The following is a 144,179-nucleotide window of genomic DNA, read 5'->3' on the forward strand; positions in this document are numbered from 1 at the left end:
CAACTTGGTAAGCGAAAACCACTCTGCGCCCCTCTCTCTTCCGCTTTAAAAATAAAAAAAGGTCTTGGGGCGGCAAAGTGCCGCCCCTTCAAAAGTGCCGCCTGGAGCAGTTGCCCCACTCGGCTCCATTGTCGGGCCGGCCCCGATTGCATTCATATAATAAATGCTAAATCAAATTGCTGGAAATCTCTGTTGGAAACGTTTACTAAACTCAGAAATGTTTAATGCTTTTCAATTATTTGATTCAGGTTTTATTTAATGATAAAAAAAATTGGATTTTTAGTGTCTCACAAAATACGGTCACAAGGTCTACGACCAGTTTATTTCATATGTAGTAACTCTTGGATCATGAAACCAAATTCTCTTTGGGTTAACATTTGGATCTGTCATGCTCGATCTAGATACATACTATTTTTCTTCACATTAGGCCTTATTCACAGCTGGAATTGAAGTTCTATAAAACAGCATTGCTCATTTACATGTAAATGAGTCCCCCCCACCAGCTTATATCTCTCCAAAAAAAGTGGGGTCGCATTGATTAACCGTTGCCGATATGTTTTGTACCTGGATTGTTCTTCTTGCATCCAATTAAGCTGAAGTGTCACAAGGCAGCGTCTCTTGATGAAAGCGCTTTTAGTTAGTCAATATCACCAGCTGCCTTCTCATTGAATTGTTTTTGTGTTTAGCAAGTGTGGCCAAAAACTGGCTCCCCATCCAGGGATAGACATCTGGTTTTCCAGCTGCTGTGGACTACATTTACCATGATGCCTAGGCAGCCTCTGACTCTTGGGGAGTCCTAGCTCACAACAGCTGTATACACAATACCTGATTTCACACTTTGCTTGTAACAAGAACAGGCTTGTCCCAACTAGAACCAATTGTCTACTTTTGGCCCCATGTCTTGCTTGAATTGTTAAGGAAAACAGAAATATCATAGACCAATATAGAGTTATTTAAACTACTTTCTAACCAGTATCAAATCATCAAAGAAAATCTACATGTTGTACACTCAACCCATTTGTATTTGTGTTATTTGTTTTAATCTCTTCAGTGATGTAGGACCTGCCACTGAGTGGTAATATTCTTGTGATGTCTGCGGGAGCTAACTGCATATTGCAAAGCAATGCACTCCAGATCTCCTGGTGTCACAAGGGTTAGAGTGGCTGAATAGCAATCATGGTGTTTGCACAGAGCTCTCACACTGTATGTAGGAGGACCATGTCTGAAGACATGCTTTTGTTCTATGTTTTGATAGAAGTTTCTGAATGTACTGTTTTTCATGGTCCATAGAGAAGGCTGTTCATTGTAGCAAGGGGATGTCATATCGGCTACTGGCAGCCTTAAAATAGTCATTGTTCCTGTGGACCTTAAAATGTTCCTATGCAGTTTTATTTTTTGTTGGCTCAAATAAATGTTTCGTGTTCAACTAGTCTTGTGTGGTGTCCTATTTTTTTATAAAGCTAAAAATTGGTTATTAACATCTCATTGAATTATGAAGTATTTGCAACACAAATTCTGACCTTTTCCAAGGTAAACTGGTCACAGGAACATCATATATTACCAAATCTATATAACACTGTTGAAACATATATAACCAAATATAGTGAATATTTATATATAGAGTCAAAGGTCTAGAGAGATCCAACGAGATGTAGTTGATCTTTGTTTTTTTGGAACACTAATCAATTTAATAAATACACAGTTGAATCACTGCCTAGCTTGGACAGATGGCGCTGCCTTATACTATCCCCTTTATTTAAGACTTTGAACTTCCCTTATGTTACAAGTCTGGTTTTACCACTTCTAGTTACTCATCACATTGAAGCGTTTGTCAGATTTTTAAGTACAAAAATATCTCAAGTGAGCCTTGTATTCCCACACTATATGACCAAAAGTATGTGGACACCTGATCAACACACCTAAATGAGCTTATTGGACATACCATTCCAAAACAATGTGCATTAATATTGCGTCGGCTCCTCCTTTGCACCGGTAACAGTATCTACTCATCTTGGATTGCTTTCCACAAGATTTTAGAGGGGGTCTGTGGGAATTTGCACCCATTTAGCGAAAACAGTATTTGGTGTTCCAATTCATCCCAAAATGGTTCAATGGAGTTAAGGCAAGGGCTCTTTTTGCAGGCCTCTTGAGTCCCTCCACACCAACCTCGTCAAACTATGATGTCTTTATGGACCTTTCTTTGTGCGCAGTCATGCTGGAGCAGGAAAGGACCTTCCCTTGCTATGAAGCTGGAAGCAAACAATTGTCTAAAATGTCTTTGTATGCTGTAGCATTAACATTACCCTTCACTGGAACTAAGGGGCCTAGCCGAAACCCTGAAAAACAACCCCAGACCAATATCCCTTCTTTATTAAACGTCATGTTGGGTGCTATGCATTCTTTTAAGTAGCGTACTACTGGCATCCGCCAACCCAGGTTTGTACCTCAGATTTCCAGATAATGAAGTGTGATTCTTCACAGGTTTCCACTGCTCCAGAGTCCAGTGAGGGTGTGCTTTATACCACTCCAGCCACTGCCTGACATTGCTCATTGTGCTTTCTGGGTTTTGTGGAGCTGCTTGCCCATGGAAAGCCTTTTCATGAAGTTCCTGATGCACAGTGGTTGCACGGATCTTGCTTCCAGAGGCAGTTTGGAACTCCTTTAAGTCATGCAACAGGTGACAGGCAATTAGTTACATGCTAGGCACTTCAGCACTAGACAGCCCCGCTCTGTGAGTGTGGGTAGCCGCTGTTACTCCTAGGTGCTTCCACTTAATAATCACAATGAACCGTGGCAGATGTAGCAGGGCAGAAATTAGTGGCAAAGGTGGCTTCCTATGACTGCATTATGTTTAAAGTCCCTGAGCCCTTCAGTACAATCCATTCTACTGCCAATGTTTGTCTAGTGAGATGGTTTCCCAATGTGCTTGATTTTATACACCTGAACTCAATAATTAGGAGGGCTATTCATATATTTTGGTCATATAGTGTGTGCGTGTCAAGGCATACAGAGGTGGGAGAACCAGCTATGGATGGGCAGCTGCCCCTTTTCTTTTGCCCTGTCAAAGGTGACTGTGTTCTATATAAATCTGCATGCAATTTCACAAGCACAATCGGGGTCAGGTTTACACTACTAGTGTCCCAGCACACAAGGCATTAACATGAAAAGAAATAAATATAGAAATGCTTTGAAAGTAGGGAGAAAACATAAATTGTGTGGGACTTGATAGGGAAATGAAGGGAAAATAGGTGAAGTGTAATAGAAACACTAACATGGCTATTATCGAGCCCCTCCCCATTTTGAGTACCCAGTGGGAAATCCAGCCCTCGTCACATTACACATACACCGATCAGCCATAACATTATGACCACCTGCCTAATATTTTGCAGGCCCCCTTTTGCCACCAAAACAGCCCTGACCCATCGAAGCATGGATCCTGAGGATGTGCGTTGGTATCCAGCACCAAAATGTTGGGAGCATATCCTTTAAGTCCTGTAAGTTGTGAGGTGGGGTCGCCACGGATTCATTGTGGTGCCATGTGTTCTCCAGGTAAGCGACCCACACGGTCAGACCAGACCACCTTCTTCCATTGCTCCGTGGTCCAGTTCTTATGCTCACCTGTCCATTGTAGGTGATTTCAGCAGTGGACAGGGGTCAGCATGGGCACCCGGACTGGTCTTTGGCTACGCCGCCCCATACGCAACAAACTGGGATGGCATGTTTGTTCCATCAGATTTGACCACACAGGCCAGCCTTGGCCCCCATAACCCTGCCACTGGTTTGCCACGTTTCCTTCCTTGGACCACCTTTGATAGGTACTGACCACTGCAGCAGTGTTATCCTGCTAGCTGCCACGCTTTGGGTATGATTAAGTGGCTGCCCAGCTCTGCCACTTCTGATAAAATACATGAGGGTTGGAATCTAAATTAAGGCAATATCACGAGTGATAATGTTCAGTTTTTGTTACTCACATCTAAATTTTCAGTTCAAACACCCATCAAAGGCAAATTAAATTATTTAAATTGTCCTTAATTTCCCATGACCCCCAGTGATAATATCACGTGTCTTTAGGTGATTTTTTTTTATTTTTTTTTAATAAACCAGGACCCTTTTTCTCTTTCAAACTGTATATACCTTCCCTTCATTACTAGAGTTGAATTTAAAAAAAATAATAAAAAAAAAAATTCCCTATATGCATTTTAATACTAAACACCTTTATACAGGCGATAAACCATAGCTAAGGCAGATGAAAGTGTTTGTTTCCAGCAGTACATTATGTTCCTGAAGCAGGCATCTTTTTTCGCCTTGAGGACTCTTTTTTTTTTTTTTTGGTGGGCCTCTGCCTTTCTTGGAAACGAGTAAAGCCCCGGAGTAGTTTTTGTTCTGTACAGCCTCACAAAGCTTTGCCTCTAGGAGGTGGGAAATGGAGGAACAATTAACATGTTTGCATGTGAATACTCTGCGTTCCTAGGAGAGGATGGCGAGAGGCGGGGAACATAACCATTCAGCTCTTCAGAGTCCAGACTACACAAACCAATAGTGCACTTGCCTCTGTTTAACCCTTCCTGTACCAGATCGGTATGCAATGTGATTAAAATACTTCTGTAAAAAAAAAAAAAAAAATTAAAGAAAAATGAAAACCTGTGGTTTTTTCACTATAGCAGAGCTAGATATTTTTGGGCCCGAGAGCCTAGTGCAGAAAAAAAGCATACATGCGCATGAGCATATACTCACACTCACATATGTGAGGTTGTGCGAGTGACATAATATCCAGGCACTCGACATTAATGGCTGGGACATTTCACAAGGAAGCAGTGAAACGGCATTTGTACGAACAAACCTCGCACTCTCTTTTTTATTTTGGGAGAACTTAAAAAATAAGCTGGTCACTCGGAAACCTGGCCGAGTGCCCGTTGTGCGTGTCATAGGTTAGACTATAGTGTCATGTGCAACTTAGGCACTGATCGAGTTAAAGATGGATCTCGCTGCATGAAACAGACAAAAACATTTTTCTTTGACAGCCCAGAACAAGAATGTGTGTTCTACATATTATTTTAGTTAGTGTCCCTGTAGAGATGGCGCTCTGGAATGAATAGCGCACATATATACCAAGCTCATTAGTATGATATATAATGCATGGGCGAGAAGGCGCAGCTCTCCTCTGCTTTACCGCTCACATGTACATATAAAGTATCTATAAATAAGGCTATTATTTATATTCTAAATTTTCCTATACTACATATTTGTTTTTATTCAGAGATAATGCAATATCCTCACATAAAATCTATTAAAGAGGATATTTGCCTAAAAACAGGAATGCTGTGCAAAGCAGGTAGCCTCATATTAACATTCATTGTGTTAATTACCGTATTGGCTCGAATATGGGGGGGGTGCCGGTGACCGTCCGCACGATGCGTTTTACCTCTGCCCCCAAAACTTACCAGAGCAGACTCCCGGGTGTCTTGTGGGGCCGGCGGGGGACATCTACGCAATACGCGTATACAACTTCCGTTGCCGGCACATCAGCTGAGTGCTGGCAACGGCAGTTGTATACATCTATTGCGTAGATGTTCCCCGCCGGCACCGCAAGACACCCGGGAGTCTGCTCTGGTAAGTCGGGGGGGGGGGGGGGGCAGAGTGTTAGCATATCTTGGGGGGGGGGCAGTGGCAGCATATCTCGGGGGGCAGTGGCAGCATATCTCGGGGGGGGGAGGACAGTGGCAGCATATCTCGGGGGGGGGAGGACAGTGGTGCTTTTTTAAAGAAAAAAACTTTTTTTTAAAAAAAGCACCAAACTTTTAGGGTGCGGCCTATATACGGGGGCGGCCTATATCCGAGCCAATACGGTAATTAAGAAGATTAAGGTTGCCATTTAAGGATGCCTGAGATACATTTACGTAGCGTGAGAATGGAGGAAATGTTACCATATAAAATAACTTATTTATACTGAATATTTACAGATACTAAACATGTACAGATTTACCTGGATACATTACTATTACTTTTAGAACCCCAAATGGGAGAGAAGACAGGTACATCTTGAAGCAGGGCCAGACTAAGAGAATGGGGATAAAGAGGAAGCCCTGGACCTTTAACCCCTTAAGGACAATGGGCAGTCCATAAACCCATTGAAAACAATGCATTTTGAGCCTGTACATATACGGGCTGTCATTAAGGGGTTAAGGCTGGTAGCCGCCCAATGACATAAGTGTGGTTGACAGCTGGGTATGACAGGCCACACATTACATTTTTATGCACGTGTAGCATGTGGCTAGGCATATCCACACCACAGCTACACACTGCATCTCCAGGTCTGCTGCTGCAATAGGATGCTGTTGACTTGAAGGAACTCATTGCATAATTTTTAGGAATCTAAAGGAAGCCTGTGCAAAACGACACTGCCAGAACAAATGTAGTGATAGTTTCCCTACCCCAAACGCTGCATATATTGTTGGCGGTATATAAATAAAAGATGCATGCATAAGCTTCCTTAGAGGAAGTCTTCCCTTAATGGCTATCCATACCTTGTGCCTATTGGCCAGCATGACTGATATCATATTACTCAAAACAGTCTCTGTTGTTCCATCATGGCCTTGCTTCCAATGAGTTTTGGATTATCCTAGGGGACCACAGGTCCAGCATAAAACCCTCCAGAAAAAAACAGGGTGTATTGTAGTTGTCAGGGATGGAGCTGTTCCACTTGTCCCATTTGAGAAGAGGATATAGTTGCAACTAATCTCCAGCACTAGAGAACCAGTGAACCCCCCAGAAGAAAGCTTGTGATGCAGATCCAGATTGGACCTTCTCTGAGGGCACTGAAGGCGGCTAGGGTAATCTTGCATCCACAGCATTAAGAACAAAATGCTCCCTCAGATACCACATTTGATCTTAAACTAGAGGATGGGGTTAGGTGAAAAGTGGGGTAAGAAAAATAATTACTACAAAAGTTCAATGACCGAGGTGGTAGTAGAGGGGAACTGTGGATTAATCCTACTCTTTAAGTTTGTCAATTAAACAGTCTGTAAACAAGCTGAAGGTCAGCAACCTGTTCTTTTCACAGGCTCTGCTGTAGCATCAGGGGGCCTAGAATCTGCTTTCTGCACTTGTGTTCCCTCACAAACATCCAAGCAAAACCAGGTTGTGCTCAAGTTGTAAATGGATGGAACTGTCAAAATAACCCTTTAGAGGAAAAGCAAGTAAAACAAGTCACACCTTTAGAAAGGTCCTTTTGCTTGACAGTGTGCTTTACTCTGTCCATTTGGTTAGAAGACTATCCTGATAATGGCCCGATTGACTGTAGCCAACGGGGGCCATATACTGCAGCATGGGAAAAAAATGTTTCACAGGATCAGATGGTAAGGTTTCATAAGCAAATCTTATGTGTGATTTTGTTTTGTCTTCCTAGATTTTCAGGGCTGCACCATCTCTCCCAGATTCCAAGGATCTTGATGAAGTCTGTAGCAGCAGTGAGAGATGCCAGGTCAGAAGACAAGTCCCAATTCCCAAAGAACTCGAACTTCCTGTAGTTGACCGTAGCATATGAAGCTTTGAAATAAAACTACCTTGTGTCTGCAACATGCAAACTGTGTCTATGAAGAAGCAGCTTCCAGAGTGAAGTGGGGAAGACCAGCTAGAGGGAGAGAGCAGACTAAACCACTCTGATATCAGAGGAAAGTGCAGAATTAAATAAAATAAAAAGGCGGGGTTTTTTTTGCTTCCAGTTAACCTGTTCTAACTAGCCTACTGTTTCTCTCTCTCCTGCTGTTGCTCCCATGAGCCTCTTTGAATTTCCATGGGGGAGGCAAGTGCCCCACCTTCCGGATGCCCATGCTTGGCATCTAGCTTTGCAGTATAAAAGATTGAACTATTTGATATGGTTGCCTGATCATCCATTATAAACTGGACTTTGGGATTCTAAAATCAGTAATAAATTTATTGTATGCATTATACTTTAGAGTCTACTTTTACATTGAAAACAATGCTTAGGAACTAAAGGCATATAAGCTTTCTGCATGCTCCTCTGTAGAAACTCGCTTGTAGAGCTGTTGTTTTTCAACAGGAATTGAGGCCAGTATTGAGAAAAGGTGCTCAGCACCTACATTTGCCTCACACTAGATTGTTGACACTGAACAGGTAGGCCAGCTGACAAAGAAACAATTTCCCTTCCCCCACAAAACTTCTCTGAAGGTCAGTAGTCCCAGCTGTAGTCTTCCAGGAAAAGTTAATTTTTTCAGTATCACCTGACATCAGCCCATGCAATTCAACCAATCACTCCAGATCAAAGCTCCATATCTGTAATAGTTCTCTATGGATAATACCCCAAAGGCTTTCCTTTCCAAAACCCAATGGGCTTCAGAGTGCAGTCTACTGTAGAGCATCACCAACACAAAATCAGCTTACTTACATGAAAGCTGAATTTACATGAATTAGTATCTATCTCTGGGGGTTTACATAGTAAAATTCAATTTCTTTCAACTGATTCTTTACCATGTTGTTGTCAAAGTTCCTACAGAGGCAAACAGAAAAGTAAACAACAACAATCTAGACCCAGATAAGTGAATGTAGAGCCCTTTTAAATTGATACATCAGTGGTGGTTCCCTAACCCCATACCTTTCTTTTAGCAGCTGTAATAGCAGGAGGGGTGTAAAGTGGGTGCCTGAAAGGGAGTCCAATGTTTGCACTAATGACAGTTCTGTAATAATTCATTATTAGGCATGCTCAAAGCATTTGCCTTATTTGTGCAAAACTGGCAGCTTGCCATTATTTGCTTCAGTGGGTATTGATTTCACACAAATAGAATGAGGTTCCAAGACAACCATTTAGGTCCAAAACAGGATGAATACATGGATACGGGGCCTCCTGGACCCTTTTCTTCCATGAAAACCAGCTTTTGACCGTAAAGCTAACCGCATATTGATGTTTGAAAGTATGTGGCAGTAAAAATAAAATATATATTATATATATATATATATATATATATATAATTAGGGTTGCAAACTGTCCTGGATTTAACTTCTAGGCCTGTGGTCATGTTACTGCGCAATGTGCAAGGGAAAATGTGCAGCAGGGCCCTGAAATGCATGTGGAGAGGGGTAGAAGGGGAGAAAAGTGAAACTGAGGTTTGGCTACAGTATAGAGGTGTGGAAGGCTGAAAATCTGCAAAGATAACATGGTGTCATCTATTGAAAGAAAAGGGTGACTGAGACAGCCAGTGAAATTGCTTTCCCCTCTCTGACCTCTCCTTTTGCTCTTTTTTCCTTTCTTACATCACTCCATTTTCTTCACTTTTCTGTCCTGCATCCTCTCTTTTCTCTAGCTCTTCATTCACTCCTTTTTATCTTTTTTTTACCCCCCCTCCTCTCCTTTTTGCATCTCCCTTTCCTTGCCAAAACAAAGATTTCAGCAGCCATGATAAAACCATGACCCCCACACCCATAGTCCCGGATTCAGAGAGGGAAACAGCTCTGCAAAAGGTAGGAACCTTATTATATACAAATCTGTTTTTTCCTGGTTTCTTCTGTTGCCTATTTGTCACATTTAAATATTCCAGATAAACTAATTTTAATATTAAAGTAAATGCAAAGTGCATTTTTTTTTTATCATTTCATTTACTAAAGGTAAAAAGTTTATCGAAACCTATCTCACACCCCTGTGAAAAAGTTGAATTGCCCCCTAAACCTAATAACTGGCTGTGCCACCCTTGGCGACAACTGCAATCAAATGTTTGTTATAACTGGCAGTGGGAATTTTGGCCTATTCTTGGTTTAGTTCAGCCACACTAGAGGGTTTTGAAGCATGAACGCCTTTTTAAGGTCGAACCACAGCATCTCAATTGAATTTAAGTCAAGACTTTGACACTCCAGAACCTTCATTTTGTTTCGCTTGAGCCATTCTAAAGTTGACTTACTTGTGTGCTTCAGATCATTGTCCTGCTGCATAACTCAGTTGAGCTTGAGGTAACAAACTGATGGCAAAATTCATGGTTAGCTCAATTATGGCAACTAGCCCAGGTCCTGAAATACCAAAATAGCCCGAGCCCACACTACCACCAAAGAGTTTGACTGTTGGCACGATGTCTATTGTGGAACGCTATGTTCACTTAACGCCAGATGTAACGGGACCTACGACTTCAAAAAAGGTCCACTTTTGACATCTGTCCACAGATTATTCTTTCAACAGTCTTGGGGGTCATCGAGATGTTTTTGTGGCAAACGTGAGATGAGCCTTTGTGTTCCTTTTTGGGCAGCAGAGGTTTTCTGAATGCAATTCTCCCATGGATGCCATTTTTGCACAGTCTTTCTTAAACACTGACCTTAACTGAGGCAAGAGGCCTGCAGTTCTTTCCATGTTAGTCTTGGTTCTTTTGGGGCCTTCTGGCTAAGTGGTCAATGCGCTCTTGGAGGAATTTTGGTAGGCCGGCCAATCCACTGTTCCACGTTTTCTCCAATTGTAGAAATGGCATTGCAACACTTTTCCGACTGATATATGTCAATTACTTTGTTTCTCATCTGTTCTTGAATTGTATTAAATCGCTACATCATGTGATGCTTTTTGAGACCTTTTAGTCTACTTCATGTTGCCAGACAGGTTCTATTTAATTGATGTTTAAGGCGGGCGATTACATAGCGCCAGATGGGTAGCTTTTTTCCCTTCTCTACATAAAATCATCATTTAAAAACTGCATTTTGTGTTTACTTAGGTTATTGTTGCCTAATATTAAAATTATGAAATATGAAACATTTAAATATGACAAATAGGCAATAGAGAAAACCAGAAAGGGGGAAATACTTTCTCACAGAACTATATGTACAGGGAAAGAACGAAAAAAAAATATGCCTGCTCAAAAATATTAAAGTTAAATCATAGACTAGATGAAGTTACAATCAATTCTGACTTATTTTACAATAAGTGACTGCACATATAAGCATGAAAATATTTATTTCCACAATAATAGTGTTCCCCTAATGTGACCTTAGTGCAGGTCATATGTTCTTTTTATATAAAACTCCAATGTATTTTTATATTTCATTACAGCATTTACAAAAAAAATGGATCAAATTCACGTTTGCTGCTGTTGAATTGAAGGTGTGCAAATGTCAGTCATTACAGGGCCATGGGGCAATATTAGCGCAAAAATTAAAGCCTATGTGCAAACAAGCCCCTGCCGCGTGTTTTCTTGTCTGTTAATTAATCAGTGTACAGAAGACACATGCCCAGCATTAGGGAAAAGTGTGGCTCGGTGATAAGGTTTTAATTCCTTCAAGGAAGACAAAGTCCCCCTTTTGAACAAATGTAAGGAAAAACAAAATAAAAACCTCTCTGTATGCGTAGAAAGTCCGGTGTGCTATTTATTGATTTGTAATTTGACGGATTTTGTGGCTCTTCATCTGACAGTCCTAGGACAAAGCATACATCATTTTCTCTGAACAGTGGTGAAAGCTGGCATCTGAATTGGCTGCATGGGCTGATGGATGGGCTGGAATAATGGTTTCTTTCGGAGATCAGACATCATTTTGATGGACGGCAGAAGCTGATTTCTTTTGATGATCTGCAGGGCCAGCTGGGTGTTTCCTACAATAAAATGAACAAGAATATCGGTTTTAAAACTACCATGAACAAACTAATTTGCTTGGGAATAGGTATTGACAGATGCATTCTTCTACTCAACTACTGCAACAGATCATCTTTAACGCTGCCCAGAAAAAGCCTTTCATGCTTAATTCAATGTTTAAAGGAACAGAAACGCTTAAGTGGACAACGTTGGAATACGTTTACAAAAACAATTGGCTTGCCTAGCAACTACGATAGATAAGTATCATGGTAAACTAACAAGAGGATTTAGACATTTCTTAAAACTACATCTGCTTCGTTGTATCAGAAGCCACTGCAATTTTTTCTACATAACAGTTTGTGTGTGTATGGTTATATGGACACAAGATTAAAGGTACAAACAATCACACCAAGAAATTCAATAAGGCAACACTTTAAAGAATAGTTATTTATAGTTAGTTAATAGTTAGTTATTTATTACCATTAGCTTTGCATAAATAAAATGTTAAAGCCATGTATTCCTGCATATCGCCCTGCGAGTGTCATCCTTCATTTACAGGCATCACATATGGTCCCAGTCATTATCTACCTATTACCCTTTTGAAAACCACTATTAAGGAGTTGAATAGGACTGGGAATAAAAACTAAATTTGTTTTGAATCAATGTGGCTGTGAAAGCCAAAAGGAAAAAGCATAGCCCCCAGATGTCAAAGTTGTTGGGTCATCGGCAAGCAACAGAGGGCTATGTCTTAAATGACATGTTTAGGGCATTCTTAGTCTTGTTTGTTAATCGGTATGTTGGCTGTGAGAAGAACATTTCATCACAATGCTTTTACTATTAAGGCCAAAAATTCTTCTGCAAGAAGAGCCTAGTCGGTCGTGTATAGTTAATGTAGTGAGATTTCTTCAATGCCATCTCACTATTTTGACTATACATTACACAGGGCAGGCCATTCTGGCAGAAAGTACTCTCCCTGGGGTTGGCTCTTTATAATTTGTAGTGTGGATGGTGGGTTGCAAACTTTTAACTCACCTGCAAGATCCTAATTTAGACAATAAACCATAGTAGAAGACAGATCAGAACTTATTCAGGTTTTCCTATGCGCAGCATTCAAAGGGGCACATTGTTCTCTGTCGTCAAAATGACCACATGATGAAAACTGATTTATTCTACAACCTAGCTAAGGCTCCCAGATCACTTCCCAGACAGGGAAGAACTGTCAAGTACCTAAGATTTTGTGGGTACTTAAATGGATCCATTACTCTACAAATGGTGCTTTCTGGTTGTCTAACCACTACAATTGGTTTGGAGACACACACACATACATACATACATACATACATACATATATATATATAAATAATATATAATATATTTATATATATATATAATATATTATATATACATACACACACACACACATTTATATATTTATAACTCTTACACCTCATGAATCTCAGAGGGCACAACCAGCCTAACATCATCATGTTTCCTCCTCCCCTGCAAAACTGTTGCCAGCTTCGAAAGGGGAAGAGCAAAATCCTGATAAACAAAACATGGTATCCTCTTCCCCGTAATGAAAGCCTAGTACGGGTAACACTGTGGCAGCACAAAATGTTTTAGTGTAAACAGGGATATAAAGTAAGAACTTACACTATAGTTGCAAATATTTAACTGCACACAAAAAAGGCTGAAATATAATATACTGCACATGAGATGTAAAACATTTATTCTATGCAGTTTGCTTTATTTTCTTTGCCAGTTTTGTATACAGTTTAATGATTGGGATTTGTTTTTATTTATATTTTTATTCATCTATTAAGTGGTTTGTTCCCCGATTTACTTTACGTAACTGTCAACTAAGAATTTTTATAGCCATAATCATGCATTTATTTAAATGTTGAATTGAAATCTGCATAAAATCCATTAAAAAGTCTATATATACACACAATTACTTTCAAAACTACTCTTGCGTAGCAGGAACGCAGAATTTCTAATACTTTTACCGTCGCAATGCCTGTTCCAGCCGGTGTAGACGTGATCGCACGGCGATAGGGCTGCAACAACTAATCGATAAAATCGATAATAATCGATAATGAAATTCGTTGCCGACGAATTTCATTATCGATTAGTTGAATCGATTATAAAATGAGGGTTTTTTCAGAGCAAACGCTCTGAAAAATACCCCTCATTATATAATCCGTTTAGTCTGACTCACAGCAGCAGCTCCTACTTACCAGCCCCTCCCTGTAATCACTGTGACAACTTGCCCCGCCCCCTTCCTTCTCCCAGAAGGCCAGAACCACATGGCTGTGACACTCATCTAACTGTAAGTATAAAATTAATATTTGGGCTGCTGAAAGTTAGGGTAAGTGGGAGTTAATTTAGGGGCAGTTATGGTTAATGGGGTGTTTAGGGTTAATTTAGGGGAAGTTATGGTTAATGGGGTGTTTAGGGGCAGCTATGGTTAATGGGGTGTTTAGGGTTAATTTAGGAGCAGCTGTGGTTAATGGGGTGTTTGGGGTTAATTTGAGGCAGTTGTGGTTAATGGTATGTTTAAGGTTAATTTAGGGGCTGTTGTGGTTGACAGGGTCTTTAGGGTTAATTTAGGGGATGCTGTGGTTAATGGGGTGTTTAGGGTTAATTTAGGGGCAGTTATGGTTAATGGGGTGTTTAGGGTTAATTTAGGGGCAGTTATGGTTAATGGGGTGTTTAGGGTTAATTTAGGGTAGTTGTTTTGATGGGGTATTTAGAGTTAATTTAGGGGTAGTTATGGTTAATGGGGTGTTTAGGGTTAATTTAATGATGAGGACTGAGGGTTAATTTGATTAATTTAATAAAGTTAACTTAAGGTGCAGTTAGAGATAAAGGGGGGCCAAACTAAGGGGAATCTAAATCCTGGGGCAGTGAAGATTAACCCAGTACTTATTTAAAAAAGTATGATGTCAGTGTGATGTGAACGGGTCTGTGACTCTATGAGGGCACCATGAGATATCTGGGGGGTATAAGGCATATCAGGGGAGGACGGAGAGACATATCCGGGGGTATAAGGCATATACGGTATATAAGGCATATGTGGGGAGGGCAGTGTGGCATGTCTGGGGAGGACGGAGTGGTGTATCAGGGTGTATAAGGCATATCTGGGGCCACAGTGGCATATCTGGGGGTAGACTGGAGTGGCATATGTGGGGAGGGCAGCGTGGCATGTCTGGGAGGTAGTGTGGCATGTCTGGGGAGGATGGAGTGGTGTATCAGGGGGTATAAGGCGTATCAGGCACAGTGGCATATGTGGGGGTGGAGTGGCATATGTGGGAGGCAGCGTGCAGTGGCATATGTGGGATGCAGCGTGGAATGGCATATGTGGGAGGCAGTGTGGAGTGGCATATGTGGGAGGCAGCGTGGAATGGTATATGTGGGAGGCAGCGTGGAATGGTATATGTGGGAGGCAGCGTAGCATATGTGGGAGGCAGAGTGGAGTGGTATATGTGGGAGGCAGCGTGGAGTGGCACATGTGGGAGGCAGCGTGGCATATGTGGGAGGCAGCATGGCATATGTGGGAGGCAGCGTGGAGTGGCATATGTGGGAGGCAGCGTGGAGTGGCATATGTGGGAGGCAGCGTGGCGTGGCATATGTGGGAGGCAGCGTGGAGTGGTATATGTGGGAGGCAGCGTGGAGTGGTATATGTGGGGGGCAGCGTGGAGTGGAATATGTGGGAGGCAGCGTGGAGTGGCATATGTGGGAGGCAGCGTGGAGTGGCATATGTGGGAGGCAGCGTGGCAAGCCTGGGCTCAAACGTGCATAAATTGGGGGGGGCTGGTTGGGAAATAAAGACAAGAAATGTATTTTATCAAAGTTTTTTTTTATTCTGATGTTTGTATTTAACAATTTGTTTATTAAATTATTTTAAATAAATGAAAAATTTACATTCATTTTTTTATCCGATTAATCGATTAATCGAAAAAATAATCGGCCAACTAATCGATTATGAAAATAATCGTTAGTTGCAGCCCTACACGGCGATGCCATTTGTCATGAAAGAATAACCACAATGGCGCATTTGTGAAATTGATTTTGGTGAATGGAAAATGTACTTTGCTGTGGAAGCAGAATGAATAAAGTGTGGCACCAAACTAACCCTCAAGGGACGATAGATATGAAGCAACCTGGATATTCACTTGAATGATGTTCAATTCATAAAAAAAAAAATGTACATTATATGGATTCCTTATGTTGTAACCTCCAGCATGCTCCTTTCACACAGACACGACTAATATATATAGAGAAGGCTGGATTAAGTAGGTTCTAGTGGATTAATGGACTAGAAATATTATTTTAGGATTTAATCTTTTCACTGACACTTTGGTGCAATGCAGGCCCATCTGGAAGGGAAACGGCCAAGGGAAGCCAAGTATTATGTAGTTTATCAATGAGGATTAAACATTAATGTATAGGATTGTCTTAGTCTGTCAATTCTAGTCTTGTTATATACGCTGAATATAATGTATGTATTGTAAGAACTGCGTAATTTGTGGGCACTATAAAAACAGATAGTATTATTATAAATGGTTAATATAGTGCCATACAGCGCCGTACAATGGGTATACAGGACATGACAAGTAGTATATAACAATTTACCTACAAAAGCAACAGGTGGGGAGAGCCCTGCTCATATAAACTTACAATCTAGAGGATGTATTACACAAGAGGTAAAAGTGTTGTTAGGGATGGACCAGTCAACCTGGTGTAAGCATTGCAGAAGAGGGACGAGGAAAGGTGAGGTGAATGAATATGGGAGGTAGAGCATTAACACGTAAATTCATAGGCGTCATTTTGAGGGTGGGTTTTGAAAGATTTTTTGAAAGACCGAAGGCAGGGGCAAACAACGTTATAATAAGATAATACATATTAGATATATAAGGTAATAACGATGTAGGGTAGTCACTGGCAGTCAAAAGTTATAAGAACACACCGATTGGTTACTCTAAGAGAAAGAACGGGTTTGAATATCTAAACACTGAGTGCATTTTTTCTCGTCAGACACGTGTACACGTCATGAACATTATCTAAATGAGAACCCCCATTTATTTTGTAACTTGTACAAATTTAAAAATACATAAAAATATCAGGGGAGGACTGGCACCCTCTGGTCTGAGGGAAAGGTAAAGGCAAGTAGCCCAATCATCGCCTTGCCAAGAACAAGCAAATATAATGAGCGGTATCGATAAAGAGTTACAAGTCTTTTGACACGGAAAGTTAGAGAACTACAAGATTAAAAAGAATTACCATTTTGAAGCTCGAGGTACACTGCCAGTAGAATTGCCTCTGGAGGAACTTCTTTAGGATGGATCATGGATGCAGCCTTGGAAAGGAAAGGAGACACCATGTAATAAAACCAGAATCCATTATATAAATTCAAGAAGTGCTTCCCTGACATCACCAAAACTGCTACGGAAAGACGATCCCCTGGTGAAAAGTATCTTTAATTTTCAGAGGGGCTCCAGTAGTATCTAATTGCTACAATCACACCCCCTAAACGCAACACGGCAGACGCCGTCTGAACATTATATTCCCCTGTCTGCCGCTAAGCCCATTACGCAATGAGAAGTCGACTTGGCTGTAAAGATGAAAATAGCGCATCTCTAGAGGATAGTGGCTTAGATATAAAAAGAATGTAAGATATGAAGCAAATCTAAACTACAAATATAACACACATTATCAACGATGACTGTTTTTGAACGTCACTTAATTCTCCTGATATGTCCAAATACACTTTGACACTTCAAAGCAAGAGTTAGACTAGGAAATGTAAGACGGACATACTTTTGGTTTAATTAACACATTCCAAAAACATTATATGTGTTACCATTTTTCACAATACTTCAGTATGAAAACGGTAACTAGTCTAATGAAAAATGCTTATATGATGTATATGATATATAATATATTACCTTGGCAATTTGAATGACAGGCAGAATGGTTTTAATATCACCTGCTTCTTGTTTCTCTGTCTTTCACATCATAAAACTTTCTACACATCTCTAAGTGATGTCATCAACACGCAGAGACACACACGGCTTTCATGATCTTGATTCATTGGATTTTAGATCAAAATATGCACTTTTACCAATTTGGCAAACAGATTTGTTATGCATAAGAGGCTAATACAAAGACAGATTCATTGGTCATGGCACCAAAAATTTCACCTGCAGAAGCTAGTCACAAAATCTAGGAGTTACCATGCTGCTACTACAAGGGTCACGTGACCCATCTGACCTTATGCCGCTCGGCAGCACATACTAAGGAAAAACTAGTTCTGTATAGAGCCAGTGGCACACACGCTTTTGCGCACTCAGTCCCCTAAAGTAAAGGATTATATACTGCTTACTTAGAGGTCATGAAATCGCCTTACCTGATGAAGGCACTTTCGCGCTTTGTCATATTCACTGCGCAAGCAGTAGGCGCTTCCGAGATTAAACAGCATCATTGTTCGTGCAATAGTGACAGAACTTGGGTAACTTTGTGGCATCTGCTTTCCCACTGAAACATAAAAGACAGGATCTTTTTCATGAAATCATCCAAAAAATGATATAGCATTCATACATCCTCCACCCAGTGTTTTAGAGAATATTCTGAACGTTGACACCAATCAGCATAAAATTGATGTGACCTTGCCAACTGCCCAAGAGCTTGACTCATGCTTATCGACCCTTACGACCCATGGCACCCCCCCCCCCAAAAAAAAAAACACTTACCAGATTCCATTGGTTCACTTTCTCCCTTATCAGACCCTGTGGAAATAAAGTTAGGGGAGTTGAGAGAAATACATTAGTTGGCAAGTAAAACGCATTGACAAACGAGCATGACATTTTGTCATCTAGATGTGTAGTATAGGCAGAGGGATGCTAATGTACTGTTTGAATAACATCCAATTTTACATTACATTTATATAGCGCCAGCAGATTCCGTAGTGGAAAAATAAACAAAATCATAAACAATAACAAACTGGTACGAAAGGAGAAGAGGGCCCTGCTCTTGAGAGCTTACTAGATCTAGTTGGTTGAGGAGGAAGTGAAACAGTTGAAGATGAGTTGGCCGAGTCGGGATAAGCTGTTGAGGTTTGTTGTTCAGACAGCTTAAACAAAATGTTGGCTGAGAGTTATGAGGAAAGGTTGTATGCTTCTAGAAAGAGGTGGGTTTTCAGAGAGCTTTTGCATACGAGGGAGAAAATCTGACAGAATGGGAAAAGGGATTCCAGAGAAGGGGTACCACAGCATGGGTGAAATCCTGGAAGTGGGAAAAGGTAATGATGGTAGAAGAGAGACAAAGGTCATGAGAACAATGAGGAGGGCGACTAGAGGTATATTTGGATAGGAGGGCAGAGATAGGGGGGTGCAATGTTGTTGAGGGCTCTGTAGGTCAGGGTATGGGGAGCCAATGAAGCGATCGGCACAGAAGAGCCGCAGATGAGGAACGGTAACAGAGAAAGATTAGCCTAGCTGCAAAGTTCAGAACGGATTGGATCGGTGAAAGGCAGGGGATGGGGAAACCAGTTAGTAGGCAGCTGCAATAATTCAGGGGGGGATATCAAAAGGGAGTCGATTAGTATTTTGGTTGTTTCTTGCTGCGAGGAATGGGCAGATTCGGTAGATAATTTTCAGGTGAAGGCAGCAGAATTTGGTGAGATACTGTATGTGAGGGATGAAGGAGAGAACAGAGCCATGTGTGAAAAGCAAGGCAGCGAACTTGGTCTGTCGGCTGGAGTTGTCAACAGTAAGAGATGTGCTGGGAATTGTTGACAGAGCAGATGGAGGGATTACCATAAACTCAGTCTTAAAAATGTTTAGGTAATGGGGCGACATCATGCAAATCCTGAAAGACAGTCCATGAGGCATGTTAGAAGGGAAGGTGAAATGTTGAAAGAGGAGATATGGATTAGGGTGTCATCTGTGTATAGGTGATATTGGAAACCAAAGGAAAATATGAGTTGTCCATGTGAAGTGTAGATTGAGTAGAGTCCCAAGAACCGATCCCTGAGGAACACCAATAGATAGCGCTAGGTAAGAGGAACCAGTGAAGGAGGAGACACTAAAAGGTACGGTCGAGTAGGATATGAACCAGGAAAAAGCTGTGTCACGGATGCCATGAGCATGAAGGGATTGTAGAAGGAGCGGGTGGTCAACTGTGTCAAAGGCTGCAGAGTGGTCCAAAAGTGCAAGCCTTTTGTTTTAGTGATTTTAGCGGTTAATTTCCCAATAATTAGGCGAATAGAAGGAAAATATCTCTCAAAAATGTTACGGTGTTGCTTTTCAAGCATTTCGGAAGTACCGTATTGGCTCGAATATAGGCCGCACTTTTTCCCCCCACTTTAAGTCTTAAAAGTGGGGGTGCGGCCTATATTCGGGGTCTAGCAACCGACGCTCGGGACATGCAGTTCCGGGCGCCGGGCAGGCAGCAGGGTTAGGATACAGATGCCCTGCAGGGGTGCAGGGGACCCGTATCCTACTCTCGGATACGCTCAGACAGCCTCCTCTGCCAGCACTTTCCACAGGGGGAGTGCCGGCACGGGAGGTTGTCTAAGCGCATTGCGCAGACGTTCACCGGCTGCAGTGATGCGCGTGTAAATAACCTCCGCTGCCGGCACGTCTGCACGATGTGCTTTAACAATCTCCCTTGCTGGGAACTCCCACGGCAAGGGAGAGTGTTAAAGCACATCGTGCAGACGTGCAGGCAGCGGAGGTCGTTTACGCTCGCATCGCCGCAGCCGGTGAACGTCCGCACGATGCGTTTTACCTCTGCCCCCAAGACTTACCAGAGCAGACTCCCGGATGTCTTGCGGGGCCGGCGGGGGACATCTACGCAATACAACTTCCGGTGCCGGCACATCCGCTGAGTGCCGGCACCGGAAGTTGTATTGCGTAGATGTCCCCCGCCGGCCCCGCAAGACACCCGGGAGTCTGCTCTGGTAAGTGTGTGGGGGGGGGGGGCAGTGGGGACAGTGGCAGCATATCTCGGGGTGGGGAGGAGGACAGTGGCAGCATATCTCGGGGGGGGGTGCAGAGTGGCAGCATATCTATTAAAAAAACTTTTCTTTAAAAAAAAGCACCAAACTTTTAGGGTGCGGCCTATATTCGGGTGCGGCCTATATCCAAGCCAATATGGTAATTTATGTAAATATACCCATTATAAACCAAGGATGTACCAGCTGCGGTTTAAGGCATTTGGTCCTTACTAATAATAAAACATTCTCTGAGTCTCACATTAACAAATACAGAACAGGGTGAACATTGCTCCATCACTGTCAATGAAGAAGCTGCAGGTCACATGTCTAAATATAGCAGGTCTGTAGCTAATGTAATTGGGCCCAATTATAGGCAATGAAATCATGAATAATCACCAAAGCGCTACTTAGAAATAAAAATACATTTTATAAAAAATAAAAATGAAAACTTTTTTTGTCAAGAAATCTGGGGATGTGAGCTAGGGTGACGTTTCACATGTTGCTGAGCAGCGCAGGAACAGTCCTCATCCCCTGCAGTATGTGGGATGTATAACTGAGAAATGGATTCCCTTATGTGACAAATCTGATTGTTCTGGTCACCACTTCAAACTGGTTGAGTATGGAGAAGTGTAGTACACACTAATGTCATCTGGAGGTCAGTCATACTGACTGAGGGGATCAGGTTCCTTCCATGTCAGTTGTATCCTGACACACACTACTAAAGGAAAATATACACAGTATAAAGAAAAAAGTGTACTTCTCACACTTTAACACTGTTCTCCCTGGTGTGGAAGGTAGACAATGCCTACTACCCCACTCACATCTCAAACCTACCTTCAACAGTGTGAGTCAGATTAAAGGTTCATTAATAAGCTGGCTGTTTATTTTACAATGGATAATACTAAAATAATGTTGATTCATGTATATGTTTAGCTCACATATGTTCATCTGGGATATGCATATGGGAATTAAAGAATTTCTCTTTTCTAACAATTGAGGACAAAATGTTGATACAGACGCCCAAGATGCCTGGGAGCAAAACATTTGTCGGATTCCTTTTTGTTTTCAACAGTTTGGGTAGGTACAAAAGTGTTTCATTTTGGAGGTGGATCTCCTATGTACCAGCTCTCCAAATAGCACAGAATCTACATAGGGCAGACAAAGTACTAATATAGGGAAGAAGACAGGTTTGGGAGCTTTGAAATCATTTTGCCTTTCGTGAGCAACCTCCACTGTAGTCATTTGATGTGTGATTGCATATTGTCACTGGAGGAGCAGCCCTTTTAGATAGTTTTCACTCCTTCTCTGTGGCCACATTGTGAAGACACAATGTAAAGAAAATGTTTATGCTTTACATTAACATATGGTCCCATACAATTGTCACAAGACCCTTTAAGGCACAGTAAATCCTACAACAAATATATAGCAAGAAACAGAATTTTTTGCTTCACAGCTCAAAATAAGGAGCCATAGATTGAGGTATGACTAATGGATGGTTTCAGTGAGAAAAAATATTTTTTTTAACCTTGCTCCTGTTCATTTACGGAAACCCCAAGGGACACATCTGTGACATTTTCGGGGTTCAAGTGGGTGATGGCATCAGAGATCCTGTCCAGGGAGATCAGAGCTTCAGCAGCATACAAGTGACCCAGGAACCTGAAACGGGCAAATAAAATCAGCTAACAGTCATGTTTGTTAATTAACATATCAAAACAACATGCGAGCAGTAGTGCTCAAAAATAGCGGTTTAACACGTCCCATTCCTTTTATATTAGAAGAGACATCTCAGACCTGCTATGCAGTGAGGCAATGTAGTGACCTTTAACTCTGTGTCACAGAGGTCAAATATCTCCCATTTCCACTGCATATTTAACATTCCAACCCTTCGTAGAAACCAGTGACATCAGAAAGAGATTTCACCGTGTTGAGTTCTTATAAATTATTTTTTTCCATACTGCCTATTTAAGAAGCACAATACTGCATGAGTGCATTTCTTATTATACATTTTGTCTAATTGATAAGTAAAAGCATAACAAGTGAATTCTACAAATTACAGGATCACACAAACAAAAATATAAATTATGGAGTGGATTTTCCCCCAAACATATCTAGCTGCTTAATAAAAATATTGGAAACCCCAAATTAGAACATGTAGCTATCCCAGGAAAAAACGTCTGACAAACAAGCTCACTTCAGAAAGACTACGCAGGAGGTCTTGGCTTACTTGAAAAGCATTTTTGGAATGTCTGATCTACTTTTCCTCCTCCCCCCCCCCTACTCATCATGACCAATTTCGAGTCTGACAACACTGGAGGGGCCCAGTCTGGCTTCCAAGACTCCCAAAAAAACAAAACCATGGACATTCTTAAAAAGTTTGGGAACATCTCCCAAATGATCACAGAGTGAAGCCCTTATTGAATTGAGACATACCAAAGAAGCCAGGGTTCACCGACCAGATGGCGTTTCGCAAAGGACTTTTTAATTTTATTTATTTTTTGGGTTACTTCTGGCAATTCTGAGTTTGCTTATATATATATATATATATATATATATATATATATATATATATATATATATATATATATATATATATATATTAGTAAATTCAGTACAAAATGAAACCAGGTTTCAGCATTTTCCTGGGACCCATTAATGCACACGAGGGTTTGTATGCTCATTCTTTAGAGAAACAAAATTATTCTGCAACAAAGCTGTCACTGTGGAACATAGTCATAAAACTGAAGTGAGGAAATTACCAGTTCTGGTTCAGTGGATCACACTCAGGGGTCACTTCATTGGCTGGACCGTGACCTCCTTAAATCTTAACTCTTTCCCAAAGATTTCCTAGAAGCACTGAACACTATGTTGCACCAAGAATTACCCTTAAATAACATCACATTTAATAGAAGAAAAAAAAAAAAAATATATATATATATATATCTATATATCAGCTGTTTGTTCCTCATTTTTATTAAGTGTTCTATGTGAACTATAAAAACAGCCTTAAGACCTCCACTCTATAGATCTCAATTCAGCAGTACTAGAAATGTTTTTGAAGTTGCATTTAGTTACAAAAGTGTTAAGTCCAGCTTAATAAGTGAAACATGAAAGATGATGACTGTTTGACCCTACGTGCCAATCAGAAAGACCAAGACAACTATGCACTGAGAGTTGGCCCAACAAACACTCCAAAGTGAACCCTTTAATATCAGACAATTCATTAAGGGGTGTGAAATACCAGCTTGCCGCTTCTCACGTGGGAAGCTTGCCGTTGTCCCTTACCATGCAAGTTTCAATTGTACTACAGTTCTGCTCTGCAGAGCAAAAAGGCTCCAACAATATTAAAATCTAAGGTATCTTAGCTTGTTAAATATTTGCAAATATGTCAACAACTTGAGTCAGCATTTATGTCTGGAACACAGTTGAAGATCAGCCGGCTATATTTGCATTAATGATATTTTCTAATATAACTTCAATAATATCCTATTTGTTGAAAATGTTATATACTGATAAATAGAACACTTACTTTAGGGATCCCGACAATCGAGGTTGCTGAAGAAGCTTATCTGCGTGGCTCAAAGCCATGAGGTTATCGCCTAAAGCCAGAGCAACGTAGGCACTGCAGGCGAGGACAGAACACCTGTAAAGAGGAAAACAAAAATAAAGTCAGCATACTATATGCTAACTTGGAAAGTATAAATCCAAAACAAACGTATGCATTACATTTCACCGGACAGCATTCAAGCATTATTAGACCGCAAACAGCTGTGACAATAGAGAGGGTACTACTTGTTTTATTAAATTTGTATGCATTTGATGGCTGAGCGGTCCCTTTGCAGATGCACGTTGATACCCCAATGTGCATTTGCCTTCTTTGTTCACCAGCCCCCAAGCTCCTTGCCTTGCAGGAGATGCCTTCGGTGTACTCGCTCAGCACCAAAAGACATCAATAAGGCAACGCAGCTGTAATATGCTATTATAATAAGTTCACACGAGGGCTGGAGCGTACCTTTAAGTTTTTAACCCTTGCATTGACTATTAAAGAAAAAAAAAGAGAGTCGTCTCACGGAAAAGATTAGTACTATTATCTAATGTTGCTGCCCCTTTACTAACCACATTATCGGTAAAAGTTGTTTTTCACATTTCAATAAATAATTTAAACTGTTTGATTTATAACATTATTCATCGCACACACACCACACACAGTAAAAGCTCAGTCATGCTTTGTTTCAGTTGACAAACACTTCCCATTGAAACAAGACTTCACGTCGATAGATCCCCTTCTTGCGTTATCACCATCACTATTAAGAATGTACAATTTCTACACTGTAATTTTCCACCGATAAAGCTCTGTATTTGGCTTGTGTTGACACCTCATAAATAAATAGTTCTGTTAGCACATGGTCTTAATTTAAAACTGAAGAGAGAGGGGAAAAAAAAAAAAAAGAAATAAGCGCATTACGCTTGGGCCCATGGTGATAAGACTTGAGATTTACCATGTCCTTTTCCCGGATCACAGAGGAAAGGGGGGAAAAAAATCCCTGGCAGGAAATCCAAGCTACGCGTTCACTTCTTCAAAGAAGTCCCCAACAGGATGTAAGCACATTAAAGTTAATCTGCTGCGCTGGACTCTACACACGCGGCCTGTGCATTTCACGGACGCGGTCCTAATTGCAAGGCTACAATTACATTTAAGGAGGTGGCTGTGTATATACATTTTATTTACAATTTAGTAATCTTTCCTGAAGTCCGTCTATGTTGAGCAGCGTTAAGGAAAATCACTAAAAGTCATCAACTTCTGCACACTCTCATACGGGTCTGCCAGTGCGACTTTTTACATGCTTTAACATACATATAAACAGAAATGTATTACTATATAAATGGTTACAGTCGCTTCCTCTCGTAGCCAAAGTAGAGGGGGCTCAATTTTGCCCCAAACCTAGGTAGGAGGTAGATGCTCTGATATTTCGGCATGCTCAATAGGAGATTATGCCATTTTATTTCAAAATATAAGGGTTACAACCTTAACTAACTTAGTACAAAGTTGGTCATCGGAAAGTCATGCTAGCTATCTTTTGGTACAGTAGTGTTGCATCGGAATGAGCGCTATGCTCCTGCACAGGTAACTTGTCCAACTCTCATAAAGTTTACACTTTTTAGCTTTATCTGCAAACCACAACAAGCAACACTTTCTAAAGTAGGGTCTTCACCATCAATAGTTACGTTAGATGTGTATTTAATTGAATATAGGGCTCAAGGTACTTTAAGCAACACCTGCCCCCCCCCCCCAAAGGGCCATATGCAGAGGCTTGGGTTACGGTAGGAAGACCAGAGGCTGCTTAAAGCACCTTTAATGACATGGCTCATACATTCAAGTACAGGATGTAAGTTTGGTTTGAAACATAAGCCTTGGAGGTGGTCTGTAGGAAGCCGAGTTGGGGGGGTCATGTTTGCAGGAGCTCATGTGGAGTTGGCCAGGGAGTCGTGAGAACACTGAATGGTAGGTGGGCTGTTACAGCTACAACCTTCTGGCAACTGTCAAGCCCACTCTTGGTCCAGCATTAAGTCATGTATTTCATGGCAGGGCCTGGGGTGTCTTTATTTCTCTATTCCGGAAGGCACGCACTTTAATTATGCACCAAACGGGCCGCGAAGCCCTTCGTGCAAGTGCTGCTGCGTCCCTTCCCAGATGTCAAATCAAATCTGAACACACACAAAAGCTTTTAATAATGGGACAAGTTCATTCCAGTTCTGCGCTGAGCTTGGGGGGGGGGGGGGGGGAAGAAGGCAGCAAAGTGAATCCACATGCAGTAGTAATATTGATAGTTTTATCTGTGTGGCTTAACTGCCCCCCATTAAATCTACGCCACTGGCACATAAAAAAATAGCAAACGCAAAAAAAAAAAATTCGCAGTCTACTGTGAGTGATTTTAGTACCGGTCGCTTTACAATTTGAATGCTATTGACGTAAACTATATTTTTCTCTAGTATAATACAGTGTTGTAGGGTTCCCTATTAAACAAGATAGACTATATAGATGTTACCGGTCGCGCCTCTAATGGTTTTGTCTCCTCATTTTATCACGCAGTCCTGCATTCTTCCGCATCAAAATGTGCAGTTCAGATTATTAAATGTTATTACAAAACAAACACTGGAAATCCTGCTTTCAAATAACTTTTTCTTATAAGTGAGAGCGAAAGGTCAGTGAATACGGCCTGAATGCCGGCAGTGTAATGCATATTTAATTGTATTTAAAGCTCCGTGTTCACAAAATCACTTCATGTTTAACAGCTGTTACATGTTTAAGCAGCAAGTTTCTAGACAGCTATGAATGAGTTTGTACAGAATGAAAAAGCCAAGTGGAATAGAAACGAATTACGGAGTTGTTAACGGATGCGTAAAATATTAAACTTTTTTTTGTATAAATCATACAAGGCAATGTTTTTCCTCTCCTCGGAAATCCTTTGTAAGACGCGTTTATTCTAAACTTATTTAAGATCTATTCGCTGTTCAGGATGCAGAAAACCATTACCAATGGATTATTTTTTTGTCCTCACGTTATAGATTTAAGACCGGGAACATTTGGCTGGCATCCGTGCTCCTTGGACCACACAGATCTAAACAAAACCCTTTCACAAAGAGAACGCGCCACGTGTCAGAGAGAGACTGCCGTTAATTTTCTGTAACAGTGTTTTGTGAGATGAAATGTCAGATCAGCTAAGTGTTTGCCTAACCACGTTAGACAGATTTCTGGAGCAGAAGAACCTCTGGCAGAGGCAAGATTCACAAACTGCCCAATTCTTAAACTTACTGCCTACTGAGCGAGGAGTCCCTGCCACACCAACACACAGATAAGGAGCCCTTCTCCTATTCCTATGAAAAGTTCAATTGAAAGAACGTTCACATCTGAGATATAACAGGACTCAATCATGTCCTGAAAACCATCTATTACTTGACTTTATCCAGTATTGCATCTTGCAAGTTGTTCGGATTTATATTTTAAAACCGACATCACATCTCCATATAAGGCATTGCTAGATCATTTCATGCAAATACACTCAATTCCTATGTAACGTTACTCTTGCGGCAATGTTAGGTCACAGTAAAATTGGATATGGCAGCTCTCAAAGAAAATAAAAACACAGGTAAACACATTTGTATTGTATATATGTAGTTGCAAGAGTTGGGATTTGGGATAATCTTAAAATTGTCAGCTACTCTATGAATTTAGAACCAAACTTGGAAACTCGTACAAAGTTGCTGGGAGAACCTGTGTGGCTTTTCTTTCAGACAATAAATCAGACATTCATTGTGAATACTTTTTAACAATCTGTATAAACAGGAAACCTAAGTGGTGCCAACAAGGTCTCGGTGTATGCGTCATCTAAGAAATTCTGTTAATGTCTAAATGCAACACCATGATTAGCTGAAAGCAAACCCCCAAAACTTTGAAGGACTTGGGTTTCTTATCAGATCATTTTGCTGTAGCACACCGTTGTCTGTGGCCGATCATCTCCTTTAAAAACTACTAAAAAAGCGATATTGAGACAGGATTAAATAATAGATTTTATTGCTTTAAGTTTGAAAAAAAGTATTTTCCAGTGTATACTACACTAACAAAATATCAAGGTCTCTTATTCTTGTTATAATGGGCAAGAGTGTCATGTGACTTCTGAACTACTAGGTGTCCCTAGGAATCCTCCATAATCTAGAGTGTGTTGCCTATGCATGAATGGCATCAGGCTTCGCATTTCAAGTGGCTTACTGAGAGCGATGATGATACGGTGATGAATTTCGTTTCTTTAAACACATTAACACAGGAGCAGAAAAAAACTGGATTTAACACACCATGCTATATTTTTTTTTAAATTGGGCTTACCAGAGGCAAAAGAAATAAAATGAAAATGTTATAATATTCAAAATGTTATCAACTAAAATATTAAGATACCCTCAAAGTCTTTAATTAGCTATTTGATGTTAATCGTATAGTTATATTGCTTATTTTGAGTTTAATTCCAAAAACAGGTCAGACACTGAGCATTCCCCTGAAATGCCCCCTACTGGGACTGGGCGTTTAGAAAGGGTTCAAGATCAAGATAAGAGGAGACACTACTTTAAACCCAGCTATAAAGGATTGTATAACTATATAAATGGAGTGTTTATTGCATGTAAAGCTAGCTCCTGAATCAAAGCCATGCATGCGGAAACATAATTGGGGAAAAGGGCTGTCATTGAAAATTTATTAAGGGTTGAAGGAGGAGGAAAGACAAAGAACCAAAGCACAACCCTTTAAAGATGCAAATAAGTATCAAATCCAGCTGGGGGGTGAAGAATATCTCCGGAAGTGTCTCAAGGAACAGGGCCGGGAGTATGGAGGAAATAAATTATTCTGAATGTTGAACGAAACGCTGCTGTTCATGCAAATGTCGACAAGCTTCCTATTTTTCTAAGTCTTTGAATGAGAGTGAGGGGAGTTAATACAAACAGGACATTTATCTTGAAATGGGGGCAGCTAAGAGGAGAATTAAAGTATTAGTGGGATCACAGAAGAGGGAGGAAGAAAAAAAAACCCAAACAATTCCACTTGAGGAATGAAAAGGAAAACTAGCAGGATCATCATGTGGCTCTGTCGTAGACGGCGTAGCAAGTGCGATGTGACGCTGCTAGGCTACACAGTTCTGTACCGAGTAAACACCACACAAAAAAAGGCCATGCCGCCCAATCAGTAATCAAGGAATTCCCGTTCGGGCATCCTAAACAGCCGCAAAACTTTGTAAAGCTAAAGGTAATCAAATACATCACATGGTTTCTCTGTAATAAAAATACAAGCTGGCGTGTGCTTGCAGAAATACAGCATTGTCTACCCATTTTTTCCAGATGTAAAGACCCTAATCAGTCCTTGGTCTCATCTTAGGATTCAGGATAGCCATATGCCTATCCCACATATGTTCAAATTCTCTTACCACTTCTGCTGGGAGGCTGTTTCACTTATCTTCCTCCCTCTTAATAAAGTGTACACTGAGGCCAGGCTACGCAGAGTATGTCTCATCCTTGCATCATGGTAAAGTACTAGAAAAGCATGGACTGCTAATCACTGCCAGGAAAGCGCTTCCATTGAAATCAACAAGAAAGCAGGCAATGGGGGGTCTGGTTAGGGACCTCATGCGAGAGACGTGAGCTATGACTAGGAGTTTTAGGTTTGTTTTAACATTTGAGAGTGAACAAGAATATTATGAGTCTTTGAGGCAGAATCACCACCTTTCATCACACCCGGTGAATGGAATTAGGCGCTCCATTTGGTACGGTGCTCTTCTCTGTGAACGTACGGCTCGTGAAATAACAACTGAACCATTTTCCTGTAATAAAAATTCTACTGAATACAACAGGTCTGGTTTTTGTAGTAATTCACAGTTGTAGGGTAATAACGTGAGTATGTCTATAGAGTACATATCCCTTACGTACGCCTGAAATATATTTACATAGCCAGAATCCGGGGGAATATATATAATAGGATCTAAATTACCATATGATGAAAACAAAGACATGGCTTCTCTGCTGCAGCTGGAAGTTCATAGATCACACACGCTTTAACGCCAAAATATATATTTCCCAGATACAATGTACAAATAATTGGTGATGCTACAATGTTTCATTCAGAATTATGGTGACTCTACCACGTAAAAGCTTGCAGACAAACCGTCTACTTAAGAGAGAAGGCTGTCTCAAGTTTTGAGTGAAATCAAAGTGAATCCTTAAAGCCCATCGTGTTTCAATATTTAAACAATTTCTAGAACAGTTGTGTAAAACATTGCAGCAGCATATAAAGTAGATTCAGTCTCTTTGTACGAGTGGAGGCCATGGTGCGCAGAATAGGGTAAGCGTTAACCCACAAGTGTTACTTTTCCCAACAGGAGCCTGTATCTTTTCTGCTTCAGAGTACATTGCCCTTCAGGCCTCTCAAGCACGAAAGGGATTATACTGAACTTCCACTCGCAAACAGAATAGATTTGTATTTCCCCCTTCATCGCCCCATGGCTGCCATGATCAGATCACTTGGTCATGACCTATTCAAACAAGACTTGCTTGTTCTCACACTTTAAAACGTATGGAATCTCAGTGTGCAGCCAGGTGATGCCGGGGCTTATTGAAGCGTTGCCCAAGAGAAATGGAAAAGCTCTGGCAGCTACTGAGGCGGGGACAGTCTATGTGGGAATATTGTCTCCCCCCCCCCACACTAGGCCCCCGCAACACCGAGCTTAGCCGTGAACGTACGGCATGCGTAGATGTAGACGCGGCGATCCAAAACGTAGAACGCTTATAAAAGATAAGGAAACCGCCCCATTGCTATGAGCCAGTATTACATGCAGGAAGGATTTCAGAGAGGTGGCACTCTTATTACAGCCTCACCATGCCTCCATAGTGTGAAGAACGATGGGGAAAAGCATGAAAGGTCCAGTGATTAGGATAATCTTCCATGTATTACAATCTTTGTGTGCTCATTTAACGAAAAATACATCTGTTTTAATTCAACTGGAATGTGCCTCATCCTCTAGATTGTAGGCTCATCTAAGTGTAAATATGTATTACATGTGTGTACATGTAGGCACCAGGGCTGCGGTCACAAATGTAACCTCCAAAAGAAGATAAACACATGGGGGGGGGGATCACCACTGCTATAAACAGTAACTAGTACTACTATATAATTCCGTTGGGGCCAAGCTTACTCTCCATTAAGGACACAAGATGACTAACCTTTATATACCATAATCATGCCTTTCAAAGCCGAGATAGACATCAACGAGGTGGTTTGAGTATCCGTGATCAGTAACCATGGATCAGCTCAACACAAACAGTCCCACCCAGCTTAACAGAAAGGGGTGACAAGTAACATGTCAAAGCCAAACATACCTGAGGTTTTCAAGCTCTTGTCTCCTCAGAGGAGATGAAGGTGGAGCCGCGATAAATTTATCCCCTTCGTGGATTTTACTGCTGGAATTAATAACAATTGAACTGATGTTGATTTTTTTTAAACGAATTATCAATAATGTACATTAAACAATGCATGAACTAGACTACCATTCAAATCTTTGGCAATTTCCGTCCATTAACCCCTTTAGGACCGGCGTTTCTGTAGTGCGTCTTCAGTTGAAGACCGCAGGTTAAAAAAAATATATATTTTAATTCCGTGCTCGTGATTCGCTGCAAAGCGATCACATGCACGGAATTGAGGGGGAGCGGCTGCTACGGATCGCTGGGGACACCCAGTGGTTAGTAGAAGCCGCCCCTTGCGATTCCAGCGTTCATAGCGACGCTGGATCGCGCATCACCGATGACATACCTGGTACATCCCAGTCTGGCGGTGACCTTATACCAGGAAGTACCAGGTACGTCCCGGTCTTGAAGGGGTTTAATTAACATGAAAAATGATATGTACAGTGTAGACATTGTTAACGTTGTAAATGACTATTGTAGATGAAAATGATTGACGATAGCTTCATAGGCGTGCAGAGGCCATTTTATCCCTCCCATCACTCGTGTGTTCCAAAAACACGTTGCGTTTGCTAATCCATGTTTACCTTTAAAAGGCTAATTGATCATTATTTACGTGTCTTTGTTTTCCACGAAAACAGCTAGGTGACCCCAAACATTTGAACAGTAGTGTATGCATGGCGTCAGAGCGTGAGCGCGTGTGTGTATGTTTGCATGGAATAAATAAAAAAAACGTTTTACCTGCATGTTTCACTCTCCCCGCTGGAATCTGCATTGCCCGTTTGATTGTTGGCTTTTGAACCATTTTCCTGCTTTGGCTCTTGCTGGTCTTCAGGCAAAAGCAGCAATGCATTCCGTAGGCAAATGGCTGCGAACTCCATGCTAGCCACAGGAATAGCCGACGACTCCCCATCACTGGCAAATACAAGGAAGCAGCAGGTTTAGTTTGTACTAATTCCGTAAATTCATTATTTTGCTTGAATTCAATGGAACAGAGCACACTGAGATTATAACAGAGAACCGAAAGGTGTTACAACAATACATTTGGCACACAAATGGCAGAAAAGCCTGTCCATTTAACATCTGATACTTGGCTGCTTTGTTTAAACATTCAAGAAGGTTAAATACAAAACTAAAGATATTTAATTGAAGTTTATATTTTAGTTCACCATATGTTGACCATTAAATATTAAGTGGCATAGCATGCCCTCGGACATCAAGAACACTACGACAGTCTGCCGGTTCCCGGAGAGGAATCTCTGAACCTCAGATAACTCCAGTGAAGGTCTGATTCGCCTCAGTACTGTAACGCATTCATTCGTAGTTTAGATCATTTATCTGTCTTACTTTCATTTGCTTTTTTGGACAGCGAAGCAATGTCTGCCCCCCCCAGGGGAAAGGAAAGAATGGAAATTTAGTAATATTTGGAGCACATAAAAAAGTAGCAGTCTAGACATAAGAGATTAGCTTCTATCCAGGAACGGTCTCTGAAAGCCATCATTTTTTACTTGGAAAATAATAGGCCCGTTTATTTTTCTTGCCACAAGGAATAATTCGTTCAAATTAAACATGTCTGTGTGCAAACCCACCATTAATATATAGTCAATCGAAGTATAAAACCGATCCTTACTTGTAAAGTAGATTTTGAATGGACTGGGATGCAAGGACAATTTTGCGATGATAACCTTGTCCTACAATGGACTGTACTATTCCTTTCTTGCTTGGTAAACCTTTTGATTCTTGCTCGGAGGTCTGCACAAAAAAATAAATAAAAAAAAAATCATTTTGATACATCCCACAAAGAAAGTTGAATACAAAACCCCCCTCAGAATCCAAACAAATCTTCTTGCACCCATATTTTTGGTTTACTGTTGGCAAAATGGGACAATTACGCCAATTAGAAAGATTTTTAAGCTCAGCCTGCAAATGGTGACCAACAGGCCACAGACCAACATTGTACTTGTAGCCATTCTCTATTTTTTAGTAAATAGGGTAGGTTAGGGAGCTATTAAGGAATATAACGAGACTAAACTATATCCAGTAGAGCAATATTTTGCAGCCACCATATGCAACAGGACTGGATACCATTATACTGAAAACAGAAGTTGGATGGAGTTTTTAGGAGAAAGGGATAGGTCTAATATAGCCCCACATGAGTGTACAAAAACTTAGGTGCCAGCAAAGCATTTATGAGCCATGGACACCTGGTGAAGGAATAGGAGCCTGATCGGATCTCGCTTCATTAACTGCTATAACGTGTACTATTATTATACAGATATATTCAACCACATATTAACGGTATTTAAAATTTCATTGCGTTTCTAGCCAGCACTACCCTTTTTAATGTATCAGATCCTAGGAACATGCTCAGATACAAAGGGTATGCCCATATGAGAGACCACCAAGGTTCTTCGCTAATCTGACAGGTGTTTAAACCTGTTTCGTGGTATAAATTGACAAAAAATTGTAACATTTTCATTTATTAACAAAACACATAATCTACAGCATTCCATACACACAAGCGCTAAACGAAACCAAGCAAAACTAAAGGAAAAAAGCATGAATGTAGGCTTCAATATTTTGCTTCCCTGAGTGCTTTCCTTCAGTTAATAAATGAATTTGTTTAATGTGCAATGGCTGGGTCTTCATGCACACCTAATGCGTTCTCCCCATCAAGGCTGGCCAGGGGTTGCACGCAGAATTGACATATCCATGGCATTAGCACACTAGAGTTCTATCAATGGTAGGCTTTTAATTAAGTTAAAAATTGTTCCTAAAAAAAACGTCAAATACACCTCAGACTAAGTAAGAACATATCTCATGCTACGTAAAAAAAAAAAAAGTTTACTTGAGTACACATGCTTTAACAAAAAAACTAAAGTTATAGAAACAGAATGAAGAACGACATTAAAACTGACAATACAGAAAACAGACAGTGGGGGAAGAGGTGCCCACCCTCCGTGAGTCACAATCAATTCGATTTAAATGCTTTTATCTGCTTGTAAGTTTAATATGGAGTATTTGGAGAAGGAGTAGCAGCATCATGAAGCATTGTGAACGCGTTTTAGTCTTCCTTTTGGGCAGCTGGTAAAAGTTGCTCAGTTGCATACTGCCAGCCATTTTCTTAACGGCCTCACTGCTCGTTTGGTTCTGTGTAATTAGGAAATATAGTTTTACTGAAGAAAAAATTAAGCTAATCGGAATACAAAAGGTCACCGTGAAGACGGAAAAGCAGATCGCGCTCATCTCCAGGAGAGCTGTCACCAGGCTTCTAATAACCAAAGCGATGAATCAACCTGTCATTCATCACAGCCTAATTCTATACACGACGTCCATGAATAGTATTATCTAGGATATGTATCCAACGAGGTGGTTACATTTTACAATCCACCAACAAGAACACCATAAGACGATCTAAGGAAACTAAACGTTCAAGTGTAGAAAGTCACGTAACGTGGAGAAAAAAAAAAAAAAAAAGGCTTTTCTTTTTTTTTTTATTCTCTGTGCCTATCATATACAAGTAACAGAGTTAAAAAGGAACTGCCATCTTGAAACCTGAAACCGATCAGATAGAAGCTGCCGTTCACCTTGTAAGTATGGAGTGGGGTTATCATGTGTTACTGCGCATCCGTGGGTGGCATAAAAAGGAGGAATCTTTACAAATGAAGCCTCTTTTACCAGTTTCAATAAAAATAGATTTCTGCGAGTATTCACACAGTGTAGACTGCCTACTCCTGTCCAAATTTAATTCTGTAAATAAGCACATTCTTCTATTTTCTTTGCTTGATTTCATCAAAAGTTACTAGCAGCGATGGGTCCTCTACCTCTACACATCTACACTCCCCCCCAACTAAAACATGTGCATGACAATTTCAAATGTCGGGAAATATGTCATACAAAGAACGTTCGGCTTTGCCCCTCCCCCCCCCGCCCCCGAGACATTAACCTGCCGCACCTTTTACGAATTGTCACAAACACGTAACTAGCCATCGTAAGGGTTTGTGTGAATATTGGTGTCGAGCATGTTTTTTGGATTGCTCTGCGATATGTAAAAGACCACAGCAATGCTACCAAGAACGTCCAGTGGCTACAATTAGCAAGGAATGCAGCCTTAGAACATGCCAAGACTTTAAGGTGTGACAAGGAGAAATCTATGAAGCACATATGTACAGCCAAGAATGGATTGTTTCTCCCCCTTGGTTGCTGGTCTTTAATAAATATGATAGTGTACCTTTAATTTGGCTAGACTTTCAAATTATTAACTCACATACAGATCAATAGCAAGCACAAGTCTGCAAAAATAATCAAACGCAAAGACATCTTTTTACTTGAAAGTATTTTTATTTATTTATTTTTTTACTTATTTTAATTTTATAGAAAGAAAAAAAAAAAGGTTATCTAGTTGCTTTATAAATTACAGCAAATCCAAGATTTGGCAATTCTTTATTTTCTATATTAAAGTGTAATTCTTACATTAGCACAGTTGGTTGAGTTAGTTATATTTTCCTGAAATGTATATTCCCACTGAGAAATTGCTAGAAATCGCTGGCGTGTGTCTAGGAACACAATAGCTTTGTCCTTTTTTTCCAATATTCAGTGTTATTTGACACAAGTAAGAATGCCTGGGAAGAGAGTACCCTCTGCAGGCCATGATTCAGAATCACATATGTAACTAGTATTAAAGAGCACATGTACGACGCATCTCAATTGAATCAGGCTAGGTTTCCACTTGGGTTTTTGTCCTGCGTTTTTTTTCTTGATGAAAAACGCCAAGAAAACTGCCACTGCATTTTTCTGCGTTTTGGCATTTTTTCTGGAGTTTTTTCTGGCGTTTTAGCCTTTCTGTGGAAATTGCTTTTTTTGACCTTAGGCAGTTTTTCCAGCCTTTACAAGTTAGAAGTTTCACCCAGCTAAAAGGGATTAGGATAAATGGCAAGTATCTGCCCCCTGATGTCATTTACTTGGTAGAGTTCTACTTAAACGCCCCGGCGGACCCTTTTGTCTCTTTTCTGTGGTTTGTAAGGCGTGCTTTATTCCGAATGTCTGCTCCTCTAGGAAGATTGGCCCCAAATGATGGTGCAAATTGTTTGCTGTTGCTTTTGGCACGCAGGATCCAGTTGATGTGTCGCGTATGTTTGTTTGTTCCAAATGGTGTAGAATTCAATATGAACTTTGTTTTGTGTGAAACTGTTTGTTTCCAGCCTATTTCTCGTAGGACACACAGATACTGGGTCCATCCTCTGCATTGTAACTGTGGAAAAAAATGCCATAAAAAACGCCAAGGCAATAAACCCACATGGCTTTTTCATGGCGTTTTTTCTCTCCCATAGACTTCTATTGGAGAAAAACGCCAAGATTTCCTTGCAAAAAACATGCTGCGATTTTGAAAAACTGCCACAGAGCCCAAAAAAGCAGAAAAACGCCAAAGAGGACTGAAAAAACGCCGAACAGAAAAACGCCAAGTGGATATGGCATTGTGCGATTTCCTATTGAAGAACAGCTAACATCTGGCTGCTGCGTTTTTCCACTAAAAAAACGCCAGGTGGCGCTATTGGCGTTTTTAGCAAAAAAAAACAAGTGGAAACCTAGCCTCAGTGCTGCTAGCCATTAATGCCCCATTTTCACACCTGGAAAACTAAAAAAAAAATTGGGCAAAATATTTAGAAAGAAATTTAGAGATAAAAAATAACCAAGTAAAGGAATGTTTCAAAAAGTCAGTATTCTCGATTGTGCCATCCCAAAATATACAGTTTGAGAAAAGGGTTCCTGATCGTTTTGGAAATGGCATAGGGGTATACCAAGAAAAAAAAGCCACGTTATAAGAACACAACAACATTAGTTAAAGACCTAAGGGTATGAACTAAATCGGGTCAATCAGGCATCCCAGATCTGATGGATTGGATGAGTAGGCCAAGTTGTAAGGAGCTGGCGTTTCAGGAACCCAGATCTCAATCTTAGACATCTGCGCAACAGTTGTTCTCTGCTATATATATCTATATATATATATATATATATCTATATCTATCTACATATCTCTATCTACATCTATCTACATCTACATATCTACATATATATATCTCTATCTACATATATATATATATATCTCTCTATATATATATATATATATATATATATATATATATATATATATATATATATATATTTAAAGCTGTTTAATAGAGACGGCCTGGGCACCGGTTTTGATATGTTGCTGAAATGCATGACATCAATATTTATAGCAGTTTTTAGGATATAAAACAAATTGCATAAATATTTATAGAGCACAATATTTTGGCTCTATTTTCTGACAACCCATGCATACAAATTCAATTTCACTTACAAATACCAGTATGAATTTAAAATTGAATGGTAGATTGGAGGAAGGACTTTGAAAACGAGAATTGTGAATACAGCTGGAAGTATTCTAGTCACCGAGGAACCCACGGCTGAGCGCAATACTCAAGTGTCATGTTCCAATGAAAGGGAAGGGTGGCTTCCACATACAAATAATATGAGCAAATGAGTCTTGAAACATTGTTAAAAATAAGAAAGGAACTTGGACTGCGACTTACCCCCTTGTTGGCAGCTATGCAGCATTCGGCTAATCGCAGCCAGAGGCGGGGGTTGGAGTGATAGACCTGGACAGCTTCTATTAAACACTCAAACGCTGCTAGAGGTCTTCCAATATGCAGAAGCTGAATCCCACAATTATACAGCAATTCATATCGTTTGTTGGTCAGTAGGGTACACATTGGTCTGCCGGAAAATTTCTTCCCTACAAGCAAAATAGTCAATCAGAAACCATTTTCTCATACAAAAGCATAACACGGTACAAGCCACACCGTAGAAAAATCGACAGAGATGGCTGGTAACGATATCGATCATGGGGGGGAGACAATTACACAGAATTACAAAGAGAAACCTACTGCACGGAGCTGGATTTCAAAAGAAAAGTTAAATTGTCTGACACTTGTGATTTGTATTTAAACAAAGTTATGCAATTTTGTCAAGAAGAATAGTAAACATCCCTTGCTAGAGGTGTTTTGTTTTATATTCATGTTTGTATGAACAGTACATAGTTATTCTACCTTCATTCTCTTACATTGACTTAACCCTTTTTAATTGCACAATAGCCTCACAGTCAGCTCTTGCGCACACACACACGCACACTCGCACTCACCTGGATCTGTAGACGTTGCTGCTAACTGTGCACAAGCGTTATCATTTTCCTGGAGGGCTTTTTTGAAGTAGAAGAGTCCTAAATTATGCTTCCCCATTGCAAAATGAATGCAACCAAGATTATTCCAGAACATACACCTGGCGCATTCACCTGATCAGAAGAGCAGAGGTTTGAGTTTAAAAAGAACAATTTAGAAAACCAAGCATACACTATGGCGTATATTATACAGCAAATCTGAAAAATGGCAGAGGCTGGATTCCTGAATACGGTGCCTCTTTGCTAGCCTGCTGTAGAGTTGTCTGACGGGCCATTCAGAACTGGACACCTATGGATCCTAAATGAGGGTAAGCCTCCGCAAAAGGACCAAGTTGGAGCTGTAGGGGCCATAATACAGGTGGAACAAAGCCCCTCTCTCTGTACATCGCCAGCAGAATGCCAGATATTATCCGTTAAAAATTCAGGTTTTGGTTCACAATCACCGGGAGTCGGGCAAGACAACAGCCCCTCGACCCTGATGAGTCATTCATATATATATATATATATATATATATATATATATATATATATATATATATATATATATATATATATATATATATATATATATATATTAAATTTACAAAAATAAAATTAGTTTATTTATGCCATGTATAGTTTAACATGCTGCATGGATTTACTTGTCAAACACTTTTGACTTTAGGGCTGCCCAGTTTCAAATGGCTGATGTGGCAGCCGTACTCCCCAGTGCTTTGCGAAGTGGCTCAGTTTAGTTCTTGAACACTGGTACACGGGCGATAACATCATGTGCTTCGTAGAAGCTCTAGAGCTGGAGTTCCAGACAGACTGGAGCCAGTCCCGATACAAGCAAGACTGCAAGTAGTAGATTGCAGTTGTAATTAGACATAATTATTTTAAACTTAATGTGGCAGCAGGACTCTGGGTCACAGCTATCAGATACATAGAGGAAACCGATCTCAGCCTTGTTATATACAAGATTACGTTAGCATTAAAATGCATGGGTTAATATATCTGCAGTCACAAAAGATTGCAGCCTTAACATTCAATAAGAAACGGAAAAGTTGTCATATACATATACCTGTTTTCATGAATCCTGGGTGTTCGGCAATATTGGAAGAGTTTAGTAGTTTTACTGCTTTTCGATAGTTTCCTCTGAGGTATTCAAAATTGCTCTTTAGAAATAGTGACGGGGTTGACTGTAAATGTAAACAAAAGGCCCCATAGATTCATAATGGAAAATAAAACAATCCGAATACGTTGCAATATTTCCATACATCCGGGAATCTTAAACACAAACTATTTATTCTAATTTCGAAATATATGTCTTGTGTTTAAAACTACCGTGAAAAGTTAGAGAAAAAAAAAAAACCCCACAGAATCAGCCTCCTCTGTCCTCTTACTTTGCAACCAGAGAGCATTTTATTTTACACGATTAAAAGATTTGTCACTTTCCCCCAAAATACTACAGTTTACAGTTCTATATAGTAAATAAAATAGTTTCCAGATTTCATAAGCAACATATATGCAAGAAAACCCCACTTTATATGTATGCCATGCGTAAAGGTATGTTTCATGATTATTTCCTCCCTATTACGCCCTTGTAAGGATGGATGGAGGAGAAGGCAGAGAACTTCTGGACTGGAAGCCGATCATATAATGTAGGCCTACCACTTTGGGACATGGATCTCAGCGTTGATGAGGGTAATGTCTAATTATCTCCAAAACCATTATACTGGCTGCTGAAGAAAAACGACCAGGTATAGATAGTTTTAGTTGTGCTGTAAGCTATAGCCGAGATGGTTTAATGTTGTTGGAAGAGAGAACAAACCTATCTTTACATGATGAACGACAGAAGTGCAGAGAAAGCGATGTCTGCAAACATACTTACATTTCCAGAAGTGTTCATCACAGACTTTATTTCTCTTTTACACGCCTTCAGAGATTTCATTTGAATGTAGGCTCTTACTTTATACTGTGATAAAGATTAGACAAACATTAAATTACAACCAACACGCTTACCTACCCGCAAAGCGCTCAAGTATACATTGCAGGCGATTTTATTGGCAATCATATACGCAGGTTGAGTATCCCTTATCTGAAATTCGGGACCAGAAGTTTTTTGCACTGGTGTGCTGGTGTCGGAGTACGGTGGGCAGGGATATGCTATCCCCGTTCCAGGGCTAGTCGGTGCGCACAGCATGGCGGCAGAGAAGCCGAAGAGGAGACGGGGAAAGGCTTCACAGGACTACAGGAGAGGTCAGACACCAGCACCAGAGGCTTTCCTGCAACCCCCGAGGCGCGAGTATCCCTTACCCGAAAAAAATTGATTCTTGGATCATTTCAGATAAAGGATAATCAACCTGTAATGCCATTTAAATAAACCTTAATAACAAGCAGGCATCAGGTGTGTAATTCATCATAGTGATATAAGAGGACACAAACCTCTCCAAAATTGTACAGAATTATCGCTGGAGCATACAGACATTCATCATTTGCGCAGGACCTGTGGCAACACAGGCTTTATATTTATATGTATAGTATAGTTAAATTCCAATTTTACCAAAAAGAAAATAAAAAAGCAGCAATGCCTTTTTTAAGAAAAGAAAAGAAAAAAAAGCAATTACCTGATGGATCCTGGACTTGGCTGCTTCTATGTGGGCTCCTCCTTCAGCTTTTTGAGTAGTTGTTTCTTTGCTGTTAGTGTTATTGTTGGTCTATAAAGTGAATGATTTTAAGGTCCATCAGATGGAGTATTAGCCAGTTAACAAGCATTTTCTTTCAGCAAGTAGCCCCCCAACAAATCAAAAGAGTTGACCTATACCATCCATGCACCATAGCTTTAAGCTGTACACCGTGATAGTAAAAATGATAATAAAATGGCAATGTTGAAGATGCCATAGGGTCCAATGTGAGAAATTATGGATTCTACAATAATCACACCATCAATGTATCATCAATTGGTAAACATGCGCCTTAGACTTATTATTTTAGCTTTGAAGACATATCACAAACATGGGTTACTGAGCAAATAAAACAGTTATAAATGACTCAGAGCAAAGTACTGCATTTGCTAGATTATAAGACAAGGGTTTTTTTCAGAGCATAATCAGACCTCAAATAGAGGTCTGACTATAAAACTAAGATCCAGATCCCTCGCAGCGCTGCAGGAAACCTGGGGGACAAGTCAAGGGTTGCATCGGTAAATCGGGAGGGGTATAAGGCATATAGGAGGGCAGCAGAGTGGCATATAGGGGTATAAGGCATATGGGGGGGGGGAGAGTGGCATATAGGGGGTATAAGGCATATCAGGAGGGCAGAGCGGCAAGAAGATATGCATATCTGGGGGACAGGTTGGCAACTAAAAGGAAACAAAAAATGCATTTCTCTCAATCAGTTTTTATTAAATATTAAAAAAATAGTTTACATGTGAACTAAAAAAAAAAACAAAAAACTTTTCTTATAGGGTAGTCTTATATTCAGTCTTTTTTTTTTTCTAAATTAATATTAAAATTTTGGGGGGTTGTCTTATAATTGGACCCAGACAAAAACAACAACTGAACCATGACAAAATGCATCATTGAGACAGACACATGGGATATACTCCCAAACTAGCTTCTAACGTGATCAATCATTAACCAGTTACAGTGATTCAACAATATCAACATTAAAAAAAAAAACAAAAAAAAAAACTTACAAAAACTGGGTGTAATAAAACAAGCATGGTGCTTGTTCATTCACGTCAGTTCTTATGTATCCCAGACGCAGAAATATAGAATTTTATGACAGATAAGAACCATCTGGTCAGCCCGTTTTTCCCAGATGTAAAGATTTAGACCGTAATCGCATGTATGTTTAAATTGCATTACTGTATTAGACTACCACTTTGTCTGAGAGGCTGTTCCACATATCCAGCCACTCAGTGAATAAACTTCCCTCCTGCATGTTAAATCCCTGAATGTATTTAAATGTTTCTATAACATGTCCTCTCTTTTCTCTCATACAGGCTATATATATTGAGTCCTTCATCTTGATAATTTTGTATCCTGCAAATCTTTCACCAGTTTAGCGCTCCTCTAAACTTTACCCAAAATGCCAATAACATTCTAGAGGTACAGTCTTCAGAACTGTATACAATACCCTAGAAGAGGTCTGGCCAGAGATCTCCAAAGTGGCAGAACCACCTCCCTACTTCTTACTATTAATGCCTCTAGCTATACAACCCAGCACCTTTCTTGCTTTTACCAAAGCTTTACTTCATTGTGGCGCTCAGAAATACTTACTCCCGAGTCCCTCTCTTCTGCCTTCATTGGCAGAATCTCCTCAAATGCTATATTCTCCTCAAATGCTATATTCTGCCTTTGGTGGCTCATTTAATAAACATATTTTAGATTTTCAGACCTTACGCCCGCTGTAAAACATACCTCATTGTGTTTCCCATTTTTGTTGTTGTTGCCCTGCAATATCATTTTTTCCAAGACCACCAGCAAATGCAAGGCCTTTTCCGTTTGGTATGTAAGGAGATATAAATCTATAAGCAAAAAGCATACTGCGTGTGCAAACTTCTCTTCTGTAACAAAGGAAAACGGGTTTAAATAAACGGCGACAATAATATAATGAAACGGAAAAAAAAAGATGAGAAAAAGAGAACTGTACTTTTTTATGTCAGGTTACTATGTATGACACAGTCAACACAGAAATGGTTAAATACAAATGTCTACTTCTGAATCACAGGATGTTAGCACATTAAGCGCTGCACAAAGATAGTAACATGTATCTAGCCTTCTCCAAACAGGACTTTATAGAACAGGTCTGGATTACCAGAATATGGTCTCTCAAATATCTGTGATGATGGCTATGTCGCAGCGACTGGAAACGCTGGTTCCGAGAAAGCCCTTATGTGATATATTTTCGAGCAACGCTAAATAAGTAAATTGGGCAAGATTCAAACATGTTTTGCAATCGCAGAAAAATTTAAAGAGGCCAAGCATGAAAATACTAATCTGCATGTAATGGAATTGGTGTTACAATACAGCAAGAATTAAAAACGAACATTAATGCAGTTCAAGAAAAAATATTTATATGATGTACATATGGGTAATTTATACAGGCGCGCAGAAAACCGCTTTCTTGAATGGATAATTGGGGTCATCAACAGGTTCATAGAAGCAGATGAGAAGACAAATGAAGACAATAAGCTTTGAGACTGCACTAAAAGTAGAGGTTAACATTAGTGTCCATTTAATGTGACCCAATCAAGAAAAAGAAAAAAAGAACACTCAAAGGAATTATTAGAAAACAAGATGGACCCAAGTAGATGGGAGACTTGTAAAATTATAAATTTGAGTTCATTAAATATATATCTATCATATACCCAATCATTAGAACAACTATGTTCGAAAACTCTAGAAAACTCTAGATCTAGGACTGATTTTATGTCAAGGGCTTTCCAGGAGAAGCATATATTGGGCGCTAAAGGAATCCACAATGACATGAATGTTAATAAGCAGAATAATCTCTACACAAATAATTTTCTCTTGTTTTCTACCATTAAACTATAATTTATATAAAAGATGGGGATATGAACTTAAAGGATATGTAAGATAAACACATACAAAAAATTATAATATATATAATGTATAATCTCTCCTATCATTTAGAGCGATCTAGGCAGAGACTACCCTGATTCTGCAAATGTTTGTAGGACAATGTGGGTCTTTTTGACATATGCCTATAGACAAGGTAACCCAATTGATTGAGCTGCCCAATGGCACTAAAATTCATTCATCTACAACCAAACTGTGGTCTGGCCACCTAATGTGCCATCACTACTGTAATGGAAGGAATGGGGGGATAATTCAATGAGGAAATATAAGCATGCATGGGAGAGGCATAAGGCTATCCTGAAGATAATGACATAATAAGCATACAAAACGAAGTTTCTCTGTTTGCAGTATAATGGCTGACTGTTCGGCTGCTCTTCATACAAACATGCCAAAGGGAAAGACGTAGAAGCTGCTACATCGCCATCTCGTGGCTGTGAGATCGGAAGGTAATGAGACCTAGTGGAGGTATCCCACGATTCTAAACTCCTGCTGGATAAAATTGGCTAAGCTTTATTACTATAACGTATGCTGTTCTTTTCCCACCATACAAGAAACTGCATCTTAGTAAATACATTTAAAAGAATATATATTTTTTCTTGTTTATGGGAAAATAAATACATTTATGTCCGTATAGTTATGTTATCGGTTACTAGAACAATCTGGGAGGGCAAAGGACTCATGGCAAGTCCTAGGTGTGTGTGTGTGTGTGAGTGTGTGAGAGAGAGAGAGAGAGAGAGAGAGAGTCTGAGTGTGAGGGAGTGAGTGAGAGAGAGAGAGAGTGTGTGAAAGAGTGAGAGAGTGTGTGAAAGAGTGAGAGAGTGTGTGAAAGAGTGAGAGAGTGTGTGAAAGAGTGAGAGAGTGTGTGAAAGAGTGAGAGAGTGTGTGAAAGAGTGAGAGAGTGTGTGAAAGAGTGAGAGAGTGTGTGAAAGAGTGAGAGAGTGTGTGTTCATGAGACCACTCACAGTCCACCTTCTAAAGAAGGTTTGCCCTTCACTACCTACATCCAAGAACTGTTCCAAAACTAAGTCCTTGAGGGTATGTATGCCCTCATGTAACACTTGTCAGCTTCATAAATAAATTGTCATTCTCACAAGGCCACTTCTTTATGTATGTTGTGTTAAAATGTTAGTCATAGCATAGTGTGTGTGTGTGTCCTATGCTAAGAAAAGAAGGTACTGTTGCCCCAATTTTCTTATGAAAAAAAGCATGTATGTGACAATACACAGAAGAAAAAGACAATTATCAGACACAAAAGTTCTTTATGAAGCAAAACATGAAGTCTCACGACATGATGTATAGTGCAAGAAATCATTAGGAAACCTTCATAAAGAGCGTATAAGGGGAAACCCAAGGCGTTCTCAGTTTCATTTAAGATAGCTAGTGGAAAAAAATTGCAACCTCTATCAAATAGAGATCTTGATTCCATGAAAATACAGTGAAAATGGGCATTTTAAGCAAACCGGCACTATTTAAATATATCTTTATAAATTCCCGCAAACGATAGCATAAATTGTTTTTGAAGGATAGATTCAGTTTAAATGACAGCATGCATTAAACACAGACAGCAACAGCATTGTTAGCGCAAAGGGGACAGGTTTTATAAAAATAAAAAGCATTAAAAAAAGAAAAGTACGATAATATTCATGCAAGTATGTCAACTATGTTTCCACCTTCTTTTTGATATATAGAACTTTCCCACTACAGAAAAAAAATTTAATTATCTATATATATATATTACACACACAAACACAGAGCATATCCTAGAGCTATATATTTCTTTATACACAATGTAAAGAGAAATTGTGTTTATGTATCATGTGTAATAAAACTTAATTAAGCAAGGGCTGTTGATTTTGTCTTATCAGAGGGTCTGAAAGAAGATGGAAACATGTATATTGAAAAAGGAGAATTTCTGACTGGTAGCTGGGGTTGGCAAGTTGATGTTTGGCTTCCATGGCCGATGATCCTCTACCCTGCTAGTTTCCACTGGATCTTGCCGGGGGTTAAAAAATAAATAAATAAAATGAAAACGGAAAACCTCAGAATTTACAAGTCAGTGAATCTTCACCTCGTCTGTTTGGTGTATACGATCCTTTAGTGCTTTGGGGCGACGGTCTAGGTGTTTTCAGACAAATACGCCTACCTAAAATGTCAGTGGCAAAGAAAGCATTGTGGGGAAGAAAAGTTTGCAGAAAAACATAGAATTGGTTAAAAAAGCGAGATTAAAAACAATATGGAATGACATTTGTAAGCTTTAAAATGGTTAAGAGCTAAAAGCAGCCATTGCATATAACAGTGCGTCCCGCGAATACATTGTATTCCTATTCAGAACGAACCAATGTACTCTGTACTCCCTACATAACGTGATCACAACTGTCTTGGGGCACTACCAGGGGCGTAACTAGAAGCCTCAGGGCCCCGGTGCGAGAATCTGTTAAGGGCCCCCCCACCCCATCTACCCCCTTCTCAGGCTATCTACCCTCTCCCTAGCCCCCCTACTCTTCTCACTATCTACCCTCTCCCTACACCCCTTTGTAGGTCACTTACCGTGCAGTCCTGCGGTGGGGACGCAAGGCCTCTGTCTCGCTGCTCTGCGGTGTGCACGGCTTCACTACTGAGCGCCAGCATTTGACATCATATGCCGGCGCTCAGCGTGAAGCGCTGGCACCCGAGACAGAGGCCTCACGCTCCCACCACTGCAGTCGGGGCAGCGCTGAGGCAGGCGGTCGTGGCAGGGAGCAGATGAGACAGAAGCAGTGGCGACTCTAGAAACAATATATAGGGGGGGCACACAAGATACCACAGTCAAACTGGGGGGGGCATTCATAATTTCCAAAAGTAATGCGCTATGGAATTATACTTTTGTTATTGGGCTAAAATACTTGATCACAATTGAGTGCGACTAATCCTTGAAATAAATATTATAACACAATAAATAACTTTTCCACTAAATGATTTCAGGGCCTTGAACGTTTTGTCCCCTGAAGTCACTACAACTTCAGGAGGGCATTTTATCTCTGGATAATTATAAATTAAATAATTCCTACTGTAAGTTAAGTGCCAGGAAACAGATGACCAAACACACACACCAACACAGGTTCTGTCACACCAACACCCAGACATGCACACCAGAACAGGCTCTGCCACACCCACAACCAAACACACACACACACACACACCAGGACAGGCTCTGCCACACCCACACCAGGACAGGCTCTGACACACCGACACCCAAACACACACCCTAGGACAGGCTCTGCCACACCAACACCTATACACACACCCGGGGACAGGCTCTGCTACACTGATAACCAAAAATACACAAACAGCAGGACACAATCTACGTCACAGACGTCTACATCAGGATGGATTTTTCGCACTGCATTGTCGTTAGTGTTTTTGCCCCTTGTGTATTGATGCCCCTGCTGCCCATATATATTAATATTAGCCCCAGTTGCCGATAGCAGGTATAGATCAACACATTAACACACAAACCAATCTTTGCATGTATAGATCAACTGAAATTCACTTGTGATCTCAGCACTGAAGGTATATTTCAAATAAACAGAATCAGACATACAAATCCTGTATTTGCAGGTATACAATAGTATATGAAACGTAGCATTGCAGGTATAGATCAAATAAATACATGGAAACAGCATTGCAGGTATTAATCAACTGAATAAGATATACAAACACTGTATTTCCAGGTATACATAAATAATGTATGGAAAACCAGCTTTGCAGGTATAGATCAATTGGAATTCACATAAAAACACGTAATTAAAAGGCATATTTAAAACCCCCTAAATTACAGGCATAGATCACAGGTTGCACACCCCAAAGCCAGCCCTGGCGTCCACACTGCCCACACAGCCATCACACTCCTATCATACCAGGTCAGCCAGTACATGCTGGTACAGGGTGGCTGTAAGAGATGTGTACACCCCATACTGCTGGCAGCATCAATACACAAGGGGGGCAGCTAGCTAGGTTTCAGCATGTACTGGCTGACTTGGCATGATAGGAGTGTGATTGCTAACAGCAATCACGGTCCCATCATGCCTAGGTTCCAGCACTTACACACCCAACCAGTAAATGCTGGAACCTAGGCATGATGGGACTGTGATTACTGTTAGCAGTCACACTCCTATCATGCCAAGTCAGCCAGTACATGCTAGTACAGGGTGGCTGTAAGTGATGTGCAAACCCCATACTGCTGGCAGCATCAATACACAAGGGGGGCAGCTAGCTAGGTTTCAGCATGTACTGGCTGACTTGGCATGATAGGAGTGTGATTGCTGACAGCAATCACGGTCCCATCATGCCTAGGTGCCAGCACTTACACATCCATGCTATCACACACACACTCATTCATTCATTCATATACTCAGTCATTCACAGATTAATTCCCTCAATCACGCATACTCATTCAAACACCCTCCCCACCCCCTTACCTGCACTGCAGCTCACAGGCGCGGCCTCCCTCTGCGTTCTCTGGTACTGCACAGAGGAAGCAGTACAGAAGACCCTCCCACAGGTAAGTAGCAGGGCTCGAGGTGCGGCCCGCGTAAGATCGGTTGCCCTGGCTGCCGGTCCTACGCAGGCCGCACCCTCGCTCTCCTCCGCATTAAAAAAAACAAAAAAAAAAAGACGGAATTTAAAGTCGCATTGCGACTTTATTCCAAATCCGGCAGGGGGGGCAAGGATTAACCTAGGGCCCCCCCTTGCCCCCCTGTAGCGACGCCACTGGACAGAAGGGTGCCGAGCGGTTGCTGAAAACGACCGCTCGGCACCCCTTGGGCCCCCCTGACTTGCAGAACTCCAGGGCCCGGTCGCAGTCGCGACCCCGGTAGTTCCTATAACTACTGCTGCCAATCCTATAAGACGTTTTGATCATAACATCCTTTTTGGTTGCACGCATAGACAAGTCTACCATCTCACAACATTATGACTACTATTAATAAAAAAAAATATTTTTACCCATGCATGGTTATTGTATATTTAGCATATATCGGTATATTATTAACATACTAAGCTGAATAAAATTTTCCTTTTGATCGCTGCATTCTTGGAATGAAGTCATCTAGTTGTTGGTTGCAATTCTTTACTCACAGCCATCATTAGATTTAGTTTAGGCATTTTTTTTTACAATGCTATGCAACAAAAGAATGGCTTCCACTAGTTGAATAACAGTTCTGATGATGCGTTATTAAATCCATACATACATACATATATATACACATATACACCAATATTGAGAAATGTCATCATGCAGAATAAGGTTTCCATAACTGTAGATGGGGCTTCTACACAGATATAAGCAGTTACACATATAAAGATTAAAGTTGGCACATGTGTTAAGGCTCAAGAAATCAAGTGGCAGACAAAAGTGGCAGAAAGGTGCAATGCGGGTTATAAGACATGCAAGACTACGTATAATACCGTATATAACTAGATAACTAGGACATTAGCCATACACATCTGCATATTGTGCTGTGTGCCAATTCCAAAGATGACAAACCATTTCCAACACCTTTTGGCATTTCTGTTGAATATATAATATTATATACAATATACGCTGACACAGTTTGGGAGAGTACATAGTTTACCTGGCTCTCAAAAAAAAAGTTTTTCTAGAGACTCATCCCATTCAAACAAATATGATCAGAAAAAGGAATGTTTGGTAAATGTTACCAAAAGGTTACATTTTTTTTACTTCAACATACAAGATAACAATTGTAAAATGCAGGAAACAGTTAAATGTTTTTTAGATCACTGTTAAAAAAAACAAAAAAAACCTGTGAAATTGGGGCTGATTATATAAAAATAAAAAACAAGTCATGGTTTTAGATTTTACTTGTTTTACATTTGGACCGAAAGCACCAGCAAAGACTATGATGGCTCGATGATAACAAAGCTGCTCAGTCCTAAACCGCCAACTAGAGCAGGGCTCGTCAGTTATGGGTAATCTACGGTTAGATGACAAATCCATCATGTGATCATGGATTCAATGATATCGGCGGCCTCGAGGTTTCAAACCCCGGCCCATAATATCGGTTGACCTTCTGAGACAGAACACCAAATTCCCGGGGGGGGGGGGGGGGGCGCAGCCACCGACATGAACGCATCACTGCTTCCATGAAGACAGACTTTGGAAATGAGGGAATTTATAAAGTAGGGGCAACCGCTCAGTGGGCGTCTATTGGATTTTAAACTATCCAGAATGATACAATCCTTTCCACCAGGTATTGTAATGGCTGAGATCCACGGGCAACTGCCACCAATTCAGTTCACTAACACAGAACTAAGCTCCCTACTACATGGAGGCAGCATAATAAAGAAGAAATAGCACAAAATGAATCCCATCGGCAAATCAACGACAGAATGAGTAGTACTATCAAGAGAGATTTGTAGGGTCAAAGACAGCAAGGAAGAAGCCCCATGAAGCACGGCAGATAATCCAGATATTTATTTAAGGATAATATGATTTATGGGTAAATCACAGGGGGCAAAAAACATCTAACCAGTGTGGGACAGACTTCTAGGGGTATCTGAGTTAATGACAATGTAGGCATTTTAAAAAAGGTGCTGTTCCACCTTAAGACATGAACATATTCTAGTGGCACTTTATTCGTAACAAAAGCAGGCTTTTGAACCTGTAAGTTCTCTCCCGATTATTACATGACAAAAGTCTGGAATTAACTCAATGCTTGAAAATGTGCCACAGCTACAACCTTGCAGGACAGAAGATGGGTGTTTAAAAGTAGTAGGGACGTGGTCAATAGCACCATATTTAATCAGACATGTATGGAATTTACCATATTTACTATAGAAAAGGTTCCAATTTTACTAGAATAAAATCAAATAGTAAGTAGCAGATTCTCTAGGAGAAAGGAACAATTGGTTTGTAAATGGATGCAAAGAACAAAGAGGAATTTAGGTTGCAAGTGTCCATTATACCAAGGGGAAGACATGTTTAAATAGATGGCGCATGTTGGCAATTTGATTAATTTGCACCTGCCCTGTTATAACAATATCTAATGACAAGAGTTATCCGTATTTACACTACCCGGTTTGACTGCACTTTTCATCCTTAATGCAAGTTCTGGCTTATATAAATATATTCACTAAAAAGAGAAGAATACACTTACCGAATGGTTCAATAAATTGGTACAGTTTCTCTCCAATATTAATGGCTTCCACGTGCTGACGCAGGTAATATAATATGACAGCTTGATTATAGTAAAGCATGCTGTTTTCCACATCATCTAAGCTGTCTATTTCATCAACAGCTGAATGGACCTGAAATGGGAGAATATAGCTTAGCAACGTAAATATATATATATCTATCAGCCCCGTTCTTCAATCTTTCATGCACTTGGCCCATACCTCCCATTACACACACACCCATTCCATGAACATGATCACCCGGTGAAACCAATATCCTTTTCCAAACTATTGAACCGAGTAATACTTCAGCTACCCTGCTTTCCAATTAGTTTGACCACAAAAGTATGTCCCAACGGCTACAACTCTCTAAATGTCTCTACCCATCCCTACTATGCAATTGGCTTACTCCATTTTACGTTACCACATCTGTCCTATAAGCCTTTCTTATTAGGACCCCACCATGGCCTTAAACATGTACACGTTACATACTCTGTCCAGTTGAAGTAGGGAATGCAACCAAGAAGTCTGCTCTACGCTTTACTATTATGGACATTACTATAGCGGTTTCAAACCTAAATAGGAACCATTTCCTTCTTTGTTAACGGACTAGGCATAATATTTCTCTCAGGTTCAACGATGTGCATTGGCCGGCAACAATCCAAATATCTATCAATTACTTCATTCCGCAATTGGTTAAGCGTTTGCCTCAAACTGTCCGTCGTGCTCAGGTCACTTTTGAAAAACTCTGCGATTGCAACGTTAAGAATGATCTTGTAATCATCTTTGTTGATTTCTTTTAGTTCCCCGAGATGTTGTAGGCATGCTTCGTAATTTCCAGCCTGTAAAACAAATAACGTAAGTACAGCAAAACAATATTTTCTCACCAATGGAAACATAAAACCATTATTGATACAAAAAAGGCATAACAAAAAAAAGTATAAATCCAAATGAATATAGCAATATTGTTTACAGGAGCTACGATGTCCACAGTCAGAACGTACAATAGAAAAGTATTATAATGCTTAAGTGTTATAATACTTTTATATTGTACGTTCTAACAAAACTTTTGGTTGAAATGGTCTACTTTATTTTTACTAGGTTGTCTATTAGCGTGTCACTTGTTTTTAACGGCCTGCCATTATGACAACATAACCTACCGTGAATGCTTGAAAAGCGCACTTAGACAACTCCTTTTCCTGGTCAGAACTGGCAGAGCAATTAGCAGAGGCTTCATTCTTTTCACACCCTGGCTCTGTAAATTGTTAAGAAGAATCACAATTATGTTTGGCGACACGAGGCTAATAACTAAAATTCAACAAAAATAGACCACAATGACACACATTGTGTGTAAGAAGCACTGCGTAAACTGCTGGCGCAATATAAATAAAAGATAATAAATCATAATCAAAAACATTTCATAAGTCACTGTGGCATTGAGGGTACAATCAAAGTAATCAGTAAACTGTTATTATTGATACCCATCTTTCAGCAGCAGTAATGGTATGGCATTACAAAATGCTGCTGGTTCGCTTGCTCAAAAGCTACCTCCTGACAGCTTCTCCCTGAGCAACGCCAGGTAAGCGCGCATGTGCACGCATTCACACACTTTGCATGATTTCGTAATCTGTAGCTGGGATACACTAAGCTCCCACGGGTACCACGTCAGCATAGAAGCCTGTTAGACAAGCTGCAGTGCCACTCCAATAGAGAAGGAGCTTGGTGGCAATATAGTAGAGGACTCAGAAGTACCAACGCAACTGAACGGTTTGCAACTCACGGCTAGGAGACTTCCCAAGTAATAGACAAAGGGTTTTATTTACTGCAGCATATTAGTTCAATCACTGAGAGGATAGCTGAGAAATCTGATTTAATAAGCTATTCTTCTTGAAAAGCTCATTGAGGCTTGCCCTATGAAATTAAAATGTTACTCAATGAGGTGAAACAGTAGCTTCCGCGTAAACTCCTTATTTAGTAAATAAATCCCAAAGTCAGCATACTAAAGATATTCACATTAAGTCTTTATGTAGGGTTAACTCGAATATGTCTCGACAAGGGAAAGGAGACACAGCCCTTGTAACAATTAAAATCTGGAGTAAAACGTTATTCCCGGTCAGTTTCAAGTACAAAGCGTAATAAAGCTGTACTTACCCCCTGCTTTGTCGGCAGCCATTCTTCACGTTTCTTCAGTACAGTCACTCAGAAAAAAGCTTGCTGGACACAATCCTTTAATCTTATTCAACCAGATATCTCCAGAAAATGGTGTTCTATGATGGAATAACGCCAAGTAAGTATAACGATACTGCAGAATACGGTCATTGGCAGCCTAAGGTACACGATTTTAAAATTAACATTATCGCTATCGTTCCATTCCAACTGAAGTCAACTTTGCCGAATTCGTTTGAAACCGCAGAACCTAAGCTGCTGGAAAATGCGATGGCCAACATTATTATGTTCGTTTTATATATAGCGCCATCAAGGGTAGGCAGGACATAGCAATTAGTGTATGATATAGCAATCTGACTAATAGAAACAACAGGAGAGGAGGGCCGCAACAAGACAATGCTGTAATATTTGTTTACGTAATTATTACAGTAATTATGCTAAAATCTTTTCGTTTACAAACATATTAAAGACCATCACTCAACAATACGAATTAAAGGGTCTATTCACTAGACCGGTCAGCAGAGTCTCAGCTGCTTCACTTCACTTCACGTTGCGACAGTCCATCCCAAAACAACTTCTGTTACAGGAAGGGGTTGGCTGGCCCTGTATAACATACAGTTAAATCAGTTAGACTTCTTTAAAGTCTAATCACAGATTAAGTTATGCATTATACAGGGCCACATTCCCCATTGCTGGGTCACAAACGATAGAGAAGTGAGGGCGTTAAAACCACAAGACCCCAGCAAACTCTTTAGTGAACACAGCCAATTATATTTCAGCAACTCTGCATACCAATAAATCACCGGAAACTCTACAATGTTACATACAGCATCACACAACCAGCAACCCTGGGGAGTACTAACCAACCGTGTGTGTGATTTCCGGTACAAGCATTATTTATACCTGTCACTCCCACATGCTGTCACTTGCACCCCTCCTTTTACAACACGTTCCTAATTCTGATCACGTTTCTATTTATTATGTAGCAACACTATCCGCGAAAAGACCGATTTCATTAAAAAAGGGGCTTATAAAGAGAGCTAACAGCATCAACCACCTTCCAAACCACCTCTCCCCAGCTCTCTGTATCTCAGGTCCCCCCAAACTGATTCTCTCCATATCTCCAGAAGCTGCTAAGCCCCGCCCAAGCCGGTCCAACGGCCGGGCCGCAGCAACAAGCAGATCCTAACCGCATAGAACAGCTCGAGTTCCCCCATTACCCTAACCTACCGGTGAAAAATACCCGTCGGGCGATCAATGCAACAACAATTCCGGGCCTGCGCGCTGACCCCGATTCTGCGACGACATATCCCTGCGTTTCCGGTAGGAAGTACGACACACGCCAGCGACAGAGTGTGTAACTTAGTCTCCGCCCAGTAAAGGATATAAACACTGGAGACACAATCGAGAGTCTGTGCGTGCGGCCAGTTAGTGTGTTTTGTAGAGTAAACAGTCCCTCCCATTGCAGTTGTGGGCAGCAGTATCTCAATGGTGTTAGAGAAGGAGGTAGTGTGTGTTTTGTCCCTTATCTGTAGAAGTCATTGTGATAAACCACAAAATTATATAAACACAGAATTATGCCGTAGGTAGCAACAAACACTACATTTAAAAGTATTTAATAGCGGTAAGAGTGCACCTGTCAGGTAAACTTAATGTGATGGAAGGCATTCTACACCAGTCTCCAGCTATGTACTAATGTGATAATTTTGGGTTATTTACTATTTCCAGATCAATATGGTGATTACAGGTTTCTCTGTATAAAAGAATTGTTCTCAATTGCGTAACGGCTGTCCTGGCCCTAGTCACATTGCTCACGTTATTCTATGTCGTAATGTCTGATTGCAATTGAACTTTACAATGTCGCGCTTGCATCGCCACATAAAACATGCTTCATTTTTGTCAGCACGGTCATGCACACAGTCATGCCTTCACACACACATTCATATACATGTATACTGCCCTTACACACACACTGTACAGACACCTGCCTTTACACACACACATACACTGCCCTTACACACAAGCTTACAAACACAACTGCCCATACACACACACATATATATATATCTATATATATATATATATACTTACACCCCTTTCTCCCCATCTCTTACCTCTTCCTCCATCCTTCTTTCTTCTTCCATCGTCCTGTTGTGGGAGCGCGAGGTCTGTCACTTCAGAACTCGCTTTACTGCTCCCTCATCACTACGCGCCGGCTATTGATGCTGAGCGTGGGGTTAAGACACGCTCTGCATCATTTGCCGGCGCATAGTGATTAGGGAGCAGTAAAGACCTTGAACTCCCTAATGTTGAGCCGAGTAGAGGGAGATTGTGATCTCCCAACTAGTCCTGCAGGCTGCAGCTGCTGATCGGGCAGCTGTGCGCCCCTTCTGAGCTGGTTCCGAGTTTGTTATTTAATTTTTTTGTACAATTTTGGTGTATTACTTATTTTTATTAAAAGTGTGGTTATTTGTTTTAGTTTTAAAGGTGCGGGGGGGGGGTAATTTTTGGTTTCGGCTAAGTGAACCCTGAATTTTTGGTTTCGGTCCAGAATTTTAATTTCGGTGTATCCCTAGAATAAATAGAACTATTTTATTTTTACTTATCCAGAATCCTGAATCTGTAGTCACTTCAGAGGATAAAACTTTCTAGGCCCAGAAATCAGCGAGAGGAAAAGTAAAGGTTTTGTGTCATTTACTTTATTTCAATCTGCATATCTTATTAAAGGCCATATTTGAATGAGTGCGGCCCGCGCACGTATACAATTCTGATGACACCCTTGACAGTTAAAAAAAATCACAATAAAAAAGGTGAATAGGTGTCTAAACACCTTGCGCCCTGTAAAAAGGAGGGCATGATTGACAACCAACTGTATGCCAATGAAGTGAAATGGTGTTCTGATGCAGAGATCCAATGGGCAAAGCCTCTCTATACAAGACCTTAAAATGGTCTCAAACTAGTGATGTCCGGATCATGAACGAATCGTTCATTTGATCCGGTTCTTTTTAGTGATCCGGATGAGTCGGTTCACTAGACTGAACGATTCGTTTGTAACGGTTCAGTCTGTGAATCATGCAGCTGTAACCTGATCCTAGAGCTGTGAGTCATCTGCAGAGCACTCAGACACAGACTCTGGGGTCAGGTTACAGCTCATTAATTCACACAGGAACGATGACTCTTAGAGTCAGAGAGTCGTTCAAAGAGTCGAATGATCCGAAGAGTCGAATGATCCGAAGAGTCGAATGATCCGAAGAGTCGAATGATTCGAATCTTACAGGGATCGGGATCTTACAAGGATCCGAATCTTACAGAGATTCGAATCATTCAGAGAATATCACTGATACCATACTTTTATAAATAAATACATTAATAATGTTCACACTGCCCCCAGGATTTAGATTCCCCTGAGTTTGCCCCCCCTTTACCTATAACTGCACCTACAGTTAACTTTATTAAATTAATTAAATTAACCCTCAGTCATCAGCATAAAATTAACCCTTATACCCCATCAACCATAACTGCCCCTGAAATTAACCGTAAAGATCCCATTAACCATAACGGCCCCTGAAATTAACCCTAAAGACCCCATTAACCATAACGGCCCCAGAAATTAACCCTAAATACTCCATTAACCATAACTGCCCCTAAATTAATTGCATGTACTCCAGATAAATTACCTAATAAATTGGTATGGTTGATGGGGTCTTTAGTGTTAATTTGGGGGCAGTTATGCTTAATGGTGTGTTTAGGGATAATTTAGGGGCAGTTATGCTTAATGGGGTCTTTAGTGTTAATTTAGGGGCAGTTATGCTTAATGAGGTGTTTAGGGTTAATTTGGGGGCAGTTATGCTTAATGGGTCTTTAGTGTTAATTTAGGGGCAGTTATGCTTAATGAGGTGTTTAGGGTTAATTTGGGGGTAGTTATGCTTAATGGGGTCTTTAGTGTTAATTTAGGGGCAGTTATGCTTAATGAGGTGTTTAGGGTTAATTTGGGGGCAGTTATGCTTAATGGGGTCTTTAGTGTTAATTTAGGGGCATTTATGCTTAATGAGGTGTTTAGGGTTAATTTGGGGGCAGTTATGGTTAATGGGGTGTTAAGGGTTAATTTTAGGGGCAGTCATGGTTGATGGGGTGTTAAGGGTTAATTTTAGGGGCAGACATGGTTGATGGGGTGTTTAGGGTTAATTTAATGGTGAGGGTTAATTTAATTAATTTAATAAAGTTAACTTAAGGTGCAGTTGCAGGTAAAGGGGAATGTAAATCCTGGGGGCAGTGATTACCGTATTTGCTCGATTATAAGACGACCCTGATTATAAGACGACCCCCCAAATCTTAATATTAATTTAGGAAAAAAAGAAAAAGCCTGAATATAAGACGACCCTATAGGAAAAAAGTTTTACCAGTAAATTTTAATTCATTTAAACACTTTTTTTAATAAAAGCTATGCTTGAGAAAAATATTTTGGTTTTATTTCCTTCTATTTTCCAACCTGCCTCCTAGTTATGCACATCTGCCCCAGAAGTGCCTTATACCCCCTATATGCCACTGTGCCCCATGATATGCCTTTTAACCCTCTAAATGCCACAGTGCCCCATAATATGCCTTTTAACCCTATATGCCACTGTGCCCCATGATATGCCTTTTAACCCTATATGCCACTCTGGCACTTAGAGGATTAAAAGGCATATTATGGCATATAGGGAGGTTTAAGGCATTTCAGGAGGCAGAGTGGCATTAAAGGGGTTAAAAAGCATTTCACAGAGCACTCTGCCTCCAGAAATGCCTTACACCCCCCATTTAACACTCCCCCTCCCTCTTCCAAACTTACCGGTGCTTCTGAGTTGGGGGGGCGCATAACACAGGAGGATCCAGGTCCCCTGCATCTGAGCCCCCGGTGCTTAGTCCGGGCAGCATGTAGAGCTCCACGCGATATAATCGCGTAGAGCTCTACACGATACAATCGCGTAGAGCTCTACACGCTGCCCGGACTAAGCACCGGGGACTCAGAAGCACCGGTAAGTTGGAGGGGGCATAACACAGGAGGATGCAGGTCCCCTGCATCCTCCTGTGTTATGCCCCCCCCCTCCAACTTACCGGTGCTTCTGAGTCCCCAGTGCTTAGTCCGGGCAGCGTGTAGAGCTCTACGCGATTGTATCGTGTAGAGCTCTACGCGATTATATCGCGTGGAGCTCTACATGCAGCCCGGACTAAGCACCGGGGACTCAGATGCACCGGTAAGTTGGGTCGGGGGTTAACACAGGAGGATCCAGGTCCCCTGCATCTGGGTCCCCAGTGCTTAGTCCGGGAAGCGTGTAGAGCTCTACGCGATTGTATCGTGTAGAGCTCTACACGCAGCCCGGACTAAGCACCGGGGACTCAGAAGCACCGGTAAGTTGGGGGGGGTTAACACAGGAGGATCCAGGTCCTCTGCATCGCTGCGGGGGATCTGGATCTTAGTCTCATAATCAGACCTATTTGAGGTCTGATTATAAGACGACCCTGATTATAAGACGAGGGGTATTTTTCAGAGCATTTGCTCTGGAAAAAACCTCGTCTTATAATCGAGCAAATACGGTATTAATGTATTATTTATAACAGTATGGTGACATTCTCTGAATGATTAGAATGCCAATGAAGGCAGAGAGTCGTTCAAAGATCCGGATCTTACAATGATCCGGATCTTACAATGATCCGGATCTTACAGTGATCCGGATCTTACAGTGATCCGGATCACTGTAAGATTCGGATCCCTGTAAGATCCGAATCTTTGAACGACTCTCTGCCTTCATTGACATCACTGGAGGCAGGGGGGAGGATTCATAATGAAAGGGGCGGGGCCAATCGTTAGTGTGCCTGCACGGAGTTACTGGAAAACAGTAACTCCGTGCAGACACACTGAGTGATCCGAAGATCCGGATCATGAATCGGATCATTTCAGTGAACGAATCGAAATGATCCGATTCACTTTAATGATCCGAACTTCCCATCACTATCTCAAACATTAATGGAGATTCTTCTCTGCAGAGCACATGGCAAATCAGTTAGGACATTTGGTCACCTTCCACTCCCTCCCCCAGTGCAATGTCCTTTCCCTTTTCTATCACCTTGGTCTCTAAGGGTCACTGGAGAAGATAGGTTACCAGGGGAGTGTCCAGGAGAAGGAGGACTTATTGTGTTTATAAAGTCCTGCCAACTCTCTCTCTCTCTCTCTCTGAGTCTGCGTGGAGATGATCACAAGGGAGTGGTAATTGTATCACGTGTTTACAGGCTTATCCTGCTGTTTCTTTGTTATTTCCATTCAATCAATGAATAGATAGTTTGGTAACAGCATATACTAATTTATAGTAATTTGTATATGTATTGTTAGTTTGTTTAGCCTCTCTTAATAAATATTGTTAATTGCAGAAAACAAGGAGTGTGGACTCTGACTTTACACTCAATAGTTAGTGGTTATTGATAGCATAACAGTGTATATATATATATATTCATACATTAAATGTTATTCAGTAATCACAGTAAGATACAGACACGTTTTTATATTTATAACATTTGGCGAGCCAGGTAATTATTTTTTACTACTTTTTGCTCACTTGCAAGGGGGGACAATCCAGTTTTCTCCAGATACAAGTGAGCTAAAAGGGACAAAATAACCGAACCGATTTTGTTTTATTTGCTGGAAGCGTTTTCTGCAATACGTCTCGGGCCAAGACGTGAGAGATCCTAAGAGGCAACCAGAGTGAGACGCAATTAGTAAGCCGGACATCATTTCTGGAGGATCGAGTTTAATCCAGACCGAGGATTCAAAGTGGGGTGCACACCATTTGATTGCCTGCAGTCTGAAGACACAAGTCGTGTGAGTAAATTATAATTTGTTTTTTGATATATAAGAATGGAAATTGTAGCACAGTATGCAGAAGCTAGCACTTTTGACCCATTAATGATGGAAAATGAAAATGAATTTAAACAAATGCATAGTTTGTGGTTGCAATGTGAGAAAGAGAATTGCAGAGTAGACAATAAGAAGTGGTGCCTGAATAAAGATAGACTGAAAATCCAGAACTGTATGAAGTTGCTGAAGTTATTGAGGAATCAGTTGAACCGTATACTTGTGGGGCACACTCCTGTGGCCTCCATAATAAACAACACAAGTAAATATAGTGATTGTCCAACCTGTGGATTAAATGGAGATTATGTAAACACATTAGAGGACAATTACGAAGCGAGAGGAGAGTTGATATCATCCCTTAGAACATGTTTAGCCACGCAAACCCCAGTTGCTGTATGCAGCCAGGAGGAAACATGTGCAGAAGAAGAAGAGGCACAAAGTATTGTAGAGAATGAGAACCCAGGAACAAACATAGGAAACCGTATACTGGATGAGCTAGATAATGGTGGTATTCCTGTATTAACCCCTCTTGTAACAAAGCCAACAATACCACATTTTATGGACCCTTTATCTGTTTCACCTAGTGTTAAAAGCAGGACATCTGCCACCCTGCAAACTGCTAAAATTCTACAGCAGCAGGATAGAGATAAGGTGATGAAACAGCTGATAAAGTTAAAGCCCCTCTTTCCCCCATATGACTGCAAAACAGATGTCCTTTCAAACATGTCTAATTTTGAATCAGCAGTTAAACAATATATGCTCTCTCCTAAAGAAGCATGTATGATTCTTAAAATGTGGGCCCCAAGCAGCATTGCATGTAGATTGAATCCACCCATAAATGGCCCTATTAATCGAGACCACGATTGGTTTAAAGATGATAAATGGGGTACAGAGGGAGACAGACTTAGAGCTGTCTCCAAATTTGTAACAGGAGACAGAGATTTAGATAGTCATTCACTTGCTGAGATGAAGGTGAATTTACAAGATGATCCGTGGGTTTTTGCTTCCAAATTCGAGCAAGTCTATCGGCTAACCCACCGCATTCCACCAGATCAAACCCCTCCTGATCTATTGCAATACCTGGTAAAAAAATTCACTTACTTAGACCCTGGAGTGCAAATGATGGCCGAGGAAAAAGATACTTTGGAAGGGGTATTGACCATCATAGGGAAGGCCAGGCAGAATTTAATGAGGAAAGCAGTCATAGGACAGTGTAAGGTTGCGATTGTAACTACCAATGAAGGGAAGCAATCTCTACCTGAGATTCCCTTCAGAGGTATTTGTTATTATTGCAATAAACATGGTCATAGACAGAAAGAATGTAGGAAGGCCAAGAGAGACCAAAGGGTGACTGAGGGATGGCATGTTAGTCCATCCCCCTCTTGGTCTGTCAAAGAAAGTGATCAAAGAGGATCTGTAAAGATGAAAAGAAATAACAGTCCTGAAAAGGCAGGTCAGGAACATCATTCTAACCCTCTGCCTAGGACCAATCTGTATGGTCCGGCGTGGGAGGCTCTGAGAATGATGGCAGTACAGGGAGCGGTTACTAATGACCACAAACTGAAACCAGGGGATGAGGCTCCTCTAATTTTATTTTCAGATTGACTAGCACTGGACGATATGGTTCCTATTTGTAAAACATTAAGGGACCATTCCGGACGTCCATACGTGCATGGTATTATGGCAGGACATCACACTAAGATTCTGATTGATACAGGAGCTTCAGTGACATTAACCGATCTACCATTAAGTCCTCCTTCTGGGGCGAAAAACACATTTCTTGTAGGACTTGGTGGCTCCCAGTTTCAGGCATTTCTTATTCCACAAGTGACCTTGACTTTAAGTGCTCAGTGGAGTAAGGAAATACTGATCTGGCAAAGTAAAAACATTGAAGGTACCATACTGGGTGCAGATGTAATGAGAACAGAAGGAATGCTGGTAGACCTTTGCAATAATGTTTTGTGGAGAGATATGCAAAACCTGTGTTCTCTATTAGGAATACAGCAGAGATTTCATATACCATATCATCCCCAGTCATCCGGTATAGTGGAAAGAATGAATCGTACTCTGAAGTCCAGGTTATCTAAAATGCTGGTACAATATGGCAAATCATGGGTTAACCATCTCCCAGCAGTACTCATGGCTATCAGAGCTACACCCTCTAATGCCACTAGGTGCTCTCCATATGAATTAATGACAGGGAGAAAAATGGCACTAGGCCATCCAGGTGAACCACAACTTTCAACTCCACTGAGAGAATCTGTATCTAGAGACCAGTATCTCTCCCAAATTCAGGAGCAATTAAACTAATTGCTTCACTTTGCTGCCTCCAATATGGCCCCAACAGATTGCAAAATTTTATGCACACCTCAAACTCTGTTTGAGAAGGGGGGATTAGTAATGATTAAAAATTTTCTGACAAATTCTCCCTGGGATGCAAATTGGGAAGAGCCCTATGCAATTCGAGACACACTGGGCACAACAGTTCTACATGTACAGAGGTCTAACCCCAAAAAGGCCAGAAGGCAGCCTGGATATAAGTGGGTGCATGTAGATCAGTGTAAATTATATAAAGGGACTTGTGCTCCAGATACAGAGTTAACTGCTAAGGATTGATGCTTCTGCTTGATCTTTTTAGGTGCTCGAAGTATGACAACGTGAAATAATATTCTAAGAAGAATGAAGCTCAACATCTTTCCAGTCATGTTGCATTTCCTTAAACAATTCAGGACATGTGAATCCGATAATAATTCCCTATTGGAACTGAATGCAACTCCATCCACTCAGCAACATAATGGAAGTTATACAGATACCAAAAATGAATCTTCCAATACTTGAACTTAACACAAACTCATTTGACCAACATCCTGAAGGCAATTATACTAGAAACAGCTCTTGGACTGATCTAGGCATCACTCCACCCTCTCGGGACCGCAGAGGGAAATACGCCCATGGAATGAAAGGATGGACTAAAATATGGAGTGGTGGCAATGTATATGATCTGTGTTTATATGTAATACTCAGTGCGGGTGTGGGGTGTTGTTAAAAATTGATGGGGACATTTTTGGGGAAATAATTATATTCTGGGATTATGGGTGGATAACAAGGGCAATCAAGATGATTGGGAATGTAAAGGGTCGGTTTGGGGAAAATGTACTGTAGTTTTAAGTGGTAGGTATGTAAAACTGACTGATTGGTTAGTGTCTACACATTTCAAATTTCTACACATTTTCTAAATTGTTCCAGAATTACCTATACTATAAAAAGAGCTTTAATAAGGTGGGCAGAATGGGTAAAAGTAGATATAGAAGAGGGATTGTGGACACAGTTCTGGGAGGTGTAGGGCCTGGGTTGGGTTAGTGAATGCAGTAGACATAGCCAGTATGACAGCAGCATTATAATTGTTAACTGATACTTCTTATATTGTGTGTTTCTGTAGTATGTATTGTTATTCAAGTTTGTATGTGTTGTTACCTGAAGTCATTGATTGCCAGAGTATATCACCTCCATTATGGAATGCAAATGGAAAGAACTCTGTGAATAGCGGGCTGGGCATGCATACATAGTAGATACGCTGCGAGGTACGCTCTCCCTCTTGTCTCCAGTGGGTTTTATAGAGTCCAGGGGTCTCATCCACTTCATTGTCAAAAGGAGGGATGTAAAAAGGAGGGCATGATTGACAACCAACTGTATGCCAATGAAGTGAAATGGTGTTCTGATGCAGAGATCCAATGGGCAAAGCCTCTCTATACAAGACCTTAAAATGGTCTCAAACATTAATGGAGATTCTTCTCTGCAGAGCACATGGCAAATCAGTTAGGACATTTGGTCACCTTCCACTCCCTCCCCCAGTGCAATGTCCTTTCCCTTTTCTATCACCTTGGTCTCTAAGGGTCACTGGAGAAGATAGGTTACCAGGGGAGTGTCCAGGAGAAGGAGGACTTATTGTGTTTATAAAGTCCTGCCAACTCTCTCTCTCTCTCTCTCTGAGTCTGCGTGGAGATGATCACAAGGGAGTGGTAATTGTATCACGTGTTTACAGGCTTATCCTGCTGTTTCTTTGTTATTTCCATTCAATCAATGAATAGATAGTTTGGTAACAGCATATACTAATTTATAGTAATTTGTATATGTATTGTTAGTTTGTTTAGCCTCTCTTAATAAATATTGTTAATTGCAGAAAACAAGGAGTGTGGACTCTGACTTTACACTCAATAGTTAGTGGTTATTGATAGCATAACAGTGTATATATATATATATATTCATACATTAAATGTTATTCAGTAATCACAGTAAGATACAGACACGTTTTTATATTTATAACACGCCCCTCCCACTTTAAATATACAGTTAAAAGATCAAATATATAAAAAAAAAATGTCTTTTGCTGTTGTTTTGTTTACTTCATTTAATTCATAATAAATGACAATGCAAGGAGAAAGACCTATCTATCCTTGAAATAACAATACATAATTTATATGAATAAAAATGGAAAAGGGGAATCATTTGTGATTTTTATCACATCTCCATGAAAGCGATATACGGAAATTCTTACAGCGTACATTATATACATTATTATTTTTATCTGTTCGCTGATTAGCTTACACTTTATGATTACTTTAATTGTCACTTTTATTTTAAGGGTGTTACATAAGTATAAGTTTAGTTTTTGTTAATTAATACACAGTTTACATCACTTGGTCCCTTCTATTGTTATATTGTAATATATGTTATATTGCTATTGTGGGGAGTGGATTCATTTTTCTATTGGTTACATTCATCTTAAGTACTGTCCATTTGACTTTGCAGGAAGAACAGCTTTGTACCCATTTGAACCTGTCTATCAGAGGAGTTTTAACAGTGTGTGTGGCTCGATAACTCTACAAAAACCCCAAAACACATGCCCCAGTGGTGGACAATGCCACTGATCTACCGTTTTCTTCCTCTTCACTCGTCTTTACGTAAAGTAAAATCTGTAAGGCGTAGGAATTGGATTTGTGCTTAGATCCCCACGCAACAGCACCCTTGAAAGTAAAGCTCAGATGGAGCACATTCAAAATGCAAGAGAAGTAATTAGTTATCTCTAATGGCAAAAGCCCAAAGGAGCCTTTCAACAAATAAATAATGTTTTTTATTTTATATACGGTATATATATATATATATATATATATATATTAGTTTTGGTACATTTTAGTCTATTTTGATGATGGTCACCTATCGGTCATGATCATGTGCATTTGGTTTTAAGACTAGCTCTGAGATTTAGGGGGGATTTACGTGACACTCATTTTAGATAAGTCTTTGTGCATATTACTACAAAGGCGGCTAATCCATTACATTGGTTTAGCAGGGATTATTCCTAAATGGATAAAATCTGGTTCTCTGTTAAGTATTAACTAAGCACTTGTTTTCAAGGTTTTTTTTGCATTGAGGGTATGTTTTAAACAGCAAAAGACTACATAGAGAGCTCTGCTAGCAAAATGTTACCATATAGAAAATGTAAAAAAGCACATGAACAATGCATATTTTAAATTTTTTTTTACATGGCATTGCTTAGGTTGACGAAGCGTCCCCATTTTAGGCAGGTACACTGACAGCGATGTCTGTAACTGGTTGATCTTCATCCCTAAAAATACATATTTATGCATAGTAATATGGAAAGCACAGCAAAACATTTTAACGCTACATACATACACCCGCATTTCGTCCCTCCCAACCGTCCCAGTTCCCAAGGACAATCCCAATTTTTGGGGCAGTGGGGACCATGTGCTAGGAAGATAAGAAGATCTGATGCGGCACAGACCTCAACAGCAACTCTCATACAGCTTCCTCACTGTAGTTGCCCACCATGATACGGTGTCATATACTGGTGTTCCTCCTCAATTCAATGTCAGGTAGTCAAGTAAGTGTATGGTCCCCACCTCTACCTACTTATAACAATGGGCTCCACAACGGGCTCCTGAAATGTTGGCGGTGTGACATCATGTCTTGACATACCAAGATAGAATCTATTTTAAAGTTAATTATACATTTGCATGGCAAATACCGGTAACTCTGGAGTTCATGTTAAATGCATATTGCAGTTCATTTGGCTCATGCATTTACCAGCACGCTGTTTGAACAAAGGTAAACAGAATTCTTATTACACTGAGTAGCAGCAGCCAATCAGATGCATGCTATATGAACGTTAACGGTTTGGTATCATACATGTGACACGCACACGCTGTTGCTATGTCCTTTAATTTCACATGGAGCTCCGCACCCATTCATTTCCGTGGGAGTGCTGCTGAGTGTCTGTAATGTACCTAAAAATGCTTCCTGGTTCCAGTAGAGGCAGCAAGGGGAGGAGTTACAGGAGACAGAAGGCTCATTGTCTACCTCCAATAACCCTTTAAAAACATCTGGCTAGTGTAGCATAGGTTCCAAGTAGCATTGGCCCATCATAATGCGTCTTACTTATTAAAAGGTGATGATCGTATAACGTGGGAAAGGTGCAGGCTGCTCAGCTAATATGACTAAGGTGACTCAATCAAGAGTACCTTTAGATAACTACGAGGTTTCTGTGAGGACCGGAATTAGACTCATTTAGCGGGTCACCGCATAGTATCAATGGGATATTGAAGGGGTAATATTTTAGGAGACCAAGGGGTCAGCTCATTTAGAGACTTCCAGGCCAGGGTATAGACATAACACTAATAACCCCAACATCTATGGATTAAAGGAATTATATATGTGTGTGTGTGTATATGTATATACCGTATATATATATATATATATTGCATCCATATAATAAAGGCCATTATCTACACTATACTAGTAATAAAGCCAATATCTTTAAGTACAATATCACTCGTCAACGCAATCTGTTTGACGACACGATACACAGTTCTCAGACTAACTGGGCGGGGCCTACAAGCCGACGCAGCGTCATCTCCGCCATGCCTGGCGTCTTCGCCCCGCCTCCTACTCCTTACTCCCGCCGTCCTCTCGCTTCCCCCCTCCCGGCTGCTGCTGCTTCTTGTGCCCTAGGACCGCGCCTTGTCTGATATTACGGAAGGGTGAACGGGGGGTGAGACAAAAAAAGAAAAAAAACAAAAAGAACAAAAAGGGCGAGGGGTGTTACCGAGGCTGCAATTTACATCAATAAGGGAGCTATAGCATGGCAGCGGGACGGACCAGCTCCTATTCGTCTCCATCCTCCAGCTTTAACGCTGGTTCTGGGAACAGCCACACTGCGACGGCAGGTAGTGAGGACGAAGATGGACACAACCTATGGTTAGTGCTTGTGCCTTGGCCGCTGTTATTCTTTACTAACCGCGAGGCCTCTCGAGTAGTGAAACAGCATCCTCAATGAATGGGAGTGGCTGGGGCCTGGCATCCTCGCAGCGCTGCCTCGCACATTACCATTAACTGCCTCTCATAGCCCCATTCATTCTTAACGTTATCTTCCCATGTTGACAAATGTAATGGAAAAGACTGGGGGGGGGCGGGTCTTATTTGCCAAGTAACCCTTTCATGGTGTAACCGTTTGTACAGGGGAGTACTGAGCAAAGAGGGCGTGGCCAAGTAGCCGGTGTAATTTTTTATTTGCTGTCAGTTACACGGTAAACATGTGTAGTGTGTGTTGGGCATGGTGTACCTGTCACTTGTGTGCGTGGCGCATGCGCGTTATGCAAGAATTGGCGCTGGGCAAGGTGTGTCACGTGCTGCACTGACAGCTGGGCGGGGCCCGGTGTGTTTATGAACAATGACAGATAGGGGTGCTCTTTGTACTAATTGTTTATTCCTAGCTGCTACTGGGGTAGGGTGTTGTAGAAGTGTTGTTTCCTCCCAGTGACAATGTTTACAGTTAAGGTGTAGGCAGATTAAGAAGCAATGAAGATTCCCAGCAATGATGAATATTACAAAATATGTATGAAGTCATCTACTAAATAAACTGGAACCTAAGGAACAGACTCCATAAAATAGGTGGCAACCAATCATAGACTACGATTCCTGGGTAAAAACACACTCAACTGATCTAATAGATAAGAAACACACTGCTTTATGTGGTTATTTAGAACTTTTGAATTATGTATTCTTCATAGCTTTAATGTTCCATCTATGATGTTACATTCCAAGTAGAATGGTTAAAAAAAGCCACCAAAGAAAAGCCAATCATCTTCCAGGAATGTGAACATATTAAACCTTTTGCGTTATTTGAGTTTATTTTTTCCTTATGTAAGCTTTGGTCACTTACACAATATAGACAAGGTGCTTGAGATCAGGGCGGCACATGCGAGGTAGCACACTACGCTGTTGTGCTTGCCGCAGCATCCAATCTGGAGTGGCAGATTGTGTGGTTGACTCTGTCAAACACTGGCCCAATGGGCTTCTGACTGGTGTGCCAGATGGCTTGCCTGGGGCTGCTTGAGATACACCAATGGAGGTAGGGAGCAGAACCCCTGAGGCAACATATATATATATATATATATATATATGTGTGTATATATATGTATATGTGTGTATCAGGTAATGGGTGTAACCAAGAAGAGATTGTGCTGATCTCTGGACTTTTTGTATTCTGTGTAAGGTAGACTGATAAATTGGTCTAGTAGCTATTATGCAGGTGTGGTATAATAAGTCTTATGACATCTTTGCTTGGCAAATGAGAGTTGGCAACAGAGGTGACAAAGTGCAAAAAATATTCTGCACAATTTATACAGTATACTTGGTTTCATTTTGTATTGTCCTATTGCTATAGCAACCTATGGAATGTTGCTGCTGATGGGACTGTTCCGACTGTTGGCATGGCGATAAGTAAACTGAATTGGTCTTTTGTAAATAACCTCCAGAATTTTTGTTACCTGGGTTTGGTGTGAACAATAGACTGTTTATAAAGCATAGTTCTGTGAAGCGCACTCAGTAATCAAAGATACTAATGGTGACAAATACAACTGAAAAGGCCGGGAGGCGGGCAAAGTAATATGTGAAATGGCATTGATAAACATTTTAATATTATGCCCATCCCAATTGAACTTCTGGTGCGAGAAGAGCTTGGGTGGCCCTGTATTAAGCATAGTTAAATCAGTGAGATTTCCTCGGGCACCTCACACGTTGATGCATTACAGGGCTGGTTCAGTTCTTAATGCTAAAGAAACTTTATAGTGTTGGCTCTCTTTATAGTGAATATGTATGTGAAATATGATTGTGAGAGAGACAGAAGTGTCAGTGTAATGCCTGAAATGGTTATTAGCAGTGCAGGGACTATGGTGTTGATCCACTACAGTGTTTTACAGTTGATTACAGTGACTAAAATGTTAAACTGAAACCCACCTTGCCCGACGGAAGTCGCGTTTAGGGGTGTACAAACGGAAAGATTGATACCTCGCGTTTACACGGTCCGATGACTCCTGAAACCAATGGAAACTCTTTACAGATGTGCAGACAGGGGCTCGAGCAGACCCCCACAGGCTGCATTTAGAAAGACGATAAGTACATCGCATGCATGGAGATTCGCTGAAGACATCTCCTGCAAGGAAAATGGCTGGGAAGCAGAGCATTTGAAAAAGAGAGAGCACAAAAATGTAAAGGACCGCACAGCTATCATTTGCATTAAAGTGTATTCTGTAAGTAGAATTACGTGGATGCTTTAAATATTTCACATAACATTGCACTCTTAAGCACTATGGTTTTGAACCACATGCTTGGTGTCTCAGAGATTCTAGATGTGGAAAAGAGACAGAAATGTACCGCAGTCGGTGGAAACAGCAAGTAGATGCAAAAAGCTAATAAGAAATAAACTATTTAAACGGCAAATGCCCCAGAGTACGGAGTGTGGCCTGGAGTACTGCAGACAATGCAGCTTTCTAGTACTCGCCCTCTAAACAGACATGCAGCGGAAGAAATGTCTAGGACAGGGCCGTCCAACCTGCGGCCCTCCAGCTGCTGCAGGACTACATCTCCCACAATGCTCTTTCAGCTAAGGGGCTGGCTGAGTAGTATGGGAGATGTAGTTCTGCAGCAGCTGGAGGGCCGCAGGTTGGACGCCCCTGGTCTTGGACATGGAACGATTTATTTAAGAGCCTATTTAAAATATGTGAGCTTACAACAGCCACACCACCTTAATATAAGAGATGTAGAAAGGAGAGGCTATTAGAGACATACGGTATAGTCTGGTACACTAAGCCGTGGTCCTTCAAGCTTGGGACCCAGTAATGGGTGGTAAGATGTTCTCCCTCGGGCATCACAGTGCTGAAAACTGCACGGCAGCAATTAATGTGGTTATTTATGTTGCAAATAATTTATGTGGTAATGAAACACGTATAAAGATTCATCTTATTACTGTCTTCCACATTTGAGTGCTTTAGCCGTGTTTGCCTCGTTGGCAAAAAGTTACCCGGCCTGCTCTGTGAAGGAACAAAAAGGGTCACGACTGTATGTGACTGGGTCACGGGGCAAATGTCTGGAGAGCACTAAGCCAATGTGTAATTAATAAAGCAAAAATTCAATAAATAATTGTTTCTTATGTGCCAGTAAATGTGCTTGTGACTACCAGTAGCTGTTGTTGACACTTGCACAGGCAGATAAGGGGACGTTCCCAAGCATGGACCTTTGGAATGTAAGCAAATATCTTATTTGTGTGTCTTTCTGAATCAACTCCCAAAGGCACACCAGATATCCATGATGAATGGAAACTGGCATGTTTAGGTGTTAAACCCTGGTCTTGATCGCCCGAAAATCTGCAAAAAGCGACCATCTCTCTTGGTGCACTTTGTCTTCTAAAACAGCCACGTGCAGCTATCACTCATGTCCAAAGATGGTGTTTGATTTGCCGAGCTGCTTTATTCAGTATTTGCAATTTTATTAATCTCTTATTAAAATATACGGTATTGTGGTGGTCTCCGCAGTGCAGTAATCTGGGCAGTGGATTATTACACATAGGACCGTTTCAGCCTATAGAGATTGAAGTCTTTAGGGTCTGTTTACTGAAAGGAAAGGTTACATCAGTGAGATTTATTTAGTCTTCTCACCCTTAAATGATGCATTATAGAGGGCCATTTTAAGGGCCCTTAATAATGAATACTGAACTATGGGAGTTGAAACCACAACTCTTGCCAACTCTCCCTTTAGTGAATAAATGCTTTTGGCACAATGCTCCTTATTTCACTTGGGCGCACTAGATACGTAGAATGAAGGTTAACCCTGTCCTGAATTCACTTTACTAAAGGAGCATTCAAGTCCCATTTGGGGTCTTTCACGAACTCTAGCGAATGTAAATGAATGTGCACAATTTTTTAAAATGTATTTTTAGGGAGTTTTGAAACCACTCTTTCTTGCTTTTTAAAAGACAACTGTAGTGAGACATTTCTTAAACACATAACATAATTGCAGTAAAACTTGAATATAGGAAATACCTTTTTCAGCTCCACATATGGCATGCCCACGTCCATATTGCATAGAATATTGGTTGAATCTGACCGAAGATGCGCGTCCCTATCTGTTTATGACGGTTCACGCATCCCACCGATATTCTATGCGGTATGGTGGGTCTAGCATGTTATATGGGGAGTGTGAGAATTTTCTATATCTTTTCATTAAAGTTTTACTGCAATTATGTTATTAGTGCTTGAGGAATTTAAAAAAAAAAAAAAATTCTCCCTACACTTGTCTTTTAAGCACATTGGCACATACAAAGTCAATGGGAGCTGAACCGGCATTCTTTTATATTTGTAACATTGCGTGTGAAGTGTATTCAGGCTGCGAGGAAGAAAGTGAGACTAAACCTCCCTAAAGCAATAAAATTGTGCAATACTGGCTCACTGAGCATACAATTAAATGTTGGTTAGGATTGACAAAACATGATCTCATTTGTTCCAATAAACTTTTTATCTTTAGACCTGGAGGCTGCCATTGTTGCCAGTCATGTGACATGTTGAGTGGCTTTCCTTGTTCAGACTCAACACTGAGCTGATTCTTTATGGGGAAATACTAACGAGGTCTGTTCCTTCATAGACTTTCATTAGTTGGAGTGTCCAGCCGGGTGATTAATTACGAGCAGTTCATTTGTTTACTATAGTCTGGTAACAGATCTAGAACACATTCAAATGGCTTAAATCCATTATATATAACTGGCTATTATTGCCCTTAACCCCTTGATGACAATTGCCGGTCCGGGCACGTCACGGAAATTCAAGTCGATAACGACAAATGACGTGCCAGGACCGGCACGTCTTTAAACGGGTGCAGAAAGCGATCTATTTTCGCTTTCTGCACCGAAACGGCGTTGCTGTAATGCCTCGACCTCGAGGCATTCAGCAACGCCATTATCGGCACAAAGGGGCCATCTCTGGCCCCTCCCCGGGGCGTCAACATCCGCCATACTTTGTATGGAGGCGGACGCCCGTTTTAAAAGCGTTTAGGAGGCGATCAACGATCGCCTCCTAAACTTAAATGGTGTCGCTGGAATGCCTCGATCAGGAGGCATCCAGCGACACCAAACACTTACCTGGGGATGGACTGTGACCGCTCCAGAGAGAGCGGTCACAGCCACAGCTGCCGGTGATCTTCGCCATCAGCAAGCCCGGGAAAAAAGACCAACAAAGACTAAAAAGTTCGCTAGACGGTCTCCAGACCCTCTAGAGAACTCTGGCTCCACTTGCAGGTTGAATATAGGTACTGCATTCAACCATGCAAGTCAATGGAGCTCAGCTTTCTAATCACAGTGTGATTAGAAAAAATAAATTAAAAATAAAATAAAATTAATAATTAGAAAAAAAATAGTAAAAAACCAGTAAAATGTAAAAATAATTTCCCACTGATGTCACTATCAGGGGAACCTTCAAGTTGAAAAAAAAATGTAAAAAAAATAAAAAAAGGCAAAAAAAATAAATATATATATATATATATATAAAAAATATATATTTTTGTGAGCAAGTACTAAAATTAGCATATTAGCTTAAAACAATTCTCGCATGGAAAGAGTTAAAATACTGGCATATTAAATGCCCATGGGGTGTCTACTTTTGAAAAATGTATGATTTGATGGGGTAAATTGAATTAGCCGGGTTCAACAAGGTCCCAATTAACACGGGGGGAAGGATGGCCACACATCTAATTTCCAATTAGAAAAATGCACACGTACCAAATGTGGCCTTTTAGTTCCCCCCAAAAATGACAAACCCATGCATGTGGGGTATCACTGTACTCAGGAGATGTTGCTGAACACATATAGGGGTGTCTTGTGACAGCGGCATATACCAGGAGCTGTAAATTCATACATAAAGTAGGTGTGTGTGGGAAAAATACACACACAAAAATACTACTGCAAACTTTAAAAAAATGCTGGTGGTAAAATGTGTGCATGCAAAGAGTTAAAATACCAGCATTTAAAATACCCTGGGGTGTCTAGTTTTCAAAAATATATGGTTTTGTTGGGCACACTGAAATGGCCCGGCTCAAAGAGGTACCAAATAGGGCACGGGCAGTGGATCCCCAAATGCCAAAGTTCAACATTGAAAAATGCGCATGCCCCAAATGTGGCCCCTTTTGCCCCCAAACAGCCAGGCAAAATCATTCATGTGAGGTATCGCTGTACTCGGGAGATGTTGCTAAACACATATTGGGGTGTTTTATGATAGTGATATATACCAGAACCTGTTTATTCATACCTAAAGTAAAATGTGTGTGAAAAAACAAATGCAAAAAAATGACTACCATAAAGTTTGACAAAGGCTGATGGTAGAATAAGTGCTTGGAAAGGGTTAAAAATACCAGCATTTGGAATACCCCGGGCTGTCTAGTATTTAAAAATATATGATTTGATGGGGTAAATTGCATTGGCCGGCTTCAAAGATACCCGAAATGGCACATGGGGGGAAGAATTACCAGATTTGGAAAAAATGGCTTTGAAATAGCAAAACGCTACCTGTACTTATTGCTCCATAACGTGCAGAAAAAAGCAAAAAAACATAAAAACATTGGGTATTTTTAAACTCGGGACAAATAGTAGAATCTATTTAGCAGGTTTTTTTCATTACCTTTTATAGATGAGTAAAAGATTTTTCAACTAAAAATTAGAAACAGTCATTTTTTTCTAAATTTTTCACCATATTTTATACTTTTTTTAATAGTAAATAATATGATACAATCAAAACAATGTCATCTAAAGAAAGCCCTTCTTGTCCTGAAAAAACAACATCTAATGTGTGTGGGTTCAGTAAACGGGAAAGAAGAAAATTACAGCTAAACACGAGCAGCGCAGAAATGTTAAAACGGCCATTGTCACGAAGGGTACAAAAAGTAAAATAAGCCTTGGTCACGAAGGGGTTAAAAACAGTATTAGTCTCATACACTTCTAGAAAATCCGGAACTTGCACAGAATATGTTAGCATGCGTGTTTGTGTGAAAGTGCGCAATGCACACATGTCAACAAAAACATATTTATGTTCAATCACATCTCGGTTTTGAAGGACAGCAGACCCTGCCGTGTGCTGAGTACCCAAATGTTTCCGGCTTGTTAGGTCTTTTTCAAGCTGGGCTTTTGAAAACATTCAGCTCGGTAAATTCGTTGGTTGGCGTCTATTGTGGAATAAAAGTTGAGTCTGCTTGATTTTCAAAGGGATTTTTCAGTAGGACCCCACACCGTGTCACCTGCAACTGCGTCTCTTGCGTGTACATGAGGCCTTATTACTGCATTGCATATGGTCTGCTTACTACACGGTGTGCATCAGCCGCTTGGACTATTAAGTGACCTCCCGTTTGTTCCAGTATTGCATATTGGAGTCCATTTTACATTCCAGTGCCGTTTACTGCATGAAGATCGATTGTACAATATTTCCCCCCCCCCCCCCCAAATAAAACCAGAGAATTTTTTAAAAAAAATTTTTGCTACGTCTTTACTCAACTGTTATTTTTGGAGGTTACCAGGCAAAATATGAATAATTTAAAAACTAGATTTTTTTTTTTTTTTTTTTTTTAAAGTGATATTTGGAGTTGGGTCCCAATAACCGCTAGAAAAGGCATATTTTAAGACATTATATACAAACACAGTATTTCGGTATGTCTATACCCATGATATCTATATACAATTACTGAAATGACTCATGATTTGTATTCGGCAACACCCGAGGAATACAGTAAAATGCTTGTCCTGTTTCTCAGATATTGTTGGGTCAGATTTGGAATATGTGCATTTCCGTTTCCATTTTGACAGATTACTTGGTCCAGGTCTCATTTATAGACACATTAGAGGTCCCATATTTCAAGTTAACCCCATAAAACTATATACATTCCTTAAATGCACGCCCCTTGAAGATTTCAGACACCCCACTTACCTTTCTAGCTGGTCCGCTGCAACCACAGATATAACCGGGAACACAAATGTTTGAGGTTTTTCTTGTACTATTCCACCTTTCAGTCACTTTCTGGATGGATGCTATACATTGGGCTTGCCTGGAACAAAAAAGAAAACACAAAAATGTAATCACATCTTTTGATCACATAGATACCCCATGTGTGTGGTATGTGAGTGTTACACGGACGCAAGAGACCCTCGTGCACGCCACAACTGTGGAATAAACAGATCTCGTTCGGCATACCTCAATGCAGAAGGCGACTGTAATCATGGTGTTTTCTCACCTGTTTGAGTTCTATCTTTGATGTACATTTGTAATTTAATATAATTTTGTACTTTTTAATATTATATTCTAACTTATTGTAACAATGCAAAGTTCGGGAACCCAGAATGTGTTCTTCCTGGCAAAACACTTTTTAGAAATAAATATGCAGTATAAAACAGTGTTTGGGACTAGATAGTTCCAGTGTTAATTTAATTGTCTCACGGGTTAAATCCCAGGAACCTCTAGGCAGGCTGGAGAGCTATTGACGTATTTATGGAGTTCTCAAATACAAAGAGACGCTCTTTCAAGATAGCCTTAGCTAATCATACCCTACAGGTATGAGGCAAACTGCAGAATGGAGAGCAATCACCAGGACGATTTTATTGGTTTCCACAATTAGATCTTTGCCATAGAAATCCTTCTTATAATTAAGGCCCATTGTGTAATGATCATATGTTGTATGTTCAATGTAGAGCTGGAACTTGAAACACTCAGTGGAGGAACCGTTGAGTGGAGTGTTGAGGAACTGAAGAATTAATAGGGATATACTGTCTCTCCATGTTCTAGGTCCTCGATCCTCAGTGAGGTCTCTACTCGCTCCCGATCTAAGCTGCCATCTGGGAAAAATGTGTTATTGCTGGGTAAGTGAGGACTATTTACAACTTTAATAAAGAGGATATGTGGAAGGGGAAGCGCTCAAGACCATGAAATAGTGTTGATTTTGACACCCTTTATTTCTTCTTTACGGTGGTAAAATTTGCATTGCTTTAATTATTCTTATATAGAACACACACAATTTATATCACCCACATTTTATGCTTTAGTACAACCCCCAAATGCATATGTACAACATGTTCACTCACCCGTGTTTAGATATGTTTTCTCTCTTGTGTTACGACACCAGTATCTGTTTACCTTAATGTCCTGCAAAATGATTACCTACAGAGGTATAAATGTCACATTAGTGTCTTATTAACAAGCTGGGATGGTGTGATATTTTGCTTACTGTATACCATATGGGAGCAGGGAGATTTGACCTTCTAGAAGTAGAAGTAAAATACCAGACTGGCAAGTTAAATGTCAGTATGTGCAATCAACGTGGTTTTGAGGTCTACATTTTACAGTTTAGAAGTGTGATCAGAATTTGATATTCTACTGCAGCCCCCCCCTTCTTATGGCGAAATGGTTTCATGTAATAATTTGTGTTGGAGTGCGTTTCAACATGTGCAAAAATCATTCTTTCCGATGTGGCAGGCTTCAGAATTGTTGGATTCCACCCCGTGCCATCTGTGTCATTAGGCACACTATCCTGGAAAATATGATAACGTTCCACCAAGCTAAAAGGGACAATACTAAGCGACTGGCGACATTTTCAGTACTAAACTTTCTACAGTGTTCTTTATTTTTTTCAAAATGATATATTTTTAAAGCGCGTTTCTCAACCTAAACATTCCGCTATATCAGCTTTAACATCATTTTTGTTTGCAGGAGAGGATGGTGCAGGCAAGACAAGCCTGATAGGAAAACTTCAGGGAATAGAGGAATACAAGAAAGGAAGGGGAATGGAGTATCTTTATATAAATGTGCACGATGAAGACCGAGATGGCAAGTATTCTCCCGTTTTCTTCTCAGAGGAAATTTTAAATGGAAGAATGTATAACGGGATATGTTGGTGTCAACGGTTAGCAGGGTTAGAAGCTACCTCTAATCCATTTTGTTGGCTATACTCGGCTCCTGATTTATATTTGAGACTTGCTGCAGTTCTTCTGGAGGCCAAAGGTGCTTCTTTTGTCCTTGGATCTTGAAAGCGGCCTTGTACCGTATTTTCAGGATTATAAGGCGCACCGGATTATAAGGCGCACTTTCTATGAGCGCCTTATAAGCAATCTTGTTTCATATATAAGGCGCACTGGATTATAAGGCGCAGCACATTACCGTTAAATAAACCATTGCTCAGACTGCAAGTCAAAATTTATTACACTTTTTAACAATAACTTGCAACTGGTTCAGCTGTAATTGCAAATCAAAACGTTTACCGTATTTTTTCAGTTCATTCCTCCACCAGAAATCCATCAAATCCGTCATCTTCAGTGTCGGAGTTGAACAGTTGGGCGATTTCGGCATCAAGCATGGGGTCCTCCTCTTCATTATCCGAGTCGGTCTCGTTGCTGCTGCTAGGCTCTTCAGTGGTGATTCCAGCCTTCCTGAAAGCTCGGATGACACTGGAGACTGATACATTCTTCCAGGCATCCACGATCCACTGGCACATAGTGGCATAACTCGCACGGCGTTGCCTCCCTGTGTTGGTGAATGTGTGGTCACCTTCTGTCATCCAATGCTCCCATGCAGCTCGCAATTTAACTTTAAATGACCTGTTGATGCTGATATCTAGCGGCTGGAGCTCTTTGGTTAATCCACCAGGGATGACAGCAAGCTCCGAATTAGTTTTCTTCACTTGGGCTTTGACAGTATCGGTCACGTGGGCGCGCATCGAGTCACAGACCAATAGGGATGGGGATTTGTGAAAAAAGCCACCCGGTCTCTTGACGTAGACCTCCCTCAGCCACTCACTCATCTTCTCCTCATCCATCCAGCCCTTTGGGTTAGCCTTAATGATGACACCAGCAGGAGAATTTTCTTTAGGCAAAGTCTTCCTCTTGAAAATTACCATGGGTGGTAGTTTCTGGCCATTAGCCTGACAAGCGAGAACTACAGTGAAAGATGACTTCTCATTTCCTGTGGTACGTATAGATATCGTACTGGTCCCTGTTTTCTCAACAGTACGGTTTACGGGGATATCGAAAGTGAGGGGAACCTCATCCATGTTAATAATGTGTTCTGGCTGGATATTCTTTTCATTTATCTTGGTTATGCAGTAGGTGCGGAAAATGGCCAGCTTCTCTTCATAATCCTTTGGTAATTGCTGGCACACAGTAGTTCTGATGCGAATGGAGAGATGACGCCTTTTCATGAAACGAAAGCACCATGAAGGACCTCCTCGAAAGTCCTTGATCTCCATGTCACGTGCTAAAGCAGTGGCTTTGAGTCGAATAGAGACAGTGGAGACGCTTCTACCTGCGTTTCTCTGTTCCATAACCCACTGTTCTATTTTGTCCTCCAACTGTGGCCACCTTGCTTTGTTTCCTCGGAAACTCAGTTTGGTCTTCTTTACTTGGCGGAGGGCATCTTCTTGTTTTCTCCACTTACGCACCATGGATTCATTAATGTTGAATTCTCTTGCAGCTGCCCTATTTCCATGCTCTACTGCATAACTTATAGCTTTAAGCTTGAAACCTGCATCATAAGCATGTCTCTTAACAGGAGGCATTTTTTGGGGTAGTGGGTATAGTTAACGCTAAAGCACAGATATATTGCAAGGATCCTGCGCACAGAGCTGTAAGTATCACTCAGTGTGGCTCCTGACTACGGTGGCCGTAATGCTCAATCCATTTATGGATACTGTAAAAACCCAAGTGAAGAATAAATTCATAGGCGCACGGGGGGGAGGAGCATGGTGTGTGCTGTGGTATGCCGCCACCGACCCCTGCCGCCCACGATAGAGGTAAAGGATCCTGTATGAACCCCTCTCTTTACTGTCGGGTTCATATATAAGGCGCACCGGATTATAAGGCGCACTTTCTATTTCTGAGAAATTCTCAGCATTTTATGTGCGCCTTATAGTCCGGAAAATACGGTATATTATTAAAGTTGATGTTCCCGTTAGATAAAATATGAATTATACTGTCCAGTATTTTGAGCAAGCTTAAGCAGGGATCCTTGGTTTGCAGAATTTAATACTTTGATATCTCTTTAGGCAGAACTATTCCCTTATAGCAGAGACGACTTCCTCGAGGATAGTTTATGCCTTTTCCTGTATTGTTTTGTCTCCTTAAGCCCTGGTCCACATACAAGCTGGTACCATCTTCTCCATTTATCAAAATATTAATTAAACACTCTAGTTAGCGATCAAATATACCCATTGCAGGTCTCTGAAGGCTTAAAGAGGTTCTAAACCCCTTTTCACCCCTTAATATGATGAATAAGCATTATTACATCATTCCTTTAAACCCTCTGCAGCTATACTACCAAAAAAAAACCAAAGGGATCGATCCAGCATTTGGAAAAAAAAAATAAATAAAATTCCAGCTTTATTTTACTTAATGATTAAAAAGCATAGTTCACACCTGGGCATCCAGTACACAGAAAACCCCAAATCTGACGCGTTTCAAGCGGTACCCCGCTCTTTATCACAGATAACTCACCACTGAATTTGTTTCCCTTAAGTAAGGCAACAAAAAGGGGGGAGTGGTGAGATTACTCGTCATCAACACATGTGCAATTAAAATCCAATTACAAAACAATTAGATGCAATAAGATGAAAAAGACTAATGTAAAAAAACACACAATATACATGTAATAGCCTCATTGACATATATACATATTATTTGTGGATCAATAGTGTTTATATATTTGCTGTAGGTTGTGTTGCTGTGCTCACGCTGTTTACATTAGTCTTTTTCATCTTATTGCATCTAATTGTTTTGTAATTGGATTTTAATTGCACATGTGTTGATGACGAGTAATCTCACCACTCCCCCCTTTTTGTTGCCTTACTTAAGGGAAACAAATTCAGTGGTGAGTTATCTGTGATAAAGAGCGGGGGTACCGCTTGAAACGCGTCAGATTTGGGGTTTCCTGTGTACTGGATGCACAGGTGTGAACTATGCTTTTTAATCATTAAGTAAAATAAAGCTGGAATGTTTTTTTTTGTTTTTTTTTTTGTTTTTTTTTTCAAATGCTGGATCGATCCCTTTGTTTTTTTTTGTGTTCATTCCACGCATCAAGTCCGTGCGGATCCGTGCAGATGAATATATAGGGAGGTGAGCTGGCTTTTGCATTTATTCAATTTTGCTAGCTATACTACCACCAGAGCTTCCAATATAGGATGGATGAACCTTGGTGTAGGGATGATGCTATACTGTGAGAACTTCGAGAGAATTGTTTCATGTATTTTGGATTATGCTTCAGAACGTTTTGGATTTGTCATAGTGGAACAGATAATTGCTATTCTTTTAAATTACAAGAATATTTCTCACAATATAAAATGTAGGTTATTTTTAATAAACGTGAATGAAAGATTTAATCCTTTACTAGCGAACAGTGAATAGATTCCCATGGCAAAGTTATCATTCATCAAAAGGGTGTCAGCTGCTCTTGGGCTTATATGACTATCTTTTTCTTTTCTAGATCAAACCAGATGTAATGTGTGGATCTTGGATGGAGACCTGTATCACAAGGGTCTACTGAAGTTCGCCATGGATGCTAGCAGTATAAGGGACACATTAATTATGTTGGTGGTTGACATGTCCCGTCCGTGGCTAGCGCTGGATTCTCTACAGAAATGGGCTAGTGTAATAAGGGACCACATTGACAAGCTGAAGATCCCACCTGAAGAAATGAGAGATATGGAAGAGAAAAGTAGGTGCCTAGTTGAGTGTGTTTTTCTCATTCTGAAATGGAAGATTTAAGATACATCTTGTCAATGCCAAGTAAACTACAGCTCGTGGATTTGCATACTCGTACGTATGCCGGCTATCATTCATTTCTCTTTCTTTCTGATTGTTCTTTGCAGTGGTAAGGAAATTTCAGGAATATGTGGAACCTGGAGAAGAATTTCCAGCATCACCTCAAAGAAGAAACACATCTTCACAAGACGATCAGGATGACAGTGTTATTTTGCCACTGGGAGAACACACACTCACACATAATCTTGGCATTCCCGTTGTAGTTGTTTGCACAAAGGTCTGTTAAACATTATCTTATTTATTTTTTTAATTGTCTAGTTTATTTTTAATTTCTTGTTTGTTTGTATAATCCTTGGTAATAATTGCAATTAACACATCTAAAATCTAATTTGAAAGGCATTAATGATACAATGGAAACAAGGCTCCCAAGAGTAGTACAAAGTATTACAGCATGAACCATGACTCTTGTTTGAGTTACGTAGTTCCATTTAAAGTTCAGCTATCTTTAAAAAAGATGCAAGAGTCTTATATAATGAAGATTCTTCCTTTTCAACAAAATTTGTACTGTTTCTAGGAAATGTCTTCAGTACAACGGTGAAAAAGATTGTAACTTATCTCTTTTCTTGCTTTCATCGCAGTGTGATGCCATTAGTATTTTGGAGAAAGAACATGACTACAAAGATGAGCACTTTGACTTCATTCAGTCACATATCAGGAAGTTCTGTTTACAGTGTATCCTTTTCAGAAGTACATATAACTCGACTGGATCATTTATAAAAATGATACCCACTGAAATGTGATTTGTACAGAAGCGGCTTGCATGGGAGGGAAACCTCTGTGGAATATAGATGGTGGATAAAAAAAACCTTTGAAGTAGCTTTCAGTATGATTTTAGGAGCCATTGCTTAATCTCCATTAGTTGTTCAATCTAATGCCTACCCCGTTTGAAAAATGCAGATTGGATGGATATTATGGTTCTTATCATGTTTCTAAGAAGCATACGGGTTTCTTTGGTGCCATCCAGTAGAGCTGGAGTAATCCAATACGCTAGCTGACCAATAGCTCCTAAATGTTTAAGCCTTAGTTTTTGACTTTTTTGTTGAACTCTACGGTATAACTTAATGGCTACTAAAAAAAAAAACATGATGTTTTGCTATGTCTTCCTGGCTCCTAACTTAGAAATTCCAGCTCTGCTTTGGATGCAAATTTTAAGTATTTTTCTGCATCTGCAAAGTAACATATTTTATCTCTAAACTGAGCCATGATGAAACAAAAATCATTGGTACAACTGGGTCAGTGGTGATTGTCTAATAATGCCATGTTAACATATGTTTGGAAGAAATATCATGCACTTTTCCTTAAGTAATCGTTGAAGATGGTGCTGCACTTATTTACACCTCAATAAAAGAAAACAAAAACATTGATATTGTATATAAATATATCGTTCAACAGTTATATGGGTTCAATTTTAATATGCCTGCAGTGGTTGTGGAAAAGGATGCAGTATTTATGTAAGTAGCCTGCTCTTAATTTTCTTAACTATATCAAGATACACCTGGGGAGCGGGAGGCAAATGTTTAAAAGGACAGCACGTTTTTAGCAGCTCACTAAATTGTAAACCGTGCCCAAGGTGTTTTTTTTGGTAAATGACCTATGGCTATGTAAAAGATGTAGCCACTTAAGCTTTCAGGAACGTAGAATCCTCTTCTTAAAATAAAAAAATCAGAAGAGAACTCGGAGCTCCTGAACGCTCCATCTTTTTTCTGTGTTGACCCAATAAATGGTGTCGCCTTTGGCCAAAGGCTCTCTTCTCTTAAGCCAATATATATCCTTTTTAGTTAGACCAATGTGTAGTAACCTGGATTTAACGCTTACAAGTTGTCTAGGTTTGAAACGTCTTATTCTCCCGCAGAATGAAATGTTAGCCAAGTGTTACTGATATGATGTCAAAAGTGTTACATTTATATATTTTTTTAATCTACCACTACCTTATTTAACATGTAATGTGTGCCTGTGTGATTTCATTTGCAATGTAGACCTCTTTCTACTTACAAGGAGTGAAAAGCTGTAATACCTGGAAAGAGGGCTTGATTATGTTAAAATATTTAGTTTCAACTGATGTTTTACTTCACTCTAATTAAAGTTATTACATTTTGCCATTTGGACTTTCTATTCTAAAAATATTGTGGTTTCAGTCCAGCAGGATGGGATAATGAAAAGAAGATAGGTATTTTACATGAGAATTTTCAAACTCTAAAGCCAGAAGATTCTTTTGAAGACATCGTTACTAAACCACCAGTGCGGAAGGTACATTATATGTCGTTAGACAAGTTTCATTGTTTGCTGTAGTCTTTGGTTCCCCTATTGATTATTTTTAAATAGTGAAACCAGACTGCAGGTTTAGGTGTCAAAAATAAATAAATATATATTTATTAGCAATTTAAACTTGCGTTAGCTAACACAACATGCCATTGGAACACAGGAGTGATGGTTGCTGATAAAGGGCCTCTGTACAACTATAAAGATATTCCAATAAAAATCAGCCTTTTCCAGCTACAACATTAACAATGTCAACACTGTATTTCTGATCCATTTGATGTTGTTTTCATGGACAACGTTTTTTTGAAATGTTTCTTTCAAAAACAAGGAAATATCTGATTGACGCAAGGTTTTGAATGAGTGCGTCTGTACAGTCGTGTGAGAAAGTACACCCTCTTTGAGTTCTATGGTTTTGCTTATCAGGACATTATAACAATCGTCTGTTCCTTAGCAGGTCTAAACATTAGGTAAATACAACCTCAGATGAACAACACATGACGTATTACACTGTGTCATGATTTATTCAACACAAATAGAGCCAAAATGCAGAAGCCATGTGTGGAAAAACTAAGTACACTGCTTCCATAGGAATTAAAATGCTAAGTAGCAGACAGGTGCTGCTAATCAAATTAATTGATTATCACCAAGTGTGACCGCCTCTATAAAAGTTGAAGTTTTAGCTGCTTGCTGGTCTGGAGCATTTAGGTGTGTGCTAACACAATGCCAAGCAAGAAAGACACCAACAATGATCTTACAGAAGCACTTCTTGCTGCCCATCAATCTGGGAAGGGTTATAAGGCCATTCCCAAGTAATTTAAAGTCCATAATTCTACAGTAAGAAAGATTATTCAAAAGTTGAAAACATTCAAGACCATTGCCAATCTTCCCAGGATTGAGTGAATGTGGGACCAAAAATTTAGGCTGAAAAATCTGAGCTTTTTGCTTCTTTTTTTTCGGCCGATTGTTTTTTTCATTCTTTATCAACTGCTTTTCTTAAATATCTTTTCCAGGGTACTTGTGTTTCAAAGAATGTACTTTGATAATGATATCAGTGTTTTCATTTTATTTACAGTTTGTGCATGAAAAAGAAATTGTATCCGAGGATGATCAAGTATTCCTAATGAAGCAGCAGGTAATCTTGTGGATTTGTGGGAATTTGGCATACCCTGATTCTTAAATAAGTTAAATAATAAAATGGCTGTCCCTTTTTATTTTAGTCACAGTTGGCAAAACAACCTCCAACCGCAGCTGGAAGGCCGGTGAGTACTGTTTTTTGTTGAGCTATCTTGTTATACTTAAATATTATCTTTTCTAAAAAAAAAAATGTCTGCCACCTCTTCAACGCAGTGTTCTCTGGTGAGGGTATAACCTCGTATTACCATACATCAGCCCCTCACCAGTGCTGAACAACCTTTAAAGGTCCACTCCAGCCCTATTTTCTTATTGCTAATGTATATTGTAGTCCAGTTTGTATGAATTCCAGTACATTTTAATGCATGCAGGCATTCTCTAGTGATTTGAGTCCGAAAATTAGAATGCTGTCTCATTTTGATCCTGTCCCCAACTGCCTTAAATAACATTCAACTTGTTTTTTAACTTCAGGATGCCTCTCCAAGGGTGCCTGGTGGGTCGCCCAGGACACCCAGCAGATCAGGAAGTTCAAATGTTGCCAGTGTGTCACCGGTCCCTGCTGGCACGAAGAAGATTGATCCAAACATGAAAGGTATCTAATGAGCTTAAAGGAGGGGTTCCTCTGCTCGGTGACATAAATACACTAGCTAGGTTGTGAAATGCCAGCTGCAGCATGACATCTTGAAAAAGTAATAGAATTACAGAAGGCAACAATCAGTTGGTGAAAGATCAGCCATATTCCTGTAAGGTCAGAATATTAACACACGCAAGCATACATACCATGTCACAGTGAGGTTGTCTGTGAGTGCAAATGATTGGACACAATCCCATTCATTTATTCCAGTTGATGGCCTCTGATCAGACATTCAGAGTGTATTGTTGTAGGCTGGTTGCCTTCACATTTTTCTGAAGGCTGGTAGTAAGTAGCATCATAGATGTCAGAATTGCCTCTGTATGATATCGCAGGGGTGATGTTTGTCTGGCGACTTGTAAAGGTAGAAGTCTTGTCATGCTGTTGTTGTTACTGCCTGAAACACAATTGTGCCATGCTGATGGTGGCAAAGAGGCATCAGGGAGGTAGGAGGATACTCAGAATTGCACTGTGCCGGTAGAGGCAAAAACAAAATGTATGTGTGTAATATATAGAATTTGTTTTGCATGTAATGTAGTGATGACATATATAATTTTTTCTTTATTTACTTTTATCAGTCAATTTGGTGTGAAGTCGAATTGGGTAAATAATTGTAACCAATTCAAATTGTGACGTAATCCCTGATTTTCTTCTGCCTGATAAGCACTGAAAATACTTGAGCACGATAACATTAATATGCTGCATTAGTTTTTCAAGATGAGAAGACTTGTGGTACATGGTAACTACTGTTGATGCTATTGGATAGTTTATGGAAACAAGTTGTGTACCTTTTTTATGTTGCGATATAAGGTCCTTTCCCTCTTTTTGTGGGACATTTACCTATTTTTCTTTCTGCAGCAGGAACAACAAGCGAGGGAGTGCTGGCTAATTTCTTCAACAGTTTGTTGAGTAAAAAAACTGGATCACCTGGACCTGGTGGCACAGGGAACCCAACTAGCAATCCCGGAGGTAACAGTCTGCCAACATCTGCCAAAAAAACAGGTATCCTCTTTGTATGGCCCAAAGGAAGCTTAATACATAGGACATCGATAACCTAAGGCTTGAGTGAAACCTTTGCTAATCTTATAAATACTGGAAAAGACTTGTTTTCTTCATCCTGTTTAAATCAAATGAAAACAACATTTAGTTCCCGCAGATCAAACTATTTTTTATTTGCATGGATAGATCACAGTAGCGACCAATGTGACCTTAGATTTATACAACCCAGGGAACTGTTTATATATATATATATATCATTATTTATTATTCTGCTGAAGTAATTGTACCCTCTAATATGTGTGCTACATATTTTTAGGGAAGTTGTTTTTTCTGGTTTGTTGCTCACTTCATTATAACCCAGCTACAAGCCTCGTAGATGGGGGCAGAGGAATGCGAGCAAGAACTGAAGACATGACCAGCATTTTGCTCTCCAGAGCAAAGAAATGCTGAACATATGACATCTATGGTTGCATTGCTCTGCGCCAGTCAATCAAAACCAATTGAACTCAAAAACGCCATCCTGTGTCAGTTTTACCCTTTAATCTTATTCCATTCCATGTTCTATACCACGAGTGTCGGGCTCCAGGGGCACAAACAGGCCAGAATTTAAGTAAATCCTTACTTTGAACTGATTAATTAATCGGTTCAAACCATTTTAATTGAGCTGCCAGTGCTTGCATCCTGAAAACCTGGCTCTTGATGCCTGGAGATTCGATACCCCTGCATAATATGTGTTTTTATCCATCCACCTAGTACATATTGCATAGGTGTAATACTTTGAAAATCATCCTTAAAGAGCATATCTTATGTGAATTATGAATGTTCTCATCTGATCCATGATATTAAACTTTGGGCCACACAAAGAATACAACAGTTCTTAATCCATGCACATTACAAGAGGACCAGCTGTAGATTGGTGGAGTTTCTACACCACATATTCACATAAATCACTGTCTCCATTTTGTGCACCACTGCAGAATATGGTAATGGTATTTGAAACCTTTTACAAACCAAACAAATGCAGACTTAGTTATACACACAGACCTAGAGAGTGCCTATTAGTTCTAGTTTGCATGTAAAGGATAAAACTAAGCTCAAGCCATTCCCAGCACACACAGAGGTCGACCACAAAACGCAGAGGATGGCTCATGCATACAGAAGGCAAAGCCCCAGGATGCATTTCCTAGTCATCATGGCATCCAGTTATATCTTAATGAGATGAGCCTAAAAAATTATCTCATTGCCATGATTCTGTTGGCTAGAAGTGGTGCCCCATGGTCCATAAGTTAGTAGAGAAACAATGGAAGCTGAATAATAAGATGTCGGTTAACAAATAGTAATTACTTTTACTTTTTTAATTTCTCTTTTTTTTTCCTGTAGGCCAAAAGCCTGTGTTAACAGATGTTCAAGCTGAGCTGGAACGAATCTCACGAAAACCTGACATTGTGTCGCCCACATCACCTACATCCCCTACGGAAAGTGAGGCTTCTTGAAGACACCAAATACTGCCGCTCGTCAAACTTCTTCGATTTTGTTAAATTGCCTCTGCCTTTTCCTTCCTCGGTGGTTGTGGAACTGCAGAGCACAAAACACTTAGGTTTATTATTATTATTTTTTTTAATTGAAGATAGTTTTGATAGATCTCCCAGTTGACAAAGAAATCCTTATGGGACTGCTGTTTTTACAGTGCACATCTACATCATTTTCTACTTCCATTGATTTCTTCATGTTTCTTTAAGCCACTGTTGGATACATTTGCAGCTCGATACAGTTAATAACCCGGTCTCCAAAATGGTTGTAGGTGACATATAGTTCCATAGGTCTACTGATGATTCAACTAATATTATAGTAGCCTTTGGAAGGTACATTTTTGTTCTTTGCAAGGGATGAAAAACAGTACAGTCAATAGAGAAATAGTTGGATTAGTATGGGGTAATAAAACAGACATTAAATATTGCTGCTGTACGGAAACTATGACCTAAGGTATGGGCAGGTTCTATTACCAGTTTACTTCACGCACTAAATGTTTTGTGTAAATTAAGGTGGAAAATAGCTTCACTGTAATACATAATTCTCAAGATTTGTTTGTACAAAGCATATGGCTCTGCACTAGCTAAATGTCTCTGAATTGGTTCTAAGTCATGTCATCAAGGATCAGTTAATAAAGTTGTATTTATTCTCTGTATAGACTTAAACCATTTCTGTTTCATATTTATTTTTCCTTTCATTCTGTAGCACTAATTTTCTGCGCAATATTCTTTTAGTTATGACATATCATACAGAAATACTGAGTTCTAGGGAAATGGAATCAATAAAATGTTGCGTTTGTTAACTAATTTAAGTCCCCGCAACTATATGGCAATGTTCTACATTTCTACCAAAGTATACACATTAATACCTGGAACACTCACATGATCAATTTTTTTTTAAATAGATATTTTTATTTTATTTCTGTTACTTCCTATCTGCACTTGCATATTCAGTATAATGACATAGTATTTAATCGGCTCTGCCGTAGGATCTTTTTGGTACATTTTAGAACATATCAATGTGTTCCATTCAATTATTTGACATTGTTTTTTTATTTTGTTGCCAGGAGACTGTATGAAGTTAAATTACAAAACTAGATAATTCTGCAGTACAAAGTATGAAAGTTTTATATTTTGTTTTCTTCCCTGAAAGCTTTTTAATATTATCTGTGGGTTCCCCCTATGGAGTAGCTTTTTGAAGGAGCTCAGAGAAAGCTTAATTTTTTATTTATTTTTTTAAAGCATGCATACATCTCAATCCACGTGTCTGCAGTTTTCTGACATAACCAACTTTGGATGTATTTGGATGTCCCCAAAATTATTTCATGTAGTGCTCTACATGAGGGATCTGTTTTTGGGAAGTTATGTGCATGCCAGTAAACTGTTTTCCATTCAAATTTGTGGCTACTAGTATTTTTTTTTTAATTGCTTTACATGTAAGTGAATAGTAAATACATTGATAGAGCCATTTATTGTGTGTGCAACACCTGGGTGTTTTGTCATCTTTCGTAGGGTTTATTGAATTAGCTATGCATTGAGGACCCCCAGCGTTTCCCCTCCAGCAAGGACTCCTTTTGCCCCACAGAATGCTTACTTCAAGGTACACTTGTCCCCTAAATAAACTGATTTGTTCCTCCTATCGGAGGCCAATGTATTTTACTGCCTGCGTTCTTTGATTATGTGTCATGCTCCCCTGGCTGCCTGAGACCGGGAATTGTAAGCATGAAGCATTATTAAGTATGCATCTTGCCTATGTTCGGCAGCCCTCCTGTTTAAATCAATAGGAGTAGTGACAGCCATTGTATGCTAGTTGAATGGTGAACACTGTCTACCTTGAAGAGAGGCTCCCATGTGTCCATATTGTACAGATCTATCCTGGTTAGGCACGGATACTTTCACTCTGTCTTGTTCCAAGGTATACAACCTGGTCCTCAAGGCAATCAGTCCGGTTTGTAATAATCTCCCCATTGGAATAGAATACGGTATTTACTAAATCCTGCTCTGCTAGTGAGCACAGTGTAAGGCTCTGCAACAAACATCTCTTGGTGCTCCACAGTGCTGCAGAATGAAGACTGGGCTCCAGATCACGTTTTGCTTCTAGATCACACAAAAAACTGAATTTATAACTCGCATCCTATAACCGTTTCATGTTAGCTTGTTCTCCGGTTTTAGCTACTTACCTTGGTGTGAAGGATTTGAGTGACACCAAGAAATTGTACGAGACAGCATGAAGCGTAGCCCTGACCTGCTCTGAGTTGGAACCTTTTGTATTGTTATACTCAATTACTCAGGGCTATCAGCGCAATAATAAATATACAGTATAACAGTAATAAATACTAAGCAATACCACTCCATTGGTTGCTTCTATTTTTTTCTCTAAAGAATGAAAGGAAATACTGACGAGCAGCCATATATTAGGAGAATTTATTTATCGTTTTAGTTATTATTTGGGAAGTGAATCTTTACAACGTGGGGTCAGGGCGGCTTAGTCATCTCCCGTCAGCCCAGAAGCGGTATGACAAATCTGCCTAGGGCTCCTGAGACTTAGGAAATAGACTATCTGACTGAACTCGTACAAGTGGTTGACGTTTAGAAGACCATGGGCCATCTGGATGTATGAAAACATTGACAGCTTTTATTCCTTGGCTATCCGGAGCATCTTCATCACCCAGTGGGCGATGCTGTTCACTGATGAGGTGCTGGGTATCTTGTTGGGTAAAGCAATCCCTCAATGCATCTGCAAATAGATGAAACCAATCGTTTATTGCGCACATGATGGCTGGAAGGAGATGTCCCCTTATTCTCCCTCTATATTTAAATATATATATGAAACACAACTTCTGACCCTGTAACACATTTTATGGAGTCAATTGTTTTGTTTCATTTATTTCCCGGTAAACGTTAAAAACTCCCTCGTGTTTCTCGAATGTTATGTGGTTTTAGTTTCACTTTTATCCTGCTTGACTCCATTTTATTAGTGAGCCAGCCTGAAGGAGGTGGAGTAGGAAGTGCTCAAAGTACACAGAAAATCCCCACAGGCAGGAAGAATAGTCGTCGCTGAACCCCCAGACCGAGCATGGACACTACGGTGTATAACTGCACCACGGAACCGGTGGCGACAAAGACCGGCTTCTGTAACACAGGGCTGCCTCCCGCGAGGCTGTGGCTGAAAGTCCTGCAACTGGTGAGTCGCTCCCTGACAAGATTAGGACTCTGGTAGTAGGGCTCTCTCCTTATTGGCGGTTAAGTCCTTACAATAACCCTTTACATGCCAAAAACTAGAGGCGGTTGCGGGGCATAAAGGGGGTAACACGGCTACAGCCCCCTCCGTGGTACCGAAAGGGTTACAGAATGGCTATAATAATGTAAATACTACCCTGTTCTATATGCTACGAAAACAGCACGACTGGTGGAAGCCACGGGAATAGCACAACGGCGGGAATGCTGACATCAAGTTTATCGTTATATATATATATAGATATATGTATATAAAATGTGTTAGTGCTCATTTTGTGAACCTGCATTATGCTATTTGAAACAATAATGCGATATATTGTGCCGTTCTTGGCCGTGGAGGATTGTAATGTATGTATTCTGTATGTTTTATAGAAGTTCTAAGAATCAGTCTGAGATGGATAGTTGTGCGTTTACACGGCTGCACAGAGTGCGTGTGAGAATTCACAGGCCGCCGACAGTAATCATTAACTGGTTTCTGACTTTTCCCAGAACAAAGCCTCGCTTTGCGCCCACTGGGAAGCACTGGGAAGTGTGTGCATAAGCAGATTAATAACCAAATAACAGATATGTAATAATTATCCTTTTTTAACCTCTCATGCAAGTTATCACTAGTATGACTTTTTTTTTTCTCCCAGCACCCAGTGTATTTTTTATTAACCAGTGTATCCCTAATCTAAAGTACACGGTATTGGATGCCGGTAATGAATGTTTTGTGACATTATTGTTATTTTCTTTAAAAAAAAAAAACAACAACTATTGGTAAAGTAAACATTTCTGGACGCTTAACGATGTAAATTCTAAACTTAGCACTGTGCTGGCTAAACCCATTACTCTGAAAATTAGGCACCCACGAACATTTTTGCCTCACTACTGCCCGTAAATAAATAAATAAATAAACAAACATTACTGTCCCACTTTATGCTGACATCATCAGTGACTGCGTTGTACAAAAAAATTGCAACCTACCATTTTTACATGGTTTGTTAAATTGAAAGATGGATTATTTTCATTATCAATGATAAAAACACCTTTCCATTGGTAGTGTTAGGCATGGCATTCTGACTGGCCCACGCAGAGCCCTGTCCAACACTTTTGAGATGAACTGAAATGGACATTGAGAGCCAGTCCTTCTTGTATAACATCAGTACCTGACCTCACAAATGCTCTACTAGATGAATGGGCAAAAATTCCCAGAAGAGTGGATGTTGTTATAGCTGCAAAAAGGGGGCCAACTTTGTATTAATGTCTGATGTACTTAGAATGTGATATCATAAAAGTCCCTCTTGTAACGGTTAGAAGTCACAATACTTTTGTCCATAAAGTGTGTGTGTGTAGGACACCATTACTGTATTGCAAGATCACATTACACAGGTAAAGGGCGTTGTTGCTAAGGAAAAGCTAGCAAAACCGATTGTCTTCAGATACAGAGTGATTTCCTGCACATCTGTTGTTTGTGTGCTTTTATGGCTGCGTCTAATTACTGGTAGCTTTCAGTTAAAGAGAGAAGACCCACCTAAATGGCCAGGTTATAGGAAAGCCTTAGAGCAGACCTGGGCAAAGCACGGCCCGCGGGCCACATCCGGCCCGCTGAATAGCTCGGACCGGCCCGCAAAGAGTGTCCTGGTGACTCACCAATGAGTCCGGTGTCCCCCCCCGCCCCGGTCACTTACCTTAAACTCCTGTGTTGGAAGCGTTTGTCTCGGGTGCCGGCGCTTTACGCTGGGCGCCGGCATATGACGTCAGACGCCGGCGATCAGCAGTGAAGCGCCGGCACCCGAGACAAACGCCTCACGCTTCCAACACAGGAGTTTAAGGTAAGTGACCGGGGCGGGGGGGAGATCCTGAGAAGGGGGGGTTAGGGAGTTAGAGGGGAGATACTGAGAAGGGGGGTTAGGGAGGGAGGTCTTACTGTGTGTGTGTGTGTCTTACTGTGTTTGTGTGTGTGTGTATCTTACTGTGTCTGTGTGTGTCTTACTGTGTCTGTGTGTGTCTTACTGTGTCTGTGTGTGTCTCACTGTGTCTGTGTGTGTCTTACTGTGTCTGTGTGTGTCTTACTGTGTCTGTGTGTGTCTCACTGTGTCTGTGTGTGTCTTACTGTGTCTGTGTGTGTCTTACTGTGTCTGTGTGTGTCTTACTGTGTCTGTGTGTGTCTTACTGTGTCTGTGTGTGTCTCACTGTGTCTGTGTGTGTCTTACTGTGTCTGTGTGTGTCTTACTGTGTCTGTGTGTGTCTCACTGTGTCTGTGTGTATCTTACTGTGTCTGTGTGTGTCTCACTGTGTCTGTGTGTGTCTCACTGTGTCTGTGTGTGTCTCACTGTGTCTGTGTGTGTCTCACTGTGTCTGTGTGTGTCTTACTGTGTCTGTGTGTGTCTTACTGTGTCTGTGTGTGTCTTACTGCGTGTGTCTTACTGTGTTTATAGCTTATTCAGTTATTGTAATAAATATTTTAGCCCATTTTTTAGCTCAAAATATTTTTTCCTTTTTTTTCTCCTCTAAAATCTAGGTGCGTCTTATCAGCAGGTGCGTCTTATAGAGCGAAAAATACGGTATGCACTCCGAAGCCTTGTTCATTTTGTTCACTTCTGTGCTGTGCTAATAGTTATTCAGGCCTTACTTATTCAAGCACCTCTACCAATGACGTAGGCTTGAATAACTTTATTAAACAGCACATAAGTTAACAAAATGGACAAGGCTTCGGAGTTTGTAGTTTGTAGAGGTCTGGCCCTCTAAAACCATTCCAATTTCTCATGTGGCCCCATGGGAAAATTAATTGCCCACCCCTGCCTTAGAGGGACAGTTTAATGTCCCTGATAGCCCCAGTAAACATTGCTTATTATTGTACTTTATGAGTAAAGAAGTAACCATTCATTAAAAATATGGGGGAAAAATATACTACCTACTAACTATGCCCACCTCCTTCATAATCCAATGCTTCTTGCCACTGATCAGTTGCAGCCAGTCGGTGGCAGACATGTGCTCGCATTTAAATCAGTGGCAGCACTTTCCGCATAGTGTTTTCTGAGCCGGCACTGGAGCTGACTGTAGGTGAGTATATAGGTGAACAAATAGCTGAACAAGCCACCAAACACCTTGCACTCATCCTGTTTAATATATACATTATGTATGTGTTTGTGTCTTGCCAGAATAATCTGTATCTGCCGAGCTGTGTGATGTATGTAACTGTATGCATGCATGTATGTATGTATGTGTGTGTGTATGCATGTAAGTAAGGGTGAGCATATGCTTGTGTTATGGTTTTTGTTTTTCTGGAAGGTGAAAAGAACATTGCACTAGTACACCAGGGGTAGGCACCAGCATGCAGTGTTGACACTTTGATGTCTGGTTTCATGCAGAAAAGTGTGGCCCAAAAACATTCATCATCGCTGCTCTAGGAAAAGGGAACACTGCCCTAATGAATTTTAACTGATTGCAAATAGGGAAACTCCCAGTGATGCCTCGGGAGAGAGATGAGGGAGGAGAGCATAGTTCTGAGTAGCAACCCTTCCCATAACTGCTTCATCTTCACTGTAACCCACCCTGGAAGGGAAGTCGTGTTATTTTTTTGGCACTTACTGGTATTGCGCAGCTCAGGGAGGGCTGTTCCATAGCGCACTTGGAGAGTGAACTTGTTCTCCGAGGTTATTCCTAGTTAATAAATGACTCTCTGTGGCAGCATCACAACATTACACAGACCTCAAGGCATCCAGTCAGTTACATTTGGTTAATGAGCAGCTCCTGCTGGATGAACAGCCAGCAAACCTGTCCTACAAAGTTCCACCTAGGATTTAACCTGTTACACACTCTAAAAAAAACTACTCGATTACATTATTTTGATTTGTATTTGTGGTCCCGTCACCCTTAGTGCACATGACCTAGATATCATACACACAGATATCATGTGCTCATTATAACATGCATATTGGCGCACGTCCAAAACCATTCTGCGTTGTCACATGTAAGGAAGATGAATCTAATACATCCTTGTGTTTGATGTAAATTTACATTATCTTTTTATGGAAAAAAGAAATAGAGGTAAGGAGAATGGGAAATAAGAAGGAGATTGAACCCTGGGTGCTCGGTTTGAACTTCAGCAAGTTGTCTTGACCACGTCTATATGCCTAAATGCATTGAGTTGCTGCCATTTGATTGGCTGATTAGCTATTTGTGTTAAACAATTGCAGGCAGGTGTACCTAATAACGTGGCCAGTGAGTGTGTATGTATCATTTGTCGTGGATTTGATTGGGGTTAAAGTTATCCTCTATGCGGGGGGTGAACAGGTGATCAGTTTGTTAGCCTTCTGGCTTTTAAGGGTGGTTGGCTTTGTTTAAAGTTTCATTTAGAACATTGGATTTGGGCCAAGAGTTTTTGTAAAAAGTTATGTTTTAAATTAGTTTGTAAATTAATTGTTATGTTTAAGTAAAAGACCACGGCCTGTTTATTCCAAAAACATGTATATTTGTTTGTTTTTATTCAGAAATGTATTTGTTATAGTTACTGTATCCCTTACAACCACACGCAAAGAGAAGGAGAGAGGAAAAAAGTGGGAATCATTTTTATGATCGGCATACATGTTAGTTTTATCCAGATTGTTCTTCAGCATAAATAGGGGAAATATATGTATATATATATATTAGTAAGTGGGATAATAATGAAACAGTTATATATAGCTTATGCATGTTGTGATCTGCCAGGAGTTGTACAAAGGAGCTTATATTGGGAGTTTCAATGTGGCTCAGTAAAAGAAGTCACATGTCGTGGACGCGTTCCTGACACACTTGTGGAGCATCACTAATTTGTGACCTATAACTATTTAGTTGCTCCAAGCTTCCATCCCGGGAGCATCCTTCCTTCTATTTGAGATCTATTTTCTTGACTCACTCTTTGATGGCTATCATCTGTAAATGTATCACCTTGGCTTCTGACCCTGCATGGACTTGGTTAACATTCCCATCTAGCTCATTCGGTACTGTGTTTGGCTCCCCACATTCCATGTATGACCCTGAATTGTACTGAGGCTATATATCGTTCTTTTCTCAATACCTTGGTGCCACAGTTTCATGTTACCACACTTTATCTACCGACTCCTACAGATGGCAACTAAGAAAAACAATTGCGGCCACCCATCTTCAGTCAGAGGCTGCTAGAAACAACAGAAGTTTCTCTTTTATGTTTGTAGGCATTTCATGTTTATGTTTGTAGGCATTTCATGTTTATGTTTGTAGGCATTTCATGTTTATGTTTGTAGGCATGTTCACAGAGAACACTAAAAATCATAGGCCAATCTACTGCCTTGACTTAAAGCAGAACATTTCCATTAATTTAATGGAACAGCCAGAACAAACAAAACAATTACATGACTAGCACTATGCACTATTATGACCTACACTTACCCCTGCTCCCTTCGTATGTTTTACTCAGTTACAGTGTTTTCAATTTGTTTTGCAATGTTTACTCGTGATGTGTTGAAAATATTACAGACAAGAAATTTCCCCCTTCCCCTGTCTAACCGTTTGTCGCCATATTGTTTTCTAGTGGTCTTAGAAATGTGTTAACTACAAAAAAAAACCTCTCTTGCAAGCTCCCTAGAGAACAATATTTTAAAAGTTGGCTTCATTTTTTAAATAACTTGGAACTGTGTTCTAGTTTCCTCATTTTTTTGTTCCTCCCCCACAGACCTAATTCTGCATTTTCTCTAAAGTTCAGATATCCATAAGAAATGTACGTAGATTTAAGTTTCTGTTTCAAAGCTATTAATCTACAACCATTTTCCTCAGGTTTTTATCAAAATGAGTTTGAAACTAAGCCCGTGTCTTCAATAATAAATGCAAGTTTCAATTTAATTTCAGTTTATTGGGCTTTTGTACATGGTCCTTAATGTACAAAGTTTTAGTAAATGAAAGTAAAAAATGTTGAGGACCGAGTGATTCTTTTTAGTTTGTAGTATCTTGGAAGTGTATCTTGTAATAAGGATGTAGGGTGTTATGATAAGAACTTTAAATATATAGATGGGTTCAAACAAAGTGCAGGAGAGAAGTTTATTTAATGGGTTGGAAAATGTCACGACAGGATGTTAAAGTATAACTAGGGCCAGAGGCTTGGATGTCCTATAAAATGTAGTTCTTCAATGCAAGGGTGGTGGGCTAATGAAATGGTCTTCTATCAGAAGTGAAAGAGGTTGTGAATGGAAGCTTGTCCATCTTTTGCCTTCAGTAAGACAGCAAATGTTTTTTTTAGGTTATTGTTATTTTGCATGGGGTACTTGCTGTCTTACTGAAGGCAAAAATGGACAAACTTGATGGGCCAAACGATCAGCGTAAGCAAACCATGGCACTTACTGAAAATATACTTGCAATTATTAAAAATATTCTGAACAATGCACCAGGTTCTGTGATGCTAATATGGTCCTATAAATGTGAAAACAGCCATCATGTAGTATGCAAAAAGCCTTACTTACAAATATTACCATATTTGCTTGATTATATGATTATATTTGCTTTGAAAAAGTATATATATTCGAGGTTGTCTTCTAATGAGACCTCAAACAGCAGTTAACCCCTTCAGCGATGGACGAGACTAGTGCTGGCGAGACCAAGTAGGACAGCAATCTAACTGAGCTCTGCTGGTACTGTGGCTAGCCAGAGCTTAGCTACACAGTGCTAACGTTGTCCTAAAAAGGACAATAAGTTGTCAAAGCAGCCCACCCCAATCATCAGAAATAATGTTGAGGTGGAAAACACATACTTAGTTTATTTGAAACAGCTCAGCTATTTTTGCACACAAACATAATTAGATCAGGAGTATAATCCCATCACTTCCAGACAGCCCAGCTCCTTCATACAGTTCTATGGCCAGCATTGCCCACCCAGTCCCAGGTTACCAATGGAGAGCTGAGGGTCCAAGTATGTTATATTCCAAAAAGCATCTTGATCTGTTGTCAGGACACTGAGCGACAGCGTCGGGAACGTCCCCGGTAATAGCCCACATGTTAGCCGGGCCAGCGTTCCAGAGCTGCAGCTGGGTAAACCCTGGTTCTAAAGATGGGTACTAAAACCAGGGTACCCAAATAAAGGCATTCTCTGTAACCGCCTCTGAGTGTGGCCCAAGAAATGCCCCAAAGGGATGCATAATTATGCAGTTCAACCACCGGCTCTTAGTTCTTGCACCTTCGGACTTACATCATAAGACTTCAGGCAGTGGGATTTTTTTCATAAACATGACATGTCACAGAGGTCAGCAACTTTGTGATTGGAAGTACCGTATATTCTTTATTTATTTTTTCATCTTACATAGATATTGAAAGATATATTCAGCCCCACCTTTTACATACTATGCATACAGTATTATTCTTGCATTATGATATGTGGATTAAGTGCATTTATAAGCCATTACAATGAAAGCAATAGACTGTAAGGTTTAGCTGACTTATAATGCAGGTACATAGAATTACCAAAATGGTGGATGAATTGTTTACCATTGAAGTTGCTGGCTCTTTGGCACATGAAGCTCTTTAAGTGGCATTAAACTTTTTAGTTTATTTTTTACTCTTAAGAAAATGATTCAGTGCCCTTTGGGTTAGTATTACCTGCAGAATAAGGTTCCCATGAGAGGCGGATAATTGGCCTGATAAAGCGTTGTAAAGTCCCTGGTGACACGTATACCTAAGTATTTTATAGACGAAGGCTGCCATGAGAATTTAAAGTTAGTCGCAATGAGTCGTTGGACTTGTGGCTCCAAATTAACATCCAATGCCTCACACTTGGAGTCATTAATCTTGTATCCGGAGATTTGGGAGAAATCCTTCAACAGGCGAAAGAGGTTAGGAAGTGAGATCAGGGGGTTCGTCAGGGTGAGCAAAATGTCGTCGGCAAACAGGCTTAATTTGTAGTACTCGGTGTACCGCAATCCCCTGCATGTCCGGATTGGCTCTGACAGCTGCTGCAAGGGGCTCGAGACGTAAGGCAAACAGGAGTGGGGAAAGAGGGCACCCTTGACGTGTGCCATTTTTAATGTCCAGTGTAGAAGACTCACATCCCATCAAGGCCACCGTCGGGCAGCTGTACAGCGCTCGGACACCGCTCAGAAAGCTACCACGAAAGCCAAACCGGGCTAGCACCTCCCACATATATGTCCGGTCAATTCTATCAAAGGCTTTCTCGGCGTCTAAAGCCAATAGCATAGATCTCTGAGTAGTAGCCTTGGCTGCCTTAATCAAGTCGATCGTACGCCTGATGTTGTCAGGAGCCTCTCTGTTTGGGATAAAACCAACTTGGTCTGGATGTATCAGGGATGAGATGACTGTACTTAGTCGAGCCGATAGCAATTTAGCATAAATTTTGATGTTGGAGTTAATAAGCGAAATGGGGCAATAGCTCCCGCAAGCAGAAGGGTCTTTACCTTCCTTGTGTATTACAACAATTTTAGCCTTCAACATTTCACTGGATGGAGGATCACCGTTGAGGAAGCGTTGAAAAAGGACCAGCAGACGGGGTGTGAGGAGAGGCTGGAACTTTTTGTAGTACGATCCTGGAAGCCCATCCGGGCCAGGAGCTTTGGATGTCTTGAGTGTGGAAATCATCGCCCGAATTTCCACTTCTGTAACAGGGCCGTTAAGGGACTCTAGTTGAGCTTGCGAAAGGCGCGGTAAAGCGATTGAATCTAGAAAGTGGTGTAAAGGGCGTCGATCTTGGAGATTCTTAGGAGCTTTGTTACCATCGTATAGGTCTTGATAGTAAGTAGCAAATTGATCCGCTATGTCTCTAGGGTGAATCCAGCTTTTCTTGTGGGGATCAACTATCTTGGAGATGTTCTGTATTTTCCATTGCGCTCTTAGACGCCTCACCAACATGGAGTCTGGCTCATTGGCCTGTTCAAAAAATTTTTGTTTGGTAAGGTTTAGGGAGTATAAAAAATCTTGGCTCAGCAGAAGGTTCCCCCCTCGTCTGGACAATGTCACGGAGTAGTGAGTCATCGAGAAGTTGTTTGTGTCGGGCTTCCAAGTCAGTAAGGCTAGACGTGAGGGATTCAATCTTAGCTTGTCTAAGTGTCCGATGACGCGGGGCTATTCTGAGGAAGGAACCTCTAATAAACACTTTGTGTGTTTGCCAAACTAGGAGAGGGTCTCATTGAAGTCGAAGAATTCATGTAGGTCTTTAGTGATTTCCGAGAGTATCGAGGGATCTGTCAGTACGAACTCGTCTAGCCTCCATTGCCTAGCACCTTTTGGCCAGTCAGGTGAAGAACGCACTCTACAGCCCCGTGGTCCGACCAAATGATGGGATGAATCCGTGCAGCGTGATGGAAATTAGCCATATGTTGATCTATGAAGATATAATCTATCCTTGAGTAGGACTGGTGTGGGTGGGAGAAAAAAGACTAGTCGAGCTCCTTAGGATGAAGCAGCCGCCAGGTATCAACTAATGCCACTGTTTTCGCAAAGTCCTTAAGACGTCTAAAGTTCGGCAGGGGGTGAGACAGCGGAAATGAACTTTTTCTGTCCAGAAACCCATCCCAGAGCGTATTAAAGTCCCCAGCAACTATGAGTTGGTGTTTACGGAGCGGCAACAGGAGGTCTGTAATGTGTGAGTAGAAGGCATCCGTCGACGAAGAGGGCGCGTATACGTTCAAAATCGCTGTAGGCTTGTTCTGGAGAAGTCCCGATAGCAGGAGGTATCTGCCCCATTTATCCGTTTGAACGGAATGCAATTGGAATCCCAGGGAGGAGCGAAAAAAAATACTGACACCATTCTTCTTTTGGCTTGGATGGGCGGCGTGAAAGTGCAACCCGAAGGACTTGTCCCAATACGAAGGTAAGTGAGTACTGCGTAGATGAGTCTCCTGTAGGAGTAAGACGTCGCCGTGTAGTTTAGGGTAGTAGCGCATCGCAGCCTGACGCTTCTGGGGCGAATTTAGGCCTTTGACATTATGAGATATTATTTTAAGAGAACTAGACATTTGTCCCGACGAATGGAAATAGCGAGGCAGGCCATCCGGTGAATGAAGAGACCACAACCAGCTGCATCCTGGGAGGAGAGAAAAGAAGAAAAGAAAGAGAGAAAGAACAAAAAGAAGAAGGGGTTGGAGGGGAAAGGAGAAAACAAAGCAAATATGCATGTACAATTTGCATCCAACATAGTGGTGTGGAACAAAGACACTGGTCCACTATAAATAGCCGGTGAGTAGCAGAGATGACCAGTAAATCACTGCACTCACTTGGCATGTGGTGAAATATGTGGTGAAAAGAAACACGTCAGGCACAGAGAGGACCAACTTTGGTCACAGGGGGTGTAAGTTTAGGACCAATCAAAATGGTGTCTCCAGCCCTTCGTGGACCAGAATTACCTGACATTAGGGTATGTATATTTCCAGTACAGTGAAACAAGGATCCGAAGACCCGTATAGGTATAGGCCAAACGACCAACATGTGTGTGTGTAATCGTAGCCGACAAGGCGGCAATGTGCAATCAGAACCAAACAGAATATCAAAGTAAAATAAACTGCATATCAGCTTAATAATAAAAAAAGGGGAAACTAAACACATAAAACGGAGAGCCAAACTTAGCTGCTTCAAGTCCCGCATATCTGCCATATGGAAGCCACCGCCGTCAATAGTGCAGAGCCGAATACGATATCCTATCCTACCCTGGGCAACCGAAGCTAAAGTCCCCTGTCGCAGACGTTAAGCTGCGTTAACATAAGTGTCCTGAACGGGTCTAGGGTGCCGCAGGTGCAAATCCGTGGATACATGGCGACGCGAAAAACAGCAGCCGAATCGCGGAGCGGACGGTCGCATAATCGATACTTGCGGAGCAGGATGCAGTCGGATCGCAACGGGAGACGTTCCTCGTGGCGTCAAGGATGAAGGCTGGAGTCCCAGAAAACGGGTCACATGCGGGAGAGTGGACGGTGGGAAAGGACAGCTCGGAGCAAAGACGATGACACCAAGGCTATTCAGCGTCACCCGATCTGTTTCCATGCTGTCTAGTTCTCGCCTCCTCGGTGTTGCCGGTATCTCGAAACATTCCCCCGTAGGTTGTGACCCCGGGTCTTGTCTGCTTCTCTTGCGGCTCATAGGTAGAGGTAATAACTCCAGATGGTGTAGGAGCTCAGACGCCTCTGACATCGATTTCAGGGAATAGCTTTTGTCGCCAGTGACCACCTGTAGGGCGAAGGGGAACTTCCATCGATAGGAGATACCTTGTGCCCGCAAGTGATCCGTGAGAGGTTTGAGGGTCTTCCTCCGCTGTAGTGTCCTGGGGGAGAGATCGGCATAAATTTGTATCTCCACATTGTCAAGCGATAACGTCATAGCTCTAGCGGCTTTCATGACCTCTTCTTTAACGGCATAGTCCCTGAGCTTTACGACGATGTCACGAGGTTTGTCAGAGGGCCTAGGCCTCAGCGCTCTATGAGCGCGGTCCACGATGATCTCGTCTTTCGGCTTATGCGGTAAAAGTTGCTGGAGGATAGTGCCCAAAACGTCCTCAACATCTTGAAACGATTCAGGGATGCCTCGTACCCGATTCATGGGCCTCCTGTAGGTCTTGCACCTCTTGACGCAGCGCAGCAATGTCAGCCCCCATTGACCTCTTGTCACGTTGCATAGAGGTCTGGGCCCTCTCAAGGTGATCTGTACGTGTGCCTATATCCGTTATGTCTTTCTTCAAATCGCGGAGTTCGTCCCTGATGTGCTCCATCAGGTCACGTTTCACAGAAAGGACGAGGTCCTTGATTTCGTCTATGTCACGTCTCGTGCAGGAGACAGCATCGCCATCAGAATTTTGGCCTTGGGTCGCCATTGGAGAAAGCGCGGGAGTGTCGAGGTAAGTTGGCTTTTTCTGGAAAATGTCCGGCACCACTTTCTTAGCGAGTTTGCGGACACCTCCTGGCATGCCCACAGATAATCGTGCCTGGAAAGCGTCGTATTGTCAGGTAAAACGCTGATTTTAAGTGCTTAAAACAGGGCGTTGTGGAGGAGCAGAATCACTGCACAACCATTTCGGAGCCCGGTCGGCCACGCCCCCGTTAAACACATTTTGTGATGTTTCTATACACATGTCACTTTTAGAGCTTTAGAACACTAAGATAAGCATAACATTTGGAGATAATAGAAGAGAGGGACATCAGGGGAGAAAAGAGGGCTTTGAGGGACATTTGAGATGTGTGCATATAAAATACATTGCATATTATATGTAAACCCCACTACCTTTAGGGAACTGACTTCATTCTTATTTTATTTCCTCAGCTGTTCTCCTTTGTGGCCTTCCTATGTGAGGAACTCATCAAGCATTGTAAAAATTGCATCGGCCTCTACTTCTTTGAATTTGTGAGCTGTAGTGCCACAATTTTGACCATTTTTCAAATCATTGTATATCTAACTCCTTTGAAGAAAAAGGTGAACGATGAACATTATCGCAAAATTGTAAGTATATCTGAATATCCAGAGCAGTAGAGTGTTGAGCACATGTACAGAACACATATCTTTATCTGTTTGGTTCCATATGGATGTGGTAGCCCGAACTAACATGCATGACCCATATATAATGAATCCACCACCTCAACAGGCAATCGACAGGTAGCCCTGAAGCTATTGTTTAACTATATCTTCCACAATTTATTATTATTATTATTTATTGTTTTATATACCGCCATCAAATTCCATAGCGCTGCACAATGGGTAGACAGGAAATAACGAGTAGCATGTAATATAACAAATTGGCAACAGGTGAGGAGGGCCCTGCTCAAACGAGCTTACAATCTATATTACCCTAAACATATAAGGGACCTCCAGGTCCCAAAAACTGGACATTCATGGACCAGAAGCAAAGTATGCAAACTATATTCAAACATTGAGTACATGATCATACTTTTAGAAATGCATGCATTTCCTACAAATCCCCAAATAGTACGTTTACACCATCCTGAACAAAAATGAATACATAGTATTTGGATAAACACAGTACTATTACAGACAACCCTCTCCATGTTTCTCCATGGAAATCTTTGAGCCAGTTGTACCATACAGCTGGCACTTATTGTATTGGTGTTTAAACAGCGCCACCTAGAGGAAAATGTTGAGCATAACAATGAACAATTTGTCTCTTTTTGCAGGATCTCTGGTTGACACTGGGAGTTGGTATTTTATTTTTGATTGTTTCGATTGCATTTGCGGCTACAATGGACATTGAAACTCTGCCAAAGGTGTCTGTGGTAAGTATTGTTCTGTTTTGCTTGGACCCCTTACCGTTTTTCGTCAGTGGGACACTAACTTGTCATAAAGGGCCAACCATGGCAAATGACTATTCCAAGAAGGCTGCGGCTGGCCCTGCATAATAAATAATTATTTAACCAAATGGCCACTTGGAAGCATTTTCACTGACTTTGTTCTACATTAAAATGTGATAATAACCTTTTCACTCCTAAAGCTTGCATATTTGATTACCTATTACATGAAACAAGTAGAAGAAGCAGCAAACCTTAGTGTCATTTGTTATCTAAGACTCCCTCTGTATATCACTAATACCGTAAAAAAAACTTACTAAAAATCAGTTTGAAAAAAAAAAAAGCAGATAGGGGTTAATGCCTTTTGTTGAGAGAAAAATCTCAAAAACAATAATAATTTTGGGAGCCATCACTTGTTGGCTTCTGGGATTCGTCAAGCTCAAGAAGGTGAGAAAATGTTTAAATTTACCATTATATATATGTCTGCTTTTTCTTCCAGACCTTTGGTTTTTTTGCAACTATAGCATTTATTGTGGAGTTTGGGTTTATGTGGTACCACAAGAGCAACTCTAATGAAAAGAAACCCCCTGGAAATGGCAAAGAAGGACAACCACTTAATCAACAAACTCAAGGCGTTTAATCTTCCTGGTGTAATGTAATAGTGTTCTCTCCTACCGTATAGCAGGCTTTGTTTATAAATCTAAGTCTGAACTTGCATTTTTAAGTCTGTATTTCAAGAAAACTAATTTTAACCCTTACTGAAATTTTGTGACACACTATAAGCCAAACCAAAGGTATCTCAACTAAGGTGAGAAGGGATTTTCAAAAAATATATAATCACCAAAGCCAATCTAGTTTAATAAAATATTTTTAATAATGCATGCCACTCAAGACCTATAGCCTACATCCTATACAATATTGTCTGAAGCGTAGATTAGGATCAGAGCAAATGTAATTTTCAGTGGTTTTTATTACATACCGTAGAAGATAGGGGACTTTTTTAAATTTTATTTTATTTTTTACTGTTACCACTGTCTCCTATACCTGTAAATATATCTGATTTGGCCAAAGGCTCTTTACAATACGGCCACTGAACACGTGTATCCTATTTATTGTGTCTGTACGCTCTATATCGGTCTGTAGAAATAAAAACAAAAAAACAAAAAACAGCTTACATAGTTGCCTTTTATTATACGGTGGTAATTTTAGACAAAATGTACATAGTGAAGGGATATATAAGAATTTCTTTTCTTTTTTTTACATGGTTCCTAAACTGTTCTTTAAGAACTGATTATTTTTAACAGATTGATGTATGAATTTGAAATTCAGAATACAGTTTGTCTCAATATAAATACAGTACAAATTACCAGATTTGACCACCCTGTTTAATCACTGTCACTATATTTATAGAAGTGAACATTTTACCAAAATCATTTTAAAGTACATAAATAATTTTTAGAGTGACATTATTGCCTAAATGAAAAGAACCAACGCCCAGACTCGTCGGAATAGAGAGTCATTCATTAACAAAGTAAATTGGCTAAAAAAATGCATTTAAATAGCAATTATTGAAGGATAATGTAGCCACAAAGTATTTCTTGGCAGAACACAAACGTTTTAAGGTCTAGTTCTTGAAAATCACTTTCATATAAGTCTTGTCCTTGAAGGGGATGTATTTATCATGGTTAGCAACATTCTGTGCTATCTTGCATGCTTTCACCAGTTTATCTCCTTTGCACATACCTGGAAAATATCATGTATTCTAAAAAAATATATATATATACTATTAAGAGAGCCTCGTTCCATTACATGTCATGTCATTTTGATGAGTAAATTAAGAGTGTTGGGTTTCAACACCTGTACATAATCATGTAGTTTTGGGCAAAATGTATGTGAATGTTTATTTCCTGTGTATTTTATGAATAATTCAGTGATGAATGAATATTCCAATAAACATAATAAAGAAATGCATTGCCTAACGTTTGTTGGGGACTTGTTCCTGGACAAAAGCTGATTTACATGTTTTTTTAAACTTAAGGAACAATTTATTTATTTTTATTTTTTATTAAAGGTCACACTCACTCTTCACATCCCTCTTTAAATAGTTTTAAGTTGGTCAAAGCAGCTTTTTTGTACACTTTTTATTTATTTTTTATTTTATTGTTTTGTTCACTGCTTTTCCAGAGAATTTTGAGGTATGATTAGACAACTAATGGCATCTTTTTAGACCTCATTAATCTTTTTAATAACTAGAAGGTGCCCTTTTGACAAGGAAACTGTCCCTTTAAATATTTCTTTGTGGGGCTACCACATTACATTAGAGACATCATATACTCAATAATAACAAAAAAATGGAAACTAGTAAGAATAAGACTGCACGGGGGGCGTGGTTTGCAGCTCACCAAGATGGACGCTTGAGCAATGTGCTATGCAGACCCACCGCACAAATTCCTCTACAATCGAACTTAAACACAAACATGGGCAAGACAACCAAACCCCATGCTACCCCCAAGACCTCTCAGGTCAAGGAGAAATCGTTATCGACCTCGGTAAAGACGTTTTTCCAGAATATCACGCATGCTGACTCTCGAGACTCCATGATGAGGACCTCACCGCCTGGAAGCCCGAGAAGCATGCTTTCAGAAGACCCGTCGGAAGAGAACCAGGCGACCACGAGCCTACGGGCTCCGGATCAAGATGATACACACTGGCGGATGTCTCTTAAAAATTTGCCGACGAAGGACGACCTTGTCACCATTATCAATGAAACCCACGCTCCTATACGAGCGGACCTCTCGGACATTAAACACGATCTACACCAGATGGGCGAGCAGGTGGCGGCCCTGGAGCAAGACAACTCCGATACATGGTTGGCGGTTGACGCACTCTCTGACCAACTGAAACTACAAGCCAATACTATCTCCTCTTTATTACAAAAAGTGGAAGACGTGGACAATCGTAGCAGGAGATCTAATCTGCGGATCCGGGGCCTACCTGAATCTATCTTGCCTACGGAAGTGGCTCCCACTGTCCGTTCTTTATTTAATAGGCTTTTGTCCAGGCCAGAAGATATGGAACTTAAATTGGATCGGGCACACTGTGCCTTGCCACCCTGACCATCGGACGACCAACCGCCACGTGATATTGTTTGCTGCGTTCACGATTTCCCGCTAAAGGAGGCCATATTGTCGGCGTGTCGTAAGGTTAGTGCGCTAGGCTGCGAGGGCCATCCCGTTCAGATCTTTCCTGACCTGTCCCCCGTCACCTTACAATATCGAAGGATGGTCCGTCCTGTTACCTCGGCTTTAAGGGACGCTATGATCCCGTACCAGTGGGGATTCCCCTTTTCCCTTATGGTGCGGAAGGTGTCTGATCGCCTTATTATCCGACACGCTGAAGATGTGTCTGCAGTTCTAGCCAAACTAGGCCTCCCGACCATTTTGGTACCGGATTGGGAGTACTCGTGTACCCTGCCCTCCAAATTGACGCAACCTGGGAAGGATTGGGTCCCCAAGCCTCAAAGGCCCCGAAAATCTAGGGCCGCCACCTGATTGCCCTCCTTTACTACGCCGCACCGGAGCTGAGATTACACGCACAACGAATACCACTTGACACGCGTACCAGGCTGGGATTTCAATTTTAGACATGAATGCTCCCTCTTGTCCCTGCACCTCCTGCACCACTACTCAAGACTGGGATACTTTCTTCACATATGACTGCCCCAGCTACCAAGCTGAGCAGCAAACGTTGAACCGGCTATCGAAGAGAACTATTTTCCTTCTTCTATCGACACCTTTTCTTTTTATTTTCGCGGCCCTGTCTCCACAACCCAGAAGGATGGCCTCTCCCACCTTCCGGGTGACCGTTCTACATTTTTTTGTTGCCGCACCGTCATGCTGTACATCTATGCGGGACCACGTCTGCTGCTTCGTGGATACGACATGACGCTCACCAAGCCTTCGTTCTCGCCAGTCCACAATACCGGTCGCTGTTATGCCGTGAGACTTTTTCCTTTATGTTTTTATGTTCATTGTGCTCACCTGCTCCATGTACACTACACACTTACACTCCCCACTCGGATACCTGGAGCCTCCTACTGCTTTGAAAGGGCTCTTACTTTTCATATATGCCCTGCCCTTTTCTCAATATATGCCCTACAAATGTCCCTGATATCACGCTCTTCCAGTTACCAGTCATCTAAGTGCCTTTTTGGTTCCTGCTCTACCACCACTGTTCAAGGTAGCCAGGCTCTATAATTGTCAAAGCGCCTCTGCTCTGCTCTTGTCCGTTTTCTTTGGGTATAACCCAAAGCAGTCGGATACACTCTAGCATGTTTACACTACCGACCTCTTTCCTACATAACATGTATGCCCTTAACTTGATGCCTCTTTTTGGTTACTTAACCTCTACCTGTAAGGTCGAACTTACTTACCATTGCGGTGGGTCTCTGGCCCATCTTTCTCTTTGTTTTTCTTTTTCATTCCACACTTTTTTTTACACACCACACGTTTTCTTTTTGAGTTATACACTGTTTTTAAGCTTACACCCCCTGAGCCGGCCGCCCGGGTCCTTTGTGTCCTAGGTGTTAGGCATATCCCTTATGTCGGGAATGATGGCTCTCCTGTTCCTAACGTTTCTCCCTGAACTAGGCTTAGACAGGTTATGTGGGACTGTTCATTTTTTATGTTTTGCATTCTGTTCTATATTGTTTCGATGTGTGCCGCCCCGTCTCCACTCTGCTGGTCTCTCCAGGTGTCTCGTTGTGCACTCCAACACTGTTAAACTAACCTCTTTAAATGTCAGGGGGCTCAATAAACCTGAACAGCGCTCTAAGCTGTTTCGTTTTTTTACGGTCCACCAACACTAAAATCGCATTTTTACAGGAAACACATTTTAAAACAGGCTGTGCTCCTCGCTGCTCATCTAAACACTACCCCTATACCTATTTTTCATGCTCTTCTGAGTCCAAAACGAAGGGAGTGGCAATTTTCTTGCACAAGTCCCTGCCTTCTGGACACCGGGAGCGACGAGGAGGACGGATATATTTTTGTAAAGGAATTTCTCGCCTCTTCCAAGATCACTTTGGCCTGTATATATGCACCGAACCGTAACCAAACCTCATTCCTTGTGTCTACTTTTTTCAGGAAGGAATCACAGCCCTGGGAGATTTCAATATGGTCCTGGACCCCAAACTCGATAGTTCCTCTGGCCTGTCACATACTCGCGCATAGCCAGGGTTAAGCGTGCCTTACATACTCTGCAATTGGCGGATGCTCGGCGGATTCAGCACCCCTCCACTAGGGACTACACATTCTTTTCCCCACCTCATGCCCGTTACACTAGGATAGACTCGATCTTTCTCTCTCCCTATCATCTACCTATTCTTCACTCTTCCAGTATTGGTACCTCAATTCTTGGCGACCATTCCCCGGTCCATGGGACATTTCTCCCTCCTAAATCCTGGAATTGAAGGCTTAACGAATCCTTGCTGTCTGCTCCTGCCCATGTCTATGTTCTGCGTAGAGAAGAATTATTTCGCCCTCGGCCCCATTCCCCACTGTTTGGGAGGCCCACAAGTCGGTTATTTGAGGCCATCTCATTAAAATGGGTGCCAACCTCGAGATACTAGCCCTGGGGGAAATTTTGGCCCTGACGGCACAAATTGCGGATCTTGAAAAGTTGCATAAACTAACTCTGTCCCCCCAGGTCTTGTCTGAACTGGTGGTCTTGAGGGACAGACTGGCGTCCCTTACGAATAAACAGATTAAAAGACAGTTCCTCTGAACCCGTAGCTGTTTTTATGAATTCGGTGATAAAGCTGGTAAGCTGGAAAGCTATCGTTTCTACGATAAGGGACAACAAGGGTAAAGCCCACTCTACTACCCCTGAGATTGCTTCATGCTTCCATAATTATTATACCTCTTTGTGCAACTTGCCTCCCGCCTCAGGACCCCGGCCACCCCTGCACCCGTCCATACAGGACTATTTAGATAAACATTTGACATCCCGAATATCACGCACTGACTCTGCACTCCTGGAGGCCCCTATCACTCTGAATGAAGTACTGGATGCAATTAAAACCTTACCTAACGGCAAGTGCCCTGGCCCCGATGGGTTCACTAAGCCTTATTACCTAAAATTTGCCTCTGTTCTGGGCCCTCATCTGTTCACCTTGTTCAATGGCCTCGCTAGGGGGGACCGATTTGACCCACATACTAGTACTGCCCATATCACGGTTATACCAAAGCCAGACAAGAGTAAGGATCAATGTGGCAACTACCGTCCTATCTCCCTGTTGAATACGGACGTCAAACTTGTGGCTACCCCCCTTAAGCCACTGATTCCATCCCTTATCCATCTTGACCAGGTTGGCTTTGTCCCGGGGGGGGGCACGTGACAACACGATTAGGGTGCTTAATATACTCGAACATGCCCAGAGTGGGAATATCCCATTGGCTTTGGTGTGCACCGACGCCGAGAAAGCCTTCCACAGGGTGGCATGGCCATATCTATTTCAGGTACTGTGACATCTGGGCTTGGGCCCACTGTTCAGAGACTGGATAGAAACTCTATACCACAACCCGATAGCTAAGATATCTGTGAACGGTTATCTGTCCCAGCCGGTCACCCTGTCGAATGGCACGAGACAGGGTTGTCCCTTGTCTCCCCTTCTGTTTATACTAGGCATGGAGCCATTGGCTAATGTTATCCGCCACAACTCTACTATTAAAGGCTTCTCCCTAGCCGGCAGGGAACATAAACTGTCCCTATTTGCCGATGACATGCTCTGTCCTCACAGACCCGGTAACATCTCTGCCACATGTTATTGAGGAACTAGACATATTCAGACGCCTCTCTAACTATAAAATAAACATGGACAAATCTGAGATACTTGGGATAAATTTGGCGTCCCAGACTAAACAGATCCTGATAGCGAGCTTCCCATTCCATTGGTGTGAGACCTCACTTAAGTACCTGGTTTTAAAGATCCCAGGAGACCCTGCACTGCTTTTTGATTAAAATTTCTTACCCCTTCTCAATCGGGTCACAGGGGACTTGCACAAATGGGCATACCCCCATATATCCTGGTTTGGGAAGGTCTCGGTTATAAAGATGAATATCCTACCGAGGTTCCTGTACCTCTTCCAAACCCTTCCTATCTTTCTCCCTTGGTCGTTTTTTCGTAGATGCCATCGTGTTTTCTCGTACATATGGGCTTCTGGCCACCCCTGGCTGGCATTTACTCACCTCACACGTCCTAAGTTGAAGAGGGGCTTGGGGATCCCTGATAAGGAACTCTATTACCATGCTGTGCACTTGCGTAGGGTGGTGGAGTGGTCAGTGCGTGCTCCCAGGCAGTGGGTTACGATGGAAGAGGCCCACCTTTTTCAGCCTATTCATGTTTTCCCCTGGTTGCCAGACTCTCACAGGCCCTGTGAAACACCTTACTATAACCCCGACACTCAGGATTCTTCGGAAATATATGTCTAAGGGGCTTCTGACCTCTTCTCCTTCCCCTTTACTCCCCTTGTCAGATAATCCTGAATTCCAACCGGGCTGTAGATCTAGTATTGCAGCTAAACTTCCCCCCTCCCTACTGGCGCCTTGCAAATGCACCATGTCTCCACTTCTGGCATACTTCAACCTCTGGCTCACCTGTTGGGCTCCACGACCCCTCAGTTCCGGGACTCCTTTTTTTATGCACAATTTACCCACTGTGTGTCCTCCCAATCCCGTGATGCCAAGTCTCAAAGACCTTTGACGGAATTTGAATCGATGTGTTCGTCTAACCGTGAACCTGCCCACCTCATGTCCCAGATATATTCCCTCTTGCTGTCCCTGTGCTCTGTCTCCAAGCCCTATTATTTAGCCATGTGGGAAAGCAATCTCCCCGATGTTTTTACTGATGAGATCTGGGATGCCATTATTAAATCGATACATAAGGGGGCATTAGCAAGTAGGCTCCAAGAAGCCTCCTACAAGCTATTGGTCAGATGGTACAGTGTCCCACATGACCTGCACCGCTTCCTGCCACAGGTCCCTGATGTTTGTTGGCGCTGTGCAGCGGGCCGTGGTACCTATCTCCATATCTGGTGGTCCTGCCCCATGGTTGCCCCCTTTTGGGCCTCCATTGAGCGGGTCCTTAGAGAGGTGGGCGACCCGAACTACACACTGACTGCGGCTGCTGCCCTACTGCACTACAGTGACATTCCCTTTAGTCGTTATAAAAACTCGGTGACTTACCATGTCCTCAGCGCTGCGAAGGCGGTCATCCCACGCTTCTGGAGACAATCATGTATTCCGCCAATACAGGCCTGGCTTAAGAGAATGCAATTTATCTCCCACATGGAGGACTTGGTTTGGACCTCACGGGGCAAGGGTCCTCTGTACGAGCGTCGTTGGTTTTGGTGGAAGGAGTTGACTTCCTCCCCGACCTTTTGAATCCTGTGCCCTAGCTCATGCCGTCACTTCGACCAATACGCCCCTTGTCCGGATCGGACTATAGCCCACTGACACCGTGCTTTTGCATGTATGGGACACACTCTACTTCTTTTATGGATCTTATGATAATTAGGAGGGGTTGCGGCACACGTCTTTATGTTTGATTTTGTGTTTCTTATCCTTTTTATGACTATGTTACCATGCGGTCTTCCATGCTCCTTCCATAACGCGCCACAAGGGGATCTATTAGGCTGTTCTTATTGTGATACATTATGTCTATTTGTACATCATTTGACATACCACGCTTTACAGGCCTACTTTGTAGATCGTATTTTCCCACTGTCATCTGTGACTATCGTTGAACAGTGGTATGATATCTTGCCTGCCTACTCGCTGTACACCCGTGTTGTACTAGGAATTCTGCATGGACTGTTTTCAATAAACGGAGTTAATATAAAAAAATAAAGGACTGCACTGGTAATACTCACCCACCTTACATTCCTCAATAATCCTTATTTCCAACACAGCACCCCAGATCGTATATTTTGAGACTGGGAGCCTAAGGGGAGTAGGAAAATAACACACTTGATCGATTTTGCTGGTCGAGCTGTCAAGTAGAGTTCCCAGGGCGTGGAGTCCTATCCGAATGTTGCCATGCCATGGTTCGCCTATTTGCAGCCTCAAAGTTACGTGAGTTCAATAATAGAACGCTTCACACAGCTGGACTGGAACAATGACCTTGACACTTTTATACACAATGCGAATGCTGATATCATGCATGGATCATGGTCGTGTCCACATTTAAAGCTTTTCTGGCGGAGGATTCTAGCAATTCTTAAGAAGGGGGATATCTACAATTTGCAACTCAAGCCTGACATGGCAATTTTTAAAATGGATTGAGACTACTCCATCACGCGATAAGAGGAAAAGGTAATGAAATTTATCTACACCTTAAAAGGGTTAAAAATGTAAGGGAAGGGGCCACGGGGTATTATATACTGTATATATGATGCGTGACGCACACTCTGAACACCAAAATTTAACAAAGAGACGACCCGGGTTCAATTGTGTTTTAATGATGTTTCTTAACATTTTAAGTTGGGGTGACACACCTCTGGGACTCAACCAAGAGGCGCTGTCCCAAGACATTTTCATGATCATCAAAAGAAAGCATCAAGGGGTGCTTGGGGGTTGATGGCAGGAAAATGCTGGTTTCATAATTTAGGAATTATGGCAATCATACATAAAAATTCACACTTGAAATTACAGGCTGTAAAATAATTTTACTTAAATGGTTGCGCAATAGCTAATATTCCCCTAGATTCATTAACCTGTGTTATTTTTATTTAGTATACCATTATTGTTTTAACTTTATTCATGAGATCCCATCTACCTCTACCAAAGACAGTAGCCAGGACCTTCAATGCAATTCTTTCTTCATTGTGCATGACTTTCTGTAAAGACTACAACGACATTCTTCTGTCGAGAAGTTGTAGCACACTACTGAACTCCTCTGCAAACTGCACTTTATTATTTATGATGGTTAACAGTTGTTCACAATGTTCAGGCTATATAAGTAAAAGAGAATATTATTAATAATAATAACAGTAATACAAATATTATCACTTTTTTTTTTTTTTTTTTTTTATTTACCACGTCTGATATCACAGTATTCAAATGGTTGAATGTAGGAGCTGAGTCGTCAATGCACCTTCATTAGAGCTACCCGGTAACTTATCCCCGTGTTCAGAGCTTCGTGGAGCTAAACACTTTAAATGCATTCCGTTGCTTTACCCGCACTGTTACCTGAGGGCGTCTTCCTTTTACGCTGTCGCTCTCCAGGTTCTGCAAGTAGTACTTACTGCACCTCGTAGTGCCATGGTATTTATAGTAAAGTTCCTGTACTGGCGCTCTGGCAACATGGCCAAGCTATGCTGAGGGGTGTGGGTATTGTTTATGTATATCAGGGTTGCTCTCTATTGCGTCATCCTTGAATGCAACGCTGTCATAATTACCATCATTGTTCTGTGCACTCTCCTGCTGTGTCAGGATTTTGAGATGTATTACTATTCTTCACAGTGATGTCCCCCCCCCTCCTGTTCCTACATATTTTCCTTCTGTTTTGTATACTTCTTGTAAAACAATAAACAAATGGTTGAATGTGACAACAAATGTTGTTTCTTTATGGTAAAAGACCTCCAAGTTTTGTCCAATGTATCCTTCTGCTTCATAAGTTTGTCTTAATGCTCTGCATAAAGGGAGGGATGCGGTTGATTGAAATGGAGGCCAGGAGCGGTTGGTAAGTTAGCAACCTTTTGAACTCATAACAGATGTACAGTGTGATTGCTCACCCCGAAGACACTTAAATAATTAGAGTACTTATGGCTTGGTATAAAAGTTCATATATGAATTATCTGTCTACTAAGTGCTCCTAGATATGATATACGTATTGTGATAAATGCCACTAGGATTTGGGCTCAAACCAGCTTGGCACCACAATCGCTTAGCCTGCTATTTAAGCACAGGATCTATATATGTTTACCTTGAACCCTTTCAGTGCCAACCAAATACATGGTATTTGGTGAGCAGAAAGGGCCAGAATGCCAGCCATGTAGTATGTACATGATGCCACTTTCCGTTTCTTTGAGCTCATCAGCTGCCATCTTCCCCAGTACCAGTGAATGTCTTCTGTTGAAAGGAAAAGCCTTGCAGCTACAGTAAACCAGTATCTGATCGATCGGCTGCTTCTCTACCAATACAAAATGTAAACGAAAGATCCAATCACTGCTTTTAGACAAAGATCAATTGTCTAATATGGCTGCTTGCTACTATGCTCATGTAACTGAAACAAAGTTAAAGTGACAGTATGTTGCCAGCTGGTCTATTGTTAGATCATCTGACTAGCATGCTGAAAAAATGGCTAATCTCAGATGACAAGCCAGCCTAAAGCTCCCCTCCAAGTACCTAAAATAAAAATACTTGTTAACCTCCCATCACCCTCGGCCAGAATGATATTTGTTTTCAAGGGCAAATTTTCTCTATCCCTCCAAGATCCTAAATGTCTTGCCACTGATTGGCTGTTTAAGCTGGTCACTGCTCACTGATTGACATCTTAAACAGTCAATAAGTGCCAGGAAAGTGAAAAGAAAACAAAAAAATAGAAGACTTACCTTAAATAGAAACTACCGCTCCCCACCTCCTCTGTGGTTAGATGATTCTTGCCAAGTGGCAGGAAAGCGCTTGCATTAAAATCGGCCACATTCACCAAGCCAGTAATGGAGCTGATTGGTCGTAGGAATATCACGTGCCAGTAGACATGATCAGCCAGACACATCTCCTGCTCACAAAAAACAGGGGGAATGGGCAAATACACATGGGAGGACTCTGCAGACCCCCCCCCCATGCATTTACAAGGGTACACCTTAGCTATAATATGATTTAAAGTGCATATGATGGCTGGGGTGTCTCTTTAATAAAAGTATACCAAATTAAACAAATGTAGGACTTTTTAGGCCCATTTTAATGGATCTTCTTACATTTATGCATCTTACAGGAATAGCCCTCATTTATCGGATACCGCACCTTTTGTCAGAAGTTACGAGCACTCACGCCTTTTAATTCTATTTCAATGCCCATGTTAAAAATACCAACATACATGCTTATATATAGCATACACAATGTATGTTTCTGTTATCATTCATAAACCACAGTGGGTTGGGTGTATGTTTCCTGCATTTTTTTTCTTTGAATGGATTTGTGCTCTTTACAAAGTAAAAGTGTTTCTTTGTTACGCTGCATGAAAGCATACATAGGATATGATGATATGGCATCCCTGGAGAATAAATTGTGTTACTTTACACAAAGGAGCTTCTGTACTCACTGTTCAAAGGTCTGCAAATGCTGCTGTGAAGCCTCTCGGGCCTCACAGGAGAATACAAGAAGACATTCAGTCCTGGATTATCACAAGAGATCTCAGACCTGATAAACTAGGAAAAAGAACTAATGAAAGTTGGGACTGAAACATGATAACGTCTTTTGTGCCTGGGAGGTGCGTTGCACAATGATTCCAAAGAGTTTAGCAACAGGGATTTTAAGTGACATCTTCCCCCAAATATTACTGCACTTCCAGCATAAAAGCTTATTGTCTAAAATGTATTAAAAGCAATACTTTTAGTTCTTATTACTGAACCTTTAACAATGTTTAGAAACAACTCAACTTACACTAAGTGCAGCCTATTACATACAAATGCTAATAATGTTTATTTGGCGAGTTAGCCCAAGGGAAAATAGTTTTTTTAATCAAGGTTGAAACGCTTTATTGGGCAAACAGAAAAAGATGTAAATATTAAGAGGTCCTCAAAGATTATGTAGCTCTTCTTCTATGTTGGCCGAATAAAAGGCACCAACTTCGACTAAGGAATACAAAAGTTTGCTTCTATATATCTATGAGTGAGTGTGCACTGCAGTTGACTCCACGGTGAACCTTCTTCCAAGAGGCCAACTCTGACCACATCCATGAAATTAACATATTGGTAGATCTGTTGGTTAACACCTCTTACAGAAGCCAAAACCAAACTGCGCCTAATGTCCCAAATATAAAATGCTAGGCAATATACATGCACCAAAAGTCCAGCTCAGAGTTTACAGGAAGATAGTTGAAGTTATTCCTGTAATTATCTCCCCAAGAAGAACCGGGTCATCAACAAGGCTTCATCATTCTAAAAGACAGCACTGGAGGCACTAAATCACATATGGTAGAAACTGTAAAGAAAATGGGTATATAATAGTCAACATAAAACCATTATTAATATGGATACTGTAAGCAGTTTATGTTAGATTTAGATTAATAGCTTTAGATTGCAGGTGCCAGTAGGTGCTTCTTCAATTGACTGACAAACGGGAGTCTTCCAGGTAGATGGTCGCAGATTTCTAAATTCAAATTTTTTATTTTTTTTTTGAACATCAGTTGTAAAAGGAACAATAGCGCACACACATAGATCAGTACAGGACATTAAGAAGACCATCTCGAAAAGTGGTGCCAAGAACACTATACATATATAACATTAAAAAAAAACCCAGAAAAACATGAACAATGGTCGCAGATTTCTTGGCTGTAGCAGTGGCTCTATACAAGTGGATGGGGATGGGTGGGCCATGATGCCCCCTCAAGCTCTCTAGCAGTTGCTCCAGGAGTCAGAAGGGGACATGACCAAGATAAAGTGGCAAGGCTACCCCAAATCACCTTCAAAGGTGGGACATAATGCAGCTACCCACCTACAGATTAAATACTGATCTAGGGACTTAATGACCTCTTATTTCCAAAGCCTCTGAGTAAAATCCAAAGTGTTCCTAAGTATGCTGCTCAGTTTAGATAACATAACTTCCTCTATCTGGTTATACAGAGTTAAAATATTGCCAAGTTTGCTTACTAGTAAAGAAAAATGAACAAAAATGCAATGCAAATGTATCAATGCCTTTATATAATTTTAAATGCATACAATTCACATCTTGGAGAATATACTATATAATGTATAACCTGGAATATCATTTTTATTTATTCTTTTCTGTTGGAATGAAACCAGCATGAAGCTTCTTAATGAAGCTTTAAAACACAAAATAAAAAAATATCATTTAAAACAAACATCATACATTTTACAAAAAAAGGCACATAGTTAAAGGCGATATATACCGTATTATATATATATATATATATATATATATATATATATATATATATATACACACACATATATACATACACACACACACACACAGCAAGTATTTAATTAACAGTTGCAAAATAGAAATAAAAACTGTTGGGAAGTGCAATGAAAATGTATATATTCAAGAGAGAAACATATACTTCAATATATTAAAAAAGGCTAATAGTGATTTTTTAAATTAAATTGTAAATCACCAAGGTCCCATTAGATTGTCATTTTGCAGGCAGGGCCCTCTTCGCCTAGTATCAGTTCGCCCTAGCCTGTGAATTCTGAATATAATTCAGATATAAGAATCCTTGAATATATTTATTTTAGGAAGCGCTGCGTATACTGTTGGCACTATATAAATAAAAGATAATAAATAATTCTAGCTGTAGGAGTAATCTTATTTTCACACAAAGTGAAAGGCCATAGCCAGATATGAGACAGAAATAATTAACTCCAGTACTAAAAGAACAAAACAAAAACTTTAAGGATTGCTCTAGACTTTCTGAAGGGGATCTGATGAAGGGGGTCTCCCAAACAAGGACACTTTGCCTGTCCCTCTGCCGCTTACTGATATAGCTTGACTGTTGCCCCTTCTTATCCAACATTTAAAATCATATTTAGTTCCAACATCACCTCTACTTCTATCAAAGGTGTAGACAGGTAATTTCATGCAATGTTTCTTTATTTCTTACGATCCCGGGGAGACGTACTGGCAACCAATAGAGAGTAATGGCATGCGGCGTCCTGTTCCCTACGTGCATCGTCTTGTAGATGCTCGTACACCTCTACCAATGACAAGTATATCTGCTACTAAAGCTGTTCTCATGACTGTAGGAAGTTTAAAATAAAATGACATGGCAGTAACTTTTGGACAAAACACTTTGGTGTTTGGTAGGGATTGTCAGAAATCTGGCAGCTGCTCTAATAAAATATTCTACCCTAGTCTAATCCCAAGGAGCGTTTGAGGTATTCTGTATAAGAGAGATTCCGGTGTAAAATCAATACATAAACCAATCGACTAGTCCTACTGATTGTCGTTACTACTTTGTACCAGGTATATAATATTTTTACACATGGGATATTTAGAAAGAAGCCATTATGAACACCCAAGGACGTATAATGTAATACATCTTATATTACCGGTATATTACCTAATCACATTACAAAAGGCAGATATTATCAAGCAAGTTCAAAATGCAAGACATCTAAGAAATGACCATTCTTCGTTTGACGGTACAAGCGGGACAGAACAGGTCCTGCTGTCCTTTGTTAGTCAATATAAGGCAACCTAAGGCTAGCTTTCGAGTTAATGTGGAATGGCAGTTTCCAAGTTACCTTAGACTAATTTACTAGACAAAGGGGTGTATTCACTAAAGGGAGAGTTAGCAAGAGTTGCGGTCTCAACTACTTCACTATAGTAGGTAGCGGTCAGCACAGGCAAATTTCTCAATAGTTGAAAAAAGTTTTGAGAAACCTCACTGATTTTACTGTGCGTTATGCATGGCCAGCCAAGCTCTTCTGGAGCAAATGCTTATTTGAGTTGGAACTTTATAATGCACAATGAAAATAAATTGAAACCACAACTCTCCTGCAAACTCACCCTTTAGCAAATCAACCCCAAACACACCAAGTCCTTTACTCTTCTACCCGCAGTAAGCAAGAAACTACCTCAGTCTTAAAGCATCTGTCCCTTTTACAAAATCCTACAGTCTACACTGAATAAAACAGGTTTAATCTTATTTAAATATTAATAGAAGCAACATAACATATTAAAACCCCACCTATACATGTCTCTAATATGGAGAACCGTATCTTAAACAGCAGGACAATTATACCAATCGACAAACTACAGCACCAGATACAGTGCAGTGAAAAAGTATTTACCCCTTCATGATTTTTTTCTATTTTTGCATATTTTCCATATTTAAGCGTTTTAGATAAAAAAAATGCAGTTTTTAAGTGAAATTGATAATTGAGTTCAATTTCACTAGACACACCCAGGCATGCTTTCTGCCAGCCCTGTTGAATCTAAACATAAATGAAAGTGTTTTGCAAAGTGAAATAGGCTAAAGGGTCTCACAAAGCTGCACATGATGCCGCGACCTAAAGAAATTCAAGAACAGATGTCAGTGACATTTATCAGTCTGGAAAGGGTTATAAAGCCGTTTCTAAGGCTCTGGTACTCCAGCAAACCATGGTAAGAGACGAGAACTTGGAACAGTGGTGAACCTTCTCAGGAGCAGCCGGCCTACCAAAATTCCTTCAAGAGCTCATTCACGACTCAACCAGGAGATCCCAGAAGAACCCATGAAGAAACATGTAAAGAACCGCAGGCCTCACTTGCCTCTGTTAAGGTCAGTGTTCACGATTCCGCAATAAGAAAGACTGGGCAAAAATGGCGCCCATGGGAGCGATGAACTGAGAAAGCAACTGCAGACCAATAAACACACAAAGGCTCGTCTCACATTTGCCAAAAAACATCTTGATGATTCCCAACACTTTTGGGATAATATTTTGTGGACTGATGAGTCAAAAGTGTAACTTTTTGGAAGACATGGATCCCGTTACATCTGGTATAAACCAAACAAATCATTCCATAACAAGAACAAAGCATTCCATAATAAGAACATCATACCAACAGTCAAACACATTGGTGGTAGTGTGATGTCTGGGGCTGCTTTAGGACCAGACTTGCCATAATTGATGGAACCATGAATTCTTCTCTCTATCTCTCTAGGAAATCTTGAAGGAGAATGTCCGGCCATCCGTTCCTGACCAAAAGCTCTGCTGCATTATACATCAGGGCAATCATCCGAAGCACACAAGCAAATTGACCTCCGAATGACTCAAAAGAAACAAAATGAAGGTTATGGAGTGGCCGACTCAAAGTCCTGAGTTGAATCCAACTGAGATGCTGTGGGGTGATCTTAAAAAGGCAGTTGATGCTCGAAAACCCTCCAATATATCTGAACTAAAACAATTGTGCCAAGAAGAGTGGGCCACAACTCCTCCAATGTAAAAGACTCATTACCAGTTATCGCAAAGGTGTGATTGCGGTTGTTGCTGCCAAGGGTGGCACAATCAGTTATTTGGTTTAGCGGCGATTACATTTTTACATGGGTGATATTGGTTTTGATTACCTCTCTTTACCCTTAATACATGAAATGATCATTTAAAAGCTGCCTTTTGTCTTTAAGCATGTGGCAGTAATATTTTTTCTATAAGAGCTTGGAGGAAGCCTTTGACTAATGAAAGTCCGTAGGGGAAATGACTTCATTTGATAAACAGGAAATCAGCTCAGTATGGTGTCTGAGTAGCAAGGGCAGTTAGACTTTCAAAAACATTTAAAAAACCCCAAAACATTTATTTTGCAAACTACAGGCCAGCATGATGCTTCAATACAAACAAAACAATAGTTTCCCCTTTTAAATGTGTCTACTTTTGGTCTCGTCTCAAGCCAACAAACTAGTTCCTGTTTAAAATCTGTGCTTCCCACAACCTGTTCCGCATTTTACGCCATGATAGGGCAACTGGAAACAATAACCAAACAGTTTCCACATGTTAATAGAAAAATACTTAAAGGTACAACTTCACATTACGCATTGGTCACAATAAATGAGTTCTAGAACAGTGCAAACGGTGCTCCAATGCATTGGTATTCCAAAAGGTACTTCACTTCATCTGAGGGATCATCAGCTGGCCAGGTAGTCATACAGAGGCGCCTGAAACAGATCAGAGAACTGAGGTAATGCACTAGCCAGTAAAAAACTATTTCCATGGCTAAATCATGCTATTTTTTAAACAACTACCAGGTCACCCAATTACAGTCCTTCACTCAATATATGTTTAATCACTAATGTCTCATTTGCACAAAGTACTGACTACTGATTAGTTTAAGTACATTTATTTTCTAAAAAAATTCCCAAACATACATATTCACACAATAGCCAGTCACAGCACAATGTAGCCTGGGACTGGAGATCCCTAGTCAGTTGTGTCCCCCTATAATAAAATCCATAGAAAGTTAACTTTAGCAACTGTATATCCAAAACACAACCAAGTTTTTATCAGATAACACATTATAAAAAAATATTTACACATATCATAGTAGTAAATATGTAGTTTCTTTCCTTATGCGGCTAAACTGATATAAAACAGACACAAAAGCATAATACTATGCAAAAAGCAAATAATCATCTACTTTATCTGAACTCATCACTTCCGTAGGTAATGGAGTCCAGAGTTTTAATGCCCTCACTGTAAAGAATACCTTACTCTGTTTAAGTTGGAGCAATTCCAATCTTAGAAGGTTTGCTCAGTTCTTGGAATGAACAGTTCCCCTGTAAAGGCATTCTACTTGCCTATATACACATTTTTGTGATAAACTCTGAAGCACCTTTTCTTTTAGGGTAAATAAACCCAGTTATCATAACTCAATCCTTATATCCGCTTAACAATTTAATAGCCCTTTGTACTTTTGCTGACAAAGTTAACTTTATTTCGGCCAAATGTGATGGTTTTTTTTTGCTGGGGTAAATTACTTTTCCAATCAACTATTCTCTCCCAACCCAAGATTGTTGTCCTATACAATAGCTACATATCACTATGTTGTTAAATGGGGACATAGGTTGGGCTATTAAGGCGAGTGATCGTATAGATGGTGATGAGACTTTTTATTTTTGTTTCTGCTCACTAGGAAGCCTTACATTATAGTTGTTTTGGGGAATTGTAAATAAAATTACTTTTCATATTTTCTTTTTTTTTTGTTTGTACTCTTTAGTATAAAGTATTAGATGCAAGGAGGATAAAGGCAATCTGAGAATAAGTACTGGTAATGCAAATTATTGCCAGAATGGGGCGTGCATTCAGCAAAATAAAAGGATGCCTTGGCAAATAATGGAAAAAAACAGTGGTCCTAAATATTAAAAAGCTTTGGCCCCCTGACAATAAACGCTTGAGTGAAATGAGATCACAGCAGAGGAAGAAATGGTTAGAGTGTTGTGATGAAAGCATCTTAAGAACACAATTATTATCAATTATTAATTAACAAATAAGGGCTCAAAATGTGTCTTGCTTTTCCATCACACAAAAAATAGCATTAAGCAGGAAATGTTAAATACTGTATTATCGAATTATTGTGTTACTTTGTAATGCTAAATCTTTTATGGTGACCTGGTTCATAAGGTAACATGTTACTTGGCAAAACAATAATCACTTTATAAACCACGGCATATATTACTGCTTACTAGAAGAGACAATGAATAATGAAATGCAAAACAGTTTTCTGCCTTTAAATAAAATTAATTTCTGAAAGCATTTCTGCTGTTACTATACAGATCATTTACTTTTAGGTGTATAGAACCCCGTGACACCCCCAAACACTCTGAGCTGCTACAGCAATGTCCCCTGAGTACAGTGATACCACTCATGCAAAGGTTTGCCAGGATGTTTGGGGGCCAAAGGGTCAAACTTGGGAGGTGCACATTTTTTTTTATTTGGTTTAAATTTTTCACCCATGTCCTATTTGGGAAATCTTTAAAGCTAGCCAATACAGTTTACCTCCACCACCAAAACAATAACTTTTCATAACTTTGCCTAGCCATAGACTGGGCATAAATGGGGGTACTATAGATGGGGCTGGGGCTCCAGTAGGAGCATTTATCTTGTTTTCAAATGCTTATTTTTTTAGTTTTGACATTTTCTAGGAACTGGATGGTTCCCTTTATGATATCATGTGACATACTCTTTTTAAATCTTATTACATTTTTTTTTTCCCCCAACTATTTTTTTATTATTATTTTTTTAACGTTGTATAAGCTCCATTTCCCTACATAGTTGATCGCTGCACCTGTGATCAACCTGCTGGGGGTCTCAGAAGCATCTGAAAAGACACCCTTGCAACCTAATTACTTGATGTGAAAAAGTGAAAAAATTATCTTTGACTATTTTCTTAGCTCATTTCAGTCCTTAACCGGTTAAATGAAAATGTTTCTTTTACTGTAACACAGCACATAAATGTGGGATTTTATGGATTTACAAAATTGCATGTGTATGTTGCAATAATTAAACTCACCGCTCGATTGTGCTACAAATGAGACTTTGTATGACAGCCACATGCCCAGTATACATAAGAAGGTAGCTATAAATCCAAATACCTACAGTTTAAAAGAAAGAAATATTTCTGAAATAATTTGACATAATAACAAAAAATATATTTAGTGTCACCATAACACTAGTATTGGTTGAACACGAGGGACAGTTTACACTAAGACAAAGGAAACCTTTCGATTTGTGGAGTTGTTTTATGACCAATGATGTACTTACCTTGGTCACTGCCCTAGGCATAACCCAAGGCACATACCTCCATAGTGTAAAAGGATGTGTTGGCAAGATCAGAAATCTCACTTGAGTAAAAGAGCCTGATCATCCACTAGGTAAATCTGACCCCAGTTTTGCAGAATCCCTAGTTGGTCTAGGCAAGAATATGCCACTGTATATGACCAAATGATTCTCACATGTTTCTCATTATATTGATACATTTTGCATCCAGCAAATATATGTGGATATTCCATCTTTCATGGAGCATTTATTTTAGCTACTTCACAATTGCTTTTTAACATGTAATTTGTTACAATTAAGTCACAAAAGGATTCTCAGAGGTTTATATTTGTATAGGAGGTAATTTGTGAATTTGTGGAGAATTTGTTACAAAATGTTAATGTTTCGACATTAAATGAGAAGTAGCCAACACATATCTCCTAAGCCATTGTGAGAGTACTGTATTGTGAAAGCATTATATTGAAACTTGAAAACGATATACCGTACCTATAGTATAGCATCTTTTTTACAGACAATGCTTAAATTATCCTTACCGTTCCGGCTATCAGTCCATCTAACTTAGAACTTTTTACAGCAGCCACAATCGAAGCGATAAGAAGCAGGAATGTACCTATTGCATAGTGCAGCAATTCCTGAAAAAAAAAAATAGGTCAGTGTCCCAATTCTTTTTGTGTTTTGGAGCATTATGGTACAATAAGGGAGAGAAGTGGGTATACTAGTATTTGGATGGACTAGTTCAGGGGCGTCCAACATGCGGCCCTCCAGCTGCTGCAGAACTACAACTCCCACAATGCTCTTTCAGCTAAGGGGCTGGCTGAGGAGTATGGGAGATGTAGTCCTGCAGCAGCTGGAGGGCCACAGAAAGGACAGTGCAGCTATCATATGCATTGAAGTGTATATAATGGCTGGAGTGTCCCTTCAAAGGTTGCTGAAGTTGGATTTAATATAATGAATTTGGTATATGCTCAGATGCTTTCCATGGGGTACCAGTTTTATACATACCGCTAGAGGCCATGAAATGCACGTCAGAGCTCTGTAAATCCGGAAGACGTTGACCAAATAGAAGATGAAAATTAAAATCATGAAGCATATTGTCACAACTTCAAAATAGCAGTAGGCGCTGTAATTGGTCCAGCCATTGCTCCACACGCAAATAAAGGCAAGCAGCAAGGTCAGCTGGAAGAAAATATACAGGAAAGCGTACTGGGTAATTCTCAAAATGATGACAACAAATAGGAAAAAGACAAAACAATGGCAGCTTGCTTGGGAGGGAAATAGATAAACAGAGCTTGACTCTCAGACTCAGGATTTTAATAACAGTGTTAGCACAAAATTATCAGGGTCACAAATACTGGAGTCAACCCCACTAGACCCTAGGTCATTGTGCAATGCGTAACAATGCAGTCAGAGGCACAAGTCTCTTTATTTGCACCCTGAATCTTCTGCATGCATTTGGCTTTTTACCATTTATACTGTATTTGCCCATATCAGCCATGTCTTTAAAAGTGGTTCGAGAATTTCATCCTCCACCATTGAGAAACAATGTGTCCTTCGTCTGTAGATATACATCCGTGACTGATATATTTAATATAGTGACTGAATTACAAACTTTCTCAGCACCTGATGACCTTTGACTAAAGAGCACAGGAAATGCTTTCGAGAATATCAAAATATCTGTAATAAAATTATAGTCTACAGCTTTAAAAAGCAAGTAGGCACAAGGAAACTTTAGCAATGGCACTGACAGTAAAACCACAAAGACACCAAAAATAAAATAGTTTTGAAAAAATCTTTAAAAGAACAACAGTGTACAGGTGGCCCACTCGATGCATGAATGTTCTGTTTCCTGCCATGAGGTAATCCACATCCTCCCAACAGATACTACTCTCAAATCACATATTTACATATCCCAGGTTGTATCCACGTATGAGGCTATGCATATAGCAGTGGCAGGCCAAGTTGTTCTAAAATGTTCTAGAATTAAATAAAATAATGTGCTTTTCTATTCTCTTGAATATAGGATGCTTTACCACCTCTCCCTGCTATTTAGTGAGGAGTAGAGGAGAACTATTTGCAAAATGTGAATAAAATAGAAGCACGCATCAAAAAGTCATTGGTGCCAAGGGTGCAACAGACGCCTCAGTGTAAAAAGTGCTTTGAATCAGGCTGTGTATTGTTATTTATTTTACATCTGACAGCTATGTGTGCCATTTGTGGCGTTGTGTTAATAGTCACTTGTTCTATAATATGCCTACCTCAGCGGCTCTCCATATGTGTAGCAACAGAACTAATACGTAGGGGGTGTGAGTACAAAAACAAAAGCCGTAGATGTTTTGGTAAAGACCACTGACCGTTCAGGCCCGAAGAGGAAGCGTATAGTTATTTACGTGATGGAAATAACATAGTCTGACTTGCTCGTTGCGTTATATAGAAATGACCAGGAAATGACCACCATGGAAAAAAGCGGCAATTTAGGAGAAAGAAAAACATAACATGCCATTTCTCACTATGGGCTTAAAAATGTTAAAAAAGCAGGATGTAAGTGGAGGCAATGCCCTCATCATTCCTGACACTTCGAGGGCTGTCCAAATATTTCACATCTTTAACCCCTTAAGGACCGGGCTCATTTTTCGTTTTGTACCCTGTGGGACCGAGGCTGTTTTGACACTTTTGTGGTGCTTGTGTTCAGCTGTAATTTTCTCATCACCCATTTAGTGTACCCACATAAGTTATATATTGTTTTTTTCAGGACAAGATGGGCTTTCTTCAGATACCATTATTTTGATCGTATCATCTTATTTACTATAAAAAAATTAAAAAAACATGGTGAAAAATTGAAAAAAAAACACATTTTATGATTTTTATTTGAAAAATCTTTTACTCACCTAAAAAAGCAAGTAAAAAAACTAGCTAAATAGATTCTACTACTTGTCCTGAGTTTAGAAATACCCAATGTTTTTATGTTTTTTTGCTGTTTTTTGTAAGTTATAGGGCAATAAGTACAAGCAGCGTTTTATGATTTCCAAATCTTTTTTAACAAATCTGGTCAGTCTGCCTCCATCTCCTCTTTGGAACATCTTTGAAGCCGGTTAACTCAATTTAACCCATTCAAACCATATATTTTTGAAAACTAGACACCCCAGGGTATTCCAAATGCTGTTATTTTAACCCTTTCCATGCACCAATTATACAACTACACTTTGTCAAACTTTGTAATAGTAATTTTTTTTATTTTTTTTTCCACACAAATTGTACTTTAGTTATAGATATACAGGTGCTGGTATATGTCACTGTCAAACAACACCCCAATGTGTGTTCAGCAACTTCTCCTGAGTACAGCGATACCCCACATGCATGGGTTTGTCAGATTGTTTGGCTGGTAAAAGGCTACTTTTGGGGCATGCGTAATTCAGGTGGTCATTTGGTCATTGTGCCTCCCTCTCCTCTTTGGAATATCTTTGAAGCCGGTTAACTCAATTTAACCCATTCAAACCATATATTTTTGAAAACTAGACACCCCAGGGTATTCCAAATGCTGTTATTTTAACCCTTTCCATGCACCAATTATAGAACTACACTTTGTCAAACTTTGTAATAGTAATTTTTTTTATTTTTTTTTCACACAAATTGTACTTTAGTTATAGATATACAGGTCCTGGTATATGCCACTGTCAAACAACACCCCAATGTGTGTTCAGGAACATCTCCTGAGTGCAGTGATACCCGACATGCATGGGTTTGTCGGGTTGTTTCAGATTTAAAATGCCACATTTGGGAAGTGCGCTTTTTTTCTCCATTTTGGTCAGTCTGTACCTATGCCCTATCTTTGAGCTAGGCCACTCCAATTTACCCCATCAGCCATTTTTTTATATATATTAGACACCCCTTGGGTATTTGAAGTGCTTTTATTTTAACTCTTTGTTGAGATTTTTGAGAAATTTTAGCACTTGCTCAAAATAATAAACTTTATTTTTTAATTTTATTTTATTTTTTTAATACTTTTTTATATTTTTTTTACACATTTTGCTGGTACTGGATGGTTCATCTAGTGACATCACTGCATAATAATTTTTAAATGTTAGCACATTTTTTTTTAATTTTTTTTCCATTTTTTATTTATTTTTATTTTTTTTGAATATTTTACTAATCACATAGTGATTAGAAAGCTGGGCTCCATTGACTTGCATGGTTGAATGCAGTACCTGTATTCAACCAGCAAGTGGAGCCAGTTCTCTAGAGGGTCTGGAGACCCTCTAGCGAACTTTTTCGTCTTTATTGTTTTATTTCCCGGGCCGCCGCCATCTTGCTTGATGGCGAAGATCACCGGCAGCGGCGGCTGTGACCGCTCTCCGGAGCGGTCACAGCCCACCCAGAGGCATTCCAGCGACACCATTTAAGTTTAGGAGGCGATCGTTGATCGCCTCCTAAACGCTTTTAAAACGGGCGTCCGCCGCCATACAATGTATGGCGGCTGTTGACGCCTCGGGGAGGGGCCAGACATGGCCCCCGATGCCGATCTCGGCCTTGCTGAATGCCTCGACATTGAGGCATTACAGTAACGCCATTTAAGCGAAGAAAGTGATCGTTGATCACTTTCTAAGCTTATTTTACTTTTTGACGGTTCAGGACCGTCAAAGGTCATTTAGTGACCTTCATGTCATGACGGTCCTGAACCGGCAAAGGTCGCGAAGGGGTTAAAGAGTCCACTAAATAAATGTTACATGTCAGCCAATTCTGGATCACATGGATGAAGGCAGCAGAAGAACGTTTGTTTTTGTTTTTAAATAAAAAAGGGGGGCATATAGGAAAAAACATATATGGATTGTAAACTGCTTACCTAACGTATCGGTTTATCTTAGTCTGGTAATTCTAGTTTTTTTCTTTTTCCTAAAGTGAATATACAGGTTTTACGTAAAGGGGGAGCTTTCACCAAATGTATTTATTACTAATAGATTAAAAAAATTGAACTAGACAAAACAATACAACTCTTTATCATATCTGCAATAAACAATACAATGACTCAGTTTACTGCCTGTTCATTGAGCCAGTGTTGGAGGTACTGGCGGTTAAGTATATCATGTGCAAGGAGATATGTTCTTTGTCTACTTTTCCATGAATCAGGCCTCCCAGAGCACTTCAGCAAAAGTGCCGAGCCTCTGGGCACTCCCTCTCACCCGACCGGAGGCCTGGTTCATGGAGAAGTGGATGAAGAAACACATACATGGGGAGAAGCAGACAAAAGAAGAAGACAGAAGAACAAAAAGAGGCAAGAGAAGAAGCAAATCTGAGACAGGGACACAAAAGAACTAGGTGGAGCAGATAGAGACATTGAGAAAAGAGGGAGAGCATGTGAGGCAGAGTGAGAGCATGAGTAAGAGTGAAAAAGTGTGGGTAAAAGTGAGTAAGAGCAAAAAAGCCAAAATTGCAAACGCAAATAATGATGATGGGAGATATACTGTGTCTGTATCACTATAGAATGATAGGAGTCATGCTGTATCACCTTTTGTGTCTGGCTCACTATATAATTTTTACACCATAGGAATTAAGAACTGGAGAGGAAGAAAGGTAAGAGATGGAGAGAACGGGAAGCGATAGTAATGAGGAGAGATAAAGAGAAAGTGCTGAGATGAACAGAAAGAGGAGAGGTAATGAGAAAGATGAGAGGTAATTAGGAAGGGGCACTTTTTTTATACAAGAAAGCACTGTGATGCTATGATGAGAAAAGCACAGTGGCTTCTTACTTCTATATATTTATATATACCGTATTGGCTCGAATATAGGCCGCGCTTTTTTCCCCCACTTTAAGTCTTTAAAGTGGGGGTGCGGCCTATATTCGGGGTCTAGCGCCCGACGCCCGGGACATGCAGTTCCGGGCGCCGGGCAAGCTCCAGGGTTAGGATACAGATCCCCCGCAGAGGTGCAGGGGACCCGTATCCTACTCTCTGATACGCTCAGACAGCCTCACCTGCCAGCACTTCCCACGGGGGGAGTGCTGGCACGGGAGATTGTCTAAGCGCATCGTGCAGACGTTCACCGGCAGCGGTGAACGTCCGCACAATGCGTTTTACCTCTGCCCCCAAGACTTTACCAGAGCAGACTCCCGGGTGTCTTGCGGGGCCGGCGGGGGACATCTACGCAATACGCGTATACAACTTCCGGTGCCGGCACATCCGCTGAGTCCCGGCACCGGAAGTTGTATACGCGTATTGCGTAGATGTCCCCCTCCGGCCCCGCAAGACACCCGGGAGTCTGCTCTGGTAAGTCGGGGGGGGGGGGGCAGAGGGGCAGCATATCTCGGGGGGGAGGAGGAGGAGGATAGTGGCAGCATATCTCTGGGAGAGGAAGAGGAGGACAGTGGCAGCATATCTCGGGGGGGGACTGTGGCAGCATATCTCGGGGGGGGACAGAGTGGCAGCATATCTCGGGTGGGGGAGAGTGGCAGCATATCTCGGGGGGGGGAGACAGAGTGGCAGCATGTCTATTAAAAAATGTTTTTCTTTAAAAAAGCACCAAACTTTTAGGGTGCGGTTTCTAAATGCAAAAAGATAAAGTTTCCAAATTCTTGTTTAAAATTTGTTTTTTTTAAATAACTTTACAAAAGGAAAATATAGAACACAAGAGGGCCTACAGAAAACGGAATTCAAACCAACAAATGTTATGGAAACTTACTGAAAAATACCTTAGAAATGCTATTCACAGCTATTAAACAGAAATGCGTGATTTACCTTGCAATCTTCACGTGGGTAGTGAAAGGGAACTGCTGTGCTTTACATGTAAAAAAAAAACTCAAGTAGAATACAAGTGGTAATTTATCCTAGTCTCCTGCTGGATCACTTGTGCTGAAAAAGCAACACTATCTAAAGTGAAACCATGTTCCCTGTTATTTATAAACATGGAAATAAAAAATACAACTGGAAGTGATATGGACATATGTGCAGATTATTAGGGTATAAAATAGTCAACATTAAAAAAACAAAAAAAACAGACTATGAGTACCACTTAATAAATGCAAAAATCGGCCACGGCTGTCATTGCCACTTTCCTCTTAGTGAAAGCCAGCTACAGGATGGGTTCTTGGTGTAAAGGCATTCCTGCGGGGAAGAAGGTCTCCCAACCGTACAACCAGAAATGACACGCAACACCATGATGCAGGAGAACACAATTTATAGAGATTGGGTATAGTTTATATAGCCACACAGGAAACGATTAACATAACTAACACATAACACAATGTCACACCAGCACCAGACTAATCTCATCACACATACAACAACGGCCGATACACAACAGGCATTAGGGAAGCAACGCTTCGTAGACTGGTGTTATTACACACAGAAATGGAAACAAGAGGCTAAGATGCAAAATGTTACAATTTTACCATTATAAATCAACGTAAAATTGCAGCCCCAATAATCTTGCTAAAATGGGGGTCCAGCATCCATTACATTTGGTCCCTAATTCCAGTTATACATATCATTGTATAGCAAGAGATTAGCATACACTTGCAACACCTTAATACATCTCTCCCAATAAATTGCTGTTGGGCGGAAAGAAAAAAAAAAGAACTTGTTTCATTTGTACAACCATTAAAGGGATTTTTAACTGGGGAAAGAGGGACAGAGGGGTTTGGGTCCCAGTAACAGACTCGGACTGGAACAACAACAAAAAACCCAGCAGAAGTAAATTACAGAAGTCTACGTAACATCCTTTATTACTTAACACAACCTTTTCTATTTCACGCAAATAAAGTAAAACTAGTAGTAATAGCGATGCATCTTTGATGTCTCAGACACGCTGACTACCTCACGCGTTTCACACTTACAGGGACGCTTAATCGTTTTCTGATTAAGTGCGAAATACGAGAAGCAGCCAGTATATCTGAGACTTTAAAACCACACCGATATGTATTAGTTTGCTATTTTTTTAAGTAAGTGTTTTTACTGCAACCAAGTGAGTTCCCTCCATTTTCTTGCATTGCTATTGCTGAGGGGAAAGTTGGAGAGGTTCCAGGGTCATGGAGCAGGAGCACCTTTTTAAGGCCTTTTTTTTTTCCCCAACAGGAGACAGTTACCATTAAAAGCAATATAATATCCCCACTTATTGAGACAGTTTAACCCTTTAACCTAATAATGCTGTTTTATAAACTCCTAAAGACGGCACATAAAATGCTTCCAACACAACAGCGCTTTTATGACTTTAAGAACACACTGAACTTTGGTGAATTCTTTAGTACATCCAGTTGGTTACTCTTTGCCGCCTTTTATAATAGATAAAAGTAGAGACGCATCCTGGCAGCCGCAGCATACCTGCCGCGAGTTTGAGCTCCCCCACGGAGTGTTATTTTTTTAACCCCGTGAATGCCAAGCTAAAAACGTTAGTTTATGCAGGGCCGTCGTTCGCTATCCTCCAGGCATCCCTATTGTCGTATTGCGCGTTCGAATCCCCCGGCTGCTTTTTTTTAAAAAAAAAAAAACCAAACCGTATAAATGTTTTGAAAGTTAAGTCGTTTTAAGGTTTAGAGGCAGTACGTACCATCTGACCCAGCTTGAGCATGCCGGTCCAGGACCTCGAGTAACCCCTGTCGAACAGGCCGGAGCTGGACTGGAGAACATTGCTACTGCTGGTTGTGGTCCGGATGACAGTCACACTATGGGACATGGTGGTCGGTACATGCACGGGCAGCCCTACCGTCTCCAATCCCCGGACCTCGAGCTGTGCGGGACCCGGACAAGCGGGGCGGGTGGGGTGATGAAGTGATGTTACTTCTGGGTAGGAAGGCTCTGGGACAGCATCAGCTCCGCCCGAGGTGGGATCACACGACATGGCGCTGCCCCCTTACTGTGTGCCTGGTGTGGGGGCTGCTTACAGGCATTTCCCTCATACCCCACGCGTGTGCTGATCACACTCATACCTGCTGGCTACATGGAAAGTGTGGACAGCAATTCCTGTCTACATAAGAATCTCTTAAAATGGTCACGTTTGTTGCTACTCTTTTGAGGAAATAAGACAGGAAGCCTTCACATTGTATAGTGGGAGGCAGCACAGCTGGTGTTGGTGCCAGGCAGCCTGGGGTGACGGTCCAAAGGGTGGCAGGCAGCCTGGGGTGACGGTCCAATGGGTGCCAGGCAGCCTGGGGTGACGGTCCAAAGGGTGCCAGGCAGCCTGGGGTGACGGTCCAAAGGGTGCCAGGCAGCCTGGGGTGACGGTCCAAAGGATGCCAGGCAGCCTGGGGTGACGGTCCAAAGGGTGCCAGGCACCCTGGGGTGACGGTCCAAAGGGCACCGTCAGCAATCCCAGGAAACGCCACCAATGTGATTTGATACCTGACAGAGGGCATTGGAAGCCTCCACAATACGTGCCGGGCGGCACAAGACAAACATTGGCGTGACCATGTGTGGTGCAAGGAAGAGCCTCCTTGCCTGGGGTGCTATTAGGTTGAGGACCGGTCCGGTGAAGTAGAATGAACAGTAATGTGCTTTAAAAAAATCCATCGCCTCAGTGTAGATTTTTCACAGGCAGTCATGGATTGTATCACCAGAGTTTTGTGGAAATGTACTTTGCAAACAAATTTCAACAACATTATGCAGTAAATGGACATGTTCCACAGAGTGACTTTATGGCACAATTAGTCCTCTCTCTTAGCTCTGTGAAGCCTCCTCACAGCCTTCCCATGTTCTGCGGTGTTCTTGTGTGAACCATTGTGCACAGCCACTGGCTTTACCCTTTAAGCTTCATTGGCACTTTAGCCCATCTTCCTGGCTGTCATGAACTCATGACAGCTATAGGGCTGGTTTCTGGCGACAATCAATACTTCTGCTACAGGAGAATGCCTTGCACCCCTGATGCTTGCCCATTAACATGCATACACACATACACACACCACCCCCACACACATACAGAAGTATTGACTTCTAACAGGTTGGCTGGGCTATCTAAACAAGATGTGTTTCGAGTAAAACATGATGAATAATGGGTGCTGGATAAGCAAATACTTTGGCACAATGTCTGGTAAAGACAATCTGGGCACTGTTGATCAGATTTCTGATGCTAAACAGGAGGTGCATGGAACTAGCAGCTTAGTGTAGCCTCTTAGGTGCCCACATCTGTGAAAGACCACAAACATTCCAAAAGGCACACATAAAAAAGTATATTTTTATTAAAAGAATGGGAACCTGACTACGGCTTTCACAACCCCCAGAGATTATTGACGCCGTGACTCACAAAAGTGGTTGCACCAGGGCTTGGGAATATTTTATAATTTAAGACATGAAAATGTTTAGGTAGATCATCTGATATTTTCTTATCTGAAATAAGAATGCAGGTACAAACATTATGTAGATTTAAGGGCAAAATGAGTTCTTCTACATGCTGCCATCTACAGAAAATATTCAAAATTGCTTGTACAGGCAAAGAATGAGAACTGTTTCTCTAATGTGCAATGTGATTTTAAAATAGCGTGTGTATCTGCCCATGTGTGTAGCATCAGCATCTGTCTTAGCATGTTGAGTGCTGTAGATGACCTATGCAAACCTCAACAGTTCAAGGGCATTTATTGTTGTGTTGTGGGGCTGTTGCAAGACGATGGACTTGCTTTAGTATTGAGGCAGAATGCCAGGATATGATGCCATATCCCAGCACACAGTTTCAGCTGGTTTGCAAGAAGGCCATGTGGGAGCTATGATTGAGGTATGAGCTGCAAAGGCAACAGTTTGTAAGCCAGTTGGGAATGATTAATGATTATCTGATTTCCAGGTTCAGGAAAGTTGGGATTTATGCCTATATCCCTGATGCTCTGCCATCAGTACAGTGGGTCTTGTTCTTGTTAACATGAGCGGACATCTTGTCACAGGCAAAGTACTTCCAAATGCAGGCGCTTGTGCAAGTGTATAAATCTCACCGGTGTTATCCATGTATTTAGGATGTCACATTTAGTCTCTGATTTATAACGCTTTAGTCCAGGGATTGTTCTGGACACCATGATCTATCTACAGGAAGCATTCAAAATCCTTCCACATGCTCTGTGATGATAACGTGTAAAATACCGTAAGTTGTGCAGTGTGTATCGAGACCCACCTGATCTACAAGCTTGTTCTTAAATCCAGCTGCAGGAAAGATGTGTGTCTGTTATAATGCACCAGTTGGGAGATGACCTGGAAGGGAAAGGTGTACCTGAACTGGGCCAAGGTGCAGAAAATTGGACAGAAAGGGAGAGGTGTGGGGTAACTTTTTGAAGGTTGCAATCACAGTGTAAGAACAAAGTCAGAATATTCGCCAAGGGTTGTAGATAGATAATAGAAGCAGGAAAGGAGTGGGTTACGTGGAAAGGTGCTGTAGTCAGATAACAGAAGCAAGGTCAGGTTACTTGCCTGAACCATAGCCAGATTACAGAAACAGAGGTAAAGCCAGGTCACTCGCCAAAAGAGGTCTATAAACCAGCCAAAGCAGGGTGCAGACAGAGGCTGAGATGTGCATCAGCATGCATATTTCAGTGCCTCAGTGCGCTTGCGTTTGTGTGTGTTGATGTGGGGATGTATGTTTTCACTGTGATGGGTTTATGCGAGTATCCTCCTTTTTTTTAAGGTCAGACTGGGTGGATTTTGCACAGGGTATTTGATAGCTTAAGACCAGTCCTTGGTATCAGGGCTATTGATGTGATAGGTGTTAGTGCCACATACAGGTTCAGGTTAAAAGCACTTCAACTTTATTTACAATAAATATAATAAAGTGAAGGATTAAGATCCAAGGGAATACCAGATGTTATGATAGTTCATTAAGTTTGTGGTTACTTTAGTAACATAATGAACTATCATAACATAATAAGTAATATATATATATATAATATACACACTATAAACAAAACAAAAACTGACTCTAGCACTATACATACACACATACATGCTGGCTCTAACAGTAGAGTACACACACTACTCCCCCTTCCTCCCCTCTCTCTCTTCACAGAGACCAGTCTCCAATGCCGCACTGCTGAACCCCTATTACCGAGGGGTCGCATAATGCACGTTACGTGACCCAGACAGGCGCCTTGGTTACTGGGTACAGTGCACCCACTTCAGCCCTTCCCTGTGTACCAATACAGCATTTTAGAGACAGAGAAGAAAATATAGGGGCAGCCGAGATGGGGTGAGGAAACTGTGAAAATCACAGCAACCTTACCAATATAAACCAAGGCAACATATCAACGGTGTCAGAATTATGTAAAAAGCCTGTCTACCCTTATTGGAACTAACGGTTGAAGAAAGACAGCAAAAATACGATAATTGCTTTGGCCCTGCAACGTAAAATCCGTAAGATCCGTAATGGGTTAATTTGTGATAATTTAATGTTCAGTAGCTAGTGCTGGCAAGTGACATCATAACATCACATCACAATACGATCACATAATGTCCTATGGGTTTGGCTTCCTTTGTGACATCACATAACTGGCAGTTAGATGGAGGGATTTACTAGTGAGGAGGAGAGCCCAGCTGCAGAGGACACATTGGACTATTATGAATGTAATGTGGTTTGTTTAGTATTTTAGTAACTTAAAATCTATTATATATTAAAGAGTTATTGATATCTGTTAACCTGGAAGCTGATCCTGTATATAGCTTATTTTCATTAAAAGTTTTCATAATGTATTTGTAGATGGTTTAACTGATGATAATTAATGATAATTGTGACGGAACTACATTGCTGGGAGAGACACAGCCCCCCTCTGAACTATGTAGTCTTGTAGGCAAGTGCCAACGTTCAACCTGGGCATCTGAACCATGGGGAAATATGGGGGGGTCACTTGTCAGTCTGTGTACATTTTATGCTGTATTATCTGCTCACAGCATGGGAGGCCCCTTCAATGGTCATTGTTTCCCTGCACCTTAAGTTAATTAGTTTTTAAATTGTTCTAGTTAAAATAACGTGTGTAACGGTGTGAAGGAGGGGCTATTGTGTAGCTGATTAGCAAATACACAACAGGTAGTCAAACAAAGCCATCAAGGTGTTAAGTGCTGGTGACAACTCTGACATGGTCAAACTTCCTCTTGTTAAATCTTGTGTGATGTAATTCAACTATCTACTGATGTGATTGAGCCCTTTTGTTCTGTTGTTTATTCCTGGTTGTTGTCTTGATGTTTCTGCGTATAAATATGTTGTGTTCTATTCAATATGTTCATTGAAAATGTTCATTCTTGCTGTATTCTAGTTTTTTTTTTACATTAGATAGTGTCATGGGCTGTTTCTCAGTACCATGGGCAATAAATAAAGATTGTAATAGTTTATTTGAAAGGTAATGTAACTGGCACACCTGGGGGCTCATTGGTTTTCACTCAGAGTCTCAGAGAACCCTGCACCGTACTTAATCTCTAGGGAGGGTAAGTGGCAAGTCTTCCTGCATGGCTACCTGCCTCCTTGACGTCCCATAAAAAGCATGACAATAATAACTGTAAGAAGTTCGTGGGTATGAAAGTGCAATGTACAGTATATTACCCACGGCTGGGAGGGAGTGTTGGGTCTATGATACACATATGGTAACATTTTCTGTTGGCTCAAAATGGTATACTTCTACAATTACAAGGCAAAACGCTGCCATAATTAGGATGTATTTTTTTATGTTTTTCCTAAAACTTGTAACACTGAGTAAGCTTGGAGACTTTTGATGGTAGCCAAAAACCACATATTATGTTTATGTTATGATATACTAGAATGTTACCCATTAGGGTGATTGGTGCTTGGTATTTTATAGAGGTTTTAGGTCTTTAGGCAGATTATGCGTCAGCAGTTTAGATCAAAGGCATCTGGATTTAATACAATGATAATAATTTGGGAGGTTTGAGGCACAGGTTATTCACAGACATATAAAAAGAAATTGTGTAAAACTAGACACATTTTTCAGTTCTATTGTTTGTAACACTGAAAGGCCTTTTTGTGGCATTTCTAAAAATGTTATGTCATTTTTAAAATATTTTTGATATCCCATTTCTGCAAGCTAAAGGTGTGGAAGATGCCAGTTAATGATAGAATAGATACATTAATTAATTAATAGATACATATTCACCTTTTATTACAAATTTCAAAGATTTCCTCAATACTCCCTCAACCAATTAACTGTTCCTTATGCAAGGGCAATTTTTTGCAAAGTAAACCTGCCAGGGATGACCCTTTATAATGAATGAATTCACAGAGTTGAATCCACAACTCTGCTACCAACTCCTGCTTTACTAAATAAATCAAAAGAATTACATAACTATATACGTAGCACAATCTGGCTAGTTTTCCAATTTTTAAATCTGCATTAGACACTGTTTTAGATGTTAAAAATCTAGTGTGATAACCAAGGCCAGAATGGGAAAAATAAAGCAGCCCTGGCACTTTAAAGCCAGCGACCACCTCATCACTTAAGTGCTGGATATTACAGGTCTGTTGATTGGGCATATCTAGCCGGAGGGCACAGACTGTAGCACCCGATCTGCTGATGGAGGAACACGTGTTAATTCACTAGCTTGTGTGTCTAGTGTAGCTAATGTAAAGGATTATTTGGAAAATAATAATGGTGATGAATATGCATGTATACAAAAGAAATTAAGCGAGGACCATCTACAAGATGATTGACTTTATCTAATAAAAGATAGAAACTTAAAAACAAACATTTACTTCCAAAAAACCATAGAAAGTCAGCATACTCTCCAATACCCTCCAATAGTTTTGATAATCCCTAATGTGGGTAAGACATGTCTCTTGACTGGGGTCACAGATAAAAATACATGCTGCAAGTATATTGGGCAAGGCAAGCAGTTATAGCAGTTACAGGGTTTACAGTTATTAGCAACATTTCTGGCCCCAGCCCCATGGCTGGTAATCAAAAAAGATACCCTATCCTCTCCTGCCATAATGCCAGGAAGAATTAGGTGTGAAATAAAAAGTGCAGGTAAGGGTCCAAGGTGCAAAAGGCGAGCTTATCGACACGACAGATGAAATGGGAAATGTTTTCCCCAAAACACATTTTTCCTCATGAGTGCTCTGGCGGATTAATCCAGGGGACACAAAGCTGTTTCATCCACATGACCCATGTGCTTCCACCATTAGGAGTAGGCCAGCCCTGCTTGAAGAATTTTAGACCCCTGAGTAAGCCTGCCCCTGCTTACCACGCTGGCTGCCACAGGCCACAAATGAGTAAATGGTAGGTTGCCAGTTGGACAGTCCTGCTCTACCGCAATATAGTGTTCTAACAAAAGAAATAGAATCAAACTTGATGAAAAAAGAATAAATAGATGAACAGTCCTGTAATTACATGCAATTTAATCATAAGCTAATAATCTATTATCCACCTGGCATGCTCCCCCATAAGGCCGCCCTTAAGAGATTTAAAAAAACAGAGCCATTCTGTTCATCTGAGTGCTAGTTTGTTTCTGTTATTGATTAATGGGAAACATTAAATCTTATTTTCTAACCCAAAGAGCTAATAAATGCATACACTGACAAATGTAAAGTTGACATAAAAACAGTTCTTGCATGCTGGCAGCTGATCTATTTTTAATTTATTTTCTCATTGATAGAAATAATGAGATTGCTATAAGGATTAATATATAGACATTTACTGTGCTATCATGGGATTTTCAAGTCATGTAGAGTTTTTTTGTAGTTTTATCAGAATAATGGAATGTTCCTTTTTTCAGTAGGTGATGAATTTCAAAACCTTCTATAATAGAAAAAAAAGCAGAAAAAAAGAAAAAGAGCAAATTATGTTAAAAGGAGCAGCTGTTGATTGTGTAATACTGTTATGCACATTAAGTACACTAAGTCTGTTGAGGAAATATTAATGAAGCAAACTGGTTATATTTAAAGTATCAATGGGATAGGTAGCGTAATGTTGGCTGACAGGTTGGTGCAAAAAAAATAAGCGTAAAGGGCATCTGATAGCTCTTTTGATGTCACTAAACATTCATTTGATAATTTATCGCATGTTGTTTAGGTCAGCCCTATAAGGTGTATAGAATTCATCTTTATTCAGAACGCATATAACCAGATGAACCAGCAGAGGGCATTGGATCCATTCTCTTTAGAGCTCTGTAGGCGGTGAACAAAGGTTTCCTTCTTGGCAAACTTTTTTTCTTTACTCCATGGTTTGTAATGAGTCCAGTTATTTTCTATGAGGAGGAGCGGAAATGGCTAATTGGGCCCAACTTGCACATTTCCACTTAGGGGTGTACTCACTTTTTTTGCCAAGGTATTAGACATTAATGGCTGTGTGTTTAGTTATATTTGAGGGGACAGCAAATTTACACTGTTATACAGGCTGTACGCTCATTACTTTGTAGTAGAGTGTCATTTCTTCAGTGTTGTCACATGAAAAGATATAATAAAATAATTACACAAATGTGAGGGGTGTACTCACTTTTGGGAGATACTGTCTAACAAGATTGCAAAAGGGCTTTGTGATTACCAGTTGGCCGTATAAACTTCAGCTTGGATTAGCAAACACAACATGCCATTGGAACACAGGAGTGATGGGAGTGATAAAGGCTCTTTGTACGCCTATGAGGATTTTCCATTACAAAATCAGCAGTTTCCAGCTACAATAGTCAGTAACAACATTAACAACACCTGCTTTCTGATCCATTTCATGTTATTTTAAAATGACTTGTGTCATAGAGTTTTTAAATATTGTTTACTCTTTTTTTCACCTTCTTTACTGTGGGTACTTTGTACTTCAACACCTAGAGCCTTTCAGTGTTTTACAATATGTTTGTTTAGTTATGATTCCCCTTTTTTTCATTTATGAATGATTTTGGTATGATAATTATCACTAAAGTAGTTGAGTTGACCAAAATACATTAACCCCTTCAGTACCGGGACGTACCTGGTACTTCCTGGTAAACAGTCACCGGTAGACCAGGAAGTACCAGGTACGTCTCCTCCAAAAAACGCCCCCACATCACCACAATCGCGGTGGGTGATCGTGGGGGCGTTGCTGCTGCTGTCTGCCCAGGACTCCTGGGCAGACAGCACAGCCTGTCTAAGCCCGCCCCCAAGCCCACGATCACTCCCACGGAGTGATTTTGTAGGCAGAAACAGCGATTGCAGAAAAATCTGCAATCGCGGTTTCAGCTGCCACAGGCAGCTTCAGGGAAGGGGGGGGTATTGAATGGGTCCCCACACAAGTGTGGGGACCTGATCCAACACCCCCCTGCTGCCTGATCGCTCCATGAGAGCGTCAGTGCAGCGTTAACCCATTCAATGCCGCGATCGCGGCATTCAATGCCGCGATTGCGGCATTGAAGGGGTTAATTCCCGTTTTTTAGGGGGTTCTGCTGCTGGTGGTCTGCCTGGAAGCCCAGGCAGACCAGCAACAGCAAAAACGACCCCCCAGAAGTCCTCTGATCAGTCCTGTAGGACTGATCAGAGAGACTCCTCCCCTACAATCTCCAGTCTATTGGAGATTGTGTCCCAGCTGCCAGAGGCAGCTTCAGGGACAGGGAGACAGGGTTCTTTGGTCTCCACATGAGTGTGGAGACCAGACCCCCCCACCCCCACCCTTCCTCAGTTAACCTCTTCAATGCTGCGATTGTGTATGACCCCCATCGCAGCATTGCAGGGCTAAATATCAATCAATGCTGTGCTTCAATGGAGCATCAGCATTGAAAGAGTTAAAAAAAATAATGTAAAAAATAATAATAATAATTAAAAAAAAATAAAAAAAAAAAATTAATAAAATAATAATAAGAATTAAAAAAAAATAACAGCACTGACCTGAAAGTCCAGGGTGCTTCCAGGTCAAATGCTGGGCTGATCAGATCGCTCCTGGCCAATAGGAGTGATCGGATCATTATGGCAGCCCACGGATGACCCTGCTCTACAAAGAGAGAGGGGTCATCTAGGGTAATTATGAAAAAACACAAATTATTAATAAATGAAAAAATCATAATTATTATCTGATCACTTGTCGGTGACATTTTAAGTCGCTGATTATTGATCGGTCTCCCTGATTGATGTCAGCGGCCTAAACCTGTCACTTACAAGTAATCTGATGAAAACAAATATTTAAAAAAATGTAAATGCACATGTTCCAGTTTTGCCCTCATAGCTTCCTCAAAAAATACATGAACCATGCATGTGAGGCCTTGTTGGAACCGGGGGATGTTGGTGAACAAAATGTGGTGTTTTTTTCCAGTGTTACACATATGCTGTGCAAGAAATAAATTGCAACATTGAAATGTATGCTTTAAAAACGCAATAAAATAATTTCCCTGTGAAGTTTGGCAGACATCAGTGAAGAAATGGCTGGCTGAAAACTGTCAAAACTACCCTAGTTGAACACCTTGACTCTTCTACTGTTCATAAATATATACTTTTATGGGGTAATTTACAGTGGGGGGCTTCCAAAATGTCCCAAAAGGGATATGGGCCCAGGAAACCAATTTCTGAAAATTCCAAATGTGAAAACGAAAATGCGCATGTTCCAGTTTTGCCCTCATAGCTTCCTCAAAAAATGCGGCCTAAACCTGTCACTTACAAGTAATCTGATGAAAACAAATATTTAAAAAAATGTAAATGCACATGTTCCAGTTTTGCCCTCATAGCTTCCTCAAAAAATACATGAACCATGCATGTGAGGCCGGGGGATGTTGGTGAACACAATTTGGTGTTTCGTTCTGCAGTTGCACATATTCTATACAAAATATAATATAAAATCTAAAGCAACATTGCAACATATGCAAAAAAAACCCCAAAAATATAAAAATACCTCAAAATTTGGCAGCAATTGGCGATAAAATCCCTGTTTGAAAAGTGTCAAAATGACCCTAGTTGTACACCTTATCTACTGTTCATAAACATATAATTTTGGGGGGGTAATCAGTATCTGTGACAACTATTGCAGTTATTAGACTACCATGCCAAATTTGAAAAAAATTACATTTCAAAAACGTGATGCATGCCTTGCAA

At 40.7% G+C, this 144,179-nt stretch overlaps 4 protein-coding genes across 4 annotated transcripts; 2 read left to right on the forward strand and 2 right to left on the reverse strand.

Annotated features, from left to right (window-relative positions):
* Positions 1 to 11,414: 11,414 nt before the first annotated feature.
* On the reverse strand, positions 11,415 to 53,683 carry LOC149300743 (CCR4-NOT transcription complex subunit 10-A). Its single transcript, XM_089484856.1, has 19 exons — positions 53,662 to 53,683; positions 52,671 to 52,765; positions 52,191 to 52,352; positions 51,495 to 51,645; positions 43,159 to 43,304; positions 41,362 to 41,451; positions 40,626 to 40,709; positions 39,816 to 39,933; positions 38,720 to 38,869; positions 38,112 to 38,314; positions 33,170 to 33,291; positions 32,281 to 32,454; positions 31,459 to 31,539; positions 24,077 to 24,190; positions 22,076 to 22,206; positions 18,305 to 18,340; positions 17,962 to 18,089; positions 16,836 to 16,911; positions 11,415 to 11,572 (listed from the first exon to the last, which is right to left on the reverse strand). The coding sequence occupies exons 1-19, from the start codon at positions 53,681 to 53,683 to the stop codon at positions 11,415 to 11,417; spliced, it is 2,241 nt and encodes a 746-aa protein (XP_089340982.1).
* Positions 53,684 to 67,721: 14,038 nt separating this feature from the next.
* Positions 67,722 to 88,259, forward strand: LOC149300744 (cytoplasmic dynein 1 light intermediate chain 1-like). The gene is made up of 13 exons (XM_089484863.1): positions 67,722 to 67,837; positions 76,729 to 76,802; positions 77,650 to 77,766; positions 81,409 to 81,639; positions 81,794 to 81,963; positions 82,325 to 82,418; positions 83,062 to 83,197; positions 83,882 to 83,993; positions 85,078 to 85,137; positions 85,223 to 85,264; positions 85,608 to 85,728; positions 86,626 to 86,769; positions 88,147 to 88,259. Exons 1-13 carry the CDS (start codon positions 67,722 to 67,724, stop codon positions 88,257 to 88,259), a joined length of 1,530 nt encoding a protein of 509 aa, XP_089340989.1.
* A 15,160-nt stretch (positions 88,260 to 103,419) lies between these two features.
* On the forward strand, positions 103,420 to 105,391 carry LOC149300745 (CKLF-like MARVEL transmembrane domain-containing protein 6). Its single transcript, XM_089484786.1, has 4 exons — positions 103,420 to 103,461; positions 103,775 to 103,951; positions 104,641 to 104,739; positions 105,251 to 105,391. The coding sequence occupies exons 1-4, from the start codon at positions 103,420 to 103,422 to the stop codon at positions 105,389 to 105,391; spliced, it is 459 nt and encodes a 152-aa protein (XP_089340912.1).
* A 14,264-nt stretch (positions 105,392 to 119,655) lies between these two features.
* Positions 119,656 to 133,901, reverse strand: LOC149300746 (CKLF-like MARVEL transmembrane domain-containing protein 7). Its single transcript, XM_089484787.1, has 5 exons — positions 133,776 to 133,901; positions 126,246 to 126,419; positions 125,777 to 125,875; positions 124,978 to 125,059; positions 119,656 to 119,732 (listed from the first exon to the last, which is right to left on the reverse strand). The coding sequence occupies exons 1-5, from the start codon at positions 133,899 to 133,901 to the stop codon at positions 119,656 to 119,658; spliced, it is 558 nt and encodes a 185-aa protein (XP_089340913.1).
* Between the last annotated feature and the right edge of the window lie 10,278 nt (positions 133,902 to 144,179).

This window comes from Sceloporus occidentalis, unplaced genomic scaffold (genome assembly GCF_023333645.1).
Source record: "Sceloporus occidentalis isolate IW3139 unplaced genomic scaffold, rSceOcc1.0.p SCAF_23, whole genome shotgun sequence".
NCBI lineage: Eukaryota > Metazoa > Chordata > Lepidosauria > Squamata > Phrynosomatidae > Sceloporus > Sceloporus occidentalis.

Coding starts and splice junctions, on each gene's coding strand:
- LOC149300745 (XM_089484786.1), top strand. CDS start 103,420: ATGCCCACAGATAATCGTGCCTGGAAAGCGTCGTATTGTCAG. Junction 103,462..103,774: donor GGAAAGCGTCGTATTGTCAG/GTAAAACGCTGA, acceptor TTATTTCCTCAG/CTGTTCTCCTTTGTGGCCTT. Junction 103,952..104,640: donor ATGAACATTATCGCAAAATT/GTAAGTATATCT, acceptor CTCTTTTTGCAG/GATCTCTGGTTGACACTGGG.
- LOC149300744 (XM_089484863.1), top strand. CDS start 67,722: ATGGCAGCGGGACGGACCAGCTCCTATTCGTCTCCATCCTCCAGCTTT. Junction 82,419..83,061: donor CAGGAAGTTCTGTTTACAGT/GTATCCTTTTCA, acceptor TAATCGTTGAAG/ATGGTGCTGCACTTATTTAC. Junction 83,994..85,077: donor CTAAACCACCAGTGCGGAAG/GTACATTATATG, acceptor TTTTATTTACAG/TTTGTGCATGAAAAAGAAAT.
- LOC149300743 (XM_089484856.1), bottom strand. CDS start 53,683: ATGGCTGCCGACAAAGCAGGGG. Junction 52,766..53,661: donor GGCTGCCGACAAAGCAGGGG/GTAAGTACAGCT, acceptor AACAATTTACAG/AGCCAGGGTGTGAAAAGAAT. Junction 39,934..40,625: donor TGATGAACACTTCTGGAAAT/GTAAGTATGTTT, acceptor TTACATTTACAG/TCAACCCCGTCACTATTTCT.
- LOC149300746 (XM_089484787.1), bottom strand. CDS start 133,901: ATGTCCCATAGTGTGACTGTCATCCGGACCACAACCAGCAGTAGCAAT. Junction 125,876..126,245: donor GCATTTCATGGCCTCTAGCG/GTATGTATAAAA, acceptor TTTTTTTTTCAG/GAATTGCTGCACTATGCAAT. Junction 119,733..124,977: donor ATTTGTAGCACAATCGAGCG/GTGAGTTTAATT, acceptor AACTTCCTACAG/TCATGAGAACAGCTTTAGTA.